Raw genomic sequence first — 144,179 nt, 5'->3', positions numbered from 1 at the left:
AAATCATCTTCTTCAAAGCTTCTACTTCAATGGATATGTGTGACCCTTGACTCTGAGGTATCGAATTTAGGGCTTGGTTTACGATGTTTAAGTTACCATATTGTTGTCTTGTTCCATGTATTTGATCAGCGTACTATGTTTGGATAGGAGCAACATTGGCATTGTTTTGCCATTGTAAATCTTATGTAGCAAATTGTTGACTAGCTTGAGGTTGGGGTGCATAAAGTGGTACTATGTTCATCATTGGGGCCCCTATTGGTAAGAATGACGGCACCCCAGGGAGTTGCTTGCAATTTCCCTGATTTATTCCTATAGGCAAGTTGTATCCAATCCCCCCAAGCATCTGATTTAATTCTTGATTCATGTTGATTTCCAAAGCATAAACCTTTGCCAGAGTATCCCTTTGATCTTCAAGCACACTTTTCTTAATAAACATTGCACTCCATGGGTCAATGGATCTAAAATAGGAATCAGTTTCTACATTTGGTACCACTTGGTAAGGAGCTTGTAATCTCTTGTATGCTCTTTGGAAGCTAGTATTGAAAGTTACCAAAGGTTCATTTGGTAACTTCTTAAGGGAGGTAAACTAATGGTACAATGTTCTAGGATCGACATATACCTAAAATTGATTGATGAAAGATTTCTCTAAAATATCCCAACCATCAATGGAATTTGTTGGTAGAGTCAGATACCAATTATACTCAATCTCCCCAAGTGAATATGGGAAAATTCTACATACCACATCCTGATGTTGAATGTTGTTACGAACCGTTGCGTCCTTAAATGCTTCAATATGCTCTTCTACGGACCTAGGTCCCCCAAAGTAGAACTTACTACAGAATTTTTCTGGATTCCTAGGTAGGTCGTGTATTCCTCCAGGTATATTTCCCAATGGTGTGGGATCTTGGTTGAAGTAGGCCATTGTAGGTGGTGGTGGATGCTGAGTTATGAAAGGTGTAATGGTGGGTTGAGGACTAGGGATTAGTCGGTCTTCTACGTTGGATTCGAATAATTGTACTAGTGGGTTTGTTGAAGATTGTCCTTTAGCTTTATTCCTCTTATTCCTAGTTGCAGGTCCTAACTCTACTAAGTCTAATGGAGAAGAGTTACTCCTAAGAACTTTATGAAACCTCTTTGGAGAGAAAGATGATATACACTCCAGCTTTAGTATCTCAATTTCTTGGTTGTGGAGGAGGTAGTCGAGGGTTTCTTTGATCGAGGGGTTTCCTTTGTGCCTCTACTTCTATGTGTATGCCCTTTTGTCTTTCGTTGTCAAGGACTTGTCATTTTTGTAACCAATCACTATGATTCCTTCTACTGTCCCAAGCAAGAGAGTATAGTTGGGGAATGATTTCGTCTTGTTCATAGTTGAGGTTGGGTTGTGTAAATGGTAAAAGTATGTCTCCTGGGAGTACCATGTTAGGCCATAGTGTGACCGTACAATTGAAAGTTAAGAGAATTTGTCCTTCAGGCCCTCCTTCTAGCACCAATTTTTGTTCACGGGTGTTTTGACACACTCACCAATAGTCAGGTAGTTTATGTGAACACTCACCACCTCTCCTGAAAAGAAATCAATCTTAAAAGACTAATTACTCCATGGTGTCTATAGCTGGGTCATGATGGCATTGGGTCACTTAGTGGTTGATGTGATTGTACCTATCAAGGGGCATGCTGTTTGAAATAACTTCAAATTACCTACTTTTTTTTTGTATTTTTTGATTTAGATTCTCTCAAAAATAAACAGCAAAAGATAGATCAGGGGAACAAGGAAATAACAATTAAATCAATACAATAACAACTTAATGATCCACATGGTCAGAATTTCATAATCCCATTATTATCAATATTACTAGATCAGCATTCAAATAACGAGCTCCAGAAAGTATATAAAGTCAATCAACTTCACACACCATCGGAAATTAATATGCCCAACCAATAATCGCCCTATCAATTTAATCCTCATATACCATTTACATGCGCAATATGATTCATAAAATAACAAAGCATCCAAAAAGAACTAGTTGTTGATTCAAATAATAGAAGTTCCCAAATTACGAAGAACATAACCATATAGAACACACAAGTAGATTAGGCAATCCACAAGTTGCTTTTTTGCATTAAACTTCAAAGAGTATCACAAAAATTCTTCTAAACTCATAAAAATCTCTAATGGAATCTCTAATTGGACGTCAAATCATCAATTCGTGAACCCTTACAATGAATCAAACTTTATAATTTATAGAGTTTCATGTCCTAAACTTTAGAAATTAAAGCTATCTAAACTAAGTGCTACAAAAACAAGGAGTTGCAGTTGACATGCAAGTCTCTTCCTTGAACTCCAGTGAAACTACTAGCTAACTATCACTACAAAACATGCATTTCTGAAATTGTCCATTACAGCCATGCAAAATTTGCCCAAAAGATAAAGTTGATGTTGTAAACCAGTTAAACTCCCGTCCTTGGTGTCAACCCAAAAATATCTTCAAAAAGATGTCAAAATTGCATGTGTGGCAACTATACGTTCATCCTTTACTCCTTTTATAGTTCTTATAGTTACTGATAAAGCATGCGACTGTATCTTCAAGAGGATCAACAATGTACAAAATCTGGAACTCAGACTTCTTCAAAATTTTCTTTACCTGCTCCCATCTACTAACCAACTTATCAATTACTCCCTCCGCATGTATACACTGAGAAGTCAAAAATAAGTATATGTCCATTAGCTCTGTATTAAAGTCCATTGTAGGTTCAAAATGATGAGCCGCATACTAATCCCATTGATCTAGCACTATACCTTCCTTCAGGCGACCATCTTTCAAAATACCGTGACCTATGCCCCTAACAACTTCTTCACAAAACTAATTGATTTCAAAAGAGGAGCATGTACCTTCAATATTGTTGACCAGCACTTCTCAAGAATGTCTATGTTGAATTCTATTATGAAGATATAAGATTGTAAACTACCAAAATCATCTCCTCCAAGCAAATCTTCATTTTTAATCACTTCCTCACCCAAGGCCAATATTTTATTCAAATTTTTACACTGCTTAGCAAAGTTGTTGATCCTCACTTCCCAATTTGCTGAACAATCTCTTATTTTTTTATCCGTTTTGAGGATCTTTTCATAAGTACCTGTTGTATGTTGTACGAAGAGTTTCACTTTTGAAACATTCTCTTTTGCCCAAAACTTGGTACTAGTAGCTAATTTTCATATTTTAATAAAAGTTCTTACATCACCCTTTGGCAGCGATGATGTGGATGACAACGTGTCATCTACCCTTGAATCCAAAGGCTTCCCCATCTCAATAAGCAATTCCTTATACAGCTCAAATTGTTCCTTTACCTGCAGCTAAGAGTTATGCTCCTTCTCCATTTTGCTCCTGACCATACTAGTGGAAAACTCTAAAGTATCAAGCTCTCCCCACTTCATTTGCCTTTCAAGCCTAACCTGTGATACTTACTATTTTGAACGACCCTCTCCTTCAGTCTCCACAAGGGATGCAATATCGGCAATTACTTCACCGGAGCCAATTCTAGATAAATAATGAATTGTTTTGGCCCTCTTTGTTTTCTTTGTCTCCTTTGTAATAGTTGTTAGACACAATGTGCCACTGAGAGGGGGGTGAATCAGTGGTTTACAAACTTTTCCCTTTTCTATCCTATGTGTGTGTATCGGTTAACAGATCTAACAAAAATAAGACATACCAGTTAAATGGGAGACCAACACAAATACACTCACACATGAAAGGGACATCACATAACACCAGATATACGAGTAAAACCCAAGATGGGAAAAACATCGGTGATAAATGTTGCTGGAGTCTACTACTCCAATCCAACCTCACAATACAACTCTAATTACAATGTTTAGGGAACCAACCCAAGGAGCACCAACCCCGAACTAATTTATGGGATACAACCCAAAGGAGTTGCAACCCCTGCACCAAGCACCAACTCGATGAATACAATAAAAAACATTCAAATACAAAAGTTATATCTTGTTGCAAATGATGTTTTGCAACTCATCAATACTTTGTTCTGCTAGTTTAACACTACCGGTATGATGTCTCTCCTCATTGCTCTATTGGTCTGTTGGATCTTTGCCTTCACTCTTTCTGTCTCCACCGCTATGCTAAATCTTTTTGCACCTCTTAGATCTTCCCTCACATTTTGTTGCCACTCTTTCGATCACTTCTATGCTAAAATAACTTCTCCAACTCTCTGTTGCTTCTATCAGATGTCTGCACTCACTTTTTCCGCCTTATATTTCTCTTCCACTTGTCTTCTACATCAGTCAAATCCTTCTACTGACTATGTAGCCCTTCTACCAATATATTCTCTGCCGGTATGACCTCCTCTATCATGTTTCACAATTTTTCAGTGTGTTCTCTATCGATTCAACTTCACTTTCACCTTCATCGGTTCTTCTTCAACACATAGTCATTTAGATTTTATAAATGTTACTCAAACCGATCCTTTCTCACACAGAGGAATTCACAACATCTATCTAGCATTAACCAATCATTGATTATAGCTTGCATATTCATAATCAAGTATTCCCGCCAAAAACCAATTCAAACTTCAGGTGGTTAGGGTTTTCTTCTACCGACCATCTACATCTAATCAGATTTGATCTGCCTTGGATCGCACACCTGCTTTGGAGGGATAAGCCATCATGCATTTTCCATCTATCCAAAGTATGTTTGCCAGGAATAGAAAACCGGACCTTGTTTTCCGGCCTTGAAATTTGTTGACACATTCATGACTCAATTGTTTCCTTCTTGAGATTCTCCTGCAATTTGATTTCCTTGCTTCGATCCTAGTGCCAACAACTCCTTGATCTCCCACTGTCGTTCACTCTTCCTCGAGCTGCAATCCTCTGATCCGATCCGCAAATCATGGGCTCCATATTAAATGCTCAACAGTAAAAACACCTACCATGCCTCGATGATATAAACACCTTCACCAACTTTTTCCTTCTTGCCACTTGGCACCTGTGTATTGCACATGTTAGCATCCAACTCAGCATTCAACTTACCGACATTGGGTCGGTTCACACTTGATCATCTGTCAAACCCTCTTACCGATACAAACCCTTACCGGTTCAACCTTCAATCTTGTGAATACATGTTGTCGGTCAACTTGTTAACCTGGTAACTCAATCTTGCATCCGGTATACTGCTTTTAGCATCTCAGTTGTATGCATTACCGGTCTTCAACCTATTTTCAATCTCTAGTCTTACTAGTTTGCCTTGTCTTACCAACAGCCTCTCATACATAGGTGACTCAATTTGCATGCTGACACACACCTTCATATCACCTCATATCGGTGACAAGTGTACCTTTTCTATGCATACACCAGATCAACTTAATCTGGTCAGGCAGACATACCTTCTCTTTGTTCTCATATCCGGTGGTAGCACACAATCTTCCTTTTATTAACCAGCACTAACTACAAAAATTCTTCTATGATTTTATGTATTGGTGGCATCCTCTTACATCAATATCAACCTTCTGTGTCACACCTTCATCCAATACCAACTTCTTGTGGTTCTCTATATTCTTGATTGTCTCCTTTGGTGGATAGTTCACCTTCCATTTACACTCTTTGTCTGGTGTACAGCTTCATGATCATTCTTACTAACCTTATGTAGTCTGCAACCGGCCGCAACACTTTTATCCTCACTACATGCTAAATGTATGCTTTACCTGATGTCATCACCACACACTACATTATGTTGGTTGACCTTATCCTGTCAACACTCTCCAACACTCTCCACTGGTTCTACTTCACCGATGACACTATCATACCAACCATCTACAACATACTCTAATCACTAGTAGATCACCATCTTATCGGTTGTTTCATCAATGACATCTTGTTATTAGTCTCCAATCTTCTTTATCGGTGGCACCTCTTTGTATACCGGTTTACTCATCATACTGGTTGACATTAGTGACATGTCTATCTTCTTCATACCGGTTCATCCCACATCTGGTTGGCCTTCTTCCATCATGTTGACATCAATGACAACAAAATGCCAACAATCTCCCCCTTTGGCATTGATGTCAACGCATGAAGTATTTGACATATTGCAAATTCTTTCTCCCCCTTTGACAACAATGGCAAAGGGCACTCACAGGGTTTCCTCTCCTCCTCTTTTCAATATGTGTTGCAATATTGCTCTCCCCCCTTTCTATTGGTTGCTTCTTCCCTTTTGACCATAATGCTTTACAACCTCTCTACTAGCAATATTTGAAATGGAGGGCACATACACTAACTAACACCAATTGAGCATACAAAACTGATACCAATAGTTGAAGTACTCAATTGTGGAAAGTTATGTCAGTGAATATTACTCAACTGCTAGTCAAACTACCAATTTCAGATGCAGGCACCGATACCAATTTGATACCAATCTGGTATCAATGGTATATCCATCCTCTGTGGGAGTTGTTGTGACACCAATTTGCTGAAAGCAATCAGGTACTAGTCTGATGTATTCTCCCCCTATGCAGGCAATTCTCCCTCTTTTTGCTCACATCTGGTTAAGTGAACACTCTTCTCCTCTTTTGTAGATAGGTCTGTCAGTAGTCTAGACTCCTATTCATTTCTCTCAATGATCTTAATGGTGACTTCAATCAGTATAAATATGATTGACCCCACTAGAAGCCTCTGACAATGCCAGATGAGCACATTCTGGTCATTTTCCACTACTCACCCAAGCAAACTGATTGTGACTTTGATGATAGACACGCTGAATATGCACCTTTCCAAAATCACCAACATGTCAATATTGTCAAAATTCTACCTCATTTGCCCCTGTGTTCAACATACTTGATACCAATCTGTAGATATGATTGTGAACTCCCCCTGAACCATAGATCACTGGTCCACATTCATCTATCAAGTTCCACACCAGAACTCCTATCTACACCTTATACCGGTTAACAACCATACCAGTAACACAATGCACATATCAGTTTACCCTACCGGTTCAATGTCTTCACCGAGACACCTTGTCCATCAGCCATTATTTTCTTGTGTCAAGTGTTTCTGATCCCTACTACAATTTGAACCATCCTTTAACACATGCAGCAATACTTCATTTTTCCTATAAGCATGTGTACTCAAAACAACCACTGCATATACTGCAATCTCACCTTCTTCCTCTTACCAGCAGCCTAATACCAATCATCAGCATTCATGTGGCCCTATACCAAAAACAATTGTTTCTTCTTTGTTGATGTAACTATCATCTTTTGGTGACTATGATATATCTAATACCAATTGGGGTGTTCATACCAATTTTTAATTCATTCCTCCTTGACACAGGTGATTTACCATCCACTATTGTCGGTAGTACATCTTCTCCATACTTCAGGGCTCAAACATAAAATTTTGTACCACTTGATTTAATAGTTATTCTTGTTTCCACTTGTTGCCCTACCACTTGTTGCTCTACCAGTAATCAGAATACTTGATGAACCATTATTATAATATAACTCCCATACTGGTACTGTATCACAAAAATCTCTGATCTTTTACACCAACTCATCTACTTCATTTCTTCAAGCTCCATCAGCACCTGATATCAATTTTCTGACCTCAGCAGCAAAAACATCTCTTTCGGTTCATGCATCAAACACACATGCTCTTATTCTACTGGTTAACCTAGTACTAGACAACTGTCTCCATCAAATAGAGTTAATGACAACACTATATTCAGCTAACTCCAACCTCTTCTGAAATCATATGCATCTGAAGCAGCCATGCAGAAGTATCTTGCAACATCTAGTATCCTCTTCCTAATATTTGCAGTAACCGATATCTTCACCTTATCAAATTTACTTCATTCTTCATTTTTACCAACTTATCCTACAACTAGGAACCAATCTGTCATCACATCTTCTTCTTCCATATCCTATTCTCAAGAGAAATCTTCCTTGTATCGGCAACATCTGATCCTTACACTTATTCTCTTCAATTATTAAAGGGGGTGAATGGTTTGTTCAATGTGTAACTCCCCTTGAGATCTTGCATCTCCCTGAGCCTTAGGAGATATCTCTTGTGCACTAAATGCACAAAGTCATCTCACAGCCTCATCCTCTTTCTTTCTTCTCCAAACCTGCTTGCTTTGGTTTCTCTTCTTCATTGTACCATCTTGACCATCATTATCCTTTCTTTGCAGTCTTTTTAGCATTACAGTCCTTTGTAGCATTATCAAGAGCAACACTGTAGTAGCACACTACATTCCTACCTCTTTGCTTACGAGGTGTTCTCCTGTCAATCTGCCATGTTCATGTTCTTTGTGCCTTACTAATGTAGCCTGCTACTGGAACTATCTGATTTCTTGATCTACCGATGTACCTCATTTTGTTTCATACTAGTTTCTGATTATCATATGTCCTACAACTTCTTCCAAACTGTCCTTGACTATTGTACCTTGTATTTTTGTTGAAGGGGAAAGATAGGGGGTTGCCATATGACTGAAAAAATTTCTTCCTACACTCATAACTTATGTGACCAACTGCAATGCACTGATAACATATAACATTTACATTTTACTCCTAGGCAACTCAACATGATTTCTTCGGTATCCTTTTCTACACTCATTATCCAAGTGACCATAACTTTTGCATGAAAAACAATAATCAAGAAAGGAGGACTTATAACTTACAAATTTATTTTCCCAAACATGAGGGGATCTTGTTGGACGATTATCTTGATTTCTTTTGTTCCGGTGATTCTTCTTGGGATGTCCATTTGCTACAATCCTTTCATTTGTTCCCTTTTCTCCCCATACTTGCTTTGTCTTGTGGGCGGTAGCGTTTCCTTGTCTCCTACTAGTAGGAAGTCTTTTATGTTGTCTTCTTCTATTCTTTCTATCAGTGAAGTTGTCTTATCTTAGCTTCCCTTTTCCTTTTGGATATGCATTGCTACTTCTTGCAGCACCGATCTCCCTCTTCAAGTCTTCACTGGTTGTGGTTAGATCAACCTTCTTCCTTGGAGTATTTCTGACTGTAAAGGTTTGACACTTTACATTTCCATCTGAGGAGACAAAATGAATATCCTTTTGAGAAGTCTACTTGCTTGTGGAGCATTCACCGATACCACTTCCTAATCCACTAGTATCCTTGGCATGCTTTTGCTTTTTCAATATTTTTTCCAAGGCATCACTTCTACCATGAAACTGGATTCTTACCTTGAGCTCATCCTGACATTTCTCAAGATCATTTCAGAGAATCTCCATTTCTCCAACCAACTGTTGATATTCTTTATCTCTTCTATCTCAAATGCTAAATCTTTACACTGACACTCCTTGGTGTCTTCGTGTTGAGTCAAGACTGGTTTGCACAACACAATAGGCCACATGTGAGCATGTCTAATGCTCGGTCAAAGGTAACATATATGATCCACATCTCTATGCCTACTCTCAGAATAAATACATGATCAACAAATGTCCAACATCTCACTCGAGGGCTTGATGGTGCTAGGGTACACCATAGCGGTGCTACCTTCCATACAAGTCCCTCGTGAATATCCCTTGTTGTGTAAGGTGTTTAGCCTCCAAGAGATAGTCACCACTCATAGGTAGGTAGTGGATCCTAGCTATTTCACAGCCTCACATACCTCCATCCTCAAGGTTCCCTGCGTCTACTTCCTCGTATACACTCATCCAAGACCGTCTCCTACGTTCTTGGAGAGGAATTCACATTGCAACACAAGACCAACATACAAAAACAACAAGGATAAACCGGTTTAGCCACCAAAGTACAAAAGAATAAAGATAATAATTGTCAATTCCAACAATAAGACAAGAAAATAATTTCCGTATTTTGCAACATCAAATCAAGTAAAATCAAGATTGCAAGATCGTGGCAAAACTGTCAAGGTCAAAGTAAAATAAATTGCTGGCCCACAAGGAAATAAATAAAAGAAAATCATAATTGCACATTACATCACTACGTGACTAGTAGCTAGCCACCAACGAGGAAGGAAGGAACAATCGTCTAGCTATCCTAGTAGCTCATCATGTGGTGTGGCCAAGTCACACATCCGCATGGCATGGCAGTGTGCACCTCGGCATCACCCCGCATCACGTCATCACGTGGCATGGCTCTACCCTATACCTAGCGGTAGGCCGCATGGAAATGTCTACTACATCCCACATCGTGTCTCAGCACGGCATGGCAATACTCCAAGCGGACAAGGCACGCAATGGACATATCCCGCATGGCAATGTACCCTGCGGATAAGGCACACGTCGGTCACACCCCGCATAGCGATGTTCCTCTTAGGATACTCGTCGTAAGCCAGAGGTATACATGGCTAAGGTCTACCCACAAGTCTACCAACACTAGTCAGTTGGCAACTTATGTAAGAAAAATAACACGCCTCTCATGAAGACAAGGCAATAGATGCTCCAATAAAACCATCAATATGCTCAAGAACTATCATCTAAATGTTCAAAATAAAGGATAGGAATTAGGCTGGCACACATGAACCTCGTAAATCGGTTCATCACAAGGGGAAGTATTGAGTACACCTATGTTACAGTTTCATTACAAAACTATATTTTTCCTCAAAATAGGGAAGCTAAAGTCGCTTCGCGTCGACATTACTCGTACGTTGTTCATACTATTCAAGGAATGGTGACTTCTACTACTACCCCTTCACATACTGACTTATCAACAACCCGTTGGTTGGCACTCAGTAAGGAAACAAATAAGCAACATCACATAGATAGGTATGGTTTCCCATACTCATAAGCAAACATATTCCCCATGGTTGATTACTTCACCATCCCATGGGCACACAAAACAAGTACGGGTTTTCTCACAACATACACAGAATAGCACCATTACTGGTTTAGTCACATTTACGGGGAGTACTTTACATTATGCTAACATATACTTAAGGGAAGTTTTAATTATGCTTTACACATGAATCACCAACAAGGTTTACTCTAGATACACGTTCTGAAATTCTCAACCATTCAAATTTACACAAAGAAATTACATCATTCTGATATCTTTCTCAATCTTCCCTAAGCATTTTCATTCACATTACTAACTATGCAATTTTCCTTTTCCAAGGCGAAAAACTTTCCCCTTTCAATTAGAAGCCAAAGCAAACATACAATTTCATATGCGTTGTAACAAAATTTCTTTCAAATCACTGCATTCTAAATGGTATTTCAAAACAACAAATCCTATATTTTAGACAAGAGGAGGGAGAGAGTTGGAAAATCAACTATTTCCTACGAATACACAAGAATTTTCAAGATCACACCATATGCTCGGATATAAGTCTATTATTTTAGTTGCATGGTTTTCATTTCGCTATCTTTTAGGAAGTTGCCAAAGCATCCTAACATGACATTTCTAATCATTATTGTTGCACTATAATGTTCTAGTTTTCCGATCAAGAATTCAAGACAATCAAATTTTCTTCTATAATACAAGTCTTCTTGAGGACAATCACTATTCGTAATACATTACAATACAATAACACATCAAATTTAACATTGAAAATTCATAATATGACAAGGAGGTAAATGAAGAGCTATCTACTAGATATTACACATTTGATGCATACAATTTAACATGTCCTTCATTTACTCTTTTTGAAACATAATAAGACAATTATCTAAATCCAAAGCAAGTTAAATGGTGCGTCACTTAATAGGTCCTAAATCACACTAGTTGAATAAGCACTTAAAACCATCCTTTGAGGAACACATTAATACACTCCTGAAGCTACTACAACATGTCCTCTTTTGGTATTCCTTTCACAACAAGCAATTTTCACAAAATCAACTATGCGCATTTTAATGCACCTTACTTAAGATGGAATTTAGTTATATTACTCCTACCAAGCACATGGAGAACCCTTAAAGCAAACATACAATTTTCTATCATTAACCAAAAATTAACTCCCAAACCAATCCCTTTCACAATTTAAAACACAAAAATGTTATGAGGCTCACACAAGGGCTCAAGAAATATCTTCCTTTCACTTGCAATAAGAAAACTTAAATAAGAGATAATTACCCATATCAAATCCTTTTAATTTACTAGAGAGAGAGAAGAAGAAGAGTCATAATCACTCAATTTACTACATAATAAGCATTAATATTTGCCATACTAGTCTTTCAAGTGGACAATCATTAAAATCGATCAATACCATAAACAAGCACATACCGTACTTTTAGATTCAAGATATTAACAACCAAGCCAGATGGATTAGTCAAAAGAGTAAAACAAATCAAGATCGAAGGTACATATGACTCCCTTTCAAAGTAAGAGAAATCATAGACCAAGACCTCAATAAGCAGACAAAACACCTATAATTATTTCCAAAACACCCACATCAATAAGGTGACAACAAGGTGTGAACACACACGTTACACACAAGTAGGGTTTGTTAAATCACACCCTCACATCAAGGAGGACAAGCATACAACATAAGGTAGACACACACACACACCAACTAAGGGCACAAGCGAAACCAGAGATCCCAGTGTTGCAACATGGGCTCTGATACCAAGTGTAATGCCCCGCCAGGAAACCCCTAAGGGTTTAAGTTAAAAACACACAAATTAGAGTGTAAATATTTTTTTTTTAAATAATAATTAAGAATTATGAGCGTTAATGATAAGTTACAACATTAAGATAATTTGGAGTTATCTAAGAACTTAGATAGCACAGCGGAAGGCTAAACGATCCTAAGGAGTTTCCCAACGCGATTACATAACCTTACACCTAACTCAACTTGCATCATTGGATCCATTAAACTGGATATTTTAATTACGAGATAATGCATAGATCTTGATTATATATGTGTTCAATGATTTGACATCTTATAATTTTAGGAAGCGTTCATTTACTTTGGGTGGTTAGGAGGCCATTGTGAGGTTATTTACTCAATGCACTTTAATTCATAATTTCATTAAGAGGCATCCCAAGAGGTTCAAGCGTTTAATATAACGAAGTTCATTCATCGGGCTTAAGGTATCCCTCCACAATTGATATCACCCTTTAATATTAAAAGTATGGCTAATAAGATGAGAATCATTCATTAAGGATTTAAACTTCCATTAACAGAGTGAGGTTCCTTCTTTTGAATTCAAGCATAGCCAACTAATGAGTCGTAGTTATTTTATGGAGGATAGAGTGCAAGTGGCCATAGAGTTCATTCATCGAAGTTTTAATAATGCTAATAAATGGACTAATTTCATTAAGGTGAAAATGTATTAGGAACACATGAGTTATTCCTTTAAATTTAAATATAGTTAGCAAGATGTTATTCATCATTAAAGGATTAAAATACAAGTTCTTATTGACGTTTCTTCCATTAAGATTAGAATATAACTATCTTGTTGCATGTCACTCCTTTTAGTTAAATGAAGTTTATATGGAAAGATACATTTACTAAGATTGAGATATAAACAACTAATTGAATCCTTCCCTTTTCAGTTCAATTCTAACAATCATAAAGAGATTCTTTTATTAGAGATATAATTATGGATAAGTAGTTGAGTTCACCCTTTGTATAAAATTAATCTAATAAAGATTATTTGTTAAGATTAAAATGTGAAATAACTAAGCAAATTCATCCAATATAGTGTAACGTAATTAACATGGCGCTACTCATTTACTACGGTAAAAAAAGTAAACATCTATATGAGGTTCATCCTTTTAACTTCACTTAGAAATTATAACATTAATTCAAACTTTGTTTCCCCATTTCACATTCGTTCCATTTATATGCTTAATAACAAGTTAATCCAATGATGTAACCTAGCAAGATTCTTTCCACTATTACTACGTTTAATTCACATTATCTAACTACTGTTTCCATAATCTTAATTACAATCTTCCATGAACCTGATTACTACATTTGTCAAGATGAATAATTTTATGCACAAGATTAAATTCGTTAATTTCCCATCGTACACTTTACAAGATAACAACCATACATGATAACTTAAAGCATGAAACAAAGGAAGCTAAAACATCGCATAACACAGATATGATCTCGGAGTTCACCCCTAAAGGGCTATGTCTCCGGGTCTGCTCAACTGCAAGACCCCTCTGGCATTTAATATAGTTAAGATTACAAATTTACATGTCTTTTACATCTCTGCCCTTTAGGCGAACACATACACTATTCAACATCTACCTCGATTGATCATTACATAGGGATCCCTTTTAGAAGCGGGTCAAATTGAATCATAAAAAGGAACAAACCTAGATCCTCTTGTTTGACGGTACCCTGACTAGGGGCTTGACCGACTTATGACCAACACTATCATATCAAGTCTTACCATTACATAACCAAATTCTATAATAGAAATTTAAATCTGCACAGGCATTATCCGGTAGAGGTATTCATTTACCATATTGCTCTAACTATTAATGTCGATCAAGTTGGTGGATTTGTTAAATTAACTTTTATTTAAAAGTTCATATTAATCCACCATTACTATTAAATTCTAGAATTACTAATTCTGCAATTAATTATTAATTGGTTATATTTTGATTAATCTTGGATTAATAAATGTATACCTTGATAGCAAATTTGAGTATTTGGCTAATTGAGGAAGTATATATTCCATTATACAATTAATTAATGTCAAATTTATCATTAATTGTAATTATGCCACATTAATCATAATTAAAAAAAACTAATTAAAACTTAACATTAAATATATTAAAGATATCATATAATTTATCATTAATTATAATTATGCCACGATAATCATAATTAAAACCTAATTAAAACCTAACAATAAATAATACTAAAAATATTATCTATATATTTTTTTGAATTAAAAAAAAATACATAAAATAAAACATTTAAAAAAAACTAAATAGCAAAAAGGGGGGGCGTGGGGAACCGGGCCCGTGCCCTAGCCGCAGCGGCGCCGCCGCGATGGGCGCAAGACCTGCGGCTCCCACGCGGGGAAACGCAGCGCCCTGCGGCCACCGCGGGGAACGCCGCTCACTGCGGCCACCGCGGTAGAGACGCAAAGACTGCGGCCGCCGCGAGGGTCGCAGTGAGCTGCGGCCTCCAGTGGCTGCGGCCTGCGCGAGAGGGGGGAAGGAGGAGGTGGGTGGAGCTCCGCTCCCCGCCCTCCAAACTCCAAAACAATAATTTTTATTTTTTTTTTATTAAAATCTCGATTTCTATTTCAAAATAACAAAATGAAATGTTTCAAAAATTACATATTTCGGTTTAACATGAAATAAATTGATTTTTCTTTAATTAAAGATCTGGGTATTAATAACTTACTTTCCAACAGCAAAAACCCCCATTTTTTTGAAAAACAATCACAATCACAGCCATTTCTCTTCTTTCTTTTTTTGAATGACAAGGGTTTCAAAATAATAGAAGAAATTGTTGAATAACCCTCTCATTAAGCAAATCTTTGGCACAAGGAAACTCTCTTCTCACACAAAGATCCAACAAAACTAATCTTTAACAATTTTTCTACAAGAAACTTACTCATGGGCAAACAATGGAAATTCTGAAAACCAAAATTTCAAGAACAACATACAAGCCTCTTTTCTTTCCTTTTTTTTTTTTAAAAAAAAAAAACAACTTGAACAAATTGATAAAAGAGATTCCTACCTCAACAAGCTTTCCTGGAAAGATTTTGATGATGAGCCCCCAAATCTGCTGCTCTAAAACTCCATCTTTGTCCAAAATCCCCAATCTCTCCTCCAAAAACCATTTTTTTTTCCCAAAAAGATGACCAAAAGAAAGAACCCCCAAAAACATTTCCAAGCTAGGTTAAAAAATGAGAAACCCTATTTTTGCCCTGATTTTAAATTTCGAATTTAGGCATTTTTATTTTTAAAATAAAAGAGAATGAAAAATGGAAATCATTCCTTTCCATTCTTCAATACTTCTTATTCGTTTTTCTTCTAAAATTAAAAAGCTTCCATTTCTTATTTAACTCTAATTTTTAAATTTCTTCATATTACTTTAGCCAACACTTTATATTTTGAACTGTTAACAAGGATGAGGTATTTAAATTAATTTAAACTTCAAAAATCAATCCTTTATACTATATCAATTTTGCAAGTAAAAAGAATAATAATTTTCTTTTAAATAATAAAATTTATCCTTTCTATTCCAAAATGCGAACATGATGAATTTATTTCTATTTCCCAAATGACTTTAAATCTTTCCTTTCTAAAACGCATAGCTCATTAAATTCGTTATTATTAAATTTAACTATTAAATTGACTCGCTATAACATAATAAGGCGACATTTTTAAATAAATGACTAATCTAATGCTAGGGTCTTATTTATTCTAGTTTCTCAACTACATATGCGTAAATGAGCACATTAATCCAAGTTAAATACCTTAAGCTTGCTACAATAATAATTAAAGCAATCTCTTTAAATTAACGATTAATCGTATAAAAGAACTACCTATTTAAATTTCTATATCACTAATGTGTACGTCTACTCATTAAATTGAATTTAATACTTAGGATAACAAACTCCACTTACCCCGCACAAGGCATGCAAATCGAGGAAGTCCACCAAATCACATGACACGCAATCCAATGAAAAGAGAGGCCCACGAATCACACACGCGATGCTCACCTGACCATGGCTAAGGCAAGACAAGAGTTTTATGACCCCCAAATCTGAATTTTAAGGATGAAGGAGGCATACTCAACCTTGCAAATCCCAAAGGAGATGAACCTTGCCCTAAGCGGTGTTGTACCTGCAATCTCCTACACCCATGAATTCATGCAAGCATACATATACATATACGTATTCAATGGAGGCGTTAGCTCGAGATTTATCACAAGAGTTAGGAAATAATTACATTTACACAAGAATCGATGCAAGAGCACAATAATAGGTATGCACAATCAATTATATTATCTAAACTACACATTGCATCACGGTTAACCTTCCATTCAAGAATGCCACATAGGAAGTCAACCAAGGTCAAACGGGTTTTACAAGTCCGACTAGGGTATGGGCATTACAATTGACACATTGCCTAGTGTCGGGGTTATAGAATTGTGCCACTTGCATTATGAATGTCGATGCCTACATTGATTGTGGGAAAATAGGCACCTCAACCAAGCCAGATCTCATAATTCATCTATTTTCTGCACTCAGTCTGGGCTTCTCCAATTGCTTTTCTATATCTTCAAGCTCAATATGCCCGATCTCTGTATTTGTTACCCATTGAATACCATCTTCCATCTTGGAGGCATATGTTTGCCCCTGGTGTTGGTATTTCATGGTGACTGGCAGCTTCTCGAGATCTTTCACCTTTCGGGAAGATTCCATTAAACACAGCTAAACCTACAAAATCAAGCAAACAAGCATCAAAAACTACTCAAAGAAAAAGCTCTACAAAAATAACTCACTTTGGGACTCTGAGATCCCGAGGTTCCGAGGTGAGAAAATAGAAAAACTACAAAGAAAACCTGGGAGTTTGGAAATCAAGGTGATGAGTTTTGACAACTAACAGAACTAGCAAATTTGGAACCTTGGGAACTCGGGATACCGAACTCACCAACAACACAAAAGGAGACCACTTCGGGAACTCAAGAACCCAGGTTTCGGAAGTGGTAAAACAACAGACTCAAAAACAAATTTGGGACTTCGGGATCTCGAAGTTCTAGGGTGGAAATCTAACATGCAACGCAGAACCTTGAACAACCAAAGTTCCGATAAACTATAAAGATGGAGCAGCAAAGGAGCTCGGGACCCCTCGACTACAGGGTTCCAAGTTGAACGGGAACCCGAGAACCCGAGTTTCTGAATTAATTTAATCTAAGACCTAAAACCATCAATTCGAGAGCTCAATAACTCGGGTTCCAGAAATTATGGAAAACAAAAAAACCTAGGACCGTTATTTCGGTAACTTGGGAACCTGGGTTTTTGAAATAACGCAAAAAAGCAAATAGCCAAGGAAAAGACTATCAAATGGAATGACAATGAGACAAACCCCTAACCCAAAACTTCGGGAATCCGAGATTCCGAGGTTAGCACATAACAAAAAAAAAACACAAAACAAGAAAAAACTAAGAAATCAAAACTAAAACAAACAAAATCTAACCTAAGACGCACAACAAAACCGCACGAAGGAGGCGAGAAATCCATCTACCTAGTCACGAAAACGGAGATGGTGCTCGATCAAGCACGCGGGAGTTCGAAATCACGAAGTCAAAGCTTTAGATTCGAAAAAGTGAGTGCACAAATGAGCTCCTAAATGACCTCCAATCATATTTATACCCTAACCCTACACCGCATTAAATGCGACTTCGGGAACCTGAGAACTGGGTTTTTGAAGTGCAACATAGGAAAACAACTTGGGAGTTTGGGAACCCGAACCTCCAAGGAAAAACCAACAAAAAGGCAAACACACACTTTGGGAGTCTGTGGACCTAGACTTCCGAGGTGATGCCCCGAAACACTCGGGAGTCCAGGAACCCGAACTTTCAAACAAAGAAAGAAAACAAGCAAAAGCCCACCCCAAAACTTTGGGAACCCGGACTCTCGTGGTGGCCAAAACAAAAGCTAAAAAACAAAGGGAAAACTAACAGAAAAAGACAAAAAAGGGGACCCGCATTTTTCATGGAATAAAAATGATGAGACTAGATATGCAGGGCATAACAAATATAAAACTCCCTATTTTGCGTCATTTCTTCCATTGTTCTTCTCTTCTTTGTGGTATGGTGGCTCTCAGATATTGCGTTGGTAACTTGCAATTGACACAAAGATTCAAAGTTCATTATTATTGAAAATGAGGAATTGATCCTGAATTTATAGATTTTTTGGGGAGGATTGAATAAGAGGTGGAACAGAATGATTAAGGGGTGGAACTCAGGTGAGCTCACATGCTAATTGATAGTTGAATTGTTGATTTGGAGGTGGAATAGAATAGATTGAATTGTTAATTGAGTTAACTGATTGAGAAAAAAGTTGATTGAAAGATGAAAAAAAATGATTGGAGGATAATTCATTGATGACAAAGAAAGCTTTATTTACAAAAAGGTAATTGGAAGATAGAAAAAGAATGATTGGAGAGAATTAAAGAAATAATTTAATTAATCAATTGATTGAAATGATCAATTAAATAGATTTAATTCCTGACTAGAGATGACCTATTGAATACTTTTTGGAAAAAAGAAAACTGGAAGATAGAAATAGAGATTGGAAAGATAATTGATTTAATTAATTAATTAATTGAATTAATTAATTGAGCATTTGCTTGAACTTTGATTTTGATTTTCAATTTAATCTTTGCATGAGAATTGGCTCAAATATTGAATTTATTTTAAATTGAATTTGTTATTTGAATGTGTAGACACCTAAAAATGGTCAACGCTTGCGGAGTCATACTTTAACATTGGCTCATTGCCTTATTTTAGGTTTTTGCGTCGCATTAACATTTCTTCTATGTTGCGTACTTGGTCTTTATCATTTGTGAGCATCGAGTCCTTCTTTTGCATTCCTCATTTTTATCGCTTTTGAATTAGGGTTTTGTCCTCTTATCAATCTTGTTGTTTTGAGATCAATTTGTCATCAATCCTCGTCCTTGTCAATCTCGTCAATTTTGCGATCGATTTGTCATCGATCATTGTCCTCTTCAATCATGTCAATTGGCGCATATCAATTTGGTCTCTTTATCAATATTGGTCAATTTGTCAACCAATTTCAATTTTTTATCAATCAAATCATTTATCATGATCAAATCGACCCTACATCAATTATCTTTTGTCAAGACCTAATTGTCGTCCTTGCATTTCTAATTTAACCTTGTTTGTCATTTTCTCTCCATTCTCCCTCTAGGTTAAATAATTTATTTATTTATCCTAAGTCTTCTTGTCACAATTAAATGTTTATTTAATTGGCTAATTAATTCCTCCTATTTTTGTAAATTAATTAATGAATGAGAAATTATTAATTAATTTACCTAATTTGCATCAATTTTCTAATTTCATCCATTCCTAATTTCCACCTAATTAATTTTTCTCTAGTTCTCCCTATTTTTGTGCTTCGGTGGAAGCATGAATTTCTCATGCATCATACTTTTGACATAGCAAGATGTCATAAGCCTCTAGTCTTCTAACCTTTGCATTGGCAATATGTCATAATTCATGACATAGAAGGTGTCATAACCACCTTCTTTCCACTCAATTTTCCCATTTTGAAATCAATTGCCTCTAATATCAATTTCATGCTAATCTTGTTTTTTCTCCAATTTATCTATAAATTGGATGAATTTCTTCAACCCTGATCCCCAAATAATCACTTTGTCGAATCAATCACGCTTTGAGTACTCTTGTGCCAATGTCAATCTTGCTTTCACATTAGGTTTATGCACTTGAAGGTGAGATCCACAAACAAAAGCTATTTGAAGAAGAAAGAAGGACAATGGAGCCACATGAAGGAGATATTCAGATCTGCATTTGGTTTGCTTAGCTTTTAATCTTGAATGTTTTGCTTTCATGTCTTTATTGAGTGTGTTTAGGATTGATCATTACATTTGAGCTTTCGTGATTGAGCTAGATTAGTATTTTTTATTTGCTTGTGATGATTTCCGATTTCCTAGCTACAGAATGTATTTAGAACTTGACTTTGGAATTCAATTTGATTTTTGAAATAATGCACATGTATTTGAAATTAGATGAAATTGGAAGAATATGAATTTGAATTTGAGGAATAAATTAAATGAAATTACAATTTGGGGATTTGGAATTGGAATTTGAATTAAAGGAATTAATTAGTTAATTAAATAATTTAAAGAAATTATTTTATTATTTAAATATTGAACTTAATTAAATAATAAAAATTATTCAATTAAAGGAATTAAATCCCAAATAATTAAATAATAAATATTTATTTAATATTTAGAAAAAGGGTTATATGATTAAATGATTAGAAATAGAAATAGAATTATTAGTAAGATGATGAAGAAATATGAATTTAGAAGAATAAGATTAATTAAATTAATTAAAGAATTAAAGAATTATTTAATCAATTAGATGAATAATTAGTACATGACTAATGAGACATTTTTAGGTGTCTCCAGGTATATACCTGTTGAAATGTGGCGACTGATCAGCAAAGTACTGTACACTCAGCATGTATCCTCGCCGGGGTCCAGGACCAGGCCGGGCCCCGGCAGGGGTTCGGGGGTGGCAGCCCCCGAGAAAAGCGGGGGTTTGGGGGCGGCAGGCCCCGAGAAAAAAAATTTTGCCATTTTTTTGTTGATGAAAACCGACATTGTAATAAAACCCTAAAAAGGCCGACTTTGTTTGTTGCCCTAAAAACGCATGTTATAAGCGGCTGGGATGCTTAAGGCACTATAAGGTTGATGTACTATTTTTGCTAGATAATAAGAAAGATTGGACGACTGTGTATGGTGGACGTAACCCATTCTGGGTGAACCACGTTAAATCTCTGTGTTATCTGTGTCCTATTTTATTTTCTTTATCTTTTGTATTTAAATCTGCATATAATTGTTAGTTCATATTTGCTTCAGATCTGCTTGAAACTCTAACAATTGGTATCAGAGCGAGGTTTTCTGTAAATTGGCAGGACTTTCAGATTTGAGTAGGAGCAATGGAGGATTCCAAATTCAAGGTCGAAAAGTTTAACGGCCAGAATTATCAGTTATGGAAAATGCAGATGGAGGATTACCTGTATCAAAAGGATTTGTGGCGGCCATTGGAAGGAAAGGCAAAGAAACCGACCACAATATCAGATGAAGAGTGGGACATTTTAGATAGAAAGGCACTGGGATCCATTCGATTGTGCCTTGCGTCGTCTGTAGCATTCAATATAATAGAAGCAACAACGACTGTAGATTTGATGGCAACATTGGCTAAGCTGTATGAGAAACCCTCAGCTTCGAATAAGGTATTTCTTATGAAGCGTTTGTTTAATTTGAAAATGAGTGAGGGAGGATCTGTAGCGGAGCACTTAAATGAATTTAATACAATTACCAGTCAATTGTCTTCGGTAAAAATTACCTTTGCAGAAGAGGTTAGGGCTCTCTTGATTTTATGTTCTTTGCCAGAAAGCTGGAATAGCTTGGTTATGGCTGTAAGTAACTCTGTCTCTGGTAAAAATACTTTGGTATTTGATGATATTGTTGATGTTATCCTAAGCGAGGAAATGCGAAGGAAAAGCACAGGTGAGACTCCAACATCATCAGGTAGTGTTTTGAATGTGGAGAATAGAGGAAGATCAAAGGAAAGAGGAAAAGGCCCTGGGAATGAGAAGTCATGAGGGAAGTCAAAGAAAGGACGCTCTCAATCCAGAGGAAAGAAAGATTGTTGGTACTGCGGAAAGCCTGGTCATCTAAAGAAAGATTGTTGGTCTCGGAAAAACAAAGAAGGAGACAAAAATGAAAATGACAGTAAGGAAGCTAATATTGCAAGTAATACTTTACAAGATGCTTTAATCTTATGTTTGGATAATGTTAATGATTCCTGGGTAATAGATTCTGGGGCTTCATTTCATGCTACACCCCATAGAAAATATTTTCTAGATTATGTTCAAGGTGATTTTGGACAGGTATATTTGGGTGATGATGAGCCCTGTCAAATTATTGGAAAAGGAAAGATAAAGATCAAGTTGCAGAATGGTAATGACTGGTTTCTGCAGGAGGTAAGACATGTTCCTAATTTAAGAAGAAATTTAATTTCTGCAGGGCAACTAGGTAGTGAAGGTTGCATAGTTACCTTCTCAGACAGTATGTGGAAGGTCACTAAAGGATCATTAGTAGTAGCTAAAGGTGTGAAGGTAGGCACATTATATCTGTGTACTGGTAACACTTACTCTACCTTAGCTACTACAGATAAAGTTACTGCAGGGACAACAACAATAAATGTTGCAAGAACAGATTCGATAATGTGGCACCATAGGCTTGGGCACATGAGTGAGAAAGGGATGAAAATCCTTCACTCCAAAAATCTATTGCCAGGACTAAAGAAGATTGATTTAGAGTTCTGTGAAAACTGTGTTTATGGTAAACAGAAAAGAGTCAGATTTCTCAAGGTTGGGAAAGAGAAGAAGAGTGAGAAGTTAGAGCTTGTACATTCAGATGTATGGGGACCGGCTCAGGTATCATCTCTTGGTGGCTCTTGTTATTATGTTAACCAGAAAAACATGGGTATATTTCCTAAAACAAAAATCAGATGTTTTTGAAACTTTTAAGAAATCGAAAGCTTTGGTTGAGAATGAGACAGGAAAAAAGTTGAAGTATCTCAGATCGGATAATGGAGGTGAGTATTGCAGCAAAGCATTTGAAGATTACTGTTCCTTAAATGGGATTCGAAAGCAGAAGACAGTTCCAGGAACTCCACAGGAAAATGGTGTGTCAGAGAGAATGAATAGGACCATCATGGAATGTGCGAGGAGCATGAGATTGCATGCTGGATTGCCCTTACATTTTTGGGCAGATGCTGTACATACTGCTGTCTATTTGATAAATAGAGGACCTTCAACCCCTTTGGATGGTGGTATTCCAGAGGAGGCATGGACTGGTAAAAAGGTAAATTATTCTTTTCTAAAAACTTTTGGTTGCGAAGCTTTTGTCCATGTTGATAAATAAAACAGAACCAAGCTTGATGCTAAATCTCAGAAATGTACCTTCATTGGATATGGGATAGATGAATATGGCTATCGGTTATGGGATTTTGAAAATAAGAAAATAATTAGAAGTAGAGATGTTATATTCAATGAGAAGGTTATGTATAAAGAACAGATGCAGGAAAAGAAGCATGAACAAGACAAAGAAGAATATGTGGTGTTGGATGAGATTCCTGAAAATGAAATGCCACAGGTACCTGATGCTCAGCAACAACAGATTGTCCCACAAACTCCTGCAAGTGTTAGACGTTCTACGAGGACAAGTAGACCCCCTGAAAGATTTTCTCCTTCTTTGTATTCTATTTTATTAACGGATTCTGGTGAACCAGAAGAATATGAAGAAGCAATGCAGGTGGATGCCAAACAACAGTGGCAACTAGGCATGAAAGAGGAGATGGACTCCTTGATGAAAAATAAGACTTGGGACTTAGTCCCTTTACCTGCAGAAAAAAGAGCCTTACCTAACAAATGGGTTTATCGGTTGAAGGAGGAGGAAGGAGGTCAGAAAAGATATAAGGCCAGACATGTGGTAAAAGGTTTTGCACAGAAAAAGGGTATAGATTATGATGAAATATTTTCTCCAGTTGTAAAAATGACTTCAATTAGAACTGTACTTAGTCTTGTGGCTGCAGATGATTTACATCTTGAACAATTAGATGTCAAAACAGCTTTTCTTCATGGAGATTTGGAAGAGGAAATTTACATGTTGCAACCACAGGGATATGAGGTCAAAGGTAAGGAGAACTTGGTGTGCAGGTTGAAGAAAAGTTTGTATGGCCTAAAGCAAGCACCCCAACAATGGTATTTAAAATTTGATAGTTTCATGGCTGAACATGGTTATGATAGATGTCATTCTGATCATTGTGTATATTTTAAGAGATTTGATAATGGTAGTTATATTATTCTATTGCTTTATGTTGATGACATGCTTGTTGCTGGGTCTAACATGCAACATATAAATGATCTTAAACAGAAATTAGCCAGGTCATTTGCTATGAAGGATTTGGGTGCAGCTAAGCAAATTCTCGGTATGAGGATTACACGGGACAGGAAAAATAGAACCTTGAATTTGTCCCAAAGTGAGTATATAAAGAAGGTGTTGAAAAGATTTAACATGCTGGATGCAAAAGCAGTTAGTACACCTTTGGCTAGTCATTTCAAATTGACTAAGGAGATGTGCCCAAAGGCACAGGAAGAGGTTAATAAAATGTCTAACATCCTGTATTCATCAGTTGTTGGCAGTCTGATGTATGCAATGGTATGCACAAGGCCAGATATTGCACATGCAGTGGGAGTTGTGAGCAGGTTTATGAGTAATCCGGGTATGGAACATTGGAATGCTGTGAAATGGATTCTTCGGTATTTGAAAGGAACTACTACGAAGGCATTATGTTTCAAAGGATCTAATGTTGCTCTAAGTGGATTTGTTGACTCTGATCTGGCGGGTGATATTGATTCATGGAGGAGTACTACAGGGTATGTTTTTACTATAGGGGGAACTGCAGTCAGTTGGATTTCTAGGCTGCAAAAGGTTGTTGCACTTTCAACCACTGAAGCTGAGTATGTTGCTGCTACAGAAGCCAGCAAAGAGATGATTTGGTTGCAATGTTTTCTGAAGGAATTGGGTCAGACACAAGAGGATAGCCCATTGTATACTGATAGCCAGAGTGCCATTCATCTTGTGAAGAACTCTGCTTTTCATTCAAGGACAAAGCACATTCAGCTCAGGTACCACTTCATCCGGACTATTTTGGAGGAGGGTCAGTTACGGCTTGAGAAGATTCACACAAGTGAGAATCCTGCCGATATGTTCACAAAGGCAGTTCCATAGGAGAAGCTGATTTCTACATCAGTTTCTATTGGTCTTCTTGATTGATAATTGTGGAATTTATACCAGTCAAGTCCTGGTGTTTTATCCAGCGGATGTTGCATGTACAGTGGTGTCGTGTAGTATCAGTCTCCAAGTGGGAGATTGTGCAGTGTGGAGCCTGATCAGTCTCCAAGTGGGAGATTGTTGAAATGTGGCGACTGATCAGCAAAGTACTGTACACTCAGCATGTATCCTCGCCGAGGTCCGGGGGCGGCAGCCCCCAAGAAAAGCGGGGGTTCAGGGGCGGCAGCCCCCAAGAAAAAAATTTTTGCCATTTTTTTGTTGATGAAAACCGACATTGTAATAAAACCCTAAAAAGGCCGACTTTGTTTGTTGCCCTAAAAACGCATGTTATAAGCGGCTGGGATGCTTAAGGCACTGTAAGGTTGATGTACTATTTTTGCTGGATAATAAGAAAGATTGGACGACTGTGTATGGTGGACGTAACCCATTCTGGGTGAACCACGTTAAATCTCTGTGTTATCTGTGTCCTATTTTATTTTCTTTATCTTTTGTATTTAAATCTGCATATAATTGTTAGTTCATACTTGCTTCGGATCTGCTTGAAACTCTAACAATACCAATTCACCACCTCCCTCACCCTACCCCTCTTAGTATATTGTGTGCCTTTTCATTGGTATCAAATCTAAGTTCCTTGAAATTAGTTTAACATCTTGAGATAGGTCCAAGAAGGCAAACTTTGTTGCTCAAGAAGGTTTGTCTTCAAATAAGGCACCACTTTTTGATAGAATCAATTATGCTTTTCAGAGTGTAAGGATGGAAGCATACTTAATCGCCCCAAGGTTTGAAGTTTGACAATCATTTATGGATGGATATGAATATCCAAAAAGTCCCCCAAAGGGATCAGGCTACAAGGAAGAGGCTTGTGAGAATAATGCCAAGGTAAGAAATGTTATTTTATGTGGTTTGTCTAACTCTGAGTTTGTAAAGGTGATGCAGTGTAGTATTGCGAAGGAGATATGGGTTGAATTGCACAATATTTATGAAGGAGATGACAAAGTCAGAGAAGCAAAGAATCAAACCTACAAAACTCAATTTCAGAGAGTGAAAATGAAGGAAAAGAATATTGTTGCATTCTTGCCCCAAGTTGATGAGATTATTAGGACTATTAGATGAGGGTGAAAAAATAAAGGAAATGGTAATTATAAATAAGGTACTCAGATCTCTACCCACAAGATTTGAGCCCAAGGTGGGTGCAATTGAAGAATCTAAATATCTAAATAACCTAACTACACATGAGTTACATGGTTCTCAAACTACTTATGAGATAAGGATTAAAGCTGACAAGTCCTCGAAGAAAGAAGTTGCATTCAAGGTGTCTGGGAAGCATGATGGTTCAAATTATGATGATAAGTCAAATCCAGAGGTGACAAACTTTGTTAGGAAATTGTAGAGAAGTTTTGGTAAGTATAAGGGTAAGTTGTCTTTCAAATGTTTTAAATGTGGAGAGGTAGGACATTTTACAGCTAAGAGATTGTTGGCATATGCACACTCCAATGAGACATTGTATGTGATTGAAGGTTTTGTCATTGATGGCAACCTTGCAATCCTATGGCACCGGCAAAGGCATTATACCGGCATCAGCAGATCACACTCTACACCGGCACAGAAGAAAGGAAGTATACCGGCACAGAGGCCGACAGGATTTTGTTATATTATATTTTGTTTATTATTGAAAAACTTTGTAAGCCGACTTGGCAAATTATAAAATGACTCTTATATATAAAAGAGATCATTGTAGACATTTGAGATAAGAGATGTAAGCATTAAGGAAAAATATTAGGCAGACCTATTATGCGAAATATAGGTTAAGGGGTTTATGTAAGCAGCAAAGCAGCAACCGATACTGGATCAAGCATTGAAGATGCTATTGTAAAGAAGTACAAGATATTGGATTTGTATAATCCTCATTGTAAGTCAGTGAGACTTCCCATTGAGTAGTGAGCTCTAGGCAGTTGGCCTTCCTGCATGTGCAGGCCCCTATTGTAAGTAATATTCTCTTATTGGCCAGTGAGTGAATGTTGTGGGTCACAAATCCCACTGAGGTTTTTCCCACACCAGGTTTCCTCGTTAAAACCTTGTGTTATGGTGTGCTTTTCATGTGGATGTTCTTGATTATGTTTATTGCATTATTTCTTGCATACTGGTACACTGTTATATTAAGTTCTGCATGTTTTAAGTCAAGAAATTATATATATCGGTTAGATACTGATTCACCCCCCCCCCCCCCCCCTCTCTCTGTATCTGTGGAATTCCTAACACAAGGACTGTAACAATGAAGGTCAAAAGAATGGAAAGAAATCTTTCTCTAAGGAAGAAATGTCAGAATTATTTAAAAAGTTTCTTTATAAATGAGGAAAGTTCATTTGATGAAGAAGAAGATGAATGCACTTTCAGGAATGAAGGTGAAGTGGATCCATTCATGTCAATGAACACTTTTATTAGTGATATCAGAATGGAGTCCACAAATGGTGATAATGATGATGATGAGGTAGATCATGTGGAAGAGTTGCTTTGCACTGACAAAGAGATCAAGAGGTTGAAGAAGATGATTGTTGAAGAAGTGAAAGCTAAAGACAAATTGCCTCAAAATCTTGAGGAAGAAGAAAAGATAGTCATTGATCTAAAGATTCGAGTGGAAGAAGCAAAGAGGATTGAAGAAGTTATGACAGAGAGACTATTGACTAGAAATGAGGACTATGAAAAACTTGAGGCAAAGATTGTGGCATTGAGAAGAGATCTAGAAAAAAAACAAAGTGTCAATTGAAGATGAAGTTTTGGAAAAGAACTAAGATTTTGGATCAAACAATTGAAAGGCAAAGATCCCCACGTATTAAAATAGGCATTTTTTTACAAAATATTAGAAGGGAAAGATGGTTGAATAGTCTATGAAGTCAGTTGTACAGAAATTGGAAGAAAAAGGTTCTAGAAGTTCACAATATGAACAAGTTGTGACAACTAAAGACACTTTGAAGATGGATGATAGATTCACTCAAGTGTCCAAAAAAAATAGGAGATCTAGAAGACAAGCATCAAGAGGACAAGGATTCAATACCAAGCTCAATCATTCTTTTTCAGTTATTGTTTTAAATGTAATCACTTTGGTCACAGGGATATGGTGTGTGGAAAGGGTCCAGTAAGAAGAAATAACTTTGTTAGAAAAAAAAAAATTGCTCCATTGCTTGATTTCAATATTATTTGTCATAAGTGCAACAATTTTGGACATGTTACAAAAAATTGTAGAAGCAATTGTGTGACTCATCCTAAGCTAGATACTAAAAGAAATAGCTCAGTAGGTCAGAATAGTGAGTCTAAGAAGGTATGGAAGAAGAAACTAGAAAATCAAAGATCAGATAAGTCTTTGGTGGCTCAGACTGCACTTCATGCATGAAGGAGAAGAATTTATGGATCATTAGCTATGGATGTTCAAGATGCATAACTGGAGAGAAGAGGAAGTTCATGAACTTCAAGAAGTTTGACGAAGATGTTACTCTAGGTAATAATTTTGTTGCCAAGATTACTAGTCAAGATACTTTAAGCCTAGATGGTGGAAAGACAAGAATTTATAATGTCTTGTATGTAGAAGGTCTAAAACATAAAATTCTAGTCAAATGTGTGACAGTGGTTACAATCTCTCATTCAATGCAAAAGGATGTGAAATCAGGAAGATGGTTATTGCCGAGTTAGTTATGAATGGAAGCAAGACTGACAATGACATGTATTATCTCATTGAAGTTAATGGGTAGAATTATTTTGCCATACAAAGAGAAGAGAGTTGGTTTTGGCATAGAAGGTTGGAACATATCAATTTTGATGATCTTGTGAAGATTATCTCAAAGGGAATGGTAAGAGATATGTCAAGAGTTAAGAAGCCTCCATCTACCAATTGCAAAGGACATCATGGGAAAAAGAAGATGAAGAGTGGATTTCCTACTATAGAGTATTTACAACAAAACCTTTGGATTTGATTCATACAAATCTATGCAAACATATGAGGACAAAGAATTTACAAGGTGGAGGATATTTCATAATGCTTACTGATAATTATTCTAGAATGACTTGGATTAATTTTTTAAAAGAGAAGTTTAAGGCTTTTAAGGCAATGGTAGAAAATGAAACTAGTAGAACAATTAAATGTTTAAGATCGTATAGAGGTGGAGAATTCACATCTGATATATATGAAGAATTTTGTTCAATGAATGGAATCCAAATATAGTATTCAGTCCCTAGAACTTCTCAGCAAAATAGGGTGGCAAAAAGGATGAACCCAACTATTCAAGAAATTGTAAGAACAATGTTAAAGCAAGCACAATTGCTTCTTCAAACAATAGTATACATTTGGAGTATAGCTCAGATCAAACCAAGGGCTATAATGACACCATATGATCTATGGAAAGGGAGATCGACGTCGGTTAGGCATCTTAGAATTTTTGGAAGCAAATGCCACATTGAAAGAGATGAAGAAAATTTGGATAAGTTTGATTCTAGATCTAATGAATATATTTTCCTTGGTTACTCTATGACAAGCAAGGCATACAAATGTTACAACTAAAGATTGAGAAGAGTAGTGGAAAGTATTTATGTGAGTGTTGATGAAATAATTCAATAAATTGATGTTATGGATTAAGATGAAATTGATGAACTAAATCATAGAGGAGATGAAGACTTAGGAAGTGAACTAGAAATTAAAAAGAGCTAAGACTTCCACTAAGTATGTGCAAAATAATCATTCTAAAAATTAGATCATAGGACATAAAGACAATGGTGTTCAAACTTGGAGGATAGTTGAGAATTTCAAGGTTTATCAGATGGATGTTATATCTACATTTCTGAATTGAGGGTTAGAGGAAGAGGTCTAAATTGGAAAATTGAAAAGGTTTCAGTGTTTAGACAAACCAGATTTTGTGTGTAGAATGAAAAAGGCTCATTATGGACTCAAATAGGCTCCAAGAGCATGGTATTTGAGATTAAATAAATATCAGCAATAGAAATATTACAAAAGACATTGTGGTGATAGTAATTTATGCATTAAATCAAAAGGTGACAAAATTGTTGATTGTTACAGATTATGTTGATGACATTAATTTTTGAGGTAGTAGTGATGTAATTTATAAGAGTTCCAAAATGAAATGCAGAAAGAGTTTTGAGATGTCAATGCATGGTGACTATCATTCTTTCTCGGTTTATATATTTCTCATTCAAAAAAGGTATATTTATTTCTCAAACCAAATACATAAAATATATTTGAGCAAATTTAAGATGGAAGAATGCAAACCAATAAGTACACCTATGGTTGCTGGGTGTAAGTTGAGAAAGGATGATGATTCTGCTATGACAAATCAAACCCTGTATAGGTTGATGATTGGTAGTTTGTTGTATGTGACTGCATCCAAACCAGATATTATGCAAGCAATTGACATGCTTGCTAGGTTTCAGCAAACACCCAAGGAAACTCATGTCAAGGCAGTGAACAAGATATCCATGATGAATACTAAGAGGGGGGGTGAATTAGTATACCAAAAAATACTAAACTCAAACTTCTAAACAGTTTAATAGGTAATTGGTACAATAGATTTACTAATAAACTGGTTAAGATAAATGCAAACCAAATAGTAAATAAAGCATTCACCCACAAGAGTGCAATCACCATAACACAAGATGTTTTGACGTGGAAACCCAAATGGGAAAAACCACGGTGAGCAGAAACCCACAAGTAACTATCTGCAGAATAGAAACCAAACCGGTTAAGGTCATACAATGTTCTTCACCCGAACAGATCCTGTTAGGAATCTAGATCTCTGTTAGGAGATAAGTCCTGTTAAAGACTACCTTGTGAGAGGATTTCAAATTCACAGTTGTGAACAACCTTGTTAGAGGATTTACAAAGGCTTTGCTAGGCCTACCCGATTAGGGGTTTCAGACTTGTCGAAGATGTGAGTAATCAACAAGTGAGTGATCTAGATACTAGCACAGTATGCTTGGTTAGATCCATGATAGCTCATTGTTGATGCATTTCAGCATTACTTCAGTCTTCAATATCTCCACACTCCTACTCTTCATACAGACCTAATCTTCTCTTATGTGATCGCACATACAAAAACCTCATCAACAACTAAAACCCTAGACATGATATCCTTATAAAGGAGTCTTATTTCATATTGGTCCAATAGGATTAAATTACAAGTTCCTAGGTTCAGTGCATCTAGACACATTTGGTAACATGACACAAAATCATCGCCAAAGTGTCGGTGGATGATAACTCATCACAGAAATACTAGTTGGTAACTCACCACAAAGTAATACCGGTTCATACAATTTATCGATTACCGGTTGTCAAGAAAAATGAAGACTGGAAAGAATGTTAACTATCGCTTTGTTCCTTCATACCACTTGAGATCCTCGAACCACTTGAGGTCTTCATACCACTTGAGGTCTTCAGTCAATTTGTGACCGGTAAACATGTTCTGCAAAACACCGATAGTCTAAAGACTATAATACATAATACCAGTTGGAATAAATATCGGTTGAGCATAACTCATACAACAAGAAAGTGTACACAAAGAAAGTGTGTGTCCATCAATGACAATCATAACATCATCAAAATGCCAACAATCTCCCCTTCGGCATTGATGGCAACACTTACGAAAATTTTGACATCTAAGCGTTTTAACAACAGAAATATGCCATAATCAAAATTACTCCCCCTAAGCATATACACTATCCCCTTTTTTCTTTTTTTTTGCAGAAAATACAATGTATACTACTCCCTTAAAGAGGTAACATGAAAGTATACATGAAATGGTAGCATTCACCAAAATTTTAAATACTACTCCCCCTTTGCCAACAATGACAAAGTAATGCAGAACAACCCATGTTTCCTTATATATAGAAAAATAGAGTAAATGTTTATGACAATAAGGAATGAAACTTATCAAAAACATATTTAAAATCCTACATAAAAGTCTTCATGTCTAAGGACCATGACTCAAGTAATCAGGTAGCAACCTCACTTTCTGTCTGCATCTGAGATACTTGTTCTTCCATGGCATCAATGGTACTCATCTCTTGAGTTACCGTTAAGGCTTCCAGATTGAGAAAGCACTTCTGAAGTATTGGCAATCTAGGTAATAAGACCAGTTGAAGTTCCTACAAATCTCTTGTCTAGTTGCTAATCTCCAATTCTATCCTGGCAGACTGAAGCTGATACCGGTGAACTGTTTGCCCACATGTAGTGAAAGAATCATATGGCATCTTGAAGTTGCTTATGTACGTCTGCAGCTCTGATTGGAGTTTATCCTTTTGTGTGAGCACATCATCGCAAAATAGATGGGGTTGGCTGATTTTGCTCAACAGTTATTTGCCCTCATCCATAGCATCTCTTATATCCTTTTGTTGTTTCTCAAGTTGAGACTGGAGCTCATTCAGTCTCTTAACTAAGGCAGTGTTTAGTGCCTTTTGATGCTTCTTCTGTGCATTTGCTTCAGCAACTTCTTCTAGGCATTATACCTGGTCCTCTACAACAGTACATAGAAGTTTCAGTTTGGCCAGAGAGGAATCGGTACTAGGGAGGTTAGTACCTGGAATCAAACTAGTGAGGGTGCCAACCACAGTTTGAATAACATCCTGTTCCTTTTTCCTCCTCAATGTTTCCAATATTTTTTGTGCAAGCTTTATGCTTTGCAACAACTCCAATTCATCTGCAGATTGGAGGTCAATAGGGTTGGTGATGTCAACCCATTTGGCTTGACCACCGATTGCCTTTGGAGTCTCCGCTTGTTTGGCTTTCTCTGTTTCCTCCTTCTTTGCAGCTCTTTTCTTTTCTGCTTCTTCTTTCCTTAGTTCTTCCTTCTTCTTATCTTCTTCCTGCTTCTTCTTTTCTTCCTCCTTTTTCTTCTTCTCCTCTTCTTTTCTCTTCTCCTCTTCTTTCCTCTTCTCCTCTTTTATCCTCTTCTTTCCTCTTCTCCTCCTCTTTCTCTTTCTCTTCCTCTTTCTTTTTCTCTTCCTCTTTCTCCGCTTTCTCCTTATCAATGTTTTCCTTGTCCAGTTTCTCCTTTTCTACTTGTTCTTTATCCTGCTTCTCCTTCTCTGTGTTTTATTCATCCTATTTCTCCTTCTCAGTGTTTTCTTTATCCTATTTCTCCTTCTCTGTGTCCGGAGTGACATCTTCAACATCCAATGCATCAACATCAATAGTGTCAACCTGTTCTGTAACTCTTTCTCCTTCACCGTCAAATACCTCATCCGGTTTGGCTGAGGATAGGTTAGGGTCTTGTTCGGCCTTCTTGTTGGCCTCAGACACTTGATGTAACCGGACAACAGCTTTGGCATGTAAATGAGTGTCCTTTTCCACTTCAGAGGTTCTATCCCAACCCTCCTTTATCACTTTTGGATTTAAAATACAACTCTATTATATTTTTGAATAAGCTATTTAAATGATTGAATGAATATTATAAAAAGGATAAAATAATAATACACACACACACACATGGAAAATATACATTATTTTTATTTATTTATTTTCCACATCCAATTATGGCACATGTTGTAGGAAGAATAAGAAGCTTCTAGAGGATTCTCCACCACCTTGCATATAACTCCTCCACTAAGTCTAATCAATTTGCATGAAGTCCAAAATTGGGAAAGAATCTCCTTTTTAATTAAATTTTCCAGATAGTGGAATGGAGGGAATTCTCTTATAAAATTATATGCAAGTTTCAAAGAAGAGAGTTGGTTATGTTTTGAAGAAAAATTTCCCAAGTTTAGAAGTAGGATTCTCTTTGTTAGTCTCATTTTCGTTGCAGGAATTTTTAAGATGTTGTTCAAGGTTTCTCTCAAAGTTGCAAGGAAGGATCAAAGAATAGCTAGAGGATTCAACTTCGAGCTTCAGTAAACCGGGTTCTCTCCTTTTATCATATGAGGAATTTGTATTATCCAAATATATAGTTTTTAGATTCTTTAGTTGAATATAGTATTTTGAAGAAATCATTTCTCAATTTCTAGATAGGAAGAAAAATCTATTTTTGTTTCTTTAAGAAATGCAGTGATATAGTTCTCCTCTTTTTAAAATACAAATGCAGATTTCTCTTGCATATCTTATTTAAACTATTTTAAAAGGTAGAAAATCAGATTTTTGCTTTTCTGTTTTCTCTTAGATGATATTGAATATAGAAATAAATAAATCTCCCTCTCTATGAATGAATAAATAAAATTTCTCTATGAATATTGGATTGAACCTCTGTGAATATTAGCTAAATAAAATCTCTCTTTGAAATGAGTTGAATAAAATCTCTCTGCGAATATTGGTTGAATCATTGTGAATATTGGTTGAATCTCTTCCTGTGAAATCTGGAAATAAACTTCCTCCCTGTCTCTCTGTAAATATTAATCTCTTGCTTACTGGAAAAAAAAATATCAATCTAAAGCAATTACCTTCCTCTGTTATTTATTTTATTCATGTTCTTATTTTCATAAATAAAATTTACTTTTGTTTATATATATCATTAAATAATTGAATGCTAACTAGATATATATATATATATATATATATATATATATATATATATATATATATATATATATATATATATATATATATATATATATATATATATATATCGTAAATTCATTAAACATTGAAAAGCGATTTTGTTTTAGCAAAAAAAAATGGGTTCGAAAAAAAAACGTTGGGCGGCATGCATGGGGGAGGTGGTTATGGTAACCATCGGGGAAGTGGTACCCTCCACTTCCCCTACGGTCACTATCATGGCAGTGGCCACAGGGTAGTGGAGGGGACCACGGGGTCCCCTCATCACTGCGGGCCTGCTTCCGCAGACCTGCAGTGGTGATGGGACCTGTGGGTCCCACTCCCCACCACCCCCCTTAAACAAATATTCGCCTATTCCTTTTTTTATTTATATTTACTTTTTTTTTATAAATATAAATTTATAAGTTGCAATTTAGAAATTGTTAAATCCTTTGTTTGTATAAACTTTAAGATATTAAATTTAACTTAGAAAAAAAATTATAGATATTGGGGATTATTGTGTAGTAGATTTCATGATTAATTTATCCCTAGTAAATTTTGTATTTGTAAATTATATTATAGCAAATTCTTTTAATTAGAGTTATTCAACCCATTTAAGATCCATTGGGGCACTTAGTTGGCCTTTAGCAATTAATTTGCATTAATATGACTTGAATCGAATGTCTAAATTAATCACTATTTTTGGATTGCTTAATCATGCATGCAAGTTACACTATTCTCATATCATGCCAATTACTTATAGATTAATCGCATTTATTGACATTATCATCTCCATGCAAGTACACATTTAATTATTAATATGCAAGTTTTCATATGCAAGTTATATTTCAAGTCATGGTTTTTTTTTATTTCTATGTAATTCATCAAGTAGTTATTTCAATCAATTAAAATTTTGCACGTTCAATTAGTAATTGTATTTCAAGCGTGATGTTTTCATAGCCTCTTAGTTAGAAAACTAAATAAAGGAAGATGGAAACCAAAACCTAGTAGCGTTCGGTATATACGGTGCCTCTGGGTCACGCTTACGGGTAATGTCGTCCTGTTGAACAACTGCACTTAACACCCAATAATGCTACATCAATGACGTATGTGGCATCGTCCCTATAAATCATCAAGGAGTAATAAGGGACACTTGGAAGTTAAAATCCAAGGGGCGGGTAATCCCTCTTGAATCGATAATCTAATAAGATAATTTTTAAATGATTTTTCATCCATTGAGAGAAACCATAGTAAACCCCTTTTAGGGTTGGTTAAGTAAGTGCTTTTATGAAATTGATTTTTATCTTGAAGAGATATTGGTGATTGACAATTTGGCCAAGGGTGACGCACATGATAGGTGTTAGGATGTAGTTGTTAGGCCACAAACAGTAGGCCATCTTGAGCCTTTGTTTAAGTGCTACCATCGTGGGTAGCAACCGCAGAGAAACTGTCTGGGACATTGCCCTAGAAAGGGTTGTGTACCCACTAATCAGTTTACATCAAACCATAGAGTAGAAAATAGAACTACATATTTTACGTCTTGATCCTGTGCCGAAGCGAGTATGTAGGCAGTCTTGGGATGGAGTTGTCCCTCGTACTCAAGCATTCATGGGTAGGGTCTAGGCTTGGTAAAGAAAGGTTGAGTAAGAATCCTATTTTGAAAGATAAGATAATTAATTTGGAAAAAGTAATTCAATGCATACTTGGAAGGAATCCCGTATGGATTCGCTTGACTTCCTGAAGCTTTAAGCCAAATTCTGAGGTGGAATTAAAGCTTGTATTATGTTATTAATTACTCCTAAGGACGGCGACCTCAGTGCACTTCTGTTAGAAGAGTGTAGTACTTAGTGAGTGGCTCAGGACCCGAATGGTCCCGATGAGTCTAAGTCTCTGGCCAGAGCACCTCCTATCCTGATTGGATAGATGCCTACCCTACATGCGTAGATGCCTACCCCACATGGGTAGATGCCTATCCCGATTTGGATAGATGCCTACCCCGTATGGGTAGATGCCTATCCCGTATTGGATAGATGAAATCTTATGTCCCGTATGGACAAGTGCCTAACCCGTATGGTTAGATGCTCATCCTGGATGGATGAATGCCTAATTCGAATGGATGGATGCCCAGAGTATGCGATTGAATCAAACACAAATGATTAAATTTAACAAAAAAAAAGAGAATGGTCAAATTTTGTTGGGTTAAATATGGTGGGTTATTACATGTGGTATTAGAGCAAAGGTTCAAATCTAGGCCTTGTGCTCACTTCAATTTATTCAACTAAGGGAATGTTTTGCAATGGTAGAAATTAAATTTTAAAATCCTAAATCAAGAACTAACTACATAATTTAACTTTCAGGTAAAAACCTAGAATGGCTAGAGGAAGAGGAAGAGGAAGAGGAAGAGGAAGGGGTAATGGAAGATGTACTAGGAGTCAAAGGGAAGAAAACCATGAGGAAAACCATGAAGAAAACCATGAGGAAGACCATGAAGAGGATCGACACAACCCAGGAAATAATGAAGATGGGGTCCAAGCTATAATCGACCTTCTAATCGAACAAAGAGATAAAATCAACTTCTTGAAACAATCAATGCAGGACCTTAGGGAAAGGCAGAATGACTTTGAAAATAGAAGTGGTACCGAAAATGGAAACCCTGGTAGCAATCAAGGGAATATGGTGGGTAATAGAAAGGAAAATAACATATTGGAACTCTCCAAGGACTTAAAGAAAATCACCCCTCCTAAGTTCGATGGGAGGCAAATTGGTGAAGGAGCTGAGAATTGGCTAAATGAAATGGAAAAGTATTTTGAACTAAGAGATTTTAGCGAAACAACCAAGGCTTTATGGGGTTCCTATCAACTCACAGGGGAGGCAGCTAGTTGGTGGACCAACACCAAGGAACAAAATGGGTATAGCAGGGATACGGTCACATGGGATCAATTTGTTCACCATTTCTGAGATAGGTGGCTCCCTCAATTGTTCTTTGATGAGAAGGTGACAAAATTCCATAATCTACGTCAAGGGCCCCTATCCGTTCAACAATATTGGGATAAGTTCGCCAAGTTGCTTAAATATGTACCTACGTACTAGAAAGATGAAGAAGGCCAAGCAAGGAAGTTCATTTTGGGGCTAAATACCAACATAGGGGCTAAGGTTGACATGCATGGACCCAAAAACATGAACGAAGTACTTGAAAAGTTCCTAAGGCAAGAGAGGAAGATTCAAACACTAGCAGGGTGGAACTATAATGGGAACCACTCATTTAAAAGGAAGCAGGAATTCAATGGGAACACTAATTTCAACAAAGGTCAAAGGAATAATTCTTTCGAAAGAAGGCCACCTCCTAATCAATATCAGAGGAATGGAAATAATAATAATAATAACAGGGGCAATAATAACAGAGGCAACTATAATAGGAATGATCAGCAAAATAGGATAACTTATCCACCCAGGGCCAATGAAAAAAGGAATGATCCCCCTAGGAATCTAGGTAGGAGGGGTCCTCCAGGTGGATGCTTTATGTGTGGGGAAAACCATTTTGCTAGAGAGTGCCTTAGGATGCAAGGACAAATTAGGGCCAATCAACCCCAACAAGGGCCCCAACAAAGGATTCATGCAGCAGTTAGGAACCAAAGAGGAAGATACCAAAATGTTCCCATGGAAACTACAGGTACACTATTTGAACAGCCAATTTAAATTCTAATTGACACTGGATCATCTGAATGTTTCATCTCACCTGAATTAGTAATCAAATATGCATTAAAAGTTAATCAAATCGACTCATCATGGACAGTTCAATATGGGGATAAGGCAACTAGGGAACTAACTAAGTGTTTGCCGAGGGCAAGGGTACAATTTCCTGAGTTTGAAACAAGGGTAGATATCTATGTGGCACCCCTAGGATTATATGATGTAATTATTGGAATGAGTTGGTTAATAGACCATCAAGCTAATGTAGATTGCTATAACAAAGTTGTTGATTGTTTGGATGATGGGGGGAAAAAGGTCAAATCCAAGGAAAGTTTAAACCCATTAATATAGAAACCATCTCAGCCATGCAATTAAAGAAAGAAAGGAGAAGAGGAGGCTTAATCTATATGGTTGAAATTGATGAAGGAAAAGAGGAAAATACACCAACCTTTGAAAATACCCCCTTCTTAAAAGAATTCAAGGATGTTTTTCCAGAAGAATTACCCGGCTTACCCCCTAAAAGGAAGTTTGACTTTTCTATCGAAGTACTACCAGGAGTTGAACCAGTATCAAGGGCACCTTACCGAATAAACACAACTGAATTACAAGAGCTCAAAATGCAATTAGAGGAACTCTTATCTAAGGGATTAATAAGGCCAAGTGTATCACCATGGGGAGTGCCAGTTTTGTTTGTTAAGAAGAAGGATGGAACCTTAAGGCTATGCATCGACTATAGGATGTTGAACAAGGTCACAATAAAGAATAGGTATCCCTTACTTCGCATAGAGGATCTTTTTGACCAAATGAAAGGAGCAGCAGTTTTCTCAAAGATAGACCTTCGGTCAGGGTACCATCATCTCAGAATTAAGGAGGAAGACATTCCGAAGACAGCTTTAGGACAAGATATGGGCATTATGAATTCACAGTAGTTCCTTTTGGTGTAACCAATGCCCCAGATGCATTTATGAACCTAATGAATAGTATACTCCATGACTACTTGGATAAATTTGTTTTGGTATTTTTGGATGACATATTGATTTACTCTAGGAATGAGGAGGAACATTTAGTGCACGTACAAATTGTTTTGCAAAGGTTGAGAGAACATAAGTTCTATGGGAAATTGTCAAAATGTGCCTTCTTCGAGGAAAAGATTCACTACCTTGGCCAGATAAAATAAAGGTAATAGTAGAATGGCCAATCCCTAAAAATGTTTCAGAGGTAAGAAGCTTTATGGGGCTAACAGGTTACTATAGGAGGTTTGTGGAAGGATTCTCTAAGATAGCAAACCCCATCACCTCATTACAAAGGAAGGGTAAAAGGTTTGTGTGGACAAAACAAAGTGATAAGGAATTCCAAATTTTGAAAGGGAAACTAACTTCAGCACCCATTCTAAAGGTACTAGATCTGAATGGACACTTCACAGTCGTAACTGATGCTTCTATTAAAGGTTTAGGAGGAGTACTTGTCCAAGATGAAGGGGTAGTAGTTTATGAATCCAGAAAGCTAAAGACTCATGAAGTCAATTATGCACCCCACGACTTAGAGTTGGCAGCGATTGTGCATGCCCTACAAAAATGGAGACACTTCTTACTAGGGAAGCCCTTTGAGTTAAAGTCAGATAACCAAGGACTAAAGTACATCTTTACCCAACCCCACTTAAATGCCAGACAAAGAAGGTGGTTAGAGTTTCTAAGTGAATATGATTTTGAAATTGAATATATTAAGGGGAAGGAAAATAGGGTGGCAGATGCCTTAAGTAGGAGGAGACACTTGATGAATATAGTAACAGTCAAAACTTCTTTCAAAAGGCAAGTAATGGATGAACAAGGACAAACCCATGGTATGAGAAAGTCAAATTGACTTTAGAATATGATCCAACCGATCCTAAGATTGAAGGGTATACATTAGATGAAGATGGGTTGCTCTGATACAATAACAGAATCTATATTCCTAATTCAGGGAACTTGAGGGAAGTAGTCTTGTCGGAGGCTCACAATGCCCATTATTCAGGGCACCCAAGAGTTAACAAACTTTATGCAGATCTAAAGAAGTTATACTTTTGGCAAGGGATGAAGAATCACATTGTCAAGTATGTGGCTAAATGTTTGGAGTGTCAAAGGGTAAAGGCAGAACATAGACATCTAGCTGGATTGTTACAATTGCACGATGTACCTCAACACAAGTGGCAAGTCATTAGCATGAATTTTGTGCAAGGGTTACCCATGTCACCTTCTAAGCATGATGCAATAATGGTGGTAATTGACAAACTCACTAAGGTGGCACACTTTATACCAGGGAATCTAACGGATGATGCACCTAGCTTGGCTAGGCGCTTTGTTAAGGAAATAATTAGGTTGCATGGAATACCAGAGAAAATCATATCAGATAGAGATGCTAGATTCACTTCGAGGTTTTGGACCACTCTTCAATCAGCTCTAGGAACTCAACTAAATTTTAGCACCGCATACCATCCTGAAACCGACGATCAGACAGAAAGGACAAAAAAAATTATGGAAGACCTACTTCGCATGTATTGCATGGACCAACAGAGGAAATGGGAAGAATACCTACCTCTAGTAGAATTTGCTTACAATAATACATATCAAACATCTTTGGGAATGGTACCTTTCGAAGCATTGTATGGTAGACCATGTCGAACACCTTTGAGTTGGGATAGTCTTGAAGATAGAGTAATTGTTGGACCAGATATGTTGAAGGAGATGGAAAGGAAACCTAAGGAAATTAGGCAAATATTGAAGGAAGCCTCAGATAGGCAGAAAAGTTATGCAGACAAAAATAGGACACCAAGGGAGTTTGAGGTGGGAGAGAAAGTCTTCCTAAGGTTTAAGCCACACAAGAGTTCCATAAGATTTGGCAAAAAGACTAAGCTTGCACCTCGTTATGATGGACCCTTTGAAATATTGGGAAGGATTAATCCAGTTGCATACCGGTTGGCCTTACCTCCCCAATTGAGCCGAATCCATGATGTCTTCGATGTATCTCTTCTTAAGAAGTATGTACCTGATGAGAAACACATTTTGAATTGGGATGATTTACAGGTCCAAGAAATGGGAGCAATAATGATAGAGCCATTCAAAATCTTGGAGAGGCGCCAGTGCCAGTTGCGCAACAGAGAGGTTGATCGGTGCAAAGTGCAATGGGACCAGTATGATGAAAAGAATGCCATGTGGGAAGATACTAAGGAGATGCAGCAATTGTTTCCTTTTTTGTTTCAATCATGAACTATAGACTCTTTTGGATGCATTCAATAAGTGCATCGGGACGATGCACAAATTAAGGGGGGGAGGATGTCACAACCCTCCTTTATCACTTTTGGATTTAAAATGCAACTCTATTATATTTTTGAATAAGCTATTTAAATGATTGAATGAATATTATAAAAAGGATAAAATAATAATACACACACACACACACATGGAAAATATACACTATTTTTATTTATTTATTTTCCACATCCAATTATGGCACATGTTGTAGGAAGAATGCATGTAACTCCTCCACTAAGTCTAATCAATTTGCATGAAGTCCAAAATTGGGAAAGAATCTCCTTTTTAATTAAATTTTCCAGATAGTGGAATGGAGGGAATTCTCTTATAAAATTATATGCAAGTTTCAAAGAAGGGAGTTGGTTATGTTTTGAAGAAAAATTTCCCAAGTTTAGAAGTAGGATTCTCTTTGTTAGTCTCATTTTCGTTGCAGGAATTTTTAAGTTGTTGTTGAAGGTTCCTCTCAAAGTTGCAAGGAAGGATCAAAGAAAAGCTAGAGGATTCAACTTCGAGCTTCAGTAGACCGGGTTCTCTCCTTTTATCATATGAGGAATTTGTATTATCCAAATATATAGTTTTTAGATTCTTTAGTTGAATATAGTATTTTGAAGAAATCATTTCTCAATTTCTAGATAGGAAGAAAAATCTATTTTTGTTTCTTTAAGAAATGCAGTGATATAGTTCTCCTCTTTTTAAAATACAAATGTAGATTTCTCTTGCATATCTTATTTAATCTATTTTAAAAGGTAGAAAATCAGATTTTTGCTTTTCTATTTTTTCTTAGATGATATTGAATATAGAAATAAATAAATCTCCCTCTCTGTGAATGAATAAATAAAATCTCTTTGTGAATATTGGATTGAACCTATGTGAATATTAGCTAAATAAAATCTCTCTGTGAAATGAGTTGAATAAAATCTCTCTGCGAATATTGGTTGAATCTCTTCGTGTGAAATCTGGAAATAAACTTCCTCCCTGTGAAATCTGGAAATAAACTTCCTCCCTGTGAATGCCGGAATAACTCTCTCTCTCTCTGTAAATATTAATCTCCTGTTTACTGAAAAAAAAAATATCAATCTAAAGCAATTACCTACCTCTGTTATTTATTTTATTCATGTTCTTATTTTCATAAATAAAATTTTCTTTTGTTTATATATATCATTAAATAATTGAATGTTAACTAGATAAATATATATATATATATATATATATATGTATATATATATATATATATATATGTATATATATATATATGTATATATGTATGTATATATATATATATAACGTTTTTTTTTTGAACCCATTTTTTTTTGCTAAAACAAAATCGCTTTTCAACGTTTAATGAATTTACGATATATATATATATATATGTATATATGTATGTATATATATATATATATATCGTAAATTCATTAAACGTTGAAAAGCGATTTTGTTTTAGCAAAAAAAAATGGGTTCAAAAAAAAAACGTTGGGCGGCGTGCATGGGGGAGGCGGTTATGGTAACCGTCGGGGAAGTGGTACCCTCCACTTCCCCTGCGGTCACTATCACGACAGTGGCCGCAGGGTAGTGGAGGGGACCATGGGGTCCCCTCATCACTATGGGCCTGCTTCCGCAGACCCACAGTGGTGATGGGACCCGTGGGTCCCACTCCCCACCACCCCCCTTAAACAAATATTTGCCTATTCCTTTTTTTTAATTTATATTTACTTTTTTTATATAAATATAAATGTATAAGTTGCAATTCAGAAATTGTTAAATCCTTTTTTTGTATAAACTTTAAGATATTAAATTTAACTTAGAAAAAAAATTATAGATATTGGGGATTATTGTGTAGTAGATTTCATGATTAATTTATCCCTAGTAAATTTTGTATTTGTAAATTATATTATACCAAATTCTTTTAATTAGAGTTATTCAACCCATTTAAGATTCATTGGGGCACTTAGTTGGCCTTTAGCAATTAATTTGCATTAATATGACTTGAATTGAATGTCTAAATTAATCACTATTTTTGGATTGCTTAATCATGCATGCAAGTTACACTATTCTCATATCATGCCAATTACTTATAGATTAATCGAATTTATTGACGTTATCATCTCCATGCAAGTACACATGTAATTATTAATATGCAAGTTTTCATATGCAAGTTATATTTCAAGTCATGGTTTTGTTTTTTTTTCTACGTAATTCATCAAGTAGTTATTTCAATCAATTAAAATTTTGCATGTTCAATTAGTAATTGTATTTCAAGCGTGATGTTTTCATAGCCTCTTAGTTAGAAAACTAAATAAAGGAAGATGGAAACCAAAACCTAGTAGCGTTCGGTATATACGGTGCCTCTGGGTCACGCTTACGGGTAATGTCATATTGTTGAACTACTGCACTTAACGCCTAATAAAGCTACATCAATGACGTATGTGGCATCGTCCCTATAAATCGTCAAGGAGTAATAAGGGACACTTGGAAGTTAAAATCCAAGGGGCGGGTAATCCCTCTTGGATCGATAATCTAATAAGATAATTTTTAAATGATTTTTCATCCGTTGAGAGAAACCATAGTAAACCCCCTTTAGGGTTGGTTAAGTAAAATGATTTTATGAAATTGATTTTTATCTTGAAGAGATATTGGTGATTGACAATTTGGCCAAGGGTGACGCACATGATAGGTGTTAGGATGTAGTTGTTAGGCCACAAACAATAGGCCATCTTGAGCCTTTGTTTAAATCTCCCTCTCTGTGAATGAAAAAATAAAATCTCTCTGTGAATATTGGATTGAACCTCTGTGAATATTAGCTAAATAAAATCTCTCTGTGAAATGAGTTGAATAAAATCTCTCTACGAATATTGGTTGAATCTCTGCGAATATTGGTTGAATCTCTTCCTGTGAAATCTAGAAATAAACTTCCTGTGAAATTTGGAAATAAACTTCCTCCCTGTGAATGTCGGAATAACTCTCTCTCTCTCTCTCTCTCTCTCTCTCTCTCTCTCTCTCTCTCTCTCTCTCTCTCTCTCTCTCTCTCTCTGTGTGATTGACAATTTGGCCAAGGGTGATGCACATGATAGGTGTTAGGATGTAGTTGTTAGGCCACAAACAATAGGCCATCTTGAGCCTTTGTTTAAGTGCTACCATCATGGGTAGCAACCGCAGAGAAACTGTCTGGGACATTCACCCTAGAAAGGGTTGCATACCCACTAATCAGTTTACATCAAACCATAGAGTAGAAAATAGAACTACATACTTTACGCCTTGATCCCGTGCCGAAGCGGGTATGTAGGCAGTCTTGGGACGGAGTTGTCCCTCGTACTCAGGCGTTCGTGGGTGGGGTCTAGGCTTGGTAAATATTGGTTGAGTAAGAATCCTATTTTGAAAGATAGATAATTAATTTGGAAAAAGTAATTCAATGCATACTCGGAAGGAATCCCGTATGGATTCGCTTGACTTCCCGAGGCTTTAAGCTAAATTCCGAGGTGGAATTCAAGCTTGTATTATGTTATTAATTACTCCTAAGGACGGCGACCTCAGTGCACTTCTGTTAGAAGAGTGTAGTACTTATTGAGTGGCTCAGGACCCGAATGGTCCCGATGAGTCTAAGTCTTTGGCCAGAGCACCTCCTATCCCGATTGGATAGATGCCTACCCCGCATGGGTAGATGCCTATCCCGATTTGGATAGATGCCTACCCCGTATGGGTAGATGCCTATCCCGTATTGGATAGATGAAATCTTATGTCCCATATGGACAAGTGCCTAACTTGTATGGTTAGATGCTCATCCCGGATAGATGAATGCCTAATCCGAATGGATGGATGCCCAGAGTATGCGATTGAATCAAACACAAATGATTAAATTTAACAAAAAAAAAAGAATGGTCAAATTTTGTTGGGTTAAATATGGTGGGTTATTACAGGTTTTGCATTCTAGCAGCCTGAGTCTTCTTCTTCTCATGAAGAAGAGACCTTTATGTGTGTCCATTATCTCAAATAATTTGGATTTGGAGGCTTCAGGAAAGTACTGAGCAAATACTTTCTCCCTTATTTCCTGTTCTTTCTCAATGGCAACGCCATTTATTGTCCAAAGAATTGTATAAAGAATCAGGTGTCACCGATCTAATTTTAGATGGCGATCGGTCATTCATACACAGATATTTATCATTTCCTAGTCTACTTCTTCCTTGTCATTATCAGAAAAATCATCAAAATATTCTTTCAAGTCTTCAAGCACCTTTCTCTTAATATTCTTCAAAGTCCTTTGACAATGTGTCAGAGGCTTGTAAGAAGAGATGTCTATATTTACTGGTGATGATGCGGGTGTAGTACCAGTAGACTTAGCCTTCTTGCTTGATTGTCAGGTTTTCTTAGGCTGCACTTCTGGTTTGATATCCTCGGACTCTAGTGAGTTGTTTTTGGTCTTCCGCTTCCTTTCAAATACTTTAGCGGGTGCAACTTCCGGTTTCTTCTTGGCAGGTGACCGCTTGGTCACTTTTGGGCTGGCAGAGGTAATCGATGGCGATACCGATGGCACTACCTTGCCCTTTTTCACTATAGGATTTTCAACCGGTGTTATCCTCTCTAAGTAGGTGTCGGTTCGCTTTTTCTTCGCATCAAGAGGCGAGGCAAGCAGGGTGAGGCATACCCATCTAACATGTCATACATCACCTCATATCCCATAGTTTCTACTTCTTTCTTTTCATCTATTTTTATGGTAAAGCAGATATCCTCTTCATATTTCTTAACAATATCTCCAGATATCCTCATCCTCTGACTCATCTTCCGCTTGAATTCATCAAAGTATTTATTCAAGACCTCAATTTATCTGGTTCCCACCGCTTGGAGACTTTCCCTAATTTGTTTAGTGACTGGTTGGTCAGCAGACCATTGAATATCACCAATTCCTAGGAAATAGCCTTGGAAGTAGAAAAATAGGCCCACCAAAAGTTGTCCAAATCTGAACCTCAGAGCATTGTCTTGTTTGATGGACTTCAGGTTCAGTAGAAGTTGTTTTTGCAAACAGGTAAACAAATCAAATGAGGCGTCTTCCTTGATCATTTTGTATGCAGCATTCACCGCAGCAGCAGGGATAGAGTTTATTCGACTAGCATAAAACACTCGGTAGCCAATCACTATGCAACTATACTTGATCAAATCATCTTTGATAGGATTGACAGTCATCCCCCATTAATCGCTCAGAGAACCGGTGAGCTTAGTCATTTCAGTCTTGATGACCTTCCTTATGGCTGGCACCTCACCAATGTTGCAGAAACCGATGACGGCATGAATTGCTTCAGGTGTTATGTCATGCGTCCTCTTGAGATACATTTTGTCACCATGTACTCTGCTCAGGATGATGCGGATGTGTTCTTCAGTGAACTCTTCAAGAAAATAAAAATCATTATGTAGTTTCTTCCTCTCTAGGATGTTGTATTCCGGTTTGATTTTCTTGTCATCCCCACAGAACAGACCTAGCTGGGAATGAATCGCTAGGGATCCTAGGTCTTCCAATTTACAGTCAGTGTACCCTGAAATATCTTCTTCAACAATGACTTTGATAGGTATTTGGGACAGGGCATTGTATTTCTTTTTTCTTTGAATAAATTCAGCTGAGTCCATAGGTACACTAGAGCTAGAGTGCGATGCAGAAGCCATGATTAACAAGAATTTTGAGAAATACCTTCACAATTTCAAATTTTAGGGTTTGCCAATGCAACTCACACCACACCACTTCGGTTGCTTCATTACCACTTAGTGTTCTTCACCGATAGGTTGAAAATATCTCTGGATTCTTCTGCAAGATTTGAATTCTCTTTGAATCGCAAGTTGAATTGTCTTTTGTTGTTCTTCTCTTAAAAATTTCTTCGCTAGTAAACTAATAAGTGAAAATAACGTTAAGAATCCCTTTTTAAAAAATTCTTCACCTACCATAATAAATGCTCCACCGCTAGGGTACAAACCCTAATTTTGTCTTTTACCGCTTCAAAATCTTCTACCGATTGATAGGTAACATATACCGGTTTGGGTCTTTACCGATATAAACCGGGGGTTCGAAACATTTCACCGATTTGTTCCCTCTAAGATTTTTTGAAGCTCAGTTTGTCGGTTCAGAGACTTCCACACTAGGTGCAGAAACCGGTTCATCCTGTGACACTTCTTCAGATTTCTTTTTCCAAGTTTTTTTCATTCCCGCTTGAACGGTTGCAACATCAATCTTCCCTTCTGGAGTGATCGGTATATCATCTGATAGGTTCCTTCTCATTCTGCAGGTTCTGGCAGTGTGTCTCGGTTTGTTGCAATGATACCATACCATTCCAGGTGTTCTCCATGGTCCATTATTCATACTACCATTCTTCCTTCTGCATGTTGCAACAATGTGACCGCTACCATGGCAGACTAAACAAGTTGCTCTCCAACGAGTTGTCGCTTGATAGCCACCTAACCGATAGTCATAGGCATTATATCGGTTGGGATTCTGGTTCACAGAGGGTTCTGGAACAACTCCTTGAGTTCTTTGAGGATATCTCCCAGTGTTGTGCACAAAAAACCTGCATTCAAATGCTCTATGCCCAAACTTGTTGCATGCATAACAGTTTCCATTGAATCTATTGGATCTAGGCTTATTGTTTAGAAAATAAGGAAAATTATTGTAGGCCTTATTTCTACACACATTAGCAATATGTCCTTCTTTGAGACAATTAAAGCAAATAGGTTTAAACTTTTGCTTACCTTTATCCTTTGATGTTGGTTGCTTCTTTGATGCTACATCTTTTGTTCTAGAGGTCTCACCTTCCTCGTAACCAGAGAAACCAAGTCCAGTGGTATTCTTTACCGGTTTTGTTGATTCAAGCTTTTGCTCTAGCTTAACAATACTTTGATTGAATTTGGCAAGTATTTCCTTTGACTCAGTGAGTTCCTTGGAAATAGCAACATTGGATTCCTTCAAGGTTGCATTCTCAGAAATAGCCATGTTTAGTTCACCTTGCATTTCTTCTTTTTCCACTTTACTCTCTTGGAGATGAGTGGTAAGGGCATTGATTTCTTGCTTCAGCTTGGAGATCTCATGATCTTTGTCTTTTACCAGATCTTCAGCTTTCCTTCGGTTCTCAAGCTCTTGACACATTCTGATAGTCAATCCTTCGAGTTCCCTTCTCAGGTTGGCATTGGATTCATTCAGTTTTTCAACTTCTTCAACTAGGGCATCCATGTCTGCTTCATCAGAAGAACTATTTTTAGTAAGCTCCATCAATTTCTCAGCATGCTCTCTTCTTTTTGCCAAAGAGGCTTTATATTTGACTTTGAGTTCATCATATGCTCTCTCAGTCTAAGTGAGACGATGAGTAAGTTCCCTCATAGTGTATTCCCCCATATCTCCTTCCAAGTGGTTAGACTTATAGAAAGGTTGGCTCTGATACCAATTGATGAATACTAAGAGTGGGGGTGAATTAGTATACCAAAAAATACAGAACTCAAACTTCTAAACAGTTTAACAGATAATCGGTACAACAGATTTACTAATAAACTGGTTAAGATAAATGCAAACCAAATAGCAAATAAAGCATTCACCCACAAGAGCACAATCACCATAACACAAGATGTTTTGACGTGGAAACCCAAATGGGAAAAACCATGGTGAGCAGAAACTCACAAGTAACTATCTGCAGAATAGAAACCAAACCGATTAAGGTCATACAATGTTCTTCACCAAAACAGATCCTATTAGGAATACAGATCTTTGTTAGGAGATAAGTCATGTTAAAGACTACCATGTGAGAGGATTTTAGATTCACAGTTGTGAACCACCTTGTTAGAGGATTTACAAAGGCTTTGCTAGGCCTACTCGGTTAGGGGTTTCAGACTTGTCGAAGATGTGAGTAATCAACAAGTGAGTGATCTAGATACTAGCATAGTATGCTTGGTTAGATCCATGATAGCTCATTGTTAATGCATTCCAGCATTACTTCAGTCTTCAATAGCTTCACACTCCTACTCTTCATACAGACCTAATCTTCTCTTTTGTGATCGCACATACAAAAACCTCATCAACAACTAAAACCCTAAACATGATGTCCTTATAAAGGAGTTTGATTTCATGTCGGTCCAATGGGATTAAATTACAAGTTCCTAGATTCAGTGCATCTAGACACATTTGGTAACACGGCACAAAATCACTGCCAAAGTGTCAGTGGATGATAACTCATCACAGAAATACCAGTTGGTAACTCATCACAGAGTAATACCGGTTCATACAATTTACCGATTACCGGTTGTCAAGAAAAATGAAGACTGGAAAGAATGTTAACTACCACTTCGTTCCTTTGTACCGCTTGAGATCCTCGAACCGCTTGAGGTCTTCATACCGCTTGAGGTCTTCAGTCAATTTGTGACTAGTAAACATGTTCTGCAAAACACCGATAGTCTAAAGACTATAATACATAATACCGGTTGGAACAAATACCGGTTGAGCATAACTCATACAACAAGAAAGTGTACACAAAGCAAGTGTGTGTCCATCAATGACAATCACAACATCATCAAAATGCCAACAATCCAAGTATTTGAAGGCTACAATAGAGTTTGGCTTGTTGAATCCCAAGAAAGGGGTTTTCAAGTTAAGTACATATATTAGATGCAAATTGGATCAAATGTATAGATGACTTGAAGTATACAAGTGATGGAGCATTCTTTCTTAGTGACAATCTTGTGTTATGGTTGAGAAAACAGTAGAACTTAACATCCCTATCTACAGCAGAAGCAAAGTACATTGTAGCAGTTTATTGTTACACAGGTGTTATGGATGAAGCATAACTTGGAGATGAAGCTAGAATTTGATGAGTCTATTTTAATCCTTTATGATAATAAAAGAGCAATATATATTTCGAAAAATCCACTCTCACATCTCTGAAATACAAATATATATATCATCTTCAAATGAGACTTTCATATCAAACAACACATCCTTTCAAGGGTGGCAACTCCAATTAATATGCACTTTTTAACATTAATAAAGATTAGTTTCCCAATCTACTCTTCTTACTCCTCTTTCAAATATACACACTATATTTATTCGTGACTTCTCATATATCTAGTGTATATACTTGATTGTCTAATACACAACACACACTTCTCAATCACTATTCACAATGTAATCTTATACCTTTCGTATGCCTCTTCATGAGGGTTGTGAACTCCTTCCAAGGAGTCATGATAATTCAAAGCGGGAGCATCCCTTTGTTAGTAGAGTTTAATTTACATTACTTCCTCCTAATTATATGTGCTTTCCTTACTATGGATCACAGTATTCAAAATTGCATTTACAACTTTCAATTACTAATAAGATTGCAGCCTTTCTTGTTATCACTATTTTCCATAATCTTTAACCATGCCCTTTACAAATCGTACCTTTTCATCTCCTCATACTAATTGGTGTTTATCAAAAGTCCATTGGCAATTAATTAACCCTTTCTTCATTAATTTGTTGATTTGTTGATTAATGATCATTGCTAGAATCACTGATCATATTTGCAATATTATTGACATCCTTAGCAAACAGTAATAGTATGTCTCTTGAATCACTACACTAAATAAGATCATTGTCGCTATCTATTTATTCTCAAAATGAGTCAAACATTATTGGTTTGTATAATAAATGAATAATTACTGCTTGAACCAACACACACTTGTTCAATCTTAATAGCCTTTTGGCAAATACTACAAAACACGACCTTTAAAGATGTCAAATACTTTGAATAAAGCAACCACCTTGTTAATTTTGTTTAACAAATCACTGCTAGCTTTATGCATCAAATTGCCACCTTTCTCTTGCTATCATTAATAATGTCTATTAATAAAACATTAATCGTACCTTTCCTAATGCTCGCCACCTTTATAGAAATTGCATACATTCCTTGTGGTTATTCTCACTATTATCATGCATTAGCTCGAACTTCTTTGTATGTTTGTGGCAATGGTGCATATTAAGAAATTTTTTTCTTTTTCTACTATAACTCTCATGAACAGAAACCCTACTATTAGGATTTACCATTTCTGTCGTGCCAACACATCCAAGGTCTTCAACTTGAGTATGGCAAGACATGTGATTATGGATAGCACTATCTCCAACCAAGGTGTCAATTGTTTTGATTGACTTGTGCAAAGCCTCATCATTCAAATCATTGCTTCACTACCTAATGCTAATTAATTGCCTTTGTATTAGCAATCTATCTCTTAACATGGTAATTACATCATATTAGCAATATATCCCTTAATATCAATCTAAACTTCAAATTGCTTTAACATGGTAAGTAAACATGAATGTGCCTTATCTTGATTGCTTCATCTAACGATAGGTAGACTTATTCCACAATTTAGTAGCATTTGGCCTTAATGAAATATACATCATTTTCCTTTGACATTGATGATAGCAATATGCCTACTCATCTTTCACATCAATGACAACTTGTCTACGGCATTGTCTTCTTACCTACTAGACATAAATGACAACATTTTCAGCATTATGGTCAACCAATTTGAAGTGATAGAGTGGTCACCAAATTTGTTAATCAAGTGGGTTGTTGTTCCTATTTGATGTGTCAAAGGGTTGTATCGTGTGTTCACCATAGGTAGCATGAGGATGAATGTTGGGAACAGATAAGCCTGCATTGGGAAATGCATGTCTTGTTCTTTCTTCTATAGTAGTGTGTGTGCTATTAGACTAGGCCTATTACATGTTTGGTTAAGGGTTACGTTTGTGTCCGACATGCAATTGCAATAATCTTTATTTTAGGCTGACATGTGAATATAATTGTAATTGTAATTATAATGCATATATATAGTGATCTAGGATGTCCTAGGATGTTGGAAAGCTATGTAATTTTTGGCTTCAAAGTAATTGTCAGATGTGTTTAATGTGCCAATTTGAGGATGATGTTATGTGTGTTGCATTCCAATTATAGTGCAGTTTGATCAAAATGTCATAAAAGTGTGGGAGAGTATTTTGAAAGTTGATTAGATGAAGTGCAAGTTCAAGTTTTAGTTTGCAAGTCTACAATTCATATTTCTATATTTTGGTGGGATTAGCGTCCCACCAAGTTAGTGCTCAGATATTGGAAGAGAGCATTGGTGACTCTTGTAGGTTGGTGCCTCCAATTGTAATAGAGGATTGGATTGATGCCTACTTTATATTGCAAGTGATTTATATTTTTGTAAGTTTGGTTTTAGACAGTAGATCCAAGAAATTATTTTCACCTTGGTTTTTTCATTAAAGGTTTCCACATAAATTTGGTGTCCATTGTGTGGATGTGTACTTGTGTGTTGATTAGTAAATGTTGATTTGATGATAGTTGCAGAAGTTCTTAATGGTAATTAATGTTTAATTAAGCTAAAACCGGTACATAGTGATTCACCACCCCCACTCCATCTACTCCCTCTCAGTATATTGTATCCTTCAATTGGTATTAGAGTTGAGTTCCTTAAAAGCATCATGAGGTAGATCCGAATTGACACCGTTTTTTTATGAAACTGATTATGCTTTTACGAGTGTAAAGATGGAAGCATACTTAATGGCTCTTGGGTTTGAAGTTTGGCAATTAGTTGTGGATGGATATGATTATCCAAGGAACCCCCCAAGGTATCAAGCTAGAAAGAAGGCTTGTGAGAATAATGTCAAGGTAAGAAATGTTATTTTATGTAGTTTGTAAAGGTGATGCAATGTAGTATTGAGGAGATATGGGTTAAATTGCACAATATTTATGAAGGAGATGACAAAGTCAAAGAAGCTAAGCTTCAAACCTACAAAGCTCAATTCAAGAGTTAGAAAATGAAGAAAGAAGAGAACATTATTGCATTCTTGTCCGGGGTTGATGAGACCGTCAACTTTATTAGAGGACTCGGTGAAGAATAGAAGGAAATGGTAATTGTATATAAGGTACTTAAATCTCTACCTCCAAGATTTGATCCCAAGGTGGTTGCAATTGAAGTAGCTAAAGATCAAAATAAACTAATTACAGATGAGTTACATGGGCCTCTGACTGCCTATGAGATGGGTATTGATCCTTACAAGTTCTCAAAGAACGAAGTTGCATTTAAATTCTTCAAGAAGCAAGAAGATTTTGATTCTAATGATGAGTCAAATTTGGAGTTGACAAACTTTCTCAAGAAATTGTAAAGAGGTTTTGATAAGTATAAGGGTAAGTTGCTTTTCAAATGCTTTAATTTTGGGAGGTAGGGCATTTTAGAGCTAAGTATACATACAAGGACTTTGATAATGAAGGTCAAAAGAATAGGAAGAAGTCTTTGTCTAAGAGGAAGAAATTTCAAAAGAATTAAAAAACTTCCTTAATAAATGAGGAAAATTGTTCATTTAATAAAGAGGAACATCAAGGCAATTCTAGGAATGAAGGTGAAAAGGTGCTATTCAAGGCAATGGAGACTTTTGTTAGTGATATTGAAATTAAGTCCCAAAAATGATGATGAGGAGGTAGATCTTGTGCAAGAGTTCCTTTGCAGAACACAATTCTTCTACTGTGGCGGGTGAATCAATAGAAGATTAAATTTCAGATCCTTAATCAATTAAAAGAATTTTTGATAAACTAATAAGCATAAAATCATAATTGAAAAACATGCAACCACACATAGAAGCCCATACAAATAAAAATACATGGAAAACCCAGAATGGGGAAAAACCACAGTGAGAAGTGTTGTTAAGATCTATTGTCCTAATCCAACCTCACAAAGCAATAATGTGTATAAAATTTAAGGGCACCAACCATAAGGAACCACCAAATTCCTTGCTTGAGAGCACCAACTCTTACAATCACCCACTTTTCAATCTGAGCACCAACTCAACATCCTTAAAGCACCAACCATAAGGAACCACCAAATTCCTTGCTTGAGAGCACCAACTCTTACAATCACCCACTTTTCAATCTGAGCACCAACTCAACATCCTTAAAGCACCAACCATAAGGATGTTACAAATATAATCTATTATTAAAATATATTTCCTTTAGATCTGGAATATTATACTTCAAAACACTTGAAATCTACAAACAAATGTTTGACTTCATACATATTCAAAATAATCTCACCAAAACATTCAATGATGTTCTGCTATATCTATCCATGCTCATGACAATCAACTACACTCACACTCAAACTTCTCTCATGTGCAGAAATATTTATTAAACTACATTGACTGCAATTTCTCTCTTTTTGTTCAACACATTAAAAACACTTCTCAATACAATTTCATTCTCACATCCTCTTCATCAAGCTTTTCATTAGACTATGCACTTCATAACAGCAAAATATTCACTTACCATTCTCTCTTTGTCATAGACATTTTCATCATTTTAAACTAGCATTCTTTATCTCGTGATGTATAGGTGTAGTTAGTTCCAACTTCCCAAGCAGTTATAAGTTGAAGCAATTGGTTGCAATTACAAGCAAATCTTAACAAAAATAATCAACATTCGTCTTTATCAATGAAGATCACACCTCTTGAGGTGGCAATCATAATTGTATACAAAACAAAATTCCAAGCAACAGTTCCAACCAAATCACAAGTTCATAAAAAAAGGTTTTGACCATCATGATGAATACACACAGATAGGGGCTAACCCCGCAATGCAATGGTAGTTGCAATCCACATTGATACGGAAGGTTGTGTGTTCAAGTCCTTGTAGGTCATTCTCCACTCAAGTGTGTGCCTGATTGACGGTGGTTGATGTTGGTGCATGTTGGTTCGTTGGTATTAAGACCAGCGCAAGTTGCAGTAGGCCCGTACAAGGTTGGAGGGCATCGTGGACCTCGTTGATGATGTTGTGATGCATGGTGGTGTTGTCGAAGTTAGTACACGTTTGATGGTGATGGCCCAAAAGAAGGAGCAAGGTGGAGCAGAGGTGAAGTGTGGAGAGATGAGGTGAGAGCAGAGCGATAAGGAGAGAAGAATGGAGAGATAAGGGAAGAGCGGAGCGATAAGGAGAACGGAGTGATAAGGAGAGACAAATGTGAGATTCAATTAGGAGGTGTTAATACCTCATCATAATGTACTCGAGGATGGGGTCCACCTCTGTGGCCCCATTGGTTCAAGCTCCAGTCAAAAAGCAGTCACCGATAAAAAAAAACAATACACAAAGATATAATATGAAATCATTAAAATATATCAAAATACACAGTATGCAGGTTGTTAATGCAAATTGAACTTATTATAGATATAGATAGATGTGAACTAAATCAAATTCAATCTTCTATTTGCAGATAAGTATCTTTAAATTCAATTCTTTAACTTCTTTAGACTCAAGTAGAGAAAGACAAATCACAGGTAAGTAGAGATGTCTTTAGAATCTAATATCAAAGAATGCAGTAAATGACTTGCAACTAGTATAGAATCAGTTACTTATCTGTACTTTGACTGATATGAAGCAGTGCCTAATATATAATATTGCTCAAGTCCACCTTGATATAATATTGCTCAAGTCCACCTTGATCACTGATAGACCTCGCCCAGGTAAGTATACAGTAATGTTTGATATGATGATTAATTCACTAATAGTGAATGCCCAACACTTGAAAATATATATTCAATCTACAGTATAAATTGGCCTTAATATGATGTCGATCTGTGATATAGAATGCCTTGGATATTGTTATCAATCTGCTATATCAAATGAATATATAATGTCGAACTATATCTTGTGAATATATGAGTCACTGGGATTATCTCTACTGAAGAATACAAGTCATTTATCAATTTTGATGATTGCATTCTTCCATCGAATGAGGCTATATATGAATTGTAGAACCGATCCATGATCGGTTGTATCTCTTCAATATCAAACAATATATCTTAATGGTTAGTAAAATTACTAACTAACCCGATTCATATGAATCTGATTAATTAGTAAGTACTAACTAACTATTAGTATGTTAACAATACAAACATGGATCGAACTATAATTCAAACGCATCTCATGCACATGTTCATATATGCAAGGCATATGTTCATATATATATATATATATATATATATATATATATATATATATATATATATATATATATATATATATATATATATATATATATATACACAAAAAATTATTGCCAAATAAAGTCCTTCAACGCAAGAAATCTCGGTCTGAAGCAACCCAATTATATGTTTAGAATGAACAGTCTTCTATACTTGATGAAATGAATAAATTGTTTTGCATGCCCAACATGAGCAAAGGAAGCGTGAGATAAACATGATCGGTAAAACAAATCCCAACCCAATAACTTCTATGTCTAAAATATGATAAATGAAAATTGTGTATGAATAATTTTGTTTGGTCTAAACATTAATAACAAGTTTGCGAAAAGTGTGTGCTAGCAAAGAGACACGAGGTTGAAGAAGAGAATCGCTAAAGAAGTAAAAGTTAAATATAAATTGGCTCAAAATCTTGTGAAGTCAAAAAAGATGGTCATTGATCTGAAGATTCAAGTGGAAGAAGTAAAGAGGATTGAATAAGTTATGTTAGAGTGACTGATGACCAAAGACAAAGGCTTTGAAAAACTTGAGGTAAAGATTGTGGCATCGAGAAGAGATTTGGAAAAGGCAAACAATCAACTAATGTTGAAGTTTGGAAAAAGCATCGAGATTTTGGATCAAATAATTGGAAGTGAAAGCTCACCACATATTAAAACCGACATTAGTTTAACAAAAGACCAAAAGGGAAAATTGGTTGAACAATCTATGAAGTCAGTTGAAAACAAACTGGATGAAAAAAGTTCTCAAAATTCAAGATCTTAACAAGTTGTGACAACTAAAGAGTGCAAGAAGATGGATGATAAATTTCACTCAAGTGCACAAATAGAACAGGAGACCTGGAAGACAAACATCAAGAGGATGAGGATCCAATACCAAGTTCAATCATTCATTTTTTGCTTATTGTTTTAATTGCAATCATTTTGGTCACAAGGTTTTGGATTCTAGAAAGGGTCCAATAAGAAGAAATTACTTTATTTGCAAAACTATTTTCTCCATCGTTTGATTTCACTATTATATGTCACAAGTGCAAAATTTTGGACTTGTCACGAAAATGTGCAAAAGCAATTTTGTGAGTCCTAAGCCAGATGTGAGAAGTTATAACAAAGTCAAATTAGTGAATATATAACATCCTAAGGCATAAGACAATTCCATACAATTTAATGTTGTCACAATTATTTAATATTTGTATTATATTATATTATATTGTGCCCTCAACAAAAATGCAACCTACTTAGTTAGCATTATTTATTGTGCCATTGGTCTTATGATGGTTGTTAAAATTTTAAATTTAAGTATCAAGACAAGTAAACATTGTTGCTCGATTTACTATAATCATTTGTGAAAAGTAAATAAGTGTAATCATGGCCTCGTCTTTGGGCACTTCGAAGTTACTTGGCTCATAGTTTCCAACCCACTCAAAAATGCAAGATAAAGAGTTACTTTCTAATTATAAAGTTACTCTTAGAGGCACATGGACTATGTTGGACCAATTTGATTGTGTCTCGACTCATGGTTTTGCGCCCATGGTCTTCAAAATCCAATGGTGGTTCTATGTCTAACAAAAACTACATATTTTGGTGATATGAAACAAATTATATGATCACTTTGTACGAAGTTATGCAATCAAAATTCCTTTAAATTTGAATACTTCCATTGTTACATTGTGAGTAGAGAGTATTGTAACATTTTAAAAAGTATATCATGCCCCTACTTATCTAATAGTTTGTGACTAGAGAGTATTGTAACATTTTAAAAAGTATATTATGCCCCTACTTATCTAATAGTTTTCCTAAGTATGCCCCTACTTATCTTCTATACTTCTATGATGTGTGGTTGCTATGCTAAAATTATTATAGAATTGGTTTATTTGCTTTTATCTTCTCTTTGAATTAGTCATATTTTGGTTTTCTTTTGCTAAAAGGTGAAAAGGTTATCTTATGAGAAAGAAGAAAGATTTCTCTTATAACCCACAATGTTGAACTATTTGTATATGGGCTTACAAATGGCTTAAAGCAATATGGGACTACACCATACTCCTTGTGGAAGGCTCCTAACTATGCTACAAACAAGGCATGCATACCTTACCCCATGTGGACTTGTGACCTCTTACAAGAAAACAAATTCTCCACACTAAGCCAACTTAAGTTGTATGTTGATGTGAATTTACATATGACACCACAAATTGAGCATATCATATTTCTTATATGGTAATGTGGAATGTGAATTTACATATGAACCTGGGCTCCTCTTGTATGTCATGCATAGCTGGTTCATGACGAGCTTAGGGCTTCGACACTCTCATATCATGCCTAGATTGTAGACTTATTTATCTTTTTGTATTTTAAAACATAACATTGCAAAAGTTCTTCTCATTCTGATGATAGTTCACGGAGTGTGACCTGAAACATTGATGAAAAAGTTCTTACACAGTTTAATCCAGAAATCTTTCACAATAATAACATGGACTGTGGAAATATAATAAATTTGATAACATTGAATTTTATAGCTACAAACTGAATGATTTATTTCAAGCCAACCCAATTTGTCAAACGGTTAATTAAATAAAGAACCCCTTCATTGCTGGTTTTAGATTGGGACACAAAGGTTTCTATACTCGGTAAACGATTTTTCTAGAATACCTTAATTTTTTGTTAACTACAGAACTAATTTTAACAAAAACTCATATAAGCTCAAAATTGAGTCAGATGAGATGATAAGTTTAAATTGGCGCTTTCAGGTCATGGCCAAGCCAGACACCAATATTTATACCTCTGGATTTAAATCTCATGACCGAACTTGACCTTGCCAATCCACCTACACTTGGGGTTGCCAAATATCATTTCGATTAAAAAGACTGGTAAAATATTCAGCAGAATGCTACCAAAATAGCTTTCAAATAATACAAATCTTATCTCAATGAAATGCTAAAATGCTGCGAGTTTATTATCTAATTTTTTTGCCAAATATTAGAATTAATAAACACGTTTAAACAGCCTACGTTTAAAACTAGTAAGTATGCATGTCCCAGAAACATTCGTGCTAATCACTTTACTCTTAGACTAGTTTTCTTCTCATTCTTTCTGGGGAGGTGGAGCATGTTTATAATGAGAATTTTAATCACAAGTAATTATGGCTATTTAACATTTTCAGGTTCTTGCGGCTGTAAATATATGACTCTTGGTAACATACTTTCAAATCTACGTTGATGACCATAACCCAAAATTTTAATCTCAAGTAATTATGGCTGTTTAACATTTTGAGGTTCTTGGGGCTGTAAATATATGACTCTTGTTAGCGTACTTTCAAATCTACGTTGATGACCACAACCAGCCACAAATTCAATTCCGGCATGCCACAAGTGCATTCTTAACAATTTCACCTGCACAAATATCTCCCAAAAAACATTAAAAAAAAATAATATACAAACAACAAAGACAGATCTATCTGCAAAACTCATTCAAGTCTGAACAAACCTAATGATACAAATGGCGTACATGTTTCTTTACCATAGATTTACAAGCCCGTCCAATTAAACTTCAATACAGAAGCTCTCCAACAGCTTTTCAATTCTCAAACTGTGTACTCATTGTGAAAGTCATGGAAATAAAGATTTTAAACAGCTTTGATTGTTTTACACCATAGAACCACACTAAAGCAAAACTGGACAAAAAAATTTATTCACATTATGTACAGTGCAAAGACATTTGAATCCTCCGAATATCCTGCCAATCCGATTCTTCAATATCCAAGATCCTGGTTAAAAACATTTTAAGCATGCTGACCTATGGATATTCACTCCTAAAGCAAGACATATTGCATACTTCCATCACAGGAAAAGCAAAACCTTGTTACAATCCACTTCATGTAGGGGAGAGGACCCACTAGTTGTGCAGTGTGCACCCTAACTTTACGCCTCTCAAAATCATACAGGGCGATTTCAGATGTTTCAAATTTTTAAAGCAGCTTATTGGGTGAATTCACTGCTTAAACCTAAGGTTTCAGATCAACATAGTCAATTATGAAGCCACATCAGCAAGCTTTTGTTGAGGTGCCATAAAAGGCTCCGACAAAAAAGTGACCTACACTAGTGCATTCAGTAATGTTTTGTTGCTGTGCTCATGGGGAATCACATGATTGTTGCTTCTTAGATCTAATGAGCACATTTCATTCAATTATAAGTAATAATAGTGAACACTAACAATCTTGAAATCACAACTACGAGTGCTATACTATCATAAATAATGGTCTTGAAATCTACAAATGATATCTCAACTATTGGTACATGCTCAACTATTGGGTCCTTTCCCCTAATGTTCTCTAGCCTTGGGGAGAGCTTCATAAAATAAACTTTCATCTCAGATTAACTCACCAGACAAACAACCAGTGTTGGTTGCCTATCTCCAATAAGTGCACACAGACTCCATCCAGCGATTCCTGCCTATTGCCAACCAGCTTCACTCAAAAGTATCTCTTCGTCCAAATAGATTCGTTTTATTGCCTGCTTGACATACCCAACCTGGATGCAGACTAATATCTAGTACACCAAATTACCCCGCTTGTTTGCTGCACTCAAATGCACACAAACAATACTTGTATCCCAATTTAAGCATAACAGTAAAGGAGGCAGATAGCAAATAACACCTCAACACAAAGACCTTGAGAAGTCAAGACAACTCTCATTCAAGTACTTTTAAGTGTTCCTACCATGACCCAAGCAATCATAAAGCTTCTCCACATTACAGACAACCAAATATTGTGCTACGCTGATTTACACAGATCTTCAGAACTAGAAGAATCTCCCACCTCAACACACTCTTCAAGAGTGTGTACAAAGCTGCCATGTTCACACCTCCATAAATCATTTTGTATTGGCCCATAGCCTTTCACAACCCATGGATGCTTTGCAACAATATCCAAAGTCATTCTTTTGTTAGGATCTGCCAGTTCAGCGACACAAAGTTTGCTTATATAATAAATTAAAACAATGAATATATATTTATAATGCAAGGCATGAAGCTCAATGTATCAAAATTTATAACAAAAAAACGTGAAATAAAAGCAGTGAAATGATGTTTCTCAAGCATTACCTTTACAAAGAAGTCCTTCAAGTAAGTTTTTAAGTTCTGGGTCCATATCCTCCGGAATTGATAATTCATCATTTACTATCTGAAATCAATATTGAAAGAAAAACATTTCTTAGACAAAATGCAAATAAATTTGATTCACCAAAAATTAGACTGAAGCGGGTGTCATGAAAATTATAGAACTAGAGGAAATTAGCAGAAGCAAGAAGCATTTGGAACAACGAATTCAATCTTAAATGCAAAGCTATATCTTCTAATTGCACAGCAAAATTATTTAAAAGATCCTCAATCAATACTCCCATAGTATCAAAACTTAGCGAGTAACTCACCTACTCATGAGGCAGGAGGAACCAACAAGTTACTCATCTGTAAACTTGCAGTAAAGTTTCATGTGAGCACTCAACTGGATACTAGTGAATATACTGCAAGTCCAAAGAAACTTGCCTAGCAGTGGAAAAATACAGGCTGCTCGTAGAGAAGTGAAAAAAGTAAAACCCATTTTTCATCATTTTCTCATTTATACTAGTGAGTTGTGCCTTCCACTCTTTAATAACATTACATCAATTTATCAATGATTGGTTAAAAGTTATAAAATTATTGAAATGTCAAGCACCATTAAGATATCTAAGGCCTTTAAGCTCTTTATTTGCTCTTACTAGCAGCCCCAGACCCCGATCTAGTAGAAAAATTAAAATAAAAAATGTTTTATGCTGCGGTGGATGGAAATGCAGCATTCATATCCTTCATTTGGATTGAAATAACAAATACCACATTTTTTCTCCTGTTTTTCTGAATATTTGCATTTTTAGTTTCCCAATTTTTTCTTGATTAAATCTTGGGTGATTGAGTTCCATTTATACTTTGGGTTATTATGTAAATTCATTCTTGAATCAATTATGCTTGTCAAGCTTTATTATGTATTATTTTTATATCCCATGAGTTTGCAAAGTCCAAACAAAGAAGCCAAAATTAAAGCTTGTCGGATCCAACTTTTTTAACCAACAGATCAATGCTGGAAGCTCTGAAAAATGATAATGAAAGATTGTACAAAGACAAGTTATAATCAATGATAAGAAAAAGCATGTCAAATGATGCAAAAAATGAAGACAACTTCAGTAAACACAATCTGGATTGACATATCATGATTTTTCAGTCAATAATGACAAGCATACTCAAAATACTTGTCGAGAAAATACACGTGGTATTACTTGGCCATCCATATATCATGCAGAACCATCACTTTTATTCTTACATAACAACATTATGTGATGTTCACCTAAAAGAAATATGAAATGGTAAATTGCTTGATTATTAATGAAATTAACGAATTGCATATAGGCAATTACATTACGATGTTTCATTCACCTAAAAGAAATATGAAATGGTAAATTACTTGATTATTAATGAAATAAAACGAATTGCATATAGGCAATTACATTACGATGTTTCCAAATGAAACAATCGTGAATAGAAAACTGAAATAGAAACTAACTGATCAGACTAAACTAAACTAACAACTAACTAATGACCATTAAATAATAATTAATTACTCTAATACCCTCCCTTAATGGTCATCCTATCAACTACACCAAGTTACCCCTAAATTTTACAAACTTGTCCGAGCTCAGAGTCTTGCTGAGAATGTCTCCAATCTGGTCCACAGTTGGAACATACTACAAGACCACAATTACGTCTTCAACAAGCTGGCGAATGAAATGACAATGAAGCTCAACATGTTTGGTTCGCTGATGGAAGACTGGATTATTGGCAAGTTTCAGCACCCCCTGATTGTCACAATACAAGGGTGAAGGCCCTGCTTGAGACGTTTTCATATCAGAAAGCATCCTTCGATACTCTAACAGTTCCGTGATACTTTGCTTCTACCAAGGAAAGAGCTACTAGATGTTGCTTCTGACTGATCCATGTGACTACACCCATGCCAAGACTGAAGACATACCTAGAAGTAGACTTCCTGTCATCAATAAATTATGCCTAATCTAAGTCTATAAAACCAATCGGCCGAGAATCTTTGCTTCTGCTGTACAAAATGCCAAAGTCAAGTGTCCCTTTCACATATCTCAGTGCACGCTTCACTGCAACCCAATGTTCTGCTTTAGGGGTTGTCATGAAATAAGATATGTAGCTCACAACATAGCTAAGATCAGGTCTAGTGGCGGTAAGGTAGATTAAGCTGCCAACTAGTTGGCTAAATGCTGACTCATTCACCACAGGTGAATCTGATTTGGCCGATAGTTTCAGCCCTTTCTCCATAGGTGTAAATGAAGGTTTGCAATCTTGCATCCTGAACTTCTCCAACAAACTCCTAGCATATTTTGACTGAAAGATGAAAATGCTGCCACCTATCTGCCAAACCTCTACACAGAAACAATAATGCAAAAGTCTCAAATCTATCATATCAAATGCCTACCACAAGTTCTATTTGATTTGTTCAAGCAAGTGTTTTCCACTACTAGTAATGATGATATCATCAACATAAATGACAAGACAAAATAGTTTCATTACCATCACACTTGACATACAAATTAGGATCCGAAGGACTTCTCTACAAGCCCTGTTCAACCAAGTATTGATCAATTTTAATGTACCATGCCTCAAAGACTTGTTTAGGCCATAAAGAGTCTTTACCAATCTGCATACCTGATGCTCTTTGCCTGCAACCTCAATCATGTGGACCTCTTCCTCCAAATCACCATTGAGGAAGACACTCCTTATGTCCATCTGATGGACTCTCCAACCAAATTGTGTTGCAATGGCTAGAACTAGTCGGATGGCGCTCATCTTTGTTGTGGGAGCAAAGGTTTCCTCATAATCAACAACTTCTCGTTGAGAGAAGCCTTTAGCTACCAACCGAGCTTTGTACTTGTCAAGTGTTCCATCAGCTTTGTATTTCACTTTGTAGACCCATTTGTAGCAGATGGGTTTCTTCCCAGGTGGAAGATCTGATAGAACCCAAGTGTTATTCTTCTGAAGACTATGATGTTTAGTTTCCATAGCCTTTTCCCATTTGGGTATTCCTTTTGCCTCTAAATAAGTTTGGGGCTCATAAACACTGGGTGTTCACCATATGAGAAAAATTGATTGTGTTCTTCTTCTTGCTCTTGCTTCTAGAAGATCTACCCTCAACAAGCTCATCATCTCACACATCACCAATAAGCTTTTTACACCAATTAGGACGAGAGTAGAACAATCTACTTCCAAATCAAGTGTAGCAACATGACTTGGGCTGCCTAGAACAAAATCATTTGGAAGTTGATCTAGGTATTCCTCAGGGAACTCTAGTGGTACAATATCATGCCTTGGTGATTCTGCAGCTTCAAGTTCAAAATCATCAGAATCTCTCCCTTCAAGTGAAGCTAATGGAAGCAAAACACCTATATTTGTTTTCTGAAAAGCTGATCTTCAGGATGCTAGATGGCAGAAGTGAGCTGAAAGGTCCCACTATCTTCATCGAAACCACATCTCTACTAAATGTGAGACTGTCAATATCTACATCAATCAACCAATGGGCCTTATGATTGTCATTATAGCCTGTAAACATTAACTTATAACTCTTGGAATCTAGCTTTGTTCTCTTTGCATCAAGAATCCAAGGATATACAGTCAAACCAAAAACCCTGGGGTGGCTGATTTTGGTTTCCTCCCTGACCAAGCTTCTTCGAGAGTCATCTACTTAACAACATGTGTAGGAGACCAATTCACAAGGTATACTGCAGTATAGACAGCTTCAGCCCAAAATTGTTTAGGCACATTCTTGTTTTCAATCATACACTAAGACATCTCTATTATGGTTTGGTTCCTCTACTCAACAACACCATTTTGCTAAGGGGTATAGGGTGTGTTGTGACCTATTTCACACATTGCCCCATTGCAAATGGGGACCCCCGTTGTTTGTTTTTTAGGGTTTTGTCTTAGCATTGAAATTTCATAAATCCATTTCTTTGAGAGTTTGGAGTTTGAGTTTTTGAGAAGTCATCTAGGTCAAATAAAGAAATCATGCTCAGATCAGTGTTTGGACATCGTCAAAGTGCTCAGAGGGCCCGAAGGACAAATAACGCAATTGCTTATGGTCAATTCTAACACCTTCCTATTATTGCGGGATTCTGTTTTTTTGCTTTTTCGCTTATTTATTTTTGGCACTTTGGGACCAATCCAAGACGTAGTTTTTTTGGCTGGCTTTTTGCTTTTTTGCTTTTTTCAGCTTTTTTGAAAGTTGACCTAGGATTGGGTCGCTGAAGTCATGGCAACAGCATTCCTATCTTCAGAATCAAAAAATTTTGTCTCCAAATGTAAAAAACAAGGTAAAATCTCCGAACAAAATGTTCATCCAAATGTTCCAGATAAACAAGCATAATGACAAGCAAGTCATGAAGTCCGCCAAGGACAAGTTCAAATGGAGATAGCAATGGAAGAAATTCAAAGTGTTTGGCCAAACAGGAAGTTCGTCATGCCAAAGGTGAAGATGGCAGATCATGTGCAAAGTCCGCCATGGAGTTGCATGCAAAAGTTGAAGTCCGCCTTGCACGTGGCAAGACAAACTTGAGGTCCGCCGTGTCAAGATGCAAGGGACATTGCAAGGTAAGTGTCAAGTTCGCCTTGCACAATGGCATGCAAGTTAGAAACTCCACCCAACCTGGACATGCTGATCAGCAAGTCCGCCAAACTCAAGATGGCAAGCAAACCACCAAGTCACCCTTGCTAAGTGCACAGTGGCATGACATTACTAAAGTCCGCCCACATTTGACATGGCAAAGGGTATGTAAACTCCGCCCAAGCAAAGGAAAACATGGCAAAGAGTATGTAAACTCCACCCAGGAAAGATGCAAGCCAAGCGTGAAGTCCGCCCAACATTTGGGAAAATTTGGCATGACAATCACCAACTCCACCTTAGCAAATGTGAGAATGGCATGCAAGTCTTGAAGTCTGCCCAAAGCAATAAGAACAATGGCAAGACAAAGTTATAGTCCGCCAAGGAGAAAAGCAAAAACAATATGTAAGGCAAGTGCAAAGTCCGCCTTGCCATTGACTAGAATGACATACCAAACATGAGGTCCACCATGTCAAGATGCACGGGGAGATAAAAAGAACATGGTCAAATCTGCCAAAGCATAAGGTAAGTTTGATAAGATGCCATGGCAAAGTTCGCCAAGGAGAGAGAAATGGCATGGAACATTTAAAATCCGCCATTGATGAAGGTTCAATCAAGTTTGAAGATTGGAAAAATAAACTCTCTACTTAGAATATTTTTTGAATATTTTTCCAACACTTGAAGAAATTTTCAAAATATCCAACACTTAGGAAAATTTTCGAACTCAAGAAGAATCTAGAAGACTCCTTGCCAACTCATTCGAAGGAAAGATATTTTGGTTAAGGTGGTGCCTAAGGCAAGAATAGAAACTTTCTTCCAAAATTTTGAAAGAAGATTAAGTTGCCATTTTGGAAGAAATAAAGCAGTCCAAGTTCGATGAATCTAAAGAAAAACATGAAGTTGCTAAAATCATCGAACTCTTCAACTCTATATCAAGATTAACTTGTCATTGGTGAAAAAGTTTTGCTCTCTCAAGGTTAAAGAAGATAGATTTTTGAAGGAAGATTTTCAAAGGGCAAAGTAAATTTTTTAAGTAGAGGATAGAGATAAAATGATTTTTTCTGAGTTGAAGGACGTAATTTCCAGAGTATAAAGTGATTTTTCTGAGTTAAAGACATAATTTTCAGAATTGAAGGCAGATTTTTCGTCAAGAATTCAGTCACAAGTGCAATTTCGAAGGTTCAAAATCTGAATTTGACTGACTTCTTTCATCCTTCTTCTGTCTTAATCACTTATTCTCATAAAATTTACTTAGTTTTTGGCCAAATTCTTCCATTTTCAGTCTGATTTTTCACAGAAATTTAACTTTTTGACAGGCTGAAAGTGAAATTTTCAAGCAAAAGGTCCAAAAATCAAAAAGTTAGAATCTTCAATTTTCTTGAAAGTAATGTTAAATTTTTATGCTTATTGCAGGTTGATGACCACCAAAGAAGGACCTTAAAGAAAAAATCAGATAAAGTTCACCAATAAAGGATTGCAGCCGGAGTCAAAAATTTATTCCAAATAGAAAAAATGTCACAGACACCAACCTCGGGCACGTGGGCTTCAAAGATTTCAAAAGGAGAATGTATGGGCAAGATGGACTATTGCCAACACCTATTGCTCGCCCGATGGTAAGAAACAGTGTTGTCTAAGCAGTTGGATTTCCACCGGATATGGAGTGTGCTAAGCTTATGGTTGAATGTTCCATACATTACAATGCACAAGAATAACAAATCATTGCGCCAAATGGGAGAGTATTGACTCATCTTGAAGAGTTGGCCATTCAGGAAGCATTTGGAATATCAAATTACAGCAGAACTTCCTATAAAACTAAGGAAGAAACTATAAAAACATTATGAGGACCAGCTTGAGATTTGCGCAACAAATGTCAACAAGTTGTGGTTGGAGAAGCCAAGGCCCACCCTCAAGAGAGTGCCAAATAGATTGCTTCACACTGACTTCAAGGAGGAATATGGCAACATCATTTTGTTACTAAATAGAGTAATGGGCAGCCCTCAGGGTGCGCCATTTGAAACATGGATGTATTATTTCATCGACGAGATCACCTCTGGAGTCAAAATATTCAATTGGTCTAGGATAATCAGCGACAACCTGCACGAACAGCTGAAAATTTTGGAAAGGACGGAGTCTTTTTACATGAGCTCCTACATTGTCTACCTAATAGCAAGAAATTACAGATATACAGGACTAATTTGCAAGGCGTAGCAGGCAATGGCGAGAATGAATTTAAGTCTTATGACTATTATCCACAGCCGCAGTTGAGCGAAAAGGCCCACGTTAGATGGGTAAATGATGCTTTCTTGATGTACATCACCAGGAGATTGCAAGGAGGAACTCATTAGAGGCTCACTCAGGAGACCAAGAGCTTGATAAGCAAGTATGGATCCTGGTTTATCCAGTATCCAAGATTCACGTATATAACAATTCAAGTATTTACCGGATGTCCTTACTAGCTTCTGATTTATCCTACCAACAAAATGATCTTGCTCGAAGTCCTTGTTGAGACATGGACCAGCTAGGACTCGAACCTAGGACCTTCCATACATTGCTGGAGTGCTCTACCACTGAGTTACGGGCCCCTCTTGGACCAGTCCATCGTCAGTCTGGGTGTGGCTTATTTTCAACACCAACAGTCCTTAGACAATTGGAAACATATCAAGGCTTCCAAAGAACAAAGCAAAAGACAGTTTGCTCTCTTGGGTGAATAACTTAAAACATAAAGCACGTAATGCAGAATAATAATAGCATAAATATCAGACAAGTATAAGAGATGTTATTCCATTCATAATTGTTGTTCCCTCACAAGTTACATTCGGAAGTATTTAAAGGTACCGAGGGGGTGCGAGCGCCAACCGTCGCACCGCAACTACCACCCCGCGGTTGCCAACTAACCAAGACAATTACAACTTAATTAACTAGTCTTATGTTTGTGTACAATAATGCCGCCAACATCATCCCCCCCAAAAGAAAAAAATCGTCTCCGGACGACTTAATACAAAATAGAGATGACATTAAACAGAACTGCTAACGCCAGTCGAGCCCGGAACTTATACACCTGCTGCATCCTCGCCTGAAAACCCTTTTCTGCTACCATCTGATGCTCAAGTGCGGATTTCACCATTATTGCTTCCTTCGACATCACAGTCCTCCTGTGCCTAAACCAAACTTGTCTGCAAAACACGCGTTTCAGTCTCAGCCTCCACCAACTGCTACTCAAATGATACTGTCTCCCTAGCTAATTTGTCCTCAATAGCCACCCGCGCTACCCTCTCGACATCCAACTCCTAGGTACGCTGAGCTAAGTCTCACGCTACTCTTGCCTCCAACCTGGTGGTCAGCTCCTCCCGAGCCCTCTATGCATCCACCAAGGCAACCGCACGTCTAGCCAAGACATACTCCAAGTTCCTCAAAGCGTACCATTCCTGCCTAGAGGTGGCCACAACCCGCTGGCACAAAGGCTAGGAGACACCTCAAATCCTCCATCACACTCCCCAAAGGCTAATAACTGAACTGAGTAACTCCCTGATGTCATACAACTGTGCGGACCTGCAATGCCTTCCCTCAAACTCTGTTTGTTCCCAACCTCCAAATTCGTCTCCCTCTACGGCTTATGGCTTCCCCGCCAATCCTTAGCTGTAGGCTTATTTCTCACAGTAGGGACAACCACAACACTTACCGTGACATCTCTAATGCCCTTCGCCCAACTCCAACAAGTGTACTGTAGCTCAAAAATAAATTGGGGTCTGGGGGCAGTGCCATACAACCGTACACCTCCAATCGTACGACCACCTTCACATGCGGTCAACACCCCTCCACCGTTCGGCTGTGTTTGTTTGTGCGGTGCTGCGTTGTTGTGCGCCTCTCCTTTTTTTTTTTTCTCTTCGTCCGTTTTTTGGCGTGGTGTGGGGTTTCCTTCTCCTTCTTTTTCCTTGCGTGGGCTGTGTGGTGCGGGGGTTTGTTTTAAGTGCGGCGTGCGGGTGTCCACCGTACAATGGCATCCACCGCCGGTGGCCCCACCGTCGGTGGTTCCACCGCCGATGGTCCCACCGCCGATGGTTCAACCGCCGGTGGTTCCACCGCCGGTGTGGTCACCGTACGGTGGCCCCACGACTTCTTTTTTTTGCAAGCCGTACGGTCACCTGGCGTACAAGTTTTTTGTTTTTTTTAATTATCCAGATTCGGCTCGGGTTTCTTGCCTCCGGGATCACCTTTTCTCGGTTTGCCTCGCCCAAGGGTCTTCCGCTGTGGTCCTGTGCCTCTCAAGTCACCTGCCCGGCCTCTCGAGTCCCCCTCCATCCTCTCGGGTCCCCCTCCGGGCTCTCAGGTGCCCTTCCGGCCTCTCGGGTCCCCTACGTGCTTCGTGTGGTAGGGTATCAATTTGGACCCGTTGGTGGCAAGTCTATTTTCAATGGCCGTCCGAAGACCTGGAACCACAAATTCTACAGGGACCACGGCCTCCTTCCCGTACATAAGAAGAAGAACAATAAAGATTTTGAAAGTTGCGGCCTTCCACACAGGGTTCCAATCGTTGCCAACACAATTGATCTTCGGATTATCTACGTCACCGAGGTTTGGGGTGTCTCCCTTCCAATATTCTATGTATTCCGGCAGGTACACCTCTGTTACTTGCTCTGGTTCATCTACTTCGAGCCTGTAGCTCTAGAACATTTCATAATCCTCCATCTGCCAATGGAAGAGCTCGTTCAATGACCCTGTCTCATCCTCGGAGCACTCTCCTAGTTTGTGAATCCCTTCGTCGTTGGGCTCCCTGCAGCCTCATCCTTCGTTCCTCAGGTTGCCTTGTCCTTCACCCTCTGATTCCGAAGATGATGCCAGTTCCTCACTAACTAACTGTGTCCCGAGGTCTATGATAAACTTCCTTCCTGCATTCTCCATAGACAGAGTGTTCTTCTTCCAGTTGTGGATGGCCTTGGCTGCCACCAGCCACCCTCTCCCTAAGATCGCATCATACCCTTTTTTCTTTAGTGGGATTACCACGAAGTCCAGTATGAAGGGTTGCGTCCCGATGGTAACTTGTTGGCCCATCAGTGTCCCGATGGGTTTGATTCCATGTTGATCTACTCCGAGCAAATTGAATGTAGATGGTCATAGCGTCGGCTTCCCCAGCTTCTGCCAGGTTTCTTCTGGAAGAACATTCACTCCTGATCTAGCATCAACGATGGTATCGGTTAGAATGGTGCCAAGGATACCCATCTCCACAATGGCCGGGTTCCTTCCAGTGTTAACTGCCAGCAGCATGGGGTCTATTGCAGACCCCCCATGAACATCTGTGCGGTGGTTGGTATTGGTGCGTGGTTGGGAGAGATTATTCAGCAACACCGTTTGTAGTTGAGGCATCGTCTGGAGGAGGTCGTGTACCTTCACAGGCACCTCCAGTTTTAATTTTAAAATTGATTTAGTATAGCATCCTCCGCCTCCGATTGGCTGGAAGTACTCGCCGTACCCTTCGCCTTCGCCCTTTCTCGTATCTCTTTCTCAATTTCTTCCCGTGCTTCCCGTGCCCTTCGCTTCTCCATCTCCGAGTCTGGGCACATTGCGTGTCTGGCTTGGGCGCGGGTTACGGCTAGCACTTCCTCTTCTTTGGTTTCCTTGACATTGAGCAAGTTGACGTCGGACTTCGAGCAGGTGGCATCTTCGTGGTCTCCCGGTCCGCACTATTTGCACAAATATTGTGTGGCCTCTCCCTTCGAGCAATCTCAGGCGAAGTGCCCCCACTGGTTGCACGCTCTGCATTGTACCATCGGTCGACCTTTGGAGTCGTATTGGATCTGGCTCCTTGTGTTGTTATTGTTGTTATTTTTGTTTCGTCCTCCCCACCGGTTATCTCAGTAGCCTCTCGAGGTTGCATTGTTGTTCGCTTGTTGGTCCGTACCCGCTGGTGCGGACGTTGTGGCCTGCTCCGTGAACAGAACCTGGTTCATTTGCGTATTCTGGGTTTTCATGTTGTATGGGCACTCCTTGGTGGAGTGTCCCATCACTTGGCAAATCTCGCAGAATGCCTTCTTCGGGCAAGTACCCTTTGTGTGCCCGTCCTCTTTGCACTCAGTGCACCATATGTCCCCTTCGGTCCGACCGGTGCTTCTCATTGTTTTGAATTCCCTCCTCATTCGCTCCATGTCTTTCTGGAGCGCTTGCACCCGTTTGCCAGCCTCGCTGTCGCTGCTGCTTTCCTATGACGAGTCATCCTCCTCGGACGAGCTATCCTTCTTCTTCTTTTTCTTCGATGTCTTGGTCTCGCTCTCGAGATCCATCGCTCTATTGTATGAGTCTTCGTACGATGTAGGTGGAACGATTTTCATCTTCTTTCGGAGGGAATGCTTTAGTCCCTCCACGAACAATCGCTTTTTCAACCCATTTGCTGGTTGACTCTCCATTTTTCCCAATAGTTCCTTCAGCCGCCGACTATAGGCTCGAACAGTCTCGTTCTTGTTCTGCTTCGTTCCATAGAAGCTCGGCAACTATTTCGTTGTCATCTCTCAGGAGGCGGAACTCTATCCCAAACTCCTCCTTCAGGTCGGGCCATGTGCCGACTTTGGCCTTGTCCATATCTGAGTACCAGTCTATGGCCACTCCTCTCAAGGTTGTTGGGAATTGTGTTACCCATTCGTCTCGGTCGGTAACACTGTTCGCTGACCATATGGTTTCGCACGTTCGACAATGACGGACGGGATCTTCCTTCCCGTCGCCATATGGTTTCGCACGTTTACTTCCCATCGATGGGGGTCGTCTTCCTGGAGGTGGTTGTGGCTGTGTCTGGCCCCTGCGCCGCTCCCTCTAGTCCCTCCGCTGCCGGTGGTGTGTCCTGCGTGGGTGACTGGAGATACGGTGTTTTGCCTGCCGAGTGTGGCACCTACCGTACGGTTATCCTCCCCTTTGTTGTCACCCGCGCCCACTCCTGGCTCCCTTTGGTGATCCTCACTCTGTGGTGTAAGGGATAAGTTTCTGAACCGATCCCAGGTCTCTTCGACTAGATCTCTCCTTAACCTTGTTTCCTCCAGAAACTCTTCGTGGCTCCACACCCTACGGAGTTCTGGCGACGCATAGAAATTTATGTCGGCTTCTGCACCCTCCGTGACACCTCCTTGGTTCCCCTCGGGCCACCCTTCGGCAAGTCGTCCTTTGGCAAGTTGCCTCAGCCTCCGTCTACGTTCTTCTTGCTGCTCCAGAATCAAGGCCCTCTGCGCGGCCTCCCACTCGTCCATTTCTACTTTTTTATTTCTATCTTTATTTAATATATTGGGCATAAATCACCTCCATACATAGCAAGCACACACCATGTACACAAAAAAAACTTTTATTATTTTTCCTTTCGGCCACAATTTATCTCAACATTGTGTCGGGATTATTACAGGGTTCAATTTCCCCTTCACCGATTGTTCTGTGTGAGCATCGTCGGCCTCTAGGTTCATCTCACCGATGGGTAGGCCCATCGCGTCCGTGCGCCATCCGCGCCTTCCGTTCCCGAGTATTCTAGGCAACGGCGCCAAATGTTTACCCTCTCGGGTGAATAGCTTACAACATAAAGCACGTAATCCAGAATAATAACGCCATAGATATCAGACAAGTATAAGAGATGTTATTCCATTCATAATTGTTCCCTCACAAGTTACATTCGGAAGTATTTAAAGGTACGGAGGGGGTGCGAGCGCCAACCGTCGCACCGCAACTACCACCCCGCAGTTGCCAACTAACCAAGACAATTACAACTTAATTAACTAGTCTTATGTTTGTGTACAATAATGCCGCCAACAAAGATGGCCATTTCTTTTATATTTTTCATTGGAAATATGTTGGAGTCTTGCCCGACAGCACATGCAGCTAAGAGTGTCAGGTTGGAAATGCAATGGTATCCATTCACATTTTACTGATCCAAAGCCGATTTCGATCCTCACAACCATATTGGAACAATGAATGGAGAGGTACAAACAGGATAGACTTGGAAGATTTTTGGGCAAATGTTGCAGATGAGTTTGATATTAGGAGAAGACTATGGTCTAGATTGTCAGTAAGCTTGATCAGAACAATCAAGTTTTTTTGTGTGCTTGATAAGTTAGAGGATGATCGAGAATATATTCAATCGCACTTTGATAAGAATTGGCCTCTCCCTCCTGTGAAGTTGTCAGAACCAAAGCTCGCAGATCTAGCCACCTTGATGCGGCCAGTTGTCAAATATTCGCAGTGGTGGGTTGATCAACAAGTCCAAGTGTTAAAGCGAAGAAATTTGACCATACTTATAACTTGATGGGTGCAATGGAATCATATTCTTCAAATGCAAGAGCATCCCAAAGTGCCAAGCTGATTGAAAGCACTAATTCCAAGAAAAGGAAGGAGGCAGTCGATGACTCTACAAGGTTAAAGGGGTTAGAAAATTATGAACGAGGAACCTTCTCAGAAGAAGCAGAGATCACAGCCATCACATTCAGCCACATCCAAGAATGTGAATGAGGTATTAACTATTGAGGATGAGTCATTGGCTGAAATAAAGATTCCTTCCCCAATCCATGAGGGAAATATGGAGTCAATTCGACAGGAAGATGAAGAACCCCCATCTCCTACAGGCACGAAGATACTTGAATCAAGAAATGAAATGGATATTCTGGGAGCGGAATTTCAAGAGGGAATGATTTCCGCTCTTCGAGGAGGTTGGGATATTCCATGTGAAGAAAGTAATCAAGAAGAGGAGGCATTGAACAGCCTACGATTCCTAATTGGTTGAAAGAAAGGTTGAAAATGAAAGCACCAGTGGAAGATCAAGAAGAAGACGACACAGCCGATTTCTTGGCCAAATTAGGGAAGGTTGCTGCAAAGAAACCGGCCAAAAAGTTTTCCACAATCCAGATTGTTGTACTTAGAGTGGACAAGTTAATAGAAGACTTGGACAGGTTGGAATTCAAGGTCAATATGCTGCCACATGTCACGATAGAGGAGGTCAACCCGATCGTGTCCAGGTTCATTGAACATGTTGCCACTCAAGGGGATAAGGATGCACCTTCCTAGAAAATCGCTCCTTGCGCCACTTCTTCTTCATGCACTCGTTCTTGATTTTATTTTGGGAAACCCTAATTAGAGTTGTTGTCTCTTGATCTCAATCGTTGATTTTAGATTGATCTCGGCCTTTCATTTGTTTTCAGAAACTCTATATAAACTCTTATTCTCTCATTTTGTTTTGTGTGGAGAGATTTATGAAATTGTTGCTAAGAGCTACTTTGGTAATATAAGTTCATTTGCAGTTTGCTTTGAAGCCTTATTGTTATCACGTGGTTGCATGGTTGCATTTTTTCTTCAACAATAGAATAGATTTGCTTAGCGTAAATTTGCATTTTCAAAGTTATTAGAGGAATGAAGGATTTGATAGTATAGATTGGTGAAACCAATGAAGCAATACTCTGCGAAAAATTGCGATTATGCCTGATTAATCCTAAATCTTGGAGCTAGCCGATTTATTCCCCGAAAAAATTTCGATTCATGAAAAAATCGTTGACCAAGCGTTGACCCAATTTTCAAAGATTTTTTGCATTTAAATCACATTAAAATCATGTTAAAAACCCCAAAAATGACATTATGAAATAAGTGAAAAAATTCATTGTAAAAACTTGCAAAACCCTATAAAAACGAGTGAAATTACTAAATTGCTTAGAAATAGGGTTGGTCTGAGACAAAATCAGAGTCAATGTGGAATCAATGTCGAAAAAGTTTGTTATTTTGGCCATTTTCAAGGGGTTCATCATTCCCCACACTTGTTCAAACCCACAAGCTCATCGACCCAACAAAGGTAGAAAGCCCACGAGCTCAATATGACCCAATAGGGGTTTGAACCTTGGTGGCTACCTCACCAATGGAGTTTTTCTACCACAACACTAAACGTTCAAAGACATATTTAACATATGTAGATATAGATATATGATTTTTAATTTTTAATTGATATAGTTAATTTTTGCTCAAACAAAGACATACAATTCATTATGTGAGCAATATATCTAAAGTGCTCCACGAAATAAATCTGAATGACAACAAACAAGTTTAAAATAGTAGTTGCAAGCTAGGTATTGCCAAAACCAGTGGCTTGCTAATCTTTTACTTCAGCTAAACAAATGCCTTTTGTTGAATTCTACCCCATATAAAAAACTTACCAATTGCCATCAGGGAATATAAAGCATTGCAACTATGGAATATGATTTGATAAGCTTTCTCAAATATTGAACTACCCCTAGAAAACTCCTTGCCTCAATCACAATGAAAGTTTTGATCACTTCGAAATGGCTTCCACTTTTACTAAATTCTTAACAATTGTTGGATCTCTGTCTAACAAATTTTGATCTCAGCTACTTCATAGACTTAGCTATCTTTGATCTCAGACTTAGACAACTATTCGGTGTATTTGGTGACTGCCCTTTTAAAAAGTTAAATGAATATTTGCCTATGTAATCAGCAATATGAATATAAACAACAAAAATCTATTTTCTACGATTCATGGGTTAAACTGTCTCAATCACAATGAAAGTCTTGGATCCCTTCAAAATGGCTTCCAATTTTACTAAATTCCTAACAATAGTTGGATCTCTGTCTGATAAATTTTGGTCTGAGCTACTTCATAGACTTAGCTAATACCCCTAGAAAACTCCTTGCCTCAATCACAATGAAAGTCTTGGATCACTTCAAAATGGCTTCCACTATTACTAAATTCCTAACAATAGTTGGATCTCAATCTGATAAATGTTGATCTTAGCTACTTCATAGACTTAGCTAATCTTTGATCTCATACTTAGACAACTATTTGGTGTATTTGGTGACTGCCCTTTTAAAAAGTTAAATGAATATTTGCCTATGTAATCAGCAATATGAATATAAACAACAAAATCTATTTTCTATAATTCATCGGTTAAACTCTATTTTATTTACTCTCTATATCTCTATGCTATGGAAATGCCCTTAAGTATTTTTAAAAAAGTAGTTTGTGTCTATTTTTCTACAAATTTTTACGATTTTTTAAAATCCAATTTCTTACCCATTTTTTCAAAAAATCTTCTTATACTTTTGGTTTGCCGATTTTTTCCCCAAATGATTTTTGTTACTATGATATAAAGCATTGCAATTGTGGAATATGATTTGATAAGCTTTCTAAAATATTGAATTAACCCTACAAAACTCCTTGCCTCAATCACAAAGAAATTCTTGGATCACTTCAAAATGGCTTTCACTTTTACTATTTGTCTATTAACTTTTGATCTATGTTACTTCATAGACTTGGTTAATATTTGATCTGACTTAGACAAGTATTGGTGTAATTGGTGACTGCCCTCTTAAAAAGTTAACTGATTATTTGCCTATGTAACCAGTAATATGAATATAAACAACAAAAAATTATTTTCTACAATTCACAGGTTAAACTCTATTTATTTTGCTCTTTATATCTCTATACTATGGAAATGCCCTAAAGTTATTTAAAAAAATAGTTTTTCTCTTTTTCTACAATTTTTTATGTTTTTTTAAAATCCGATTTTTTCCCAATTTTTTCAGAAAATCTTATTACTTTTGGTTTGCCGATTTTTTCCCTAAACGATTTTTGCTACTATGGGTGAAACAATTGCTCATACTTTCTTTAAATGAATGATTTTTGTTCAATGTGTAAAGTTAGCCTAAGCTTATTATTGTGGAAGTTTTAACTCTTACTTTGGATAACTATTGTTCGTTGGATGGTATTATTCATGTTAATGCATGATAGCCTCGGTAAGATAAATGATTGAATGAGAGATAAATGAAGTCTCTCATTCAAACATTTATTATCGTGAGGGGGCACGATCAAGTGATGTCTTGATTGGCCATGTCCAAAAGACATGGCCGATCAAGGCATCGCTTGACCATACCCAGCCCACTACATATACCAAATGAAATGTGTGAGAATGGATATTGAAATAAAAATGCTCCTCCTCTCCTGCAACATAAAAGAAGACAATCAGATTTATACAACAATTCAGTGATAGATATTACATAGAAGAAGATAAATTTTAATTCTGGTCCACAAAATTAACACGGTATCAGAGCCAGGTTTCCTTCTATAAAGCCTAACCGCCTGAAGGAAGATCCGATTAAGATCAGATTGATATCTCCTTGAAAGTCTCGAATATGGCCACATTGCAAGAACTTGTCCTCTCAAACTTAAACCACAAGTGTCCCTTGCTGAAGTCAGAAATTCAGACGTATGTTCAGAAAAATATGTTCTCTAGAAGAAACTCAAGATACCTTGTGATTGAGAGGGAGCTTACTAATCAAGATTGAGCACTTCTGAGGTAAAAATTGTAAATATTGATTATTATTATTACTATTACTAATAATTATTTTATGGGCCTTGTGTAAATCATAAGGAAGTGACGACTTCCAAATGATTTCCACTTGTATTTTTGAGATTATTGGAAGGTGACGATCTTACAATAACTCAAGATTGTGGATAGAATCGCCGACTGAGGCAATCCACACAAGAGCTCATAGATAGAATCGCCGACTGAGGCAATCCACGTAAGAGCTCATGGATAGAATCGCCGACTGAGGCAATCCACGTAAGAGCTTGTGGATAGAATCGCCGACTGGGGCAATCCACACAAGAGCTCATGGATAGAATCACCGACTGAGGCAATCCACGTGAGAGCTCATGGATAGAATCGTCGACTGAGGCAATCCACACGAGCTTGTGGATAGAATCGCCGACTGAGGCAATCCACACAAGAGCTTATGGATAGAATCGCCGACAGAGGCAATTCACTCAAGAGTTTGTGAATAGAATCGCCGACAGAGGCAATTCACATCTTGAAACTATGGTCCCAAGATAAGCATCATACGATTTATGAATATTGCTCCCAATACCTTCTACATTTATCTTACCTAGCTAAGAGGGAGTGTTAATGCATGATAGCCTCGGTAAGATAAATGATTGAATGAGAGATAAATGAAGTCTCTCATTCAAACATTTATTATCATGAGGGGGCACGATCAAGTGATGTCTTGATCGGCCATGTCCAAAAGATATTGAAATAAAAATGATGCTCCTCTCCTGCAACATAAAAGAAGACAATCAGATTTATACAACAATTCAGTGATAGATAACACATAGAAGAAGATTAATTTTAATTCTAATCCACAAAATTAACAATTCATAGTATAGAAATCTTTAGCACAACCTTAGAAGATTGCACCTACTTTGTTTAGTTGTCCTTAGTGTGGTGAAGTAGAGTATTGTTATTGGTTTCCCGTCTCTTGACTTCTTAGGAGTAGCATAAAACTTCTAAACCCTTATCCTTTTTATCCTTTTTTTGGAAGAAACCCAAAATTGAAAATAAAAAAATAAAAAAAAGATAGTGTATTGTCAAATTTGTCTAAGTCCTTGTTTGTGAACGATTTTTAAGCATAAGTCCACCTTGTATTTCAGCATACATAACCAAGGAAGCTATCCAACATAAAGTCGCATGTTCACACATATAAACCTTGGAGTTGTCGTGTGGTCTTTCTTGCAATCTTAACACATGTAGTAATTTTGTTCAAGAGAGGGTAGAGTGTCCTTAATATTTTATTCTAATGTTCGGTGAATGATCAACCGTACACCAACAGGGTGTGTGGTGAAATGATTCTTGATGCTATGTGTTGCACAGAAGTTTGTGAATTCAATGGAACAGAATTCACCCCCATTATCTGACCTAAGAGATATAATCTGATGACCTAACTCTTTTTCAACTAATGCCTTAAACTTTTGTAATGCATTTCAGACGTCTGATTTCGCTTTTAGAAAAAGCACCCACATTTTTCTAATGAAATCATCTACGAACAAAAGAAAATACTTGGCACCAATGACCAATGTTGTATTCATTGGTCCACAAACATCTGCATGAACCAACTATAATAGATTGGATGCTCTCCAAGCTTGTCCATCGGAGAATGGAGTTCGACGTTGCTCCCTACTTGGCAAGCTCTGCACACACCATATGTATGTTGTCGAATCTCAAGTAAGCCTTATACCAGATTCTCCTGAGCCAACTATGAGAGAGATAATATGTTGAGGGCCCATATTGTTGATGCCAAAGAGTGCTTATGGACGAACTCGTTGCAGCCATTGCAACCTCATGAGACTCACTAGTATCAATCAACCTATACAATCCATGATCTTTGAGGCCAACAAAAATTGTCTTCTTGGACTACTTATCAATAATGTGTCACTTGTGTGCACTAAAAATGACATCCAACTTCGGACAATGTCGCATCAACTGACTAACAGACAACAAATTAAGTTACATGCCTGGAACACAACATACGTTGAGGAATATGAGATTCCTCCCACCAGATGTAATCTAAACGTTGCCCTTGCCGACAACCGTATATTCTTCACCTCCTCCAAAGATCACTAAATCATAGCAAGTTGTGTACTTCATGAACCAATCTCTTTTGTGCGTGAAATGCCAACAAGCTCCAAAATCAATGTACTATGCAAATAATTTCACCCTGTCTACTAGTCTTTTGGCCATAAAAGCATAAAAGGCATACTCCTGCTCAATGTGCTCTGCAACATAGACCTACTAAAACCCTCCCTTGTTGGATTGCTCATTAGCCATCTGTTTGCCGCACTGCTTCTTCATGTGACCAAGCTTACCATGTCTTCTTCTTCCATCTTGCAACATATAGCTTCTAATTGATCACATATACCTTTGATCTTCGTAAGATGCTCCTACAGAGACATCTTAGCATCCATCATTATTGAAAATAGCATGTTCTTCTAAAAGAACACTTGGCTCTTGTCTGACAACTCATGGAGATCCTTCAATGCATCCAAATCTTTGAAGTTGACTTGCCAGACGGCACATGTGGGAGCATGTCGTCGATGATTGACAATTTGATGAGCATAACAGCTTCTCGATTGCACTCATCGTACTTGTCATGGTCTTTTCCTGTCGTCGAGGGACGAGCAGACTTACCCAAAACAATCTGGTCTAGACACCAATATTCAAAGATTGCGAGCATGCACCGTTTCCATGTGTTGTAATTTTTGCCATTGAAGAGTTGATTATTTTCAAATATTATGTTGGTCAAAGACGCCATCCCTCTCGCTTTTCAATGCACGAAAAATGAGGTAAAATTCCAACAACAATAGACAATACCCTAGCACAAACTTTGATGCACAAGTTTCATGACACATCCCTAGGTGGCAAATTGAAAATTTGAAAAAAGCTTCGATTTTAAAAAAATCAAGAAAAAAAAACCTCAGTTTATCCAAAAACTAATAAAATTAATTCTACAGAACACACCCAAATTTACAGAAAACCCTAGAGCTCATGATTCTGAAAAACAGACCCACAATTTTAATAACACCAACACCTAGGTTGCAAGGAAAACAAATCCCATGAATACTCCTTGCGGGTGTCGAAAAAAATCGCGACCAAAAAGTCGTGAGATCCTTGGCAGAAAATCGCAGCAACCCTTCCCACAACCTATGAGGATGTTGCGCGAAAAACACTCATCACGATAGAAAAAACAAGGTTGCGGCACTCAAAAAATACTCTAGATTGCAGACCTCCAGATAGAAGACCTCGCGGATTTTAAAAAAAAGGAAATAACGCTAGTCGTGGAGTGAGAAACACGTTGCAGAGGTCGAACAAACAAATACGCACGATTTGCAAAGACTAAAGACCCACAATTCTATGGTGACAAACTCACGATTCTGTCTTAAAAATCTGCGATCAAACGCCCTTTATGAATGTCGCGATCTTGAGTATTGCTATTTTTGTTAAAAAAATCCAAAAAAAATTCTGGAAAAAAAACGCTTTTCAGGATGGACCATGAATTTTTTTTGTTAACAAAATCCGCCAAAAAAATTAAATATCTCTGATATAATGAAATGGTAAATTGCTTGACGAATTTTATATAGGCAATTACATTACAATGTTTCTAAACAAAACAATCGTGAACAGAAAACTGAAATAGAATTTATCTAATAAGACTAAAGTAAACTAATGACTAACTAATGACCATTACATAATAATTATATAATCTAATAAAACAGAATTCAACTTTAAGTGAAGATAAAACATTTGATTGTATTAATGGATAGCTACTTTCTCGATCCCCTTGCCAAATGGTGGATTTGGTTCTATTTGGGAATTTGAGTAGAACAAAAATAAATTTAGGAAGCCATACCTTCAACCATATTGAGAGATTTAATTGTATAAAGCTAGAAATCTAAACCAATCAACTACAAATAACAGTAGAAAACTAGAAAAAAAGATAGAGAACAAAAAATTGCAAAAACCCCATTCCCCTATATTTCTCACTACCAAAACTTAAGCAAAGCATTAGTTCTAAGTCTAGCATACTGCTCATAATATTGAACAAATAAAACACAAATAGTCAAGTTGTAGACTAATTCGCCAACAAACATAAAATTGCCAAACCGCAAAAACTTTTGCAGAAGAGCACTAAGCATTGTTCGCTCCAGCAACTCCAAAACAACTACAAGATACCATGGTTGCAGATGTTCGCCCCAACAACTCTAGGTGCAACCCAAAACAGATTGCAACAAAGCACTATTTTTGTGGAAAAAACCGTCGAACCCTAAAATAGGAACCCTCGAAAAGAGAATTCACAATTTTTGAGGTGAAAATCGAAAAACCAAGAAATCTGAGGTTACAAACCCAGGTAACCAAAATCCCACACAAACTTTGCGAATTACCAAAAATCATTTTTGAGGAAAAAATCATGAAAACCCTAAAACGTCATGCAACAAACCCTGATTTTTGAGGAAAAAATCAAGCAAAACCCTCCCATGATTTTTTGTGGAGAAAAAACAAAAAACCCACCAAATATTTTTTTATGGATAAAAATTATAAAACCCACGGAATAATTTTTTAAGGACAAAAATAATCAAAAACCCAAAACAAGAAAACCTGAAAGTAGTTTTTTAAGAAACAAAAATTATAAAACCCTACAAAATCATTTTTTTAAGGATAAAAAAATTATAAAAAACCCTACAAAATAATTTTTTAAGGATAAAAAAATTATTAAAAAACCATGATTTTTTCTAGACAAAAAATTAAAAAACCATCAAATTAAGGCAAAACAAGATTGCACAACCATCGTGGAACTAGTGCATTCTTCACGCAAGCAAGGAGTCGTCGCCAACAAAAACAAGTTGCCAAACTTATAGAAAAAGTCACTGTCGTTGTCGCCAAAGAACTTCATCCACCACCAATCAGGACCATCGAAAGAAGAAACAATCACAGCAAAAAAAAATCTCTAGAAATAAAACCCTCAAAACTCGAACAGAGATAGGGCAAAAAAATCAAACGAAGTCGTCTTGAGCAAAAACAGTCAGAAAATCCAATGTCGTAGTCACCAAAAATTCACATGGAAATCGTGAAAATCGTGCTAAGAAAAAAAACAAAATAATTTGTGTCGTCGCTATCCAAAAAGATCCAAAAATCGCAAGCAAAAATCGTGCTTCTTTGAAAAAACAATGCACAGACGCTGATGAAAAAAACCCTTTACCGTTGTGAATCTCAGAATAACGACACAGAAAACGCACAGCTCACCAAGAAAAACGTGATCTATCTTGAAGAAAAATCCGCCCAGCAAAGAAATGTGATCTGAAAAATTTTCACAACACTTCGCCGCCCTTAAAATAGTAGGGGCCCACTGACAGAGACCTTCATTGGAAAAGAAGTGATCAAAGCTAGAACAGCAACTAAAGAAGCAAGAACTTGGAACAACAGCTACGGAAGCCAGAGCTGGAACTGGACAATCCACCCAAGGATAGTTCTATGCCGGTCCCTTCATCCAATTCTCGATTATCGATGGAGCAACTCCATTACACATAGGCATACCAACAGGTAATATGACTGATGGAACTACTACCTTAGAAGGAGTACCTATATTCTGGACTGAAGAAAGCCAATCCGGCCTACTTTCTTTCTAGAATTGGACTGGCAGGGGGGCCAGCTACACCAGAAGGGAGCATACGTCAATTGGTGGGCATGGACCCTTTAGAATAGTAGTGGGGCATTTGGGACCCCAAGCCATTGGAAGGGCTTAGCTATATATGTTTCTAAAAAAAATCGGTCCCCCTATCAAGCGAAATAGTGTAATTGTAATGTGCGGTCTACTCCTGCCCTATAGATAGCAGGGGGGAGAGACAAAGATGTGTGGCGTGATGTTGGACATGGCTCTCGTACTGAAACCTATGGCTTTGGTAATGGCTCTCTCGAAATAGGTATATCATATATAGATCTAGCATTTCAATCTATGCCTTTACTACTACTCCCCCACCCCACACCAAAGGCGAGCTAGATCTAGTACTTCTATCTCAAACAAAACAGGATGCCTATATAGCTTCTTGATCACCCTTATAAACCATCCAAATAAGAAAGTAGAGTTTTTTGCAAATAAAGAAAATGTTCGGACAGTAAAAAACTTTGATCACTAAAAAAAACCTTCACAAACTTGCAGAATCGTTTTTTCATTAAAAAACAATCGAAAAAAATTCTGGAAGAAAATTCCAAGAAGAGGCTACGAATTTTCCACATCCTAAAAAATCCCATCGACCTGCTCTTATACCACGGAAAATAATTGAATAAATCATCGAATGATTATATTTTATGAATATACAGCGTATATAAAGAGGTTTACAAGACGATGTTCTAAAAAGAACGAACTGTTAAACTAAAGCTTCAACACAAAGCTAAAAAGCTAACTACATCTTCTAATAAAAGAAGCAATAGTATAAACGAACTTAAAAGACAACTAAGATGACCATTATAGAATAGACATAATATTATTTTAATAGTGTACACATTGTCTTTCCTTACAACTCTTCATTTTCTATTATACTCAAGAACTTATATTTGCATGCCCAGAACAGGAATGGACAATGATTCACTTTCTAGTTTCTATAGAGAGAGGCTTTACCAGTTTTTACCATACAATTGTTCAGATTTACACAATTCTAATCATATCATTGACACTCAGAGTCAGCAAGCCCATTCTGGGCTGAGGCTCTGACATCAAAACCACTAAAAACTTGGAAGATTCAATTGGTCAGAATGCAATCAAAACTACCCAAAACTTGACCAAATCGTTGATAATTTCTCCATGTTCTAAAACAGAAGTTTAGATATCTAAATGAGGGAATGAGGGTAAGTTTACTGGCTATAAGTTTTTCTTTCCTTTTATCTTGGGAGTTTTGTAAGAGTGAGAAGCCAAGTCAGCTAGACTTACTAAGGCTCACTCAGCTCAAGAAGTGGCAAGTTTTCCCAAGATTCAGTCACTCAAAACCATGGATCCACAAGAAAACATCCACAGCATTGGGCCCACATCCCAACTGCCCTAGTGATGGAGGGATGAGAAAAAAATGCGCCTCCATCATTCTCACTAAGTAGGATGCATCCAAGGATACACCAGGGTACGTCCAGGTGTCATTTGGCCATCCCAGGGACATAACATCATCCCTCACATCTAAGGAAAAAGAAAAGTGTATAGACTAAACTCTAGGAGAGCACAAAAGCTTGTGGATGTATGTGATGCCTTGCAAATCGTGGAATACAAGACAATCAAGTACAAAGACAGTCCAACAGCATAATGGGATGTACATCAGGGTGTCCCATCTAAGAAAAACAAACCAAAAAAAAATTATAAACAGGATCACCTCTAGGACAGTAGAGAACCTTGTGGTTGTAAATAAAGCTTTCTGTCTCATGAATTGCAAGCCATTTGAGTAAAAGGAGATTCCAGCAGCACAGTTGTATGTTTTGTCTAAGCATCCGAAGCAAATCTTGAGGATCCGGCTATGCATAAAGGATTGGTCAATGTCCAGTTGCAGGAGCCAGACAACTCTAGCAATTCAGCAATGAGGAGTATGCTACAGCACTTGCATCGAACAAACTAGATTAGCAATCCTATTTAGTGTGTTAGTTTATGACTTGTACCTTGAAATTGATGAACAATATAAATATTTGCAATGGGTTAATTGATTGCCAAATTGTCAAATTGTTTAAACTAACACTTCTTTTACTAAATATTGTTTACATGAATAAGAAATTGCAGCTTTTTCTTCCTCTTTTTTGTAATTATTTATTTCAAATATTATATTTTTATATACCAGCTATACAAAAATCTAAAACAAATTTGCAATCCCCAAAATCATGTCCCCAAGTACCCAAAACTAGAAACTGCTCAAACTGTGACTCTGACTCTGTCAATATTGCTCTCTATGTGTGAATATGCTTACTGTTTCTTTGCACTCCATTGACAACTTGATTTTTTGCATGTACTTCCCTTTTCTGCGTTCTATTTTGCTATGTCTACCTTCCTTACAATACTTTAATGTAATGGCTAATGGCCGATACCTAAAAAATATTAGTAATGTGCTGATACCTGTATACTAATCTACCTCAGATCCTTTGTGAGTAATAACAAGAAGGTGATCATAACAGATGTGGAACAAATTTTCCAGTTCAAAGATCATCTAAGAATTCCTTGCAGAATTCCATGCAAGCCATAGGAAATTGATTTTTTCCAAAGGGATTATTTTGTGATGAAGTGATTGAATACATTTCATTTAAATGCATTATTGCAATCAGCTTTAAACTTTTGTCAGTGGAAAAAGTACTAAATGCAACAATCATGGATTACCATAAACCTTATAATATGGCTAAAAAGTAAAAAGTTTAATAGAGCGTTAGTCATTAAGTCACCAAGTTGGACCTCAAATACCAAATTAGTAGAATGCATTAAATGTGGTTTGATGTGCCAACACAATATAAGGAACTCATTGCATAACTGCAAATTTATCACTAGCCAGTTTGAAAGAAGAAAATTAATGACAGGTTACAGACCTTATCATAAGTATCCTGCAAGGTTTCACCAATGAAAGGATAGCGACCAAGCACCATGCAATAAAGTGTAACACCTAATGCCCATACATCTGCAGCTTTACCATGGTATGTCAAGCCTGTCAAGAAAATTGTCCAACAGCAATCAGAGCTTATTGAGATGGCAGAAAGTAATATAGAACTAGAGAAGAGCTACAGACCACAAGTTGCATTGCCATTACCATTCAGAGGCTTTGATTCCGTTATTCAGATAGCTTAAAGAACTAATTGAATATAACATAAATACGAGTGGAGCGTTCTCATTCCATACTCTAACAATAGACCATTTTCAAATGAAACCATGTTTCCACGAATTTCAAAATCATTCACCAATAATGCATTGATTTACATTGAACATTTTTCTTCAACTTGTGCTTTTCCGTAACACATTTCCTATCTATAAATGATGATAAAATATACTTGACACTTATCACTCTAGCATATACTTTTGATAGACTCTATTTCAGTATTTAATAATTTAATTCTCAGCCACAATGCATCAGTAACCTAGAAGGATGCTGCAAGTTTGCATTGTTGATATCTATGATTTGTGCAAAACTCTCTCACCAAGTTAAACAGCAGTACCATGAACTGAAGAATCCAAATCCTTGAAAACATAAGAAAATATTTTGACAACTAAATATATATAGATATTTCACCTAAACAGCATTCTGGAGCAGTGAAAACTGGTGTGCCCGGAGATCTTCGAAGCTCATCATTGTTGTCCTGTATGTATTGAAGAACAAAGGATCAATAAGGTTAATCTAATCCAGAGGAGAAACAAAATAGAGAATTTACTGGAATAAAGATATGGTTTAGCAATAATAACTAAAAATGTATAGAAAGAGTGATTAACAAGATCCAAATGGTATCAGCATACTTAAGGTTTCAAATCATTTCAAGGAAGGGACTACTGTGCATCTCATCTCTAATAGATGGCCAGATCAGGATTTAATCTACAGTTGAGAATGAACCAAAAATAACATACATAACTTCTGTACCAATATACCAAATATTGTAGCTTCCATGATGAATAACTTCTGTACCTAAAACTACATTCTAAATGTACAATCCTGCTAGGAATTGTCGAAGTTTCAGACAGACCTTACCACCAATGAGTTGCAAAAATTCTGCTAGTGCGTCTTCCTTAAGCTGATGTAAAAGCTCTGCAACTCAGATCGGCATAGACATAATGACCAATATTAAAAACAAAAAACCACAAGACCCCACTCGACTGGGTGACAAGACCTTGAAGGGTTTAGTATTCAAATAATATACTTACGAGTTCTGCCTTCACATTAAAGAAGCTAATCAGTATGTGAAGTTGGAAATCTTTTATATATAATTTTTCAAATTTAACATTGCAAAAAAAAACAAAAGAACAGGGATTTTGTTTTCTTTCAGGGAAAATATAAAACAAAAATCTCAGTTTGTTCATCCTGATATTTTTAACTTTCCCAATTAAAATAATTATGAAACCTTGCATATCAGAAGTTTGATTAATCTGAGAAGCAAAGCTATGCATTCATATATCAAACCTCAAACTGTTTGCTAAAGATGTTATAGACTTCAATGATGCACTATCAATCACTCCAAAGACATTAAAAGAATTGAACATCTGTGATTTAAGGTAAGTTTGTTAGCAATACAAAAATATGTTGGATTCCTCTGGAATCAAATTCTTTTACACAGTTGAATCCAAAAAACTCCACAGAATATAATATATTTTTAAAGGGTGAAGGATGGGGTCAAGTTCTTATTTAAAAAGCTCTAATAAAATTGATTATTACATATCTTCAGAATATGTTTATTTCGAAAATATGTGTAGTACAAAAGACCTGATAACAATACAAATATATATAGAATGAAAGAAATAAAAATTCTAATTCTATCAATGGGACTTGATAATATGCTAATGTGAAAACAACCGTAAGTGCTGAAATGTAACTAAAAACAAAAATAAAAATGACTAGATGGGATATAGATTAAAGCAACCCTCTTTAAACCAGAGCCAATTCCTAGACTTCAGAGGATGAGTCCAGCAATAATTAACAAATATTTGTGGCATGGCTTAATCCCTTTATTTATATTTATTCTCCAAATGTTCTACTCGTTTTCCCATAGTTTCCAGCATCTCCATTATAGGAATGTATAGTGCAACCTCATACCCACAATTTCAAGTGAAAACATTTATACATGGTATATCTGTCTACCTGTTCATTAACTCATATACACTAATTTGACTGGCATCCCTGTCAATACACCCACCCCTACCAATACCCACACGTCTCCTGGCAACTATTTATTACACATATCTGAAATTTATTCAGTTACATTGTAAGAAATATCAACGCAAGTTGCAAAATATTCAGCCTCTGATGGGCCTCAAGATCTGTCCAACCAATTTGTCTTTAAATGCAGATTTCCAACTTTATGAAAAAACGGGAAGTGTAAGAGGCTTTATCTAGAGTTGCTTCTCATTTATTATTGTGATATTCTTCTGATGGTTTTTTTAATTCATTCATTCACAACCACATAGTAAGAAATATCAACGCTAGTTAAAAATATTCAGCCTCTGATGGGGCTTCAAGATCTGTACAACCAAATTGTCCAAAAATGCAGATTTCCAGCTTTATGAAAAGACAGGTGTAAGAGGCTTTATCTAGAAATTTTTCTCATTTATTATTGTGATATTCTTCTGATCTTTGTTTTTTTTCAATTAATTTCCGGATTGTGTTTGATGCTAGGCCATTAGTAATTAGAAGACAAGATTTTTTCATTGTCTTGAGCAGATGCATCAAGAACCAGAAACAAGGAAAGGCAGAAACCAGCTTTTCTAAAACAGCAAGTGTCCTCTCAGTTTTCCCACTTCCACTATTCAGCGAATGGCCATTTAACATATTAGGGCTCTATAGGGTACAATTTATCACATTAGTTCTTAGCTATAATGATTTATTATGTAATCAACATCCATTTCTTATAGTTTTATCAAGCAATAATCGTACTTATTATCACATTCATAAAGAATATTTGGGACCTGTAACAATATCTCCAAGAGATTATAAGTAACTAGCCACTATTTCTAAATGACATGTTAGATGATTTTTATAGATTTTTTAGGAACAATACCCACATATGCTATTTCATCAAATTGACTATTCTTACATGTATAAAATCTTTGAAATATTATCCACCTCATGAAAATATTTGAAAATGTTTAGAGAACAGGTGACTGTTTATAGAAAATTCAAGGAACGTCGTTTTACAAGAAAAACATAATTAATATTCTGACTGAACATAATTTTTAAATCTGTATGCCAAACCCCTAAATCTTATAGTTGTGAAATGTGCTACATTAGCTCTTGACTTTCAAGAGATCATAATTAGCTACAGTTCATGATGCCAAGCATGTTCATGTCTCACCAGTAGGATCCTGGTAAAAAAAAGCCATTGTTCACAGGAACAGAGATAATATAGTCGGTAGAAAGAAGTTGAAACAAAGGAAAATGGCAGGTGAACTGAAGCCAAGTATCCCATCATTAAAGACAACTATGATGGACTGATGGTAGATCTTATCCTGTACTTCGGACTTTAACTAATTGTCCTAACAAACCATAGGCATGTCCACAGATAACATATTAGAGAATGAACATTGCTGAATCTTATGAATGAATGACGAAGCAACACTCTCTAGACCTATTCTTTTGCAGCTGTGTCACTAGACAATCAAAATATTCAACTTAACCTTTATCATATTAAGATATCGATATGCATCCATACCTCCTACGTAGACTGCAAGCAACACTCAAAAAGGAGATGTAGCAGTTAATTGCTGAATTTACCTCTTTCGTGCTTTTTGTCACCAGTTTATTTTGTAGCAAACAAAATATTTGGAATGCAATGAATCACATCTCTAAAGTAGAAAGACAAATCAACTCTCTTCAAAAACATTTCAAACCCAACTTCCACAATGTTTTTTAATTTAAATTAGGAATAACTTTGTGAATGGCCTTTAAAATGCTAATCATCATGTATTATACCAGAAGGCTTCCGATCAAGAACCAATGAAAGAAGCATTTTTAGCTGTCTTCAAAATTTCTACTAGAATTTAAATGTCCACCTTTAACACATTTCTTACCTCAAAGCTTCGGCTTACACTGAAATCGCCAATCTTAACTCTTCCATTGCTGTCAACCAAAAGATTCTCTGGTTTGATGTCCCCATGTATGATACTCTATAGATTCAGCAGATAACAATTAAAAAAAGTTATGGATAGTCCTTTACATAAAACGCAGAAGACAAGAAACATTAGACTAGTATATCAGAAATTGTCCATGCCTAGAACAAAGGACTAAAACAATCTGCAAATCACATTATACATTTTTCTTCAAAGACATGTACACGTCTGTGTGTCACCAGAACTTTATCAAAAACTGTGTCCAACTTCATAAAGAATTAGACCTATCATTTCTGACGCACAATAAATTTCATTATCACTACTTCCAGATAAACTCCCAAAAAAATACAGAGATTTCTAAAATACCAGAAATCAAGAATTTGAGAGTGAATACAATTTTTTTTCTAAGAAAACCCAGCACATAGCTTCATAAGTGAGAAAGTCATAGGTTTGATGCCTTGAGGGAGGTCTAGGTATTTGACAAAGAACAAGTTAGTTTGATAAGTGAGAAAGTCATAAGTTTGATGCCTTGAGGGAGGTCCAGGTATTTGACAAAGAATAAGTTCAACTGAATTAGGAGAAAGCAAAATATTGGAGCTTCATTATCAGGAACTACCGCCTAGAGGCTCATACTTATGGCAGCTGGCCTCATTGGCTCCCACTGCTTTCTGTTAGTTAGTAGTTTGTACTTCATAGATTGACATTTGTATTTTGTATCCTGTAATTGATTTTGAGGTTCACACTTGTCAAATAATGCAGTGCCTACTACATAATCAGTGATCTCAAAATCAATGAGAAATATCCATATTTCAAAAATCATGTAGACTCTGCTTTACTTCCACTCTCTCACTGTCCATGCCATTAGGATGGTTTTAAATATGCAAAACATCAGTTATTTCTCTTTTTCTCTTTTGAATGCCTTTTTTGTTCCGGATATTTTTCCAGATCTAATCCTGATAAATTGAAAAAATCTGTTCTATGTTTGCTTCTATGTTTTTTGTATGTACATTGATGAGCTTGAGAATTTTCTTAGACAACATATTCATGTAAATGAGGAATGAGGAATACCTGCTTCACCATGCTGTGATTGCTATATTGTTATTTGTTCATGAAATAGTCTACCTCTATCATTCTCCCAATGCCGGCCTGCAGAAACAACTTGATTCGCATTTTTTTATTTTTGTGGTCTTTACTAGCTTGTGGTCAACCTTAGTAAAACTACAATTATGGTACTCAACGCCACCAACAATGCTCTTCCTAGGTTTCCTTCTACAAATGGGGGAACTAGTGGAGATGTGCACTCCTTACACCCATCTAGGAGTTCATTTGCTAGTTCTCTTTCCTTGTGTCCAGTATCTCAGTCTCTATACGTGAGTGTGAATGTTTTCAAGTACATTTCCTTGGGGTCTTAATGGACTCGATTTGAAAGGGATCAAACAATTATGCTTTATTGTATGATCTAGTGCAAATGGATGGCTCCCCAATGTATTATCAAAGCCAAATTGTCACCCAACCCCTTTTCCTAAACCATATCTTCAAAATTCACTTGGTTTATGCACAAGTTTCAAATTTCAATCCATGTGTTATTCGTATTTGTCCTACAAGAGGTATCCTTATTCAAACACTCTATCTCAAAAGAGATTGCCCCATTGGGTTCCTTTGAACATTGGCATTGTTGACTAAGGTATGACCCCCTCCAATCTATCAACATTTGTGGGCAGGCTACTCCTTTAAGCAACTTCTTATGTGCCCTTTGTCTCTTTCTTCAAAAGAATGTGGTTTTCAATCAATCCTCCAAAGGGTATACTTACCATTGGTAAATCGAAGTTACTTGGACCTCCCCTTTGAATTCTCGAAGCCTCAAAGTGGCTTCTATGCTAAGCACTTCTTATAGGTTGCAAATGGAATCATTGTTCAGCCCAATTATCTTTAGCTCCCATCAATATTGAGTTGAGCCTATTAGAGTAACTATTTATCAAATTTTACTCATGCTTAAGTTTACTTAGGCACTCATTATTTAATATTTCCTAAGTGCATTGATATTGTAGTGGGTTAGTTGATGTTTACCTATTCCCTACCTACCCTTGCATCCCATTGAGACATGTGATTATCTTGTGCGCTCACCTCTCTCGCCTTTTGCTTTATAAGCAGGCTCATTGTACATTGTTTTGCATCTCAATACAATCATCAATTTCTAGTGAAATATTGTTTTCTCATAGTGAAGGTTATAGTGCTAGTTGTGGTCCAGGTAGTGGAGTCCATACTCCAACATGGTATCAGAGCAAACATCCAACGTCTCCTTTCAAATTTGATTGCCTTCCAGAAAGCGTTGAAAATCCAATTGAGTTTGATTTAATTGAGTAAGACCTCCTTTTCTTTCTAAATTATCCAAAGTGGCATTGAATTCCCCTACCACAATTACTTTCTCTCTATCCAAATTGCAAAGAGCAGCAAAGAGCTCCTCCCACAAATTTCTCTTGTCCGCATTAGCTGTTGGATCATAGACATCGAAGACAAACACTTCCAAATTAATTTTCAGAACTTTTAGCTTCACAAGCTACCACTATTGTCTTTCCTCCATTACCTTCCAAATTCAGAGGATTCCATAGAAATCCTAGACCTCTTGAAGCACCATCTACTTCCACAAAGCTTCCTTTCCACTATCTCCGACTTTTCATTTTGTTGCTGCTCTCCGACTACTTCCACTTGGTTTCTTGTAGCAAAACTAAATCAACTTTAGAGTGATCAATTTGATGCTTAATTAAGCACCATTTGTTGGGGGCATTCCACATTAGGGACCTCATTGCTCCTTGAGAAGCAAAATTTCCTTCTTGTTCCTGAGTTTCCTCCGCCCCTTGGCGTTCCCTGCTTTTTCCAACTTCTTTTTATTTGATTTTGTCTGCACCTTTTCCCTTTTTGTCCCAAGTTTGGTTTCTTGATTTTGGAATAAGATTGCTCAATCATCCATTCTTCTAAGATTTCTCCTTCCTCTTCAACATACTCACTCTACTCCTCCTGTAAACATCCCCCAATTTAACAACCTTTCTGTGTACTTGTGTTTTTTTGCATTGCCTCTTCTCCCAAGCTGCCACTATTCTCTTTTAGTTCATAAGGTTCTGCCATTTTACTCACTATTGGAATCCCACCATTATCCTTAGAAGTTACCTCATTATTTCTTCCTCGCTTTCCTGAATTACCATAGGCAATTTACCTTTATAAACATGAATGTCCCCTTTAAACCCTAGATCTCTGAATGCTTTTTGTATCCATTTTCCATTCTTAGTTATAATCTCCAGGTCTCTCATAAGATCCATCCCTTCTTCCCATTCCACAAAAAATTTTGACATTGCATCTATTTTACCCTAGTAGAAATCTGACGCCACCTCTAGCAAACCCCCCATTTTGTCCCCCATAAGTTTCAAAGTTTCAAAGTTCCAATATTCTAGTGGCAAGTTTGGCAGTTTAATCCACAATGGTAGAGGGATCAAAGTTTGGTTCAATATCCAAAGTGTAAAACTAAAAGCCTTCGAAAAACAAAGGTTTCGTTGAAAAAATTTCTTTCTTTAATTCTTTATCTGAGCATACTATCATAAAAAAATCATTTGGCAACGATCGCACACTTACCCAATGAGCATATCTACTTTTCCACCATTCCAGAATCCTCAACCTAGGACAACCATAACTGCTCCATTTGATGAAGAAACCCTTTTCCTTCAATCTTCCCATGATCGGCCTTAATGCTATTCGACAATAAGACTATGACGTGCATCCCTGGGAACTTCATATTATCCTCTCGATTCATCTTTTTGTTTCTCTAGTTCCCATCATATCGAACCCTCTCAATCCTCTTGAAATCCACCACTCCATACCCTAAACTTTGGTCCTTCTCAACATTCCGCAAAGGGGAACGCCACTCTTGCCCTCTGTCTTTCGACTGCAATAAATTCTCTTTGGATGCACCAGTAGCAAAACCATAGAAAAGCTTCCTCCAATTACTCTAACTAGTTTCCCGCCTTCTAGGCCTATTGTTGAAAATTGCTGCTCATTTGTCATAGCTTCCCCACACAAGCTGGTAAGATTGCCAAAATTTGTCCACCCATCTACCATTCTCAAATACCCATTGGGTGGTATGCGATTCCTCTGCCCTTGGAGCACAATCCTCCCTCCTAACCTGTTGAGCAGGCTACTCCACCTCCACAACATCTGCCCAAGCTCTTGCACCACAAACTCCAGCCCCAACAAACAGCATTTTTCAAATTGTTTTTTATAAAATGTAATACTTTATTATTAATTTAATTTTGGAGATTGTTGTATTATATATATCTAAGATGCTCCTTTTTTCATAATGAAGATAAATATGTTATACCTAAAATTGCTCCTTTTCTCAAAAGTAAATTGCTATATTGTATCTAAGATTGTTCTTTTCTTGTTACATCCAACTTGTGCCCTAAATATTTTTTATGATGTTTTATGCACTGATACTTGTTGCTTAATATTGTTGAATGGCGATTTGCAATGCATATGTTAATGATTTGATTTTAATCATTATAACATATGAGTTAATTTTTATATCAATATATGCAAATGTAGTGTTATGCTAAGATTACGGACTAACTACATGATTTTGACCTAGTGGATGCAGGAAGTCGTCATCCTCCACAAAGGGAGGGAAAGTATCATAAAAAACGGGAGGCTATAGAATAAGGATCTAATGCCCATCCGGAACCTTAACCTATAAGTTGAGACTTCTTGTGATGTTTTAGGGTTTGATGTCGTCAATTTAGTGTTTATCCACGTAAACCCTATTGGTCGGTCTAAGTGGATAGGATTGTTTTAACCTTGTCAGAGGTTATGTCATTCCTTAAAAATAAATTAATAAATCTAAAACACTCAAACAATAATCATTATCTTTTGTTTTAGGCTTAATAACTCTTTTTTATAATATGGATACATACATGATTATGTGTGAGTAATTTGCGAATCTAGTATATGTATATTTAAATGTGTGTGTGAAGGTAATATAGTACTTAGCACACATATACATACTAAGGACCTCAGTATTACCACACAAAAACATGTATGTATGGCATTATAACTATGTCTCGGCTTGAGGAGACTTTACCATATATTAGTAAGTGGAATGATATCCACGATGCAAACTTCGTAATAATATAAACTATAGATTGTAATCATTGTTTCTTAGCCAATGTAAGACATTATACGACACTCTTCCAAAAACAAAAAAAGATATCTCTGCCTTCACACAATGAAGGAACAGAAATTAAGCGGCGTGGCTAGAATTCTTTGAAATGAACATTAGATTACCGTGAAACGTAATGGAATGCATATAACTGTTTCATTCAATCATTGAGGAGGAAGTTTTCGAATCCATAAGTTATATACGGAGAAGAGAGTTACTTTGCAACAAAACTTTCATTTAGAATATCACTTTGCTCTCACAGTAATTGGAAGCTTATGCATTTATGGTCTTCAAACTAGCGAGTTGTAGCCGTAACCGTAGTCAGCTAGGGCATAGCTCTTCATTCCGTGAAGAAGGACTCTTGCCTGTTATTCAGCTAGCAAATTTTACCAGGTCATGTATTTGTTAATCTTGAGCTGTGTAAAAGAACTTTAAATATCAGGCATTTCTATTAAGAAAAGAAAAAGAATGCATTTACATTCCTTAAATATGAAAGCTTACATCTCTGTTTAGTCGAAAGCTAAGAGAGAAATATTGAATTCATGGAATGGAAAATGTTTATAGCCTTTATGGCATATACAGTCAATCTTGTTTATTTAGTGAAACGTAATTATATCTATTGAAATCTTGTAATAGTTTACAAGTTGGTTTTATCACTGTCCTCATAAGAACAATATTGTGAGTATCATGATGTGATTGTTGATCTTTTCTTATCACAAGAACAATATCGCTTAATGAGGAAGCCATAAATTGAGACGAGTACCATTGCTGAATGAATACTTAGGAACCTGAAACGATACCAAAGGATGCTATGGCTTTTGGTGTCAAAAACTAAAACAATAATGAAAGAGTAAATTGTTTTATAATTCAACATTAATGTCAGTTATTAGTGGCCAATTATTGGCTACATATCATGTGCAAACAGTAATGAGACTGCTAAAGTGTGAATAACCAAAACTACTGCAATTAAAGACTGTTAAATTCAGATTAGGTATATGACACATTTAATGAGGAATAAAGAATTTTGCTTTACTTTTATACGAAAGATTCCATTCTCATACTCATGAGTGAGCAGGTTGCCAACTTATGAGTGCAAGCATGAATCCAGTTATTAAATAATCAAAGTAATTGCCAAATGAAGGTTATACCGTAAGGGTGATTGTCACCATAAGCTTGATTGACCAGCATGTGAAACTGGAGCCTAAACATGGAAGTAAGCCCAATGAGCCTCTTTAGTGTCAATATGCAGTTAGCATGAGAGATAGACATGATGGCTTGGAAAACCTTCATAGGTTTAAGTCGAGCCGAGTAGGGTGATGAACAATGACTACATACATTGGCATGTTGCAAACTCATAAAAATTTGGCCAAGGTGATGCTACAAACTGTAAGCATCAATAAGTTCTTTTGATCCATATATACAAGCCAGTCAGAGGTCATACTAGTTAGGAGTAGCCTATGGTGTGTGATCGACTAAGGATTGTGTAAGGTCAAACACCAGTCTCAGATGGCATTAGAGCCAACTTCATTTACTTCCCTATGAAGGCTCGGGCCTTTCCAGTTGGAAGTGGCACAGGGGACTAGTAAGTCTATGGTTGGGCGGAAAGCACCCTAATGATACTTTCCCTCTCTCAACATTGTAAAGATCTTCTATGTTCAAGATGAATCCCAAAAAGTTGTAAACACTAAACCTCTCTTAAATATTTGCTTATGTTGTACTATATTATCTAAACCTAAACCTCTCTTAGATATTTGCTTATGTTGTACTATATTTGCTGTAAACACTAAACCTCTCTAATGTAATTTCCTTCTTTCACTTTTTTTTTCTTAAATTATCTAGGTTTTCATGTTTCTAATTTTCAGTTTCAATGTTACATAGTTTTGCAAATTTCTAGTTGCTAGTTGTTGCAAGTTTCATACGGTTCAGTGTTGCAATTTTTAAAGATACTAGAATGAGCTTGTTACATATGGTATCAGAGTGTCGGGTTCGACATTGAACCTAGGGCTCGCCACCACAAAGAATTTTAGGATAGTAAAATTGAAACGAAGCATTTTTCGTTTTTGCCAAGATCTGAATTCAAACCACCAGATGTGAAAGCTTGAGATCCAGTTTAAAACATGAATATTCATGTTGCTCTCCACCTTCCGACAATGAAACTCTTGTTGATGCACTTAAAAGATTGAAAAGAGAGAGAACCTTGGACAGCTTCGAGAAGTGAAACAGTGAGAGCAACTATTCTGGCCAACAAAGTGCCTAAAACTGAAAACAAACCGGCAAAACCAATTTAAAACAAAAACGAGCCTAATGACTCTAAGGAACTTTGTGTGCCCACTTTGGGTTTCCGATTAGTTCCATTTTCTGAATTTGAAGGGCATGAAGAGCCCATAACTAAATCTCACAGTAGCTCTTAGATAGAACCTTCACTATGTATATAATGTAAAAAAACAATTTTGCAGTGAGTAATAATTTTTTTTTAAAAACAGTTTAGTTGTGTGTAATTCTTGTTTCTAGTACTTGCAACTGGATAATGAAAAAGTAAATGTAATATAGAGACTAAATGAATGTTTATTTAACAGGTCACTAAAGTAATTTTAAGATGTCTCGTATGCAAGAGGGTGGAGGAGAATCTAGACTACCAGAAACTCTGGTGGCCAAGTTAGATAGCTCATACTCATGATGCAAGACACCCAAAACAAGCTCCGAATTTTGGAGCAAAGGGAGGGAGGTCATATTGAAAACCAAAACGAGGAACACGAGTCTCAATATAGAGACTGACAATCTGAACAAGAGCACACTTGTCAGAGTAAGTATAGGAATACACAATCCCATACCCAACATAGGAACGATAAACATGTAGCGCGAGTCATCTCTAACGATATGAAAAAGGTTAAACCCCCTCAATATGATGGATCAGAGGCCAATGATGCTGCTGAGGCATGGTTAACCAGTATGGAGAAATATTTTGAAATCCGAGATTATATTGAGAATATGAAGGCAGGGATTATACCAAGAATATGAAGGCAGTATGGGAGGGCTTACCAACTAACAAGAGTGGTTGTCGATTGGTGGGAGAATAAGAAAGCCGAACTAGGCTTGAAGTCAACCAAATGTAGCCTGGGATAAGTTTGTAGAGATCTTTAGGAAAAGGTGGCTACCACAACTGTTTTTTGAACAGAAACTAACAGACTTTCAAGAACTAAAACAAAAGGAACTCTTTGTGTATGCCTACTAGGAGAAGTTTACCCGATTACTTAAGTATGTGCCCCAATCCCAAGCAGATGAAAAGTACAGGATTAGGAAGTTTATCAATGGTCTTAACAATTGCATAGGAGGATCCTCAATGTCTTGGCCCCTTCAACAATGGACAAAGCCTATGAGAAGGTTGTTCGACAGGAACAAAAGCTCCGGAGAGATGATTCCATTAGGGACAAGAATAAGAAGGGTAATTGGTCTCAACCTCCCCAGACTTTTAAAAGAAAGGGAGACAAGTAAGAGTCAAGCAACAAAAATGGTAAAGGATTCAAGGGAGGTTGGCAAGACAACCGAGGAGATCGGAAGGGCTTTGATAAATCTAAAAAGGACAGTAAAGGGAATAATAGAGGGACAAAAACAAGAGGACCCCCTATGGGATGCTATACATGCGGAAGCGAGCATTATGCCAATCAGAGTCCAACGAAAACACAGAAAGGACAGTAGCAAAGGAATCATCTGCCACCACAGCAGGCGGCATTTCAGCAGAGGATACATGCAGTAGTAGATAATCGACAAGCTAAATATCAGTTCTCCTCAATGGAAAGTCCAGGTATGCTTTATGGAAACCTCATAATAGTACTAATAGATACTAGAGCTATAGAAAATTTTATTTCTCCTAGATTTTTTAGTAAATTTCCTAAAATAGTCGGTTTCATGGCTATGTCTTGGACTGTTGAGTATGCCAACCAGTCGAGAGCTCGGGTCGAGCAGTGCCTATTTGAGACTAAGGTTGAATTTCTTGGACCTAGGAAACAAAGTACTCTTACAAGGCACCCATCGTGAGGTCAAATTGCGGCAACTCTCCACTATCCAATTAAAGCGGAGAAAAAGGAAGGGTTGCCAAGCGTTCGCAGTTAAAATGGAGGAAGGTAACGAATCCAATGATGTCAGATACCATGATGACATGATGATGTATAAAACTAGTTATCACCATGGAGAAGGTTCTAGGGAGAGTAGGGAACCAAAGGAGTCATTTGAGGAAAGATATCCTTATCTTCGAAACTACCAAGACCTATTCCCTAAGGAACTACCTAGTTTGCCACCCAAACAAAAATATTTGATTTCTCCATTGAGTTAGTGCCAAGGGCAACACCAGTGTCAAAGCTCCCTAATGTATGACAACTGTCGAACTCATGGAATTAAAAGCACACTTTCAGGAGTTATTGAATAAGGGTTTGATTAGACCTTGTGTGTCGCCATGGGGGGCGCCAATAAGTTTTGTCAAAAAGGATGGAACCCTTCGTCTCTGTATCGACTACAAAATGTTGAACAAATTAAACATCCGAAACAAATACCCGTTGCCACACATCGATGATTTGTTTGACCAAATGCGTGGAGCTGCAGTATTCTCCAAAATAGATCTGTGTTCAGGGTACCACCAATTAAGGCTTAAGGATGAGGATATCCACAAAATAGCTTTCAGAATTTGTTATGGGCATTACAAGTTCATTGTTTTACCATTTGGGCTCACCAATGCCCCAGCCGCATTCAAGAACCTGATGAACAGTGTATTCCATGACTATCTCGACAAGTTTGTATTGGTATTCTTAGATGATATTTTGATATACTCTAAGAATGAGGAAGAGCATCTTCAGTATCTGCAAACTATTCTTCAACGCTTTTGCAAAAATAAGTTGTATGGAGAGTTATCCAAATGCACTTTCTTTTAGAAAGAGGTCCAAGGGCACATCATCTTAGCTAAGGGATTAGTTGTACATCCAACGAAAATTAAGACTATTTCAAAGTGGCCAACTCAAAGAAACATGCACAAAGTAAGGAGCTTCATGGGCTTAGCAAGTTACCATAGGAAGTTCATAATGAATTTCTCATGCATAACTTACCCAATCACTTCACTTCGCAGGAAAGGGAAAAGATTTGAATGGACCAAAAAGTGTCAAAAAGCATTTGAACTCCTTAAAGAAAGGTTGACCACGGCATCGATATTAAAAGTGCTAGATCCCAAGGGCCATTTTACGATGCATCAAGGGAAGGATTGGGCGGAGTCCTAATGTTGAAGGGACAAGTTATAGCCTATTAATCCCGAAAACTCAAAAACTATGAACAAAACTATGCACCACATGATTTAGAGCTCGTTGAAATAGTGCACACCTTACAAATGTGGCGTAATTATTTATTAGGTAAACCTTTTGAGCTCTGATCTGATCACAAGGGGCTGAAATACATTTTCACCCAACCCAATCTCAATGCATGGCAAAGATGATGATTGGAATTAATCTACGATTATAATTTTGAGATTAGCTACAATAAAGGGAAAAAAATTAGGTGGTAGACGCCTTGAGCCGTCGACATCACATTAATGTTGTAACTGTAGTATATACAGATTTCAAGAGCTGTGTGCTTCAGCAATTAGAGGGTGATAGATATTACTAGCAAGTAAAAGAAGCCCTAAAACTTAATCCTCAAGATCCAAGATATGAAGGCATCTTCATTGAAATTGATGGGTTACTAAGGTATCAAGACAGAATGTATGTGCCTGAATCCCCCGAATTAAGAAACTTAGTGTGGAAAGAGGTGCATTCAACACCATATTTCAAACATACAGGAGTTACTAAACTCCTAGCTGATATTAAACCGTTGTACTTCTGGAAAGGAATGAAAAAGGACGTTGCAAGGTTTGTAGCTAGATGTTTAGAATGTCAGAGTTAAACGAAAGCATCAACACCTTGCACGTTTGTTACAGCCCAATGCAGTTCCCGACTGGAAATCGCAGGTAATCAATATGGACTTCATCCAAGGATTGCCTATGTCCAAAAATAAACATAATGCCATTTTGGTAATGGTTGACAAACTTACCAAGGTAGCCCACTTCATACCACGAAACTTAACAGATGGGGCACCTACTATTCTTACAAGTTTGTACAGGAAATATTTAGATTGCATGGAGTACCTATAAAGATTATATCACATAGGGATGTCAAAATGACATCCAAGTTCTGGCAAACATTGTTTGCAGCCCTAGGTACTTGATTCAACATTAGCTCCGCCTATCATCCAAAGACAAATGGCCAGACAAAAAAGGTCAATCAGATGCCAGAGGATCTTCTAAGAATGTATTGCATGGATCAGCAATACACGTGGGAAGATTATCTTCTCGTAGTCAAGTTTTCTTATAACAACTCCTATCAATCATATGTAAAGATGGCACCATTTGAGGCACTATATGGAAGGAGTTGTAAAACTCCTAATAGTTGGGATAAGCTGGAAGATAAGATAACCCTCGGTCCAAAAATGATCTCAGAAATGGAAGAGCAAGTAAAGCTGATCAGAAAAAAGTTAGCAGAAGCTAACGATTGGTAGAAAAGCTATGTAGATGCAAAGCGAACTCCCAAACAATTTGAAGTGGGAGAGAAAGTGCTTCTATGCCTCAAACCCCACAAAAGTGCCATTAAATTTGGAAAGTCATCCAAACTTGCACCTCAATATATAGGACCACTTAAGGTCCTAGAAATCATCAACCCAGTCGCTTATAGAATTGCTCTACTTCCAGCTCTCGCCCAATGACATGTTTCATGTTTCTTATCTTAAGAAGTACATATCTCATTTTGCACATATGATTGATTGGAACTCCTTGCAGATACAAGAACCAAGGGTGGTCATAATTGAACCAATCAAAGCGCTCAAGGTACATTAGTGTCGCTTACGTAACAAAGAAATTACTCAGTGCAAGGTCCAACGGGATCAGTACTCTAATGACAGAGCCACCTAGGAAGACTACAATGAAATCCACCAAAGATTCTCACATCTGTTTCATATTTATAACAGCTGAACTTATTTTATTATGCTTGGATAAACAATGTTAAACTTCATGGTTTTTTGAATGATACTTAAAATCATCAAGGAAGATGATTCACAAGGGGAGGGATATGTTACATCTCGCTTGTGCCCTAAATATTTTTTATGATGTTTATACATTGATACTTTTAGCTTAATATTGTTGAATGGTGATTAGCAATGCATATGTTAATGATTTGGTTTTAATCATTATGGCATATGAGTTAATTTTTATATCAATATATGCAAATGTAGTGTTATGCTAAGATTATGGACTAACTACATGATTCTGACCTAGCAGATGCAAGAACTCGTCATCCTCTGAAAAGGGAGGGAAAGTATCATCAAGAACGGGAGGTAATAGAAGAAGGATCTTATGTCGTCTGAAACCTTAACCTATAAGTTGAGACTTGTTGTAATGTGTTAGGAATTGATGTCGTCAGTTTAGTGTTTACCGAGGTAAACTCTATTGTTCAGTCTAAGTGGATAGGATTGTTTTAACCTTGTCATAGGTTATATCATTCCTTTTAAATAAATTAATAAATCTAAAACGCTCAAACAATAATCATGATCTTTTGTTTTAATCTCGATAACTCTTTTTGACAATATGGATACATACATGATTATGTGTGAGTAATTTGGGAATGTAGTATACGTATATATATAATAAATATATATATATATATAGATAAATATGTGTGAAGGCAATATAGTACTTAGCACACATATAAGTACCTATAAATATATATCCTAATAAATATATTAAGTATAGGACCTTAGTATTACCACACAAAAACATGTATGGCATTATAACTATGTCTCAACTTGAGGAGACTTTACCATATGTTAGTAAGTGGAATGATATCCACATTGCAAACTTTGTAATAATATAAAGTGCAGATGATAATCATCAGTTCTTAGCCCATGTAAGGCATTATACAGCACTTCCGAAAACAATAATACAATATCTCTACCTTCACACAATGAAGGAGCAGAAATTAAGCGGTGTGGCTAGAATTCTTTGAAATGAACTTTAAATTACCATGTAACGTAATGGGATAATTATAATTGTTTCATTCAATCATTAAGGGGGAACTTCTGGAATCCGTAAGTTATATATGAAGAAGAGAGTTAATTTGCAAAAAAAAAAAGACTTTCTTTTGGAAAAAACTTTCATTTAGATTATCATTTTGCTCTCACAATAATTGGAAGCTTATGCATTTGTGGTTTTCAAATTAGCGATCTTTAGTCATAACCGTAGTCAGCTGGGCGTAGCTCTTCATTCCGTGAGGAAAGACTCTTGCCTGTCGTTCAGCTAGCAAATTTTACCAAGTCATGCCCTTGTTAATCTTGAGTTGTGTAAAAAAACTCTAAATATCATGCATTTCTATTAAGAAAAGAAAATAAATACATTTTCATTCCTTAAATATGAAAGCTTACATCTCTGTTTAGTCAAAAGCTGAAAGAGAAGGATTGAATTGATGGAATGGAAAATGTTTATAGCCTTTATGGCATAAACAGTCAGTCTTGTTTATTTAGTGAAATGTAATTATATCTATTGAAATCTTGTAAGAGTTTAAGAGTTGGTTTTATCGCTATCCTCATAAGAACAATACTGTGGGTATCATGATGTAATTGTTGATCTTTTCTTACCACAAGAACGATACGGCTTAATGAGGAAACCGTAAACTGAGACAAGAGTACCATTGATGAACAAAAACTTAGGAACCTGAAACGATACTAGTGGATGCTATGGCTTTTGGTGTCAAAAATTAAAACAATAATGAAAGAGTAAATTAGTTTACACTTGAACATTAAAGTTGGTTATTAGTGGCCAATTATTGGCTACATATCATGTGCAAACATTTAATGAGGAATAAAGGATTCTGCTTTACTTTTATAAGAAGGATTTCATTTTCATCACGAGCTTGATTGACCAGCATGTGAAACTTGAGCCTAAACATAAAAGTAGGCCCAGTGAGCCTCTTTAGTGTCAGTATGCAATTAGCATGAGAGATAGACATGATGGCTTGCAGAACCTTCATTGATTTAAGTCTAGTCGGGTAGGTGATGAACAATGACTACATGCATTGGCGTGTTGCAAACTCATAAAACCTTTGGCCAAGGTGATGCTACAAACTATAAGCATCAGTCAATTCTTTTGATCAAAATATACAAACCAATCAGAGATCATATTAGTTAGGAGTAGCCTATGGTGTATGATAGACTAGGGACTGTGACGGGTCAAGCACCATTCTTAGATGGCATTAGAACCAACTTTTACTTCCCTGTGAAGTGTCGGGCCTTTCCAGTTGAAAGTGTCACAGGGGACTAGTAAGTCCGTTGTTGGGCAGAAAAGCACCCTAATGATACTTTCCCTCTCTCATCATTGTAAAGATCTTCTAAATTCAGGATGAATTCCAAAAAGCTGTAAACACTAAACCTCTCTTAAATATTTTCTTATGTTGTACTATATTATGTTTATGCAATTTATGTGATGCAAATGAATTACATCTTTTCTAGTGTAATTTCCTTCTTTCAGTTTTTTTTTTTTTAAATAAATTATCTAGGTTTTCATGTTTCTAATTTTCAGTTCCAATGTTACATAGTTTTGCAAATTTCTAGTTGCTAGTTGTTGCAAGTTTCATATGGTTCAATGTTGCAATTTTTCAGGATGCTAGAATGAGCTTGTTACATTTCTTATAGTGGATGTGCATCTTCCTACCCTCTCGATTGACCCCTTTGCTTGGATTTCCTTCTTTCAGTTTTTTTTTTTTAAATAAATTATCTAGGTTTTCATGTTTCTAATTTTCAGTTCCAATGTTACATAGTTTTGCAAATTTCTAGTTGCTAGTTGTTACAAGTTTCATATGGTTCAATGTTGCAATTTTTCAGGATGCTAGAATGAGCTTGTTACATTTCTTATAGTGGATGTGCATCTTCCTACCCTCTCGATTGACCCCTTTGCTTGGACCACCTATGCTGGTTTTGTTTATGATATTCCAGGCCAGGCTCGTGTGTGTCCCCCCTGAGTTTTCTTTTTTGCAAGTCTTTCTGTCCAATACAATGTACAGGGCCCTCTGTTATAACTGAGCTACTATGTGTCTACTGATAATGAAAATCAGTTATTAATCAGTTACATAAGTCATAGTAATTTATCATTACTATAGGAGTTAAATAGGCAAATCCTTTCTCTTTATCCTTTCCTAAATCTACATCGAACATGTTCAAGACAAGTGTCTTTGCCACGATTTTTTTCTCTCTCCTCTTTGTCCTAAATGTCATCTTTGGGACTCTTTTACTCATGGCTTATAATGCCAGCTTGAACCAATCACCAAGCTCTCTGACCTTCAGTAGCTTGCCAAAGCATGGTATTTTAACTGCTTGAGATTTCTTCTTCCAGGCTTAAGTTAATTCAAAATCGAGCACATGGAAATTGCTATATTCTTCCTGAGATTGCTCCTTTTCTCATTACTGAAGATTGCTTTAATGTACCTCTGATTGCTCCTTTTCTCATTACAGAAGATTACTTTATTGTACCTGTGATTGCTCCTTTCCTCGTTACTGAAGATTGCTTTATTGTAGCTGAGATTGCTCCTTTCCTCATTACTGAAGATTGCTTTAGTGTACCTGCGGTTGCTCCTTTACTTATACTGGTCGTAGTGGATACCCTTCCCTTGACATACAGGGTGTGCTAGCACTTATTGCTCACATTCGAGGAGATCCAGTCAAAATTTAATTGCTAACTTCCTCTCTACCAAAAACAAGGACATCCACCATATCTTCTTACTTGACAATGGGTATTAATGTAATGATTAATTTAGATGAGGCCAGCACATCCAAAAGAGGCTCTAATGCTGAAAGGATGCATACATAATTTCCAAATGCATGTTCAGATCTATGTGTTTCTCTGGTAATTTAAAGCCCATAAACAGGAAAGATTAATGTAATTAACTAATAGAAAAAGAGAAAAGTCCATGCCCTTATTTATTAGGAAGAAAAAATCAAAACATGCAAAGCTACATCTAGCAAGATGACAAATAAGACAATAGACACTAAACAAATGTAGGTAAAGATCACAGGAACAAAAAAGGACTATTTCACACAAAAAAATCACAGTGAAGTAAAAAACAAACAATGGTTCAATTGTGCATTAGATTAGGTGTCCTTCAAGACATTAAGGACTTCTCCATAAAGCAAAACACATCAATAATGACAGAAATTGGCAAAAAGAACATCACAAGCAGTAATTTGTCTGAAATGTCAGCTTAAATTCATGGTTCTTCTCTTAGGATATAGTATGGTGATGGATATCCTTAGATTGAATCCCAGAAGATCATATATATAGTAATGAAGAGGCTATTTACAAAGGATGCACATTCTGATACTGCTCATTGAAATCACAAACTGAGTTAACAATGCAAAAGGTCAGACAGGCTACAGGCTTTTCAAGATGATAACAATAACAAAAACAAATGTATTCCCTCCAGTATCAAAATGATTGAACACAAACACAGACAAGCACCTATCAATCATAAAATATCACATACACATAGAATATCATAAGGATTTGATTTTCTACATGGACACTTACATGACTATGAAGATATGTAAGACCAGCAACAACATCACGAAAATATCTTCTGGCAGTAGCTTCTCCAATACCCCCTGGAGGACCAGAACCTTCGCATATCCACCTTCCCTCAACGTATTCCATAACTGTATAACAATCACCACAAAAAGCATGTCATAACTGAAGCTTAGTCTAGAATCTCTAGATCCATCTCAAAAAAGTATACTTTGAATTGTATTGCAAACAAAAAAAGGTAGCGTTTCCAAATTGGTAACTGTTGTTTTGATGAATTATGATTTAAGTATGTTTACATGGTAGCTTATTTACAACGGTCAATAAAGGGGCATGTCATGGCGTGATAGAAAGCCCATAGCCATGCACACCTATTGTTTATAAGAAAACTTCCATAAGGCCTTCAGGATCTATGAGACAAAAGCATGAATCCGCATTGGTAACATGAAGAAGGATGCTTAGTCATGAAACCAGAGAAGAATTACAGATAACGATAACTGCTAGATCAAAAAACCTTTTAACTTACATTATGTGTAAGAAAACATTTGTAATGTCCCCAATTTGAAATAGAATTTAATAATAAATAATAATAATTAAATTCAAATACAAAAGAACAAAAATAAAATTTAAATTAAAAATATAAAAGAATATAATTAATTGTAATTAAAATTTAATTAAGTTAATGAATGGTCAAAAGGCATGAAATGATAAGTTATGACTCCCCCAAAATATGAGGTATAAAAGGGAGAAGAGAGAAGAGAACCTCATTTGAGAAGGGGATAATTTGAGAATCAGAAGTGCAGATCTAAATTAAATAAGAAGTGCAGATCTGATTGTGAAAGGATGTGTCTCTTTCAAAGGGTGCTAACAGTGAAAGAGTGTGTCTCTTGCCACAGGGCAGTGTGTGTGCGCACACGTGCGTGTGTCTGTGTCTGTGTGTGGTGTGTGTGTGTGTAGTTAGTATAGTCATAGTCTAGTCCTTAGTCTTCTGCTAATGCCTACGTAAGGATAGGGATGATTGTGTAGGGAAAGGCGGTCTAAATCCTCACAAGTCAGGCAATTCCAAGATGGATAAGGACATGTATTTCCAATGTCTTGAGGGAGAGTACCGAGATGGGTACAAACATGTATTTCCAATGCCTTGAGGAAGCCTACTTGTAGATGGTCTCTAAGCGCCCTAGCACAATAATTTTCCCTCCTCAGTTTGGGTTAGAGAAGTAACAGGGATAAGACCTTGATATATAGGGTTTTGGAATTGAATTATTAAGAAGTAAATGACTACTAATCTAAATATTTAAATTAAGATGTTATAATATTTAATGATGCATTCAATAATATCGATTAATTGTTGATAAACAGCCTGCCTCCAAGTAGGGGAACATTGCTGACATGAGGTCAGTTGGTACAGGGGGCAAACATGCAAATACTAGTCATATAGAGTGACTAGACAGTTAAGAAGTTTTAACATAATAACAATTTGTTAATGCCCACGATGAAAATACAACATGGAATTAGATACTTACATGGTTATACATGTTCTAAAACCCATTCCGAATCAGTGAAATCTCAAGTACATTCTTTCTGAACCATCTTTTATGCTTGAAGAGCTTCATTGCATGATTCAGAAAATTGCTGGTTACTCACATGACTCGTGACTTCTTGCCGAGCCAGCAAGTTAACGGACATGAAGGTACAAAAAATTGCCAAATACTTGCATGACTCGCAACTACTCACAGATCTGTTAGGGCCTGCAAGAAGTTGGTGAGTTTTTGGCAAAAACCTGGCTAAAGACTTGCTGATAACTCATCAGTCTGACCGCAAAACTCAGCCAGTGTTGAAATAATATAGTTCACCAAAAAATGTCATTTTCATTGAGTACTCATATTGGAGCATTGCACATTTGTTTGCTGGCATTTTGGAAGTGAAGATTGATCAAGATTACTGAACTTATTGGCCCTGATTCAGCCACATTCGACTAGTATGTAACAATTTTCCAGTTTTTTTGTCTTCATTATAAATTCCTAGTGCTAGAGCTCAGTTAATTACTATTTTATTTCTAATTTTGAGTTAGTTTGTAGTATCTACTAGGGTTTTGTTCGAATTATTTTTGTTTTTTCCCATTTCATTAGGATTTAATTCTACTTTTCCAATCTTTCCATAAACAAAATGGCATCCACAGGTAGGAGAGCTAGTGACGAGCCTTGGGACCCTGCTTGGAAACATGGGGCAGCAAATACAGAGCAAGGAATGATAATATGCAAATAATGTGGGATGCATTGAGAGGACATATAAATCACATAATTATAACATTGCATGGATCATTTGCGGCAATGTTGTGCCATTTACTATAACATCTCAAGAGGTTGAGCAAGGGGCAAAGGCTCTCCTTGCCACTACGATCAGAAGAAAGCTCAACGGAGGCATTGATAGGTATCATGGGTTCCGAAGGTCAGAGGGTTATATAGGGTGCACTTTTTTTTGCAATTGGACCATAGATATAGAAATTAGGTTAGGTTGCCACCATTCAAACTTTTTTGCTCCTCATTAACACTCCTAATTCACAGCCTCCATTGAAAGGTATTGCATAGGGCAAGGAATAAGGAATTGAATAATTAGGCCTAAAGTGCCAATTTTCCGTACAACAACAACATTTCATTTAATGTGTGAAAATTCCTTATTCCAAGAAGTCCTTATTGGCAGCAGCTGATCACTACATTGGCTATGGCAAGTAAAGGGTTCAAGGCACTGACCCCTCATGAGTTGACTGGGCTATTACGATGCGGTCAAAAAATAGATCAGCTAGTAGATGAACAAAAACAAATTTGGAAAGATAAGGGCCACAGCATTCAATTTAACAGGTAGAAAGATGGCAAGAACCACACTGTTATCGAATTCGTCATGGTTTCAAGAGGAGAGGCATCCTAACATTATTTTGAAGCATTTGTACCACCCACTGCATTGACATTCTCCTTGAGGATATAGCAAAACTTAGTCAGGTGAATAACCTGGTGAAAGAAGAAAGAGATGTAACAAAAGACATCTACAACCATACATGGATCATGAAACTAATGAGAGAACACACAAGTTGAAAGGAGCTCATGCAATCATGACACACATAACTCCCAACCAATTCCATCACTTTGCAAAGTACCACAACTGCATTGCTAAACCTCAAGCACGTGTTTGTGAGCACCATTTGGTTGGACAATCCTTACTTGAGGAAGGCCTAAGGGGAGAGGGTTGTGAAGAATACTTTTTACAATACATTTGCCAAGCACATGGAGGTCATCGGAATAACTTTTCAATCAAAAAAAATTGATAATGTTACAATTTGTTGAATTTGTCAGCTTAAAATATTTTAATATGCTGATTTTAATTTTTTTTTAATTATCTTTTTACATTCTCTTGTTTTAGGTGTCAAAACTATTGGTTAAAAATCTATAATTGATGAATGAGAAAACAAAAAACCCCACAAGTATCTATATGAAGCCATTGACAACGCCAAAGAGGCGATTTAGCATTTGTATAGGTCAACTAAAAACAAGTATAAATCCATCTAGAACATTATTGATTGGAGATGGAACCAACAACACCAACACATTCATGCTACTACCTACTATTTAAATCCTAAGTTTTTTTGGCATCAATACATGTATGGTGAAGATGGTCCCCAATAAAGAAAGGATATATATATATATATATATATATATATATATATATATATATATATATATATATATATATATATATATATATATATATATATATATATATATATATATATATCCATTCCCAAAGGTAGAAAGGTATATCTGCAATTCCGGGAAAGATCTGTTTATGTTCTTTGCACTGTTTAACAATCAACACTTCATTGGGCATCCATAAAATGGATGCATATATATATATATATATATATATATATATATATATATATATCTGTGTGTGTGTGTGTGTGTGTGTGTGTGTGTGTGTGTGAGCTTATTGTTGGCTTTAAGTTAACTAATATCTTTACAAAGATGTAAATATTGTCCTTGCAGATTTGTGGTGGGAAGATTTTGATGCAACAACAACTATTCTTCAATTACTTGTAATCTACATTTTGGCCCAGCCCCATAGTGCTTCAGATTGTCAATGCAACTGGAGTGTTTTTGAGGCCATACACACAAAGAAGAGTAGCATGTTGGCTCAAATGCACCTTGAACGACCTCCTTCTTGTCCAATGCAACCTTTAATTGTAGTGCAAATAAGGTAGGGTAGATAAAAAATAGACCCATATGGTGCTTGACCTCAACGGTAGGAATGCAGTGCAATGGGTAGTGAAAGTGGCAGCATATGAGGAGTTTGAAGGTAGGTGATCAGTGGGAGATTCCTCCTATTCACATCATAATCCTATTCTTGAGGCTTCGGCTCCTATTGAGGATGATATTGTTCCTCAACAAGAACTGTAGCATTACCAACCGATTAAAGAACAACCACATTGCCTTATTTGACCTTTAGTTGTAAAAGAAATTTATAGATTACGAACATGAAATTATAATTTGTAATTTTTGCTTATATTGAAACTTAAAGTTGATGTTTATTGATCTTGTTTTTGATCTATGATCTATCTTTAACTCTAGGTTTAATCTATATATTAAGGAAATCAACAATATGTTTTCTAATTCAGTAATAGGAAAGTTTTTTAACAATATTTGTATAAACTTATGTGTTTTTTTATTTTGGTGAAAATTCATCGAGTTTTTTCCATGTCTAAGTATTTGAAAAAGTTTGGGTCTGCTGAGCTATTGATGAGCCCAAGTTTTGAAACCATGATTCTATGTAGCAAACCTTCAGCTTATATTGTTAATTTTGATCTAGTAACATGGTGCTGCATTTTATGACCAGCATATCAAAAGGTGTTCCCTACAAAAAACCTACAAGCACTAGCCTGCATAAAAATTAACCACAATTCTAAAGCAATCAACTTTAAATGCAGAACAAACCAGAAATGTTAGCAGCAGAGAGAAAAAAGGTGAGACCACATCAAAAACAGGAACTTGCAACCTCAAGCCTAGTATCAAACCGAAAAAGAGCATTAATCTTAATATGTGCTTGAGCCATCTTAGATGCATAGAATTTCAATTTGTAAACAAATATACAAGAGGATAGAATAGTAGCCAGAATAGAGTGCAACATAGACCTACTACATGAGGATATTGAGAAAACAGGTGAATGCGCATTAGTAGCAGAGAGAGAAAAGGTGAGACCGCATCAAAAACAGGAACTTGTAACCTAAACCCTAGTTTCAAACAAGAGCATATATCTCATAGTGTGCTTGAGCCATCTTAGACACAGAGTTTGAATTCATAAACAAATATACAAGAAGATAAATATGGTAGCATACTGCCAACATTCCATCACAAAAGACACCACAATGGAATGCAATATGGACCTATAACATGAGGATATTAAGATAAACAGATGAATGCATGGCACAAGCACAAGCACAGAATCCATTCTAAATGAGGGCATATATCATTATCAAATATAATTCATGAACATGAAATGCATGTATCTATGCCATTAAACGCTACCACAGCATAAAGCTTCCAAAAGTTTCTTATTTCTACTTCAATAATAACTGCCTACAAAAAAATGAAGGAAATGGACAAAAAATAGTAATGTACCCATGTAAAAGTTATCCGTATCTGGGTCATCAATCACCTCAACTAGATTAACAATATTGGGATGATCCAGCTTTTTCATAATTGAAACCTGAACAAGTACAGTAAAGAACACAGATGATACAACTTCAAATTTCTTAAGGAACATAATAACTAAAATTCAAACACAGCTCTCTACAAGCTTACTATTTGGCAATAATTGAAAACATATCCTAGTTGTAACCTCTCTTAGAACATCTGTCATGGCTGTTTCTGAAGGTGCCACACGCAATTTGGAAAGCCGCGACTTGTGAAAGGCCTGTATTAGTAATGATGGCATATATAAAGATAGAAATAAGAAAGTATTGTCATACCACTAAAAATGTCTTAAGTTACTTCTAAATTTTAAACAGTATGAGAGATCTCTATCACTAAACACTGTGAATGAAGATAAAAGTCAACTAACTTCACTGAATAACATATAAATTAATCTTATTCAACTGCAGCAAACATTGTATTTCATTTGAAATATTCATTAAAAACCATCAAAGATCACTATAAATGCAAAATCTTAATCACAAAAGACAAGGTCTTGTCATAGGTCAACCAATAGAAAAGGGGACTTAAATTCCTTGTTTAGAGCATGCATATATATATATATATATATATATATATATATATATATATATATATATATATATATATATATATATGAAAAAATAATTATCCTATCAGTTTTTTTACATTCTTGCTTGGCATCTATTGCTTGTGAGTTAATTTTAATAGTTGAAAGACACACGATTGTAAAAATGTACCCATTTCCTTTGATATAATATATTCAGTGACATTAGTCACTTTTATTTTATTTTCAAAAGTCTTATTTGAAGGTATGCTACCATAAAATTTTGGCACTTATAGACTACGTCACAAGATTCGTGTCTGTGTACAGTGCTGATAAATTTTGAAACAAATTCAGCAGACAATCAAAATCAAAAAAGAAAAACAAATTTGATTAAATTACAAAGTATAATTTTGCTTTTTTTTTAATTTTATCATTTTTAATTTTTGAAATAACAAATAAATACACACGAATGTCAAAAAAGATAAATACTACTCGATAGCTTAAAAAACCATATAAGATGTCGAAACATATAAACCGTGATCATGTTGTGCAATTCAAAACATCAATTAATAAATCTCTTAAAAAGTTTCATCCCAAAAGCTCATCTTATAGTTCTACAGATTGTAGAAGCATCAAGTCTTTAGTACACCATGATAAGTTTATAAAAGAAAGAAATTTAAGCATGTGAAATCACGATTTTAAAGATGTATTTTCTTCAACAAGAGGAAGACTATAGCTTCTAATATTTTCTCAGATTGTGGGTTATTCCCTAACTTTTTTATCAAAAATGTTCTAAACCGTCAAGGGCACTTGGCTGAGTTGTCTCAACATCATCATTACTAGATTCACCATTAAATTTGTCACAATTAAATTCATGATCATCTGCATTTGATGTGTGTTCTAGAACGTGCAAGGAGGGATTGTGAATCTTTTACCACTTTGTTCAAACTTCAAACACAATTAAACATTGCTACAAACCAAAAAAAGAACTCCCACTTTTCCAGACAACAGCTTGTTCCTTTTCTTAGACTAAATGTGGTCAAACCAAGTGTAATTCCTTTCACAGGCTGATACACTTTCTTCCTGTTACAATATTCTAAGAGCAAAGCATTGCAGTTCATGCTTATTTACTCTATACGAATATCCAAACAACATCAACATACATAATATATCATATTTGGATGTTGATATTCCTAACATACCTACTTCTGACCTGTATTTTAAAGATGTATCCCGAGATTTATTTGCAACTTCAAACTGCCCAATGGATTTATAAATATTATCCATGACTTTACTGTTAGACTCACTATCTACATAAAATAGTTCATGCTCCAAAGAGCAAGCTGGAGTATACTAATTTCATCATGTTAAGTACATGAAAATGGAAAAACTCGAGTGGGATTGAATCATATGTGTACACATCATGTGTTCTAGTGGACGTGTATATACTTAATTTACATAACTTGTTGAGAACTATTAACTGCCACTCCTAAGCACTGAAAGTGAATGGAAGTGTTTAACATACGTTTAGTGTATAGGAAAAATTAATTGGTAGTTATACCAAATCTGATCACATTAGCTCAGAAATAAGAACATCAAACAAATCAACCAAAAAATTATGTCAAGAAAAGATCTGGCACTATAATAGGGAGTTCATCCAACAAAACCATCTTGTAATGATGGAATACTCAAAGATACATCATACACTATATATTCATGGTCTGTTCAGCAACAAAGAAAGCTTCAGTATGGATAAAGCGTATCAGAAAACTAAGCTGCCATCCAGACCATGTCCAACAGAAAGACAACCCAATGCTGAAAGATTAAAGTAGGTCAGAAAATTTTCATAGAATGGTAGCTATAAATAATTTAATTGTTTCTTGATTGAGCAGAATTTATGATGATGTAAGGTATAACATATCATACTTACAATGTTTTATAATATGTAACATATTCTGGGCCCTTTTAACCTAGCCCAACTGGATAGCTTCATCTTAAATTATATCCTGCCTACATTCTCTGACAACTTCTATGGATTCCTCTTTTTCAGTTTTCTTTTTCCCAATTGAAAAGGAGAAGTGGATCCAACACCCAAAGTAATTGTTAGTCTCACACAGATGAACTTAATTTAAGTTCAAAGGAATATGCTTCCATACAACACCTATGGTCGTACAATACTCAAGTTAAAAATCGACTCATGAAAACCATGCAATTCTAAAGGCAAAAGAAAAAGCACTATGAAAATAACCATTCAAATTTTGCATAGCTCGGTGTGTCATATTGATCAGAAAAATAATCTCCATGGATTCAAATACAAACCATGCACATATTTCATTATGGTCGTTTAAAATAGACTGTCTTGTTCAGAAAATAACCTCCTCAGGTTCAAACACAAACTACACATTCCATTCTAGAGAATCAACTTCCTCTCCTACTTGACTGCATTAGGACCCAGGTTCCATTATTCATTTCCCCCATATATAAGCCAGGTCTGGCACATAATAGGCCAAAATATACTTTTTCACAAAAAAACCCATTAAAGAAGACCATGCATTGAAGACAAGTTTTCTTATGGTTAAAGACTTGAAAAAGAGATGGAAATGAATCTTACTTTAATGGCATAACGCTTCCCATCTTTTGTGCTTCTATGAAGTACCTAATTACAGGTATGTCATCATTCTCATCAAAATGCTACTCTTGAAATTTTCTTAAACTGAAAATGAATCAATGCATAGATATAAGCTTTTACATACCACTTTGCCATAGCTCCCTGTTCCAATTTTACACTCCCGAACATATTCATTGATCATTTTGTTGCCATTCGAGTCCTGCAAATGATACCCATTTCAAAACACAAAATGCATACACCTAAACATAATTTTGCTTCTCTCAACAATCTAATAGATCTAATAATTTAAGTAATGGAAAATAGAACTGAGAGACATGACTACCACTAGCAAAGCTCACTTTGATCAAAAAACAAGTAAAATCTGTCTTCAAGGCCCTTTACGTTTATGCACGGGGGATGTGTACAAAAGTCTCAACCAAACAAGGGAGAGGATGGAGAACATATTAAGGGTTAGGGATGATTTTCTTTGAAATAATTCAAAATAAGAGGTAGAAGACTCCCCAGAGTCCTCTTTATATCACTTCTGTGTTGCTTAATAAGAGATGATTTCATAAGAAACAGTTATTGGACAATTTGAGTTAAGTGTTCCAACCATGGTTTTCAAACTCATGCAGTATTCTGCTGGCCAAGTAAATCAATGACAAAGTCACTACTCACCATTCTGAGCTTCCGCATGTCCACGGTGCAGACCCACTGGATGTAATTTATAGTCTTACATGGTTAAAAAAACACAGAAAAAATGCAAGGAAAACACTACAAAAATGTGGCTTTTCGGTCTTTTTTAACAACTTTGTCTATGTAATTTCCTCGCACATCATTTGCAAGTTTGAAACAAATTTGAGGAGCAATTTTTTGTAATTTTGAAATTCCAAGACAGAAATGTCTTTTTTAATAGCATTGCAAGCATGTAGTTTCTTAAAATTCAAATCACTATTTTTTAATTTTAAACATTGTTTTTCTAATTGAACATGCTACATTAAAAAATAATTTTTCTGCTTTTATGAATGGTAGGTCAGCATACAATGGCATCAGCATCAAGAAGTGGAGCTGACCAACTGCTAAAGGTCACAACCACAAGGATTTTGCTTGGAAACGTGTAACACTGGAACCAAACCCAAGGATTGTTGTTTGCAACTACTATAGAATGATGGTTTATGGAAGCATCAATTGCCTCAAGTGCCACCTCGCATGCATGTTTTTGCCATAACATGAAAGCAGTCCCAATGCCACAACTAAGGTAGAAAAAACGATACAAGTAGCCCTTAGATTGTTGGATTAGAAGAATTTGGAAAGGATCAGAACAAACACAGCCATAGTAGCAATAACTAATCCCAACTTGCCGCATAGAATAGAGGTGAATGTGACAAAGATTGTGGGCTCTAGTTGTAGTCCATGAATTCCCAGCACATCAAACTTGTCTAGCCTGAGCCAAAACCCTATAGCAATATTTTTTATACCTCAAAACACACCTCAAACACAACCTTCCCTACAATGGACAACATAGAATAAAGTGATCCACAAGAAAGCAGATAAGGCTTGAGCTTCTAGTATTATAACAAACTTCCCTTCAATATGACAAAGCCCATATTGGAATTATTTGGTCACAATATTGATAATTGCAATGAAAAGGTACAAGGCACCCTCTCCATGTGACTTAAGTGAGTGTGTGCTCCAAAATGTTGAATTAAAAGAAAATCAATTTTGGAAGAACAGAGCAAACAATGCATAAGTTAGGATACTCCATAATTTCAAACAGATGGACAAATAGAAAAAACTATACCTTCATAACTTTCTAGCACCTTTGAATGGTAAGATGGTTTTTTCAAAGCCTATAGACGCCACTAATAAAGTAAAGAATGACAAAAAACATGAGACTGATGCTAGAGGAGATCATGCTACAGGTGGGCATTGAAAATGTGGTGCAAGTTGTAATCAATAATGCAGCAGCATACATGGTGACAAGGAAACTACATCAAAAGAGGCACCCATCACATTTTTGGATCTCTTGCACTATCCATTACCTTGACCTCCTTTTGAAGAAAATGGGAAAAATTGATTAGATAAGACTAGTTTGGAAGAAGCTAAGATTGTCACAAAATATATTTATAATCACTCTTGCTTTATCATGTTGATGAGAAATTGCACCAAGAGAAATGAGATTGTACGAGCAGGAATGACAAGGTTTGCAACTAACTTTGTCACATTGCAAGATAGTTTTAGACACCTAAATTTGTCCATACCAAACCACACTTGACTTTACCCTATCTTATCCATTAATCAAATAAATAATCATTATTTATTTAATTAATTAATTCATCATTTACCTTTACCCCTTACCCTTAATTATATAAATACATTTGATTAAGTTTATCCCTATCCCCAAAATCATCCAACTAAATCAATTGATTTAGATTAATTAATCTTCATTACCATTTTCTTCAATATTTAGATCAACATCACCCATAATCCTTGTCCATTTAATCCTAGCCATTGAACCCATCTCCATGGATCAAAATTTAAACTCTCCATCACTTCACAACTTCCCTAACTCCCTCATGCTCCTGCATGTATGACCATGCCTACCTATCGTACTCCTTGCTCAAAGGTGTAAGCATTCTCTTCAACATGTGTAGCCATCCAAGATTTATTCTTTAGATAATCATTTCGAGATTAAAGCTTAAAGATGAATCATTGACAATTCTATGCAAAGCTGCAAAAGAGAAACGGTGATATCAGATAAATAGTGTGATGACTATCAAACCATGAAAGGAAACCCTAGTGTTGTTGTGGATCCAAAAACTATGGCCATTGATGTTTGTAATCTATGCTCCCATGCATTAATTTTAAGGTTTCATTCAGCGTAGCCTTTAGAATTGCCCTTGCAATGTGTAGCCAAATAGGGACAACCAAAACACAAGATTGAGACAAAAAAAGATTGTATGTTAACCCATGGTTATCTTCAATGTTTTATACGACAAGAATGTTGGTGTGAATAAGGTGTTTTACCGAACTAACTCACCTAGTAAGCCTTACTCACATGTTAAGTTTACTTAGGTCCTAGGAATCTTTCTAGAAATCTTGGTTGTCATAAGATCTTATCTTTTGTCATTTACTTCTTGTGGCCAAGGCTATTTATATTTGTTATGTTATTTGTCTCATATCATAAGATTAAAATATATGTCATGATCTTGTTAGCCGATAGGCTTTTATTGGGACTTGCCAGTCTACAATTTGCCACCAACCCTATCTCACGCCTCAAAAGAACCTTAGTCTATAATGAAACCATTTTCAGATACAACTTTCAGGGACAAGAATTTTGCCAAACAACTTTTAGGCAATCAAAAAGATAAATTTCACTGCTAGCAGATAAATAACAATCCATAAAAAATCTTTTCATTGTTGGCAGATAAGATTGTTATCATTCATAAAAAAATCGTTTCACTCTTGGCAAATAAGATTGTTATCATTTCATTTGAATGCATTAATCAGATAGAGTGCAAAGTGAATGTTTTGTTGGAATCAAGGAACACTGAGAGGGAGGGGTGAATCAACGTTCTACAATTTTTAACATTCTTAATCTGTCCTTTAAACCACTTAATGCAAATGAATAAAAGTATAGTGCAAAAACAAAAAGCAAATAACCACAACACCATAACACCGGGATTTTTACATGGAAACCCGGTTAAGGGAAAAACCACGGTGGGATTGAGACCCACAATATTAATATACCTTGTTAGAAGTATAATAATATTACATGAGGGGAATGCACATATATTCGAGCACACTGCCTAGAGCTCATTGCTCAAATTATAATAAGGGCTACAACCTCGAAAGGCTCACTGCCTTACAAATGATTACAGATAATAATTGGAATGTCTGAACTGATAAACAGCATCTACAAATGGCAAAATTAGTTCCAAAAAAGCACAAAATACTCTAATTTGCAACACTGCTCTATTCTGATATTCTTCTATATTTTGGAGCACAAATCCTTCAATTGCGCACAATTGCTCATACACACTTCCACACAATCACCAATATCAATAATGATCATATCAATCACTCTTATATATCTGCAACACCAAATTAGATCTATTTCATGTCGACCCAAAAACGCATAACATGCAAATGAAACGTGTTATCCAACTCGGCTCAATCTGATCAAAAACAATCATGCGGACCAAAACAGATTGTCCACACGCTTCCCACATGCCGGCTTAACATCCTCGAACACACAACCAATCACCAAAATTGCTTTGCATGATCCGTACAATAAATATCCACACGTTACAGCTAATAAGCATTGTTCTAACCAAAAAACCGTATACCGGACCTTCCTACTCACTCAAACCTGGAATAAGGCATATTGCACATCCACAATGCATCTCTGAGATCCGCCACACTAAATACTCAACACAACTGAACTGCCAACCAAAACATTGTACACTTTGCCGAATGTCCTGTTCTTCTTACCGGACCTCATTGGATCTCCATCCATCTTACAGTATGAATGAATTATGAACTGTGGATCTCCATCCATCTTACAGTATGAATGATCTAACATCAGTTGCCATCAATGACAACATCTGAACAACAATGTAGTGTCTCTTGCCAACATGCTTAGGATACCTAAAACATACAATTGATGATATTCTCTCTTCTATTCTTGTGGATTCTGCAAATGACGACTTTATTTGTTATGATCTCCTTCTCTTCAATCCCTGGCAACTAGATGAATTTTGTCGCTGGTGATTCGTTGCAATCAGTCGTGACTAACTACAATCCAATCTATATACAACATGAGCCTTTCAATCTAACATTAGTTGCCATCAATGACAACATCTGAACAACAATGCAATGTCTCTTGCCAGCATGCTTAGGATACCTAAAACACACAGTTGGTGATATTCTCTCTCTTCTATTCTTATGGATTCTACAAATGATGACTTTATTTGTTATGATCTCCTCTTCAATCCTTGGCAACTAGGTGAATTTTGTCGCTGGTGATTCGTTCCAATCAGTCGTGACTAACTATAGACGACATGAGCAATCCAATCTATACCTATGCTCTTCAATCGATACTCCTTTCTTCACCAATAACATGCTATCTCTCCCTTCAAGACTTCTTCAAACCCTTTAAAACTTTCTTTTCACCTGCCTCTGAAATCCTCGATTCAACTAGCTTCCTTTCTCACTGCTGTGACTGATCCTTCAATAGTTGAATCTGTGTCTTTTCTTTGCACTTCTGTGATACCAACCTGTTCTCTTTTCTTTGTTCTCCTTATTTTGATTACAACAGTTGCACATTCTTTTTAAGAGCTGAAATCTACTCCTTTTAATGTCCTCAAACAAAATATGTAATTTCCACTATTGTCAACTTCGTTCACCTGTACTCCAACGACTGGCTGCAAACTAGCAATCTTCTAACTCCATATTTCCTCTTTTCTTTTACAAATAAGACATCAAACTTGACAGCGGCTTTCCAAATTGTATGGCCTCTGATCACTCACTCTAGCTTCAACACAACTGTGAACTTTCAGACAATTAACAACCAGAAACAACGATGTCTTTCTTCTGAGGTTTCTGCTGCTAGGTATATTGATTTGCATATTAATTTAAATGATCATTTTTAAGTAGTTATTATTAAACCACCCACTTCATTCATTAAAACTACAGTGACTGACACATTCTATTCATTGTGATTTTCTTATTTCACAACCTTAATTGCTTCACTTTTTTGAGGATTCTATTGATGGTAAAATATTTTAGCTGTATCCACCGTATAACTTGTTTGATTTAACAAATTTATCTAGAGAAAAGTCTGTGTACGTGAATTGCTGCTTTTTTGGGGACCCTGTTTTTCGTTCATCTTGGAAGTGGCAGAACATAAAATATAAAAATTATAAAGAAAATTAACCATAGTATCAGAATATGTTTGGAACAAGAGTTTAGATTAGATTGTAGCATGTTTAGATCTATAATGTCATATAAATTACAACCCACCTTTACCTGTTTTGTTATATACAAGAAGACTGGTTTTTATTTATGATAAACAAGAAAATTGCAGACCTTGATAGGCTGGATACTGTCAAACTTAGGATTAAATACTGTGCAATTTAAAGTGTATTTTTAAATATATTTTTTAATTTATATGGTTTAATAAGAGTTGTTTCTATTGTGGAATTAATAATAACATGTTCAGGGCAAATATATTGGGCAATTTATAGCCCATGCTTAGATATTTTGTTAATTACAAGGGTTAATAGGGGTTTGTCTACAATAACTGGGCAAATTGTAGACTATACTGGACCAGATTGTAGCATGATTAGGACAAAAATCCCAATTAATTTATATGCTTCGCCTAAACATTTTCTTGTTTGTAATGGTTAATCAAGGTTTATATAGCATAATTTGAAAAATTGCAGACCACGATGAATGCAACTGTAGCATGTTCAAGATAACATGCTATGCAATTTATGGCCTTTTCTTACATTTTATTTTATTGCAGAGTCCAAATACCTAGATCGTAGCAAAACAGTTGTTATAATTTAAAACATTAGTTGTATCCATAATGTTGATGTTATGTCTAACTGAAAAACTAAGATCTTTGGACTGTCATGCATTGAGGATAACAGACAATGCAATTTAGTACCTTTGCTTAATTTTCTTTTAGTTGACAAGGGTTAATAGGGTTTTCATATATTGTAATTCTTGTTTGGCTAAGCTCATTCTTTACCAAACACATGGCTTACTCAAAAGAATATTTGTTTTCCAACTCATATAATACAATTGAGTTCCTAAAAAATGGTTTATTTCATGTTTTGTAAACGTGAATATTTTGTTATCTCCATTTTTGTTTGTGTAGTATTTTTTCTGCTATGAAGGATTCATGATTACCTTTATATCTCTTAATCGTCCTTTGTGAATTAAATATTAAGTATGCCATACATTGTGAAGGGTTTCCATATCTCACTGTTGTGAAATCAGTCTTTCTGTGAGCTGTTGTATAAACATCATAGTGCAACATTTTTTCAACTGCCAACAGCAGGAAACCTTAAGTATTTGGTAGTTTGCTGTCATAACTTCCTTAACCCCTGCCATGCTCAATCTACAGCCATGTTCAAATTGTTGTTTGAATGTTAAACTGAGTTGCATCAATTAAAAAGTGCAGCCATGCAAGATTAGAAAAGTTTGTAGCATTCACCAAGGTTATTGTAGCCACTGCAGCATTCTAAAGTGAGTTCGTACAATAACATATATACAACAGATGGTTGCGAGGTGCTTCCTAAAATTTTTACTGTTGTCATTTGATATTTTTTGGTATTGTACAGTTGCCTACCATAATGTTGTTTAATATCAGAAATCATGGTGATATGAAGGGCTTTGAATAACATGAGTATATTATTAACATTTGGCTGTGAATTAAATGTATGTATTAGTCTTAACACCATATTGAAGAAGACAATTTGGTGTAAGAGTTTCATACTAACCCTCTTTCTCATAATAGCAGTCGCTTGACTAGATATATTACTATTTGCTGATCATATAAGAGGCTTCCATAGTTTATTGTTTCATTATAACTTTTGAGCAGTTCTGTGCCAGGTTTACGTAAATCTGAAAGGCATAGCCATCAAATAATATTTTGCATTAATATTATAAGCGAATTCTGGAAGGTTGTACTATTTAAATATGTGTTAGGCATGTTGCTAGGAGTAATAGAAATATCTATAATTTAAAAAACTAAAACACCAAACAGACATGAATTAGAAAAATTTAAATACTTACACAAAAGAAAAAGACTTCTTACCACTCAATTAAAGAGAAATTTTGAGGGATAAAATGTGTTTACTGGATTATTAAAATTGTTTCAAAAACATTGAAACCAAAATGGCAGTGATTTCTCCGCTTCCATGTAAGAGTAGGCAATTTGACTTTAAATTTACGTGATCAAATTGACCCGTTGCATGAAGTTTATATGCAGATTAAATTAATTAAGCAATTAAGACGTACATAATATGATTTGATCCATCACATGCTCAACACGACACACAGATTGAGTCATACACAATTCCTACCATGCCTAAAATGAGTTTTGATAAATACTGTAGATTTGTGAGCTGGTAAATTTGTTTTGCCAAGCTTTTCACTATGAATTCCTGTCATATATTTTTTTATATAAATCTATGAACCAGTTTGAATTATGGCATTGCGTTAAGCTGTATACTTTTTAGTTTTAAATTTTTACTGCTAAATAATTTTTGATCTTGGTGGTTGTTCTCAATTTGCTTATTAAGTACAATTTCAAAGGTGTTTGTTGTCTCTTTTTTCATAAATTTGGTCAACTTTCAAATTTTCAATTCGTTTTCATTAACATTTTCCCTCGACTCATCTATTTGATGTACATAGATCAAATCTTGTTTTATTTCCCTAATTTTTTTAGATTGAAATTGACAGAGTTTGTGAAGGGTTTAGCATGCACAAACAAAAATGGTAACACTCATCAGTATTTCAAATTACTTCTCGTGGGCCTCTTGATTGCGAAAATGAACACCATAGAAGCTTCAATATGCTATTTGTTTGGACGTATTGTGTGAGATTTAAGCATACTTTCAGAAGAAAAAAACGACAAATGAAAGAAATCATTAAATACTTTTGCATGGAAAGCCTTAACATTTTTGAACAAGCAAAAGTCCTTTCATATACAAGATTGTATTGTGCTTATATAAGTTGGCAATGACATTCAATTGACAGTATCTAGGGTTACGCTCTCTTCCTTTTTGATACCTTGGATATCAGATCCAAAGGGTGCTTGTAATCTCTTTAAATATGTGTGTTTGGTGTGTTCTTCTCAATGTTTGTTGTATGTTTTATTGTACCTTTTATGGTGCTTGTGATCTCTTTAAATGTGTGTTTGGTGTGTTCTCAAACTTGGGTACATGTTTTATTGTATCTTTTATGATGTTTCATTAGCATGGTTGGTGATGTTAGATATTCTCCTCATATATGGATACTTGAAAAGAGTTAAATATTTATAATTGGTTGCACCACACTTGCATGAAATGAAGAAAGGTTCTTTGTTTAAATAGACTAAAAAAACTCCATGTTCAGTTATATGAAAATGGACTAGATGGAAATTTTTAATGACTACTTTTATTAAATTAACTATGTAATATTAAAATGCATTTAAATTCTACCTATAATTTCCTATCAGCATATCCTTGAACCTCCTCTAGGTGAAAGTGCTAGTATAATTCTATGCCTCACCTAGCCTATATGAGCAAGGTACCTCTTGCATATTGTAACATCTAATCTCTCATGACAATCATATTGCATTTTTTTGTTGTTGCTTATCTCTTGTGTTTGTGTGGAAGGTTATTTGGTGTTGCAAATCATAGATCGTGGTTGTATCTTCGTTGTTCACTTCAACACGGTCAAAGCTTTGAATATGGAAAGCCCCTTTCTTGATCTAAAGAGTTTTGACCATCAATTTTTCTCTATTGTGATTTGAGTTTTTCGTATGATCTTGTAAATTCCCATATGCTCTTCTCTTGCGCTTTAATACGATCTAGAAAATCAAAAAGATTTACAAAGATTTGCCAATCCTATATTGCATGTGTGCTTTTTGGTCAAACCTAGTAATTGCAACTCTTTTAACTATTTCATTACATTCTAGAGGCTGAGAAAGTCAAATTTGGCTTTAGTTTCACTCAATTAGGCCACCATTTGCCACATTAGCAAACAAGAGTTTGAAGCTTAAATTTGGTGAACATTTTTCTAGAGCATTTTTTGCCCAAACAAACACTAACATTGCACTCAAGAGACCAAGCAGACAACAACTATAAATTTACCTATGTTTAGGCTCAAGCATTCTTGAGTTAAAAAAAAAATTAGCAAGAGGTTGTGTGCCCCCCTGCATAATCCATACAATACAATTTTTAATAAAAAAAATATATTTGCACAAATTTAACCTAGTTCTATGTGCACAACTACGCCCATTGCGGCAAAGCCCAACCCACCCACCAACCTTCCAATGTTGGCTGCTTCCATTCAAATCACCAGCGATTAGACTTAACCGCCAGTTTGTTTTGTCAATTGTGCCACCAATTTCTCCATTGTAGCACCACTTAGGGGCCACCACTGCCGACGATGCCACCCAAAAGCCTCCAATGTCTAGTCCACCTGCCCCTAATCGCATGGATGACCAGCACTAAGGCTAGGGGATTTTTAAAAAATGCTAACTTTAGCAAATTTGTGAAATCATCATAAATTTGATCCAAGAGTCAAACTTTGGCAAAATAAGATATCAACAAAAAGCTCGTTTTGTGCACTATCCAATAGTGCAAGTATTTTTCTTAGTTTTTGTTGTTGGTGCATTGTATAGCCTATTGAAGTCAAATGTGCATTTTCTGCTCCTAAGCTCATAACTTTTGGACAGTTCCTCCGTTTTTCACAATTCTTGTGGCATTAGAAAGCTCTTTCAAAGCTCTTTCAAGATATCTATGCACATTTCACAAATTTTGCCCAAGGTATAATTCATTCAAATTTTTGTGTTCTCACTCTGGTTGATTACTTGGACATTTTGGCACCTAGAAACCTTCTATTTGTTGAGATGGCTTCATTTGAGCTGCTTATATGTATTTCCAACATTTTGCCCTTTTTAGACATTTTGAAAATCATTTGAATACACTTTCTTATCTGAGACAATGTATGATAAACGCTCACACCTATCATGTCTCTCCCTAGTCAACATTATGGTCAATATTATACTATTTGTAATTTTGTGCTATTAAAATGGAATTCGTTTTAAATCTAATAGGTTCTAACTTTATTACTTTTTCTGTTCTCTAATTATGGCGATTACATTTTGTAGAAAATGTCCATTTTGTTATTACGTCAAAGGCGTATTATACTCACATATGGATGCAAAAACATTTGTCAATAAAAACTAGAAGCATTTAATTTGACATGTTTGTGACACTTAAATACATGAAACACAAAAAAAAAAAACATTTTATTTATTTTCTCCTCAATTAAATAATTTTTAATAATTATTTGATGTTAATTATATCTTTACTTCCACCTCTCAACTACCACTCTGAGTTTAACTAATCAATCAATTTTGTCTATTTCCATCATACAATCAATTAACTTCATAATTATCTCAATCTAATATTATTAATTGTGGGGAATTGAAAATGTCCCTACATTAAATCCATTTTTTTCTCTAGGATAAGGATAAGAACAAATATAAAATAAAAAAATAATAATAATATAATGATTTGATTATATAATAATAATGTAGTCTTAATAGATTTTTTGTTTTGGTCAAGAGTTTAATAGAAATATAAAAATATGCAAGGTTACCTGAGGACACATCCCCGAGCCAAAATTCCCTATCCCTGTACCGAGGATGTTTCAAGGACGCAGGGACAGCCAGGAAATGTCCCAGAAGTTTGGAGATGGCAGCGATTCTCAAAGGGGACGTCCCCTCGTCCCCAGAATAGTTGGACCTCCCCTAACCATCCCAACAGCGGCCAATCATCCCCTTTTTTTAAACACATTTAAAATTTAAAAAGACTCAAATGCTTTTGAAAAAAAAAAACATTTTTTATTTCTTTTTGTGAGCCCCCACACATCAACAATAGTGCATAAGCATTTGATAAATTTCATACCCTCTTAACTGTATATATCAGTTCTAACTACAACAAGAAGTTTGGAAAACACTGGAGATAGGTGCTGCAACGGATCTGGGCAGAAAGCACAAACTCAATTTCACAAACGCCCGAAACTGAGTAATGCATATGAGAGCGATTATAGGTCTACAACACTAGATTTTTAACTGATATGGAGGGCAAACATGTATCAATCACTGCCAAAAGCACTTAAAAATAATGTGCAGCAGCCTCTTAATAAATTTCAAAAACACTTCGAACTTGGTAGCATGTAAAAAAGAGGTTGCAGGTCTTCAACATCGGACAGGTCTGATGTTTGCAGGTCAAAACAGCTACAAATTCATCCAACACCTTCCAAAAATATGAAAGAACACCTCCCAACATTACACAACAGCAACATACACCACCAGCATCACCAAACAGCAACAAAAGGGCCAAGAAATGCAAGGAATCATACCCAGGATTTATTTTCCCTATATAGCCATCCCCTTTGCCATCCCCCAACTGTCCCCAAAATTGCTAAAAAAAATTACCTTCCCAAAAACCCGGCCCGACATCCCCTATCATCCCTGTCCCGGAAACTCGAGGCAACATAGAAAATACAATATTTAATAAGTTGGTACTAAAAGCTTTTTTAGTTTTGTAAAGAGTTTAATAGAAATATAAAAAATGTAAAAATAACAATTAATTAAAATAATCATATCTCAATAATAGGTTAATATTAATTAAAATATTATAATATAATAATAATTTAATATCAATTACAAAATAATAATATAATGAATTTTTTGGAATAATAAACAAATATGATATATTTTGGCGTACTTTACCTATATTCCTCTAAAGATAGGTATGCTAGTAGGTTATTACATGTATTACATTCCATTTATGTATTTGAAATTTGAAGAAATCATATTGTTTATTTTCACCATTCTTAACTACCCTTATTTGGAATATCATATTCCTTGATCTTATTTTAGTGAGTATAGGTTTGAATGACTTATTTGGAATATCATATTCCTTGGACCTTTTCCTAGATTAATGGGTTTATCTTCATAATGTTCATGCCATAACAAGATTCATCTTGTTATGTCTTAGAATTTCTTCTAGATTGACTCTTGTGAGAAAGATCTGCAATATTATTTTCTTCCATATTACTTTTCTAGTCTTCCACATTCATATTGAATTTCTCTATTGAAACAATGCTCCATTCGATGCCTACATTGTCCTTTTGGGTTCAAACAAAGTTTGCCCTTAGTTTATTTTGGCTATAATTTTTAAGAGGGATGAAGGTTTGTTAGCTTGATGTACAAATTGAATTTGATATGTTTCTCCTGCCTTCTTTTTTAAATCTTAAGACTATCCTTTTGTTGGATGGGATAGGAGCTATACTATTCTCTCCATCTTGCTATGGGATGGATCTCGACTACCAAGCCTAATAAGATATCCACGAACAAATAATGTCTCTCAAATGGAGAATAGGTGAAAAAACTGTGGGAGAAAACTCCTGTGCAAAAGAAATGAAACAAGATGAAGGACTAAGAAGCCTCCAAAACAATGTCCCAAAGAAGAATAGGAATGCGAAGAACATCACTGATGCACAAAGAAGTCGTAGACAATTGTTGAAAGGCTATAGTGAACACTAAAAAACCTCCTCTGAAATTAGGATCAAAAAGACAACAATCTGCATGAGTACCCCCAATGACACTACTCGAACAATGATCAAATGGCAAACAAAGACAAAACATCTAAAAGTCGAAGATACAGATGTCACATGAATTTGCACAAGTGACCTAAATGACACTAATCAATCAATGCAAAAGTAAAGTGTTGAAAATACATGTGACAATTGTTTGAAGAGCACAAATCAATCCGCAATGGAAGGTTGCCTCAAAAAAAAAGGAATGTAAGAGTGTCTATGTGGTAATTGCTCCATTTCACTTAAATGCATAGGTAACAAGCCTCTGCGTCTACCAAGTATATAGGAAGAAATACTAGATGCATAGCATACTCCAAAGCAAAACCAAGGAATAATTATTTCATAATTATTCTTCTTGAAGTAGAACTTGAAAAATATGAATAGATCTTGACCCATCATGTCATCACAAGTTAAATGATGCATTTGCCTTAGCACGTTACACCCAAATAGGACCAGTCTCATATGATTACAAGTTACATTATTGTAATCGCTTTAAGTTATTAAATTTTAATTGCCACTAGGCAACATTAAAATTTAATCAAGTATAATCCGAACTGGCTATTTATTTTCAACACTCCCTCTTAGCTAGGGAGGATTATAATATTGTAATAACACATCATGGATCTTTTCATTGTATCCATCTTGCATTGCCCGCAGAGGATGGGTCCACCTTGGAGGCTCAATAGAATCCCCCTGAATCTCAGGGTTAGTATCAAGATCCATATCTTGATTTCCATTAAGTTCTTTATCATCATCAACCAAGGAACTTTTAGATTTCTTAAGAGCAATATTTTCTTCAAAAGTTACATCTCTACTTACCTCAATGTACCTTTGTCCTAGGATGTAGACTCGGAATGCTTTGGAAGATTCACCATATCCAACAAGGATGCCCTTCTTCCCAGATGGCTCTAGCTTAATTCTCTTCTCCTTTGGTATATGAACATAGACAGGGCTTCTCAAGATCCTTAGGAGCCTGATATCGGGTTTGACTCCAATGAAGGCCTCTTCAGGAGTCATGTTCTTCAAAACACGATGAGGGCATCTATTCTGAATATATACTGCAGTCTTAGATGCCTCAACCCACAAGAAGGTTTGTAGATCCTGATCATGAATCATTGTTTTAGCTCCTTCAACAATGGATCTATTCTTCCTTTCAGCCACCCAATTTTGCTGAGGATTGTAGGGAACACATAACTCCCTCTTAATTCTTGTCTCTACACAAATGTCATGAAAGCTACTTGAGGTGTATTCACCTCCATTATCAGATCTTAACACTTTAATTATTTTTCCAGATAGAGTTTCAACTAAAGCCTTAAATTCTTTGAGCCTACTTAATACTTCATCAAATTCTTTAGTTTTCATTAGTTTTCAAAAAGTAAATCCAAGTCTTTCTAGAGAAATCATCTAAGAATATAACATAGTATAGGCATCCACTAGGTGAAGCAACAAACATAGGTCCACATAAATAAGAATGAACAAGTGCTAATTTTTCTTTAGCTCTACTTTCACTTATATAAAATGGACTTTTAGTGTTCTTACCTAAAGCACATCCTTTGCAAGTATCATCATGAAATTAACTAAGTTTAGGCATACCTTGGACCATCTTCTCAAGTGAGGGAAGTGCTTGGAAGTGTAAATGACCAAGCCTCCTATGCCATAGTTTGTTGATCTCAAGAGCCTCATGAATGAGAGCTTGAACAGGTTTGGTTGAAAGCTTGTATAAGCTATCATATCTATTATCAATGACACGAGCAGATTTAAAACTAGATTTCTTAGGCCACGCAAGTACTCTACCCTCAGAAAATGCTAACTGATAACCCTTATCTTCTAGTGCAGAAATAGAGATAAGATTCCTTTTAATTCCATGCACAAATAAAATATCACTGAGATGTAGAGAGATACCAAAATCTAAATTTAATGAAGATGTACCGAAACCTCTTACCGAATATCGAGCATCATCACCAATTACCACATGAAGATTGAATTCTCTCTCTATCAAGTCTGACAGATGCTCTCGATAGCCTGTGATGTGTCTAGATGCGTCGTCGTCGATGAACCATGTGTTGCAGTCAGTCGGTACATTGCTTGACAAGGCAAAGATGAAGAGGAAGTCTTCATTGTTCTTTTGTTCTGGAACCTCATTGAGATTCGCTTCTCCTTGCTTGAGCTGATTTTGACATTCCTTTGCATAGTGACCAAACTTGTCACACCTGAGCAACGAATGCGTGAGAGATCTCTTGGCTTCTTCCTTGAATCATGACTAGCTGAAGATCTGAAATCTCTATTCTTTTCGAAGTTGCCCTTCTTCCAATTTCCACCTTTCTTCTTGATTGATTGGGTTGCAAGCATGTGATGATCTCCTCCATGAGAGTTCCTAATTGCCCCCTTAGTAGCCAACCGAGATTCTTCTTGGATGCAATCTCCCCTCAATCGTTCAAACTTGGGAAGCTCAATCCTCACACTAATTCCTTGAATGAATGGTTCCCAAGTTGGAGGAAGACCATTGAGGGCAGTCAAGGTAAGATCGTTGTCTTCAACTTCCTTCCCTAATGCTGAAAGTTGATCCTTTAGATCAATCATTCTCATGAAGTAGGAAGTGATAGATTCCCCTTTCTCCAATCGGATGTGGGAGAGCTGATTCCTCAAGGCAAGAATGCAGCTAGTGTTGTTGACTTCATACATCTTTTCCAATGTGCTAAACACCTCTCTAGCGGACTTCATCTTGGAGATAGATGACACAATATGACCTTTGACGGAATCAATGATCAACCTGCGAGCTTGAAAGTCCTTCTTCTTCCATTCTTCCTTTTCTTTTTCATTAGTAGGTTCTTCAACATCCTTGCTAACGTATTCAGCAAGATCATTCAAGGCCATCATCATACGAACTTTCCAGAAGGTGTAATTTGCCGAACCTTTCAACCTGTCTTCAGCCCTAAGAGAAGAAGCCATGTAGTCTAAGCTTTGAATAGTAGGTTAGACTGAAAGACAATAAAAGATTGACAAATCTGATTACAACTATTTACGAACCAAGCTCTGATACCCATGTTAATTTTAGTAATCAGACTGAGGGTTAATAACTGAAACTAAAAATGCAACACATAACAGTACAAAACAACACAAGAACAACACAGCAGTACCCTGGGAAACCTCCCTCTTGGAGGAAAAACCCAGCAACAAGATGATGAATAATGATGAACAACAAATACCCTAATCGATACTGAGAGGGGGGTGAATCGGTACATACAAAAACTTCTCAACAACTTATCAAGTTAAAACAATGCTAACCGGTTGTCTTCATCACTGAACTTAACCATGGCAATACCGGTTAAACACAATAAGACTTCAAACAGCTAAACCAGTAAAACTGAATACTTCAAATAACATTCAACACTTGATAACTACTTCACCAATGTACTCATGCATGTGTTGTGTCAGTAGTACCATAACCATTAGCTTTGCATGCATATTCACCTAAACAAAGACTACTCAATCATCACATGAAAGATGCACAACTCATGACACACAGATTTTTCACGTGGAAACCCAAATGGGAAAAACCATGATGGGGATGAATACCCACAAGCTTGTTTTGAACTCTTTTGAAGCTCGCTCTGTTAGGAGCCTAGTTCGGTTAAAGACTTTACAATAAGGTTTTGTTAGGAACCGATCTTGTTAAAGATCACTCGGTTAAGGGATGGCTATATACCCTGTTAAAGGTTACCTCACTAGAGAATTTGAAGAACTCAATGATCTTGAGTCACCTGGTTAGAGGATTTGCAATAAGCTTGTTAAAGCTACTCGGTAAAGGGATTTTCCTACTGTTGAAATGGTTAGAAGACAACAGGTAAAGCTCTGATCTAATAACAGCACTACATGCTAAGGTAGATCCTTTTCAGCTCCTCTATTCTGCAATCACACACTACAGTTTTCCACTCACTGGTCTGGCAAGTATCTCATCACTCGAATACAAACACAACATTTGCCAACACACACAATAACAAACATCATCGACCTTATAGACAACAATTAGGTCGGTAGCATAAACCCTAAACCCTAAACATTTTAGGTTTACAAATTACAAGCAGTCCAGCCCTGACCGTTCAAACACTTTGCATAGAATAAAACAATCTCAAACATATCACAAGTCATTCTGCATCGTCCATTCTTCACCGCATATGGAAATCAATAACCCATCATGCTCTCTTCACATACCGCTAAGAAGAATGTTCATTCTCGAGGTAGACATTTAATGCAATCGATCTTCACATGCAAGATCCTCATGGAAATCCTTCACGTGCACAAAACTGACGTGACATCTCGATCTCATCCTTATCTCTTAGCTAACTCATCATAGAATGTCACTGGTTGCATCGCACAAGCTAGATTGCCAAACCGGAAACCCTAGAGCTAAGACTACCAACCGGTAGTCACACTTAGTGAAACCCTGACACCGGTTCCTATTTGAACATCAATAACAACTTCTTCCAATCTTCATACCAGTTCACCTGCACTTATTGACATCAATGACAACATACATTATCATCATACCATCATACCGGTTCATCATATGCCAACACAAGATTCAAATCAGATTATATTAATGTCAAGGGATAGCCAAGTACAAATTCGCCCACTTAGGGCATGAACAAACTGACTTATCTGAATCTTGAATTCTGATCAGAATTTGAGTTGTCCTTCAATCCAATGATAATCGCCACCCTTGACTGGATTTACTCAGCTAGAATGAATTCGCTATTCTCCAAAGTGAGTTCGCTGACCTCAGAGTATAATGGCAAGCCTTCAATGTATATTTGCCGAGTCTTGGAAGAATTCGTTGTGTCTTGAATTGCTTGCAGATCAGATCGCTGAATTGAATGAATGCATGAATAGTGTATAGGATGGATTACATCGCCTTGTTTATATAGGAGATACAAGTAACTTATTTGCCTTAGTCGGCTATAATTGAACTTGGCGCCAAAATACAATAAATTCAAATTCTATTTACAAGTTACATGAATAGGTCTTGACCTATCATGTCATCACAAGTTACATGATGCATTTGCCTTAGCACGTTACACCCAAATAGGACCAGTCTCATATGATTACAAGTTACATTATTGTAATCGCTTTAAGTTATTAAATTTTAACTGCCACTAGGCAACATTAAAATTTAATCAAGTATGATTTGAACTGGCTATTTATTTTCAACAATGACACTTTGAGGCTTCATGTCACCATAGAGCACCTCGCAACACAATTACAATGCAGAATACTGAAATCTAAATCATTAAACTGATTATATTTTCATACGCACAATTACATTTGAAATCCCACATACATTGTAAATATGATTGCAGTAGCCCTTCAATTAGACTCATTAAACGGATGACTTTATATGCAAATCCTTTAACTAATAAAAGAGCACAAGTTAAGGAATTTTAAATTACATTCATTAAAAATATAGCTTCTTTTATCCTTCCACTAGAATTCAAATGCAAACCCTTATACCAAAAAAGAAATGCACGAACTAGAAAAATCTCTTTCACAAGCACAATTTCCTCTAAAAATTTTTAAGCTACACAAATTTGTAAATCAGCGTACATTGGAAAAATGGCTGCATTTAAAATGCAGATGACTAAAATGTAAATCCTTTAACCGAGATGATGAACAAATTAAAGCATCCTAAGTTGGCTGTTTGTAGAAAATATGGTTGCCCTTAGTCTTCCACTAGAATTAAATTGCAGATGACCAAAAAAGAAAATCCTTCATTGCAGAAAATGTGCAACTTGCAAGTGAAAAACAAATTAAAGCTTTTCATTAAATCTTAATAAATATAAAACTTGAACAAATGTAACCATGACTGAGAAAATGTAAAAAGTAAAGCATTCATTCAATGATTATAAAAATACAATATACATCCTAAAACTGAAAAAATGCAAAACTTAAGGCATTTCTTCTATAATTCTAGATATTCATTTTGCATTGAAAATATTCCTGTACTAAATCCTTCCGCTAGATTTAAAATATGCCTTAGTAAAACATAAATCCTTTTTTTCAAAAAGAAAAAATGAAGTAAATTATAAATGTCACAATTTTAAAAACTCAACATAGCTTTAAAATATGGCTGATATTCTTTCATTAAAATTAAAATGCAGCCTGACTAAAAGCTAAATCTGTTAGATAGAATAAATGCACAAAAAAAAAACCTTGCTTTCATTAATCTAGAAATTCAACATACATTGACAGTATGCAGTGTCTAGACTCTACCCTTCCCTTAAACTTAAAATGCAGATCCTTCAACTGAAAGGAAATGTAACAAATAAGGCATTTATTTCATAATTATAAAAATCCAGAGAAGGTTGAATAACAGTTGCGTGTATTCTTCAACTAGACTTAAAATGCAGATCGCTAAAGATATAAAACAATTAACATTAAAATGCACTTATAGCATTCCTTCCACAAAAGAGAACTAAGAAAGAATGCCCTTCAAACAGAAATATAAACAAATTAAAGCATCCCTTTGAGAATTCTGAAAATTCAACATTTGTTGAATATATTGCTGCGCTTGCCAATCAACTAAACTTAATACATTGCAAAAACTAAAGCATCCATAATTCTAAAAATCTAGTGCATGCTGAAAACACGGCTGCATTTACAATTCCACTAGACAAAATGTTGATGCTAAGAAAATCATCAACTCAAAGCACGATTCCCAACTCCTGAGTCATAAAGATTGATTCACTACTAACAAGCTGTGGATTTTCCAAATATGGTATTACACAAAGATGCACTCTGGAAGCACCCAATGCATAAAAAATACAGAAACATACCTCACTTCGAACAACCGTATAAGTTTCCTTGACAGGAGTCTCCCGGCAGTAAATCCCATCAAAACCAGCTGGCATCGACTTCGATCCCCTCAACCGCGGCTGAATTCCATTTGTTGGAACATCATTTTGCATCCACCTCTTTAACGAAGATCTGTCTGAAGCATAATTGAGCAAATATTCCTGTGACATATGCTTGCCGTAATAATGGTCATCCACATCTGGCTCCTTTTTCACCTTTCTCAGAAATCCAAAGCAGCTGCAGCAGTCCATAGCTTCCTCTTCTAGCTCTGATAACCGAATCCCTGAGCTTTCAGCTGCTTCTTTTCCATACATTATTAGAGCCTTTAAGAAACTTAGGTACAAGGAATTTGCAGCCTACCTAATTTTGCAGATTTTTTGTTAAAAAGGCTCAATTTGCCAGCTCCATATTGTTTTACAAGTCTTTTAAGCTAAACACTCAGCTCCACTGAAAAGTGCAGATTTTCAATTTTTTAATTATGGAGACTCTTTATGACACAGTTATGACCTGTGAACCAAAAATGTCAGTGTGCTAAAAATATGGAGTTTGTAAGGCAAAATTACACCCTAGGAACAAAAAATGAAAAGTTTTAAGCTAGGAACAAAGCAAATTGATGTAGGAGTACTGCTAAAAGAAAAAAAGAAGAGCAGAGGTGAAAATGAAAAGAAACAAACTTCACCACACCTTAGCCCTCCAAATAAGAATATATGATTGAACAAAACAAAAAGCTAAATAAGTCAAATTGCTAACTATTTAGCGCAATTATCAAGTTGTGCATCATGAATACAACTTTAAGGAGACAAAATGCTATAGATCAAATTCTCAATATCTAGCATGGGTTTCAAGTTCCTGCAAAATGAATAATTTATACTCAGCATTGTTGTAGCTAGTTTCAGAAGTTCCTCTTGAATGCCACGCAATATGATCTGTAAAAGCTCAATACTTTGACTGCCTTGTTTGGAACTTTGAAGAAACGAACTCAGCCAAAACAGGAAGAATGTTTCTTATGATTCAGAGCAGAGGAACCAATCTCAAGAAAGAAATGGCAATGTTGCAACTTTATTTAATCTGACAGCCTTGTCTTAAGTGGTACTTGTTTGTGCACAAGAAATTTACATAAATTCATTACAAATTCCCCAACCACGCCTTCCTCTCTGAAAGAATTTAAAGAAGTAGTACTAGCTGTCGAGATTTTCATTTCTGCTCTAATCAAATCTTTCATTCTTTCATTAAAGAATCCTTGAGCACGGCTTCCTCTAGGAAAGACTTCTTTAAAGCAGTAAGATTTTATTAACTAGCTCTAAAAAATTTGACTTCTCCTCTGTTTACAATCTTTCATTCATCCATGAATCATTACAAATTCCTTTAACCACAACTTCCTCTACGACAGAACTTAAGACAGTCAAATTTTTGTACTAAGCTGTAAACTTTTTTATTTCTGCTATGTTAAAATCCTTCATTCCTTCATTACAAAATTCATAACCACAACTTTATCCGGAAAAGAACTTAGAGTAGTAAAGTTTTGATAACAGTTGTAACAAATTGATTTCTGCTCTTATTGATATCTTTCATGACAAGTTCTTTGACCATAACTTCTTATAGGAATGAACCTAAAGCGTTAAGATTTTGATAAAAAGCTGTAAGGATTTCGATATCTAATCTTTATAAAAATCTTTTATTCATTCAATACAAATTTGAAATTTCTTGACTGAGCTTCCTCTAGGAGAGAAATTAAAACTGAAACTGTAAATATTTCAATCCTTCTCTTATTAAAAATTTTCATCCATTCATTTCAAATTCCTTTACCAAAGCTTCCTCTGGGAAAGAACTTGATGCAGTAAAATTTTGATAACACGCTGAAATGATTTCCATTTCAACTCTTATTAAAATCTTTCATTCATTCACTACAAATTCCTTAACCACGGCTTCCTCTGGGGAAGCAGTAAGATTTTGATAACAAGCTATAAAAATGTTTAGATTTCTGCTCTTAATAAAATCTTCCATTCATTCACTACAAATTACTAATTCCTCTACAGAGGAGCTTAAAGGAGTATTATTTCTATTTCGCTTCATAAAAATTAAATATTTTTCACTGAATTCAAACCCTAAAATTCGAAGTTATAGCGCATTTAGATTCACATTGCTTCACTTCTTTTCACAAAATTAAGCATTTTTCACTGAATTCAAGCATTCAAACCCTAGAAAATCTCTTACCAGAAAAAAGAAGAAAGCGTTCCAACGGTGGGCTCCTCCAGCTCTAAGGGAGCCTTTGTTATTCCAATGGATGCCACTCGCACATATTAATCGCGCAGTTGACAGACTCCATCATCGCATGATTCGGCAAGTACATAGTTTCTCTTATCCAGTATTTATCTCAGGTCCTGAGCCTCACCTCATTAAACAAAGCCACAGAAACTAAAAAAAAAAAACGTCCTCGCATATATTCAGCTTGCGTTAGCTCCACACGGCTACATACATTAGCTGAACATCAGTTTCCATATAAAATCTCACTCTTCTAACATTTGCACGGTTCTGCCATAGTTTTCACTTCTTCAGCATTTCATCCATAACACTTTTCCTCGATCCAAATTCCGTCCAAACTATAGCGCAGATGAGCAGAAACACTCAGCGGCGGCCGAAAAAAAACAAATAGTTCTACAAATGAACTGAAGCCGGAAAGCTCTCTTCAAGCTTAGAGCAATCGGAAGAAGCTACAGACCGCCGAAATATCAAACAAATTAAATTCTAATTCCAAAGCGACGGCCGCCAGCGTCCCGCAGGCTTTAGAATCCTAGAAGGCGTCCAGAACTGAAACCTAAAAACGTCTGGTTAAATCTCCACTGTTCACGCGAGCTCTCTATATTTAGAGGCTAAAAGAACTGCAGTTGCGGTGTCTGCAAAATTAGAGAAATCGGTGACTAAAAACGGCTGAAAATCTGATCGGACAATGAAAAGGGCGACGGAAAATTTAGACAAAACGGAGATTACATAGCGATGAAAGTTCAGAACAAAAATTTACCTCTTACGCCTCCTCCAAAAAAATAGCGGGTGAAGTAGAGAACAATAGAATTGACCAAACCTTAAGTAAAGCCAGCACAAAATAGCGGTTGGTCTGACAAACTGGCAGACGCTATAAAGCCGGGGAAAAAGAAGCCTGAGCCGCTGGAACGACGATCCTTGCGGCTAATTAAGCAAGAAAATAAACAATAATTTAAGGCGATTAAGAGCTCGATCTCAGAAATTAAACCAAAGAGAAAAAATTGTTTAGGTCGTACGCATGTGTAGGCGGAGATGAAGCAAAAATAAATATTTTACACTTGGTGTTTGCGCTTTTTTCGAGGCGGAGAACTTTTGGCGGGTTGACCCGCTGTTTGGCAAAACGGGACATTCATTACGGTGTATTAAAAAAAATTACGTTAAACGTTAACAGGGCACGTAATGATTCAAGGGATATTCTTAGCATAATGAGTCCAAACGTACACATGGAAGAGAAGGTGACAACTGCCCGTTTTCCAAAGCTTTTGGAATCTTATTTGGGGACATTTCAAGAAGGGATTTTAGCTGCTTTTCTCTTGAAAATAGTTTTCATTCTTTGCTTAGTCTTGAAATTAGGGTACAATTAGTGGGGGGAGTGAGTACAAGATCTATTCTTTATACTTGAAATTTGGGCACCTTAGTGGAGGTATTTAGTTCATCATCTATTCTTTATTTATTCTTGAATCAGGGTTTGAATTCAGTGTTTCCCAATACAAAGTATGGGGAATAAAATATGGAAATAATAGGGGGACAAGATAGGGCTAAGCGTCAGGCTAAAGTTGGAACAATCCATGAAAGATTATCTTCGCAGGAGTAAGCTTTTAAAAAATTGTTTAAATAACAATTGCTGAATGTGACGACGGATATGACACTAGAGAATGGAGATACAATCATTGCATTAAATATTTTATTTGGTGGGATCATGGAAGGTGATTTAAAATGTTAAGATGAATTTAATATGGGATTGAATATCTTGTAGTTTTAATTAATGTTTATTTGGTAGGTTGGTAAGTCTAGATGTGGAAAGTGAATACACTTTTTCTTTTATGTGGAGATCTTAAGTACATAGTCTTAGAATATGATTTTGTTTGATTTGATGTGTTTGGTGCTCTAGTAACTGAAGTTTTATTTGTACTCAAGAATAATAAGTTACTTATATACTTATTTTGTACAAATTAGTTTTATGTGAAATAAGTGACTTTCTTTATATTGGTTAAAATTGTTGAATAACATTAACAATTGGACTTAAAAATTCAAATTTGTTGTGGTCCCATTAATTCAATTTAATATAGTTGTTACTAGCCAATTCACATGCAAAATCAAACCATCTAAACAAACCACATGATCATGACATCACATCATTAGAACACGTACTATAAGCATCTAGAAAGGACACTTTGTCAACACATGCATGCATAGTTTTAATTAATATTAACCATCCCAATTGTAAATTCAAATTTATTGAGATCCCAATTAATGAGTTGTTACTAGCCAATTCACATGCACAATAAGACCATCTAAACACACCACATGATGATGACATCACATCATTAGAACACGTACAATAAGCATCTAGAAAGGACACTATGTTGACACATGCTTACATAGTTTTAATTAACATTTATTTGGTATGATTGATTAGTGTAGATGTGGAAAGTGCATACACTTTTTCTTCCTTGTTCTATGTCTTGTTTATAAAGAATTTAAGTACATCGTCTTAGCACATTATTTTGTTTGGTTTAGCACACTTAGTGGCAAATATGTATTCATCACTCAAAAGTGTCATCTTTCCTCTAAACAAATTTCATTTCAATTGTCAAACTAGTACTTTCTTTGCCTAAGTTAAGGATACCTCAATAGGTTTAACCATCCTACTTGCAAATTCAGATTTATTGTGGTCCCCAATTAACTCAACTTATTTTAGCTATTATTGGTCAAATCACGTGCAAAATATTCAAATTTTAGACCATCTAAACACATCACGTGATCATGGCATCACATTATTAGAACATGTATACTTAAGCATCTAGAGTGTTCATTGCATCAACACATGCATGCATCGAGATAAATACTAAGGCATTTTGTATTTTGTTGGAGGGATTTATATCACCCACAAGATCATTTTTGTTATTTGATATGGGAGCACAAGCCTATCATAATACCTCTTCTACTGAGAACTCAAGACCAAGAGGTATCTGTTCTACCAAAAGCATTCAAGGTGCAATCATATCACATCCTTTAAGATGTCATCGGCCTTGCACTCAACAATATTTAATCTCTAGTGGTTCATCCATAATTATTCAACCTCACTAACAAACTAAGGGCCCATTGACTTGTTTGGATACTAACTATAAATCGACATACAGAATTATTCTCACAAATTTTAATTATTGAAATATTTGAAAAAATTAAAGAAATTTGGATAATGTCAAAAAGGAAGTAGTTCATGGGAAATCGAGTTGAATCGGGGTTTTTAATAAACACAATTAAAAAATATAAGAGAAGCTATAATGAAAGTACAGCTATATATATTTTGTTTTGGATATATAAGCTAATGAAAATATTGAATATGATGTTTATTGGAGTAAATAAATTAAAGGTAAAACTTTGTGAGGATGTACATGGTAAGTAAAGTAAATATTAAAGGTAAAAAAATGGCTATGTCGTCGCGCAGGAGATTGGGGCTGCAATTCAGAGATTTCAGGCAGAATGATAGGTCGAGATTCTTTGCGAAACTAGGTTTCAGAGCATGGATGAAACCTAAGTGGGTTTGGGAGGATCAGAACAAAACGTCGGGGTTTGGTACAGATGCTAGGACACATGATAGATGGAGAAAGGATTTTCCTCGACCCAAAAGTGATCATCACTACAGTTCCTTAATATTTGCAATTCCAATATGGTGAGTGTCGCAACAAGGAATGAAGATCGAAGAAGATTCCCATATTGGAGCCGATGGAAAAGGTAAAACCTAAACCAGTGGAATTTCAAAAGTTGTCCTTCTTTTTGGATTGTAAAAGTTGGAATGATTCAGTGGCATTTTTTAGAGATAGGGGTTTTTTCTGAAATGCTTTGGGAATTGGTCAATTGTGTGTCGTATTAAGAAATGGTGTGAGGAGAAGTGGCCCTTCAATGTGGAGATTAAGACGATGCCAAATGGCATTTTTCTAGTCATTACATAAAATAACAAAGACAGGAACTGGGTTCTTAATATTGGGCTTTTTTTCCTAACAGGCAGAGGTATTTACATTAGAGATTGGGAACCAAACTTCAATCCTATTAAGACCTCTGTGGAAGAGGTCCCTGTCTGGTTGTGACTATATAATCTTCCTAGGGAGTATTGGAATTGAGA

The 144,179-nt window shown here is 36.3% G+C and overlaps 1 protein-coding gene across 7 annotated transcripts; it reads right to left on the bottom strand.

The window, feature by feature from the left end:
• Positions 1-60,505: 60,505 nt before the first annotated feature.
• Positions 60,506-141,073, bottom strand: LOC131036338 (serine/threonine-protein kinase GRIK1). 7 transcript variants are annotated; one of them, XM_057968196.2, is made up of 14 exons: positions 140,814-141,073; positions 140,009-140,688; positions 138,155-138,301; positions 137,776-138,062; positions 117,699-117,773; positions 117,557-117,601; positions 114,568-114,642; positions 114,348-114,435; positions 108,691-108,815; positions 91,814-91,909; positions 88,335-88,401; positions 87,640-87,755; positions 62,152-62,230; positions 60,506-62,001 (listed from the first exon to the last, which is right to left on the bottom strand). In XM_057968196.2, exons 4-14 carry the CDS (start codon positions 138,043-138,045, stop codon positions 61,823-61,825), a joined length of 1,215 nt encoding a protein of 404 aa, XP_057824179.1. In that variant the 5' UTR covers positions 138,046-138,062; positions 138,155-138,301; positions 140,009-140,688; positions 140,814-141,073; the 3' UTR covers positions 60,506-61,822. The 7 variants fall into 7 exon arrangements, with proteins under 7 accessions (XP_057824179.1, XP_057824181.1, XP_057824175.1 ...); XM_057968198.2 differs by having other exon boundaries at positions 138,155-138,241; XM_057968192.2 differs by having other exon boundaries at positions 137,776-138,301.
• Positions 141,074-144,179: the final 3,106 nt, after the last annotated feature.

The sequence above is a fragment of the Cryptomeria japonica genome, chromosome 11 (assembly GCF_030272615.1).
Source record: "Cryptomeria japonica chromosome 11, Sugi_1.0, whole genome shotgun sequence".
NCBI classification, from domain to species: domain Eukaryota; kingdom Viridiplantae; phylum Streptophyta; class Pinopsida; order Cupressales; family Cupressaceae; genus Cryptomeria; species Cryptomeria japonica.
Note: the sequence above shows the minus strand (reverse complement) of the source record. Positions and strands in the feature narration are given on the sequence as shown.

Excerpts from the sequence above, each read along its gene's own strand:
- LOC131036338 (XM_057968192.2), bottom strand. The coding sequence starts at position 138,108 with ATGTATGGAAAAGAAGCAGCTGAAAGCTCAGGGATTCGGTTATCAGAG. Across the intron at positions 114,643-117,556 it reads GGAAGCGTTATGCCATTAAA|GCCTTTCACAAGTCGCGGCT; the intron begins GTAAGATTCATT and ends TTACTAATACAG. Across the intron at positions 62,002-62,151 it reads TGAAGGACTTCTTTGTAAAG|ATCCTAACAAAAGAATGACT; the intron begins GTAATGCTTGAG and ends CTGAACTGGCAG.